General features: G+C 47.3%; 4 protein-coding genes and 1 long non-coding RNA gene across 10 annotated transcripts in view; 3 read left to right on the top strand and 2 right to left on the bottom strand.

Annotated features, from left to right (window-relative positions):
* Window positions 1-7,971, top strand: part of CSF1 (colony stimulating factor 1) — a 19,776-nt gene extending 11,805 nt beyond the window's left edge. For 2 of the 3 annotated variants that reach the window (XM_082687479.1, XM_082687480.1), the window contains 4 exons: window positions 182-1,215; window positions 1,764-1,816; window positions 2,152-2,210; window positions 5,846-7,971. In XM_082687479.1, coding sequence (XP_082543605.1) covers window positions 182-1,215; window positions 1,764-1,816; window positions 2,152-2,197 — 1,133 coding nt within the window. In that variant the 3' untranslated portion in view covers window positions 2,198-2,210; window positions 5,846-7,971. The remainder of the gene's footprint in view (window positions 1-181; window positions 1,216-1,763; window positions 1,817-2,151; window positions 2,211-5,845) is intronic. The other variant, XM_082687481.1, reaches the window with a different exon arrangement.
* A 42,366-nt stretch (window positions 7,972-50,337) lies between these two features.
* Window positions 50,338-88,968, top strand: AHCYL1 (adenosylhomocysteinase like 1; the record flags this gene model as incomplete). 2 transcript variants are annotated; one of them, XM_082687936.1, is made up of 17 exons in its annotated part: window positions 50,338-50,788; window positions 74,702-74,813; window positions 77,092-77,235; window positions 78,198-78,298; window positions 78,720-78,822; window positions 80,190-80,284; window positions 80,866-80,972; window positions 81,791-81,907; window positions 82,180-82,243; window positions 83,040-83,128; window positions 83,495-83,565; window positions 83,928-84,022; window positions 84,109-84,207; window positions 84,586-84,654; window positions 85,089-85,167; window positions 86,279-86,399; window positions 86,908-88,968. In XM_082687936.1, the coding sequence occupies exons 1-17, from the start codon at window positions 50,669-50,671 to the stop codon at window positions 86,912-86,914; spliced, it is 1,593 nt and encodes a 530-aa protein (XP_082544062.1). In that variant the 5' UTR covers window positions 50,338-50,668. The 2 variants fall into 2 exon arrangements, with proteins under 2 accessions (XP_082544062.1, XP_082544061.1); XM_082687935.1 differs by lacking the exon at window positions 86,908-88,968 and having other exon boundaries at window positions 50,388-50,788; window positions 86,279-86,403.
* A 6,098-nt stretch (window positions 88,969-95,066) lies between these two features.
* On the bottom strand, window positions 95,067-101,630 carry LOC309842947. 3 transcript variants are annotated; one of them, XR_014299868.1, is made up of 3 exons: window positions 100,864-101,521; window positions 100,220-100,299; window positions 95,067-97,279 (listed from the first exon to the last, which is right to left on the bottom strand). It is a non-coding gene; the product is annotated as an uncharacterized lncRNA (long non-coding RNA). The 3 variants fall into 3 exon arrangements; XR_014299867.1 differs by lacking the exon at window positions 100,864-101,521 and adding an exon at window positions 101,538-101,630 and having other exon boundaries at window positions 95,105-97,279; XR_014299869.1 differs by having other exon boundaries at window positions 95,105-97,279; window positions 101,429-101,462.
* STRIP1 (striatin interacting protein 1) lies at window positions 101,630-119,554 on the top strand. The gene is made up of 21 exons (XM_082687934.1): window positions 101,630-101,825; window positions 104,412-104,481; window positions 105,291-105,365; window positions 105,788-105,922; window positions 106,021-106,141; window positions 106,417-106,485; window positions 107,456-107,562; window positions 107,675-107,802; window positions 109,303-109,485; window positions 109,852-110,069; window positions 111,208-111,273; window positions 111,398-111,461; window positions 112,513-112,584; window positions 113,077-113,151; window positions 113,342-113,439; window positions 114,654-114,780; window positions 114,993-115,093; window positions 116,027-116,093; window positions 116,644-116,748; window positions 117,304-117,508; window positions 118,582-119,554. Exons 1-21 carry the CDS (start codon window positions 101,646-101,648, stop codon window positions 118,827-118,829), a joined length of 2,514 nt encoding a protein of 837 aa, XP_082544060.1. The 5' UTR covers window positions 101,630-101,645; the 3' UTR covers window positions 118,830-119,554.
* A 5,290-nt stretch (window positions 119,555-124,844) lies between these two features.
* ALX3 (ALX homeobox 3) lies at window positions 124,845-135,116 on the bottom strand. Its single transcript, XM_082687937.1, has 4 exons — window positions 134,572-135,116; window positions 129,175-129,491; window positions 126,377-126,505; window positions 124,845-126,031 (listed from the first exon to the last, which is right to left on the bottom strand). Exons 1-4 carry the CDS (start codon window positions 134,846-134,848, stop codon window positions 125,723-125,725), a joined length of 1,032 nt encoding a protein of 343 aa, XP_082544063.1. The 5' UTR covers window positions 134,849-135,116; the 3' UTR covers window positions 124,845-125,722.
* Between the last annotated feature and the right edge of the window lie 5,803 nt (window positions 135,117-140,919).

The following is a 140,919-nucleotide window of genomic DNA, read 5'->3' as shown; positions in this document are numbered from 1 at the left end:
TGAGCTCTGGCTCCAGTACTGTCCTCTCCTCCGCCCCAGCGCTGAATTAGGGGGTGAGGGACTGCCCCTGGACCCATATCCCCCTCTCGACCCCCTCCCCCACCTGGGAAAGCTGTGCTGGAGGCTGGTGACTCTATCTCCTCCCCGTCTTTCTCTCTCCCTCTCTCTGTGGTTCTTTCAGATGTGGTGACCAAGCCTGATTGCAACTGCCTGTACCCCAAAGCCACCCCTAGCAGTGACCTGGCCTCTGTCTCCCCTCAGCAGCCCCCTGCCCCCTCCATGGCCCCTATGGCTGGCTTGACCCGGGCTGACTCTGAGGGGACAGAGGGCAGCTCCCTCTTGCCCAGTGAGCAGCCCCTTCGCACAATGGACCTGGACCCAGGAAGCGCCAAGCAGCGACCACCCAGGAGCACCTGCCAGAGCTTTGAATCTCCGGAGCCCCCAGGTGTGGGGGCCAGCTCCATTGGAGAGTCACCTCAGCCCCAGCCTTCTGTCGGGGCCCCCGACCTGGGGATGGAGGACACTCTTAACTCTGCGTTGGGCACCACCTGGACCGTGGAAGAGGCCTCTGGAGAGGCTAGTGAGGGTCCCATACCCCAAGGGGCAGAGCTTTCTTCCTCCAGGCTGGAAGGAGGCAGCTTCCAGGCCGAGACGACCGCCAGGCCCGGTGACCTCTTGTCAACACCTTTTCCCCTGTCCTACTCAGCCAGGGGCCAGCAGCCAGAGGACATGACTGGCATTCCCCTGCCCACGGTGGGACCTGCAAGATCCGCTGGCCAGGCCCAGAGTCACACACCTGAGAAGACAGACCATCCGTCTGACCCGCCCAGAGACCACCAGGAGCCAAGCTCTGCCAGGACCCCGTCACGGCCGCCACGAGGCCTCAGCAATCCCTCGGCCCTCTCTGCACGCCCAAAGCTTTCCAGAAGGCACTCTTGGGGCCTTGTGCTGCCCCTCGGGGAGTTGGAGGGCAGAAGGAGCACCAGGGATCGAAGGAGCCCCACAGAGCTGGAAGGAAGACAAGCAAGTGAGGGGGCAGCCAGGGCCCCTGCCCCTTATAACTCCATTCCTTTGACTGACACAGGCCATGAGAGGCAGAAGGAGAGACACTCTGACCCTCAGCTCCCCCGGTTTACCTTCCACCTGCTGGTGCCCAGCATTATCCTGGTCCTGCTGGCCGTCGGTGGCCTCCTATTCTACAGGCGGAGATGGCGGGTAAGGAGAGGCCCCAAGAGGGGAGGGCAGCTTATGGGGGGAGGGGCACACTCTGGGGGGAGGAGCAGGTCAGAGGATTATTGGGCCCTGCTGGATTCCTCAGGCACCAAGACGGGGGCCCAACCGAACACAGAAGATAAGAGGTTGAAATGGAAGGTTTCTTTAAAAATGCGAGAAACCCAAGCTTATAAAGTCAACGGGAAGGGACGGAGAGAGAATATTCTTGGGCCAAGAATGGGAAGAGAACCCACATGGCCAAGCAAAGTGCTATGAGGGTAGCGTGTTCACTGGAAGTTCTGTGGCACCTGGGCCCAGGGAACCCCCGGGATTGGAAGCAGCCAGCCTGGGGAGAAGAGAGGGTGAGACCTAGAAGGGAGGCCTCAGAAATCTCTCCTGGCCTGTGCTCATCCCCACATCTGCGTAGCTGGGGGCGACTTTGATAACTCACTCAGCTACTCCCCTGCGCACCCCTGCCTGGGGGTGAGGCCGCAGTTCCCACATCAGTCCCCAGCTCCTCAGTGAACCTGCTCTTTGCTGTCTGTCCCCAGAGCCATCGAGAGCCTCAGACAGTGGATTCTCCCATGGAGCGACCAGAGGGCAGGTGAGAGTTTCCACGGGGTGGGAATGCTCTGGAAGGCACGGGGGTGGGGGTGTGTGTCTTGGCATCTGTCTCCCTTCTAGACCTGGGGGAGACTTTCTTTCTCTTGCTCTGAGGAAGTGGAGCAGGATGGGAGGCGGAGAGGAGGAAGGGCGTTTCTTCTTTACCAGATAGCTGGGATTTTTCCTGATTTCTTCTTAGGGCTAGGCAGTTCTGGGTCTTCTGAATCTGAGAGGGCTGGAGCACATGTATGGGAGGGTTGGGGGACAAACGTAAGGGGTTCCCTCACTCCTCAGCCTCTGCTGAAGTCTTATACCAGCCCTGTGCTCTGCCTGCAGCCCCCTGACCCAGGATGAGGACAGACAGGTAGAACTGCCCGTGTAGAGGGGTCTCTAAGGTAAGACTCTGATTTGGATCTCTTTCCACCCCTTAAAATGAGCTAGCCCTTTTCCAGTCATTCGACCTTGGGGAAACCTCCAACTCCCCCCAAGGCTGGGCCACACTTAACTTCCTCCCCTCCCACTCCCTTTTCCACCCATCACCAGATCCTGCCCACTGTCTCCTTTCGGGATCCTCAGGTCTTCCCCGCTCCCTCTCCCTGCCCCCCAGTCTGAGCCAGGCACTATTACCCGTGTATTGGGTTATTATTTCTGTATTCGCTTTTTAGTCTTGCTGCCACTCTTCATTCCAGAGCAACCAAAATCTTGTGTAAAGTCTTTACCCTCCTGGGGAATTTGCACCGCTACCCACTTCAAACCCACCATTCTCAACTGGGCTCCCAGGCTCCTCCAGCAGCTAGCCCTAACTTCCGCCTCTCACTGGCTTCCTATCGGCCTGCACCCTAGTTGACCCTTCTCCCCAGCCAAGATCGTTTCTATGTCCCTGCCTTAGATTCATGGATCCACAGAACCTAAGTCTTGGAAAGGCTCTTAGAGGTCATTTGGCCAGCATCCCCCACCATGGGGGTCTTCCCTTTTCACACCCGACGGGGTCAGCCAGCTGCTGGGCCCGAGCTCCCAGTCCCAGGCAAGCTCCCTCTCATCTCCCAGGAGCGCTGGAAGGAGGTCTTTCCTCTAGGGAGCTTCCCTGCTCCTTCCATGATGGTTCTCCCTCCTCATGAGAGCCCTCCAGTGTCTCAAGTCTGTTATCCATTTCCCCTTAAAGAATTCTCTAAGCTGAGTGTGGCCAAGTGCCTCAAACGTTCCTTATATGTTGCGGTTTTCAGACCCCTCACCATCCTGGCGACCTTCCTTTGGACACACTTGTTTGTCAATGTCCCTCTGAAAATGGGGCCTGCAGCCCTGGACATGGTGCATCAGATGTTTTCTACCAGCTCCAAGTACAGTGGGACTGTTACCTTCCTTGATCTGGACAGTAATCTTCTATTTGCACAGATTCATATTGCGTTAGTGGGTTTTCTGCTTTGTTTTTTAATAGCTACCTCGTGCTATTGTCCTATGTTGAGCTTGTGGTCTGTTAAAACCCCAAATTCCATTTCCCATAAACCTCTGTCAAGCCAGGCCTTCTTTCCCTTACGTGGACAGATTTGTTTTTTTAACCCGGGTGTAGGAGTTTCTGTGTGTTCTTGTTGAAGCCACCTCGTTGGTTTCTGCCCAGCACCTGAGCCCATGGAAATAGTTTTTAAATCCTCATTCTGTCTTCCTAGCCCTCCCTAGTGTGTCTCCTGCACATTGAGGAGCGCCTTCTGTTGTCCTGACCCACGTTGTTGATAAAGATGTGATCCTTATCTTTCCTCAGCCCTGGCTCCCCAATTCCAGGCAGCCCCCCCCACCCCACCACCTCCCGTTTTTCCAGACTGACTTCCCCACCCCCTGCCTGCTCCTCAGTTCCTACCTCTCAGCCCTTCTGCATTTGGTTCATATTATATCAATTTGCACTAACTTGGAAGTTGTTTTTATACATATTCAAACCTTCTTCTGTGTGTGTATGTATAGTCTGCATCCGTAAGGAGGCTGTAAGCCCCTTGAGGGCAGGGACTGTGTCTTCCACTTTTTTTGCCATTTTCTTCTGTCCCATGTTCTTATACAGAGAGGGCTTCTCCATACTTGTCACAAACTCAATAAATGTGGCCTGGTTGGCTTAAGGGTTGACTGACCACCCGAGCCTGGCTGGTTGTTTCTAACCAACCGGTCTTCTGGGTGACCTGTTAGCCAGCTAACTAATAGACTCTGACAGACTGACTGACCAGCTGGTGAGGTGACTTTGACTGACCAACTGACTAGCTGGTAACTGCTTAACTGGCTGGTTGTTGATTGGTGAGCTGACTGGTTGATTGGCTAGCTAGCTGGCTAATAGCCTGATTTGCTGACTAACTGGCCGGCTGGCTGACCAGCTGGGGTAACCCATTTGGGCTTCTCGTTATACCACATGCCAAAAGCAAGTGAGTACCTTAGGACCTTCCCATGTGTTCAGTGACAGGTCTGGGCCACTCCTCGACGTGAAAGGGACCTAACGAGCACTCAAAATCAGGAAAGTCTATTTAGAAAAGAGCGCGAAGCAACATATCTGGAACCCCGGGGTCCCCCCTTGTTGGTGGGGTAGGCTAAGATGGGTGAGCGGATCAGATGGGACACGGGCAGGGCTATGAGACTAGCCCAGACCTCCTCAAGACTGGGAAAGCAGAGGAGGGACCAAGGACCCTGGGGCCTTGGCTACACCTCCTTCTGACTGGTTGCCAGCCTCCCCCCCTTGGTCTTGACCTTCTGCCTCATCTCCTCTGTACTCCTTCTCTGTTTTCCCTGCCTGCCTGTTCTCAGGCCCTGACAAGCTTTCCCCCTTTCTCCCCTCAAAATCTCACTGGGAGAGGGAACCCAGGACAGGGGCCATATCCAGACTCCGCTTGGATCAGTAGGTCCAGCCCAGGCCCCAGGAGCCCCAGGAGACTCGGGGCATGTCCGTAGGGTACCTACCACTCTGACAAAGAGACAGGAAAAAACACAGGCAGAGAGATTGATAGAGGGATGCTCAGAAAGAAAACACAGACCCCAATCCTTCCACTCCAAGGAACGAGGACACAGGGGCAGTGGAGCTCACCCACTTGGTCCTGTTTCCCTCCTAGCTCCAGCAGGGCCTGTGGCCCAGCTGTACCCAGGGAGGCTCATGTCCATTTTATGATTCTCCCTTCTTCCCTCTCCAGAGCATGGGAATGGGCTGGGAGCCAGAAGCTGTGGTCCCATCTGCCCTCCTTGTCCAGTAGACTTTGCCAGTAGGCCTATGGATGGTCAGGATGGGAAGCTCCACACAGGATCCAAAGTCAAACTCTTGGATAGGGTCCAGGGGATTTCTGCTCTGGGAACAAAGCGTTCCAAGGATGCTGGGCAAGGGAGTACGATGGGGGTGGGGTTGGAGGGAGCAGGGCCCCGGCTCCCATGGATGGTGCAGGGAGGCAAGTCCCTCAGCCCACTGGGAAGGAGGCTGGGTGGCTTAGGGGTTAGCATGCCAACTGGCAAAATGGGAGTTTCCTTGTTCCGGAACTGCCTCTGGTTCTTCCTCTTCGTTACCCATGACTTGCTGTCCAGAGTAACACGTGTGATGACCCTCTGTGATGAATGGTGTAGGGTATAACTCTTTGCTAGAGTTAGCTGGAATCACCCTTCGGTCCTTGGCCCAAGGCCAGTCAGATGGTCTTATCTGAAAAGGGGTCTAAGGGTCTTCTAATGCCCCTTCCCTCCCCGTGAGCCTCTGCCACTCGAGCAGTGATCAACACCCTCCCCCAGCCCTGCTTAAGCCTCTACCAGGCCCCATTACCTCCCTCTGCGGTCCCTAGTTCCCCAGGAGGAGGTAGGAGGTGAGGCCAGTCTGGCCAGAGGCTTGGGTCACTGCCAGGAAAAGCGGCCTGGTCCCTTGCGGTGTCTGGGGTGGCTGGGAAGGCGAGGGAGCAGACGGATGGAAGTCTTGCCTGCAGCATGGCCATGAGCCCACAGGAACGCTAAGCCTCTCCCACTCATGTCCTTAGTGACCCCTCCCTCCACTCCCACTCAGCTGACTGGTCTTTCTTTCTCTCCCCTACAGCTGGGCACATAGGATAGTCTCTCCACGGGAGAGATGTGATGGGAGTGTCCACCACCCCTCCCCCCCAGCTGTTCTCCTGGGAATGTGACCTGCCCACCACAAGAGCTCCTGCCTGCCAGGACTAGACCAGAGCAGCGAGGCTGGGGTCCCTCTGCCCTCGACCCTCAGACTCTGGACTGACTACGAGAGGGCTGGAGGATGTCCCCCACGCTGCTAATGTTTATCATGGGCCCTGGAGGCTCCCATTCACTAGAGGAAGGCTGGGAAGCCCTGCTGAGGACCCTCTGTGCCTCAGGGACCGTGATGGGCCAGGGACCCAGATGCCCAAAGGACGTGGGAGAGCAGGATGGGCACTGAGGAATGGAAGAGCCTTGGTGCTCAGAGGACTGCCTGGTGCCAAGGGATCCCAACACCGACAAGCAGGGACTTGTCTCCGGAGAGAGAAGCATGAGCTCGGCAGGGCGGGCCAGCGTCGGCTAGATTTCCCGTCAAGATGTGCAGCCCAAAAGCCGGGAAGAGAAGGCCTCTGGGCCTGCTGGTCCGTGCTGACAGCCTGGGGGGTGCCTACACCCTCCGCTTGCCCAGGTGTCTTCTGCTGGTTGCCAGGTGGAGAGGGGAGGTCAACCCTGCCCTCAGGACCTGTCTGGCTTGGCTCCAAGGCCAAGGGGAAGAGCCAGCTCCAGCGTCTGCCCCACCTTCCCTCCAGCTCTGCCAGAGCTTCTCCGGGAGGCTGCGCAGAGGCTCCCCTCCTGAAGGAAGCCATTGCACTGTGAATACTGAACCTGCCTGCTGAACAGCCTGCCCTGTCCATCCCTGTGAGCGAACGTCCGTCCATCCTCCCGCCCCTCCGGCCTCCTGCCAGCAGCCTGCGCCTAGTGCCCGAGCTGGCCTTGTGTGTCGACTGAGGGAGCCCCTAAGCCCCTGACCTTCTGCTGACCGAGGCTTCGACTCCCCAGGGTGGGTGGGGCAGGAGAAACGCCTGGGCCTCCAGCCGGAGCTGGTCTTCAGGCTGCATCCTTATTGTTGTTCGCAGGTTTCTGCGTCTTGCACTTTGACATTCCCAAGAGGGAAGTGACTAGTGGAAGGGAGGACAGAGGCAGACCCCTCCCCACCCCCGGGGGAAGGCTGCAGGGGGCGCTCCCACGGAAACTGGGTCTTCGCAGTTATGGGTATGCCAAGGTGGTTGGGGGAGGGGGTCTGCACCCCGACCCTGCCACCTGGTCTCCTTTCCCATACCAGTCCCTGGCCCCACCACAGCAGCAAGCCTGTGCCGACCTCACAGCATGGCACCCAGGTCCCATCCTCTTCCCACCCTCTCCTTCCCCACCCAGGAAGGCAGTGATCTCCCCAGCTGTCGCCCCTCCACTATCTCTCTGACCAGGCCAGCCGGGGTGGGAAAGAGACCAGGCATCCACTTCCAAGTCTGCCTTGAGGGCTTCAGCTTCTTGGGCCAGCCCACGGCCACTGCTCTGAGAGCTGGCAGGAGGTGTCAGGGCCATTGATCACCCCGCCTTGGTCCCTTTGTGCTGCTGTGCCCCTCCTCTCCTGCTGTCCTGGGCCCACCAGTGAGAGATGCCGGCCTTCCTGGCCGCTGGGCGAGGGCCCATGAACTTTTCTTCCTGCCCTCAAAAGTGGGGGTCTCCTGCCCGCAACCCCTCCCTGCCCCTGCCCTGCTGCTCTCTGCTGAAGGAAGGGCAGCGGGGGAACTTGCCTTGTGGGGCTCCTACTAGTCACAGACTCTATATTTGATGCCAGAAAATATGTATTTGAAAGTGAAAGGGAAAAAAAAACATACAAACACAGAAAAAAGGCATTCCTCTCCCATCCCAAACGTATAGTATTTTAAAAGTGAAGAAAGCAAATCCAGCCCATTGCAGAAGCTCTTTGTGGGCGTTTGGTGACACAGGTGTGGGAAGGCCCCCAGACCTCTGGGAGCCCCACCCCGGGCTACCTGCACAGGAATCCTTTCATTGAGAAAGCTGAGAGGGAACATTGGCTCACACACTGTGAGATTTTGTTTTTATACTTGGAAGTGGTGAATTATTTTATATAAAGTCATTTAAATATCTATTTAAAAAATAGGAAGCTGCTTATATATTTAATAATAAAAGAAGTGCACAAGCTGCCATGTGTGAGTCATGGAAAAGTGCTTTTGGGGCGTGGGGGGCAAAAACAGGGGTGGGCGGGCAGCAGCTGCTGGGTGAGCCCCAGCTCAGAAAACTTTTTCCAGGATACATGGGGAAAGAGGGTTCTCTCCAAGCTGCAGTCTTGTTACCAAAACCTCCTGCATCATTGCTGTCCCAAACACATTCACTGGCATATCTGTTTAATGGGAAAGTAGACAGAAACCAGCCAAACCTCAGGCCTGGCCCGTGGCCCCTGCTCCAGCCCAGCTTCGCCCAGCCTGGGAAAATGGCTGGTTGGGCTCTGTCCAAGGGCCCCAGGCCTGCAAGGACGGGGCTCCTTGACACCGACCCTGGCTGTCCCCTGCTCTCCAGGGGCAGGAGACTGCGGCCTAGCAGGGCTCAGGTGGATGAGTGCTACCTCTGCTAGGGAGTGGGTGAGGCTGGCAGAGGGAGAGTCAACAGGTCTCTTTTGAGATCCTTTGTGAAGGGTCTTAGGGCCTGATCCTCCCACTGGGCACTGTGGCCTGGAGGGGTAGACAGGTGTTGGGAAAGGCCAGGGTGACTGAAGGCCCAGCACAGCCCAGACACTTACCCTAAGTAGCCCTGTGAAACCAGGCCCTCCCTACCCGTGAGATGCAGCAGACAAGATTTTAGATCGATAGTTCTCAACCCCTGCTCACCTGAGAGTCACTTGAGTTGTTGCCCCAAAAAGCCCCACCCTAGATCAAGAAAATCAGAATCTCACGGGGAAAGACGCAGACACCAAGCATCAGAAATTTGAAAGATATCTTAAGTGATTCAAATGTGATCCAGGGTGAGAAGCACGTAGAGGTGCACTGTCTGACATGGTGTTTATTTACTTTGAAATGAATTAAAACGAAATAAAAGTAAACATCCAGTTCTTCAGTCATGCTAGCAACATTTCAAAGGCTCACTAGCCACACGTGTGGCTACCATGTTGGAGGACACGGAAGATCTTTCAAACCATCACAGAAATCTTATTGGAGCATGCTGACTGAAAACTTTGGGTCTTTGCACTTAGGGGACCAAGGTTATAGGGCCAGGACTGGCCCTAAACAAACTTGGCCAGGGACTAAGTGTCATCCTTCTGTGTACCTTAACCCCCCACCCCACCCCCCGCCAACTACCATCCTATTCCTCATCCATTCCCCGAAGCTTATCCCATCTTTCATGAAAAGCCCCTCAGAAAAGATTTTTGAAGAAGCTTACTCATAGTTTTTCCTCCGAAGCCCAACTTAAAAATCACCTCCTCAGAGAAGCCTTTCTGCCCTGTCATAGGCCCCGCAGGCCCACCCAAGCTTAGTGCCTTCCTCCTCTGTGCTCCCACCAACTGAGAGCTTGCAAATTTGTCTGTCCATCCCACTGGGCCGTGAACTGTAGGAGGAAATGTTCCGCAACCTTCCCAGTGTATCCCAGTGCCCAAGATTACCCGGCATACAGTAAGTGTCCAATAAATGCGTGTCGAAAGGTTAATACTGAATGAGTGAACAAGGCATAACAATGCAAATTCTGACCAGAATTCTCAGATGTCCTTTTCTAGGGCCTTACTTGGTCCTAATTCGTGGAATGTATATTGAATAACTATACTCATTCATTAGCCAAGGAGAGAAGGAACATTCAGAGGAAGGTTCTCCTGGCCTTCTGATGGAGATGAGGTTAGGTTAGAACCCTCACTAATCACTGGGCTATGGATGGAATGGACACTTTAAAGCAAAGATTGGCCCAAAAAAACCCAACCAACCAAGAAAAAACATGGCTGCCCTTCACCTCCCTTTTCAGAAGCCTCAGGAAACATCCACCAAGAAAGTCCAGAGAGTCTCAGCAGGACTTTCCTGGGTTTCCCAGGTTGCAAGCGGCTGCTTGAGGAGTTTCTTATCTATGGAAAAATAGTTTGGATTCAGAGCAAGAGAACGTAGGTAGCTGGTTTGGCTCTCCTACTGCTGAGCTGGGCGGATTTTTGCAATTATGTGCCCTCTCTGAACCTGGGCTTCCTCCTCATCCTTGGAACTGGTTTCAGAATACAAATCAGGTGTACTTCGTCTGAGGGGACGCACCAGAAGGGACCACATGGACTCGAAAGGGCTGCTCCCAAATAAAGAAGGTTCTGGTGTTATCCTTGCCAAGTGGTCCCTGAGGGCCTGGTCTAAGCACAGCTCCCTTCTGGCCAGCCACCAGGGAGCCAGGAGCCTACCATGGCCTGACTCGTCTCAGCAGAAGCTGGCAGAGCTGCTGTTTCCCAACTGGGTGAGGTTTCAGACACATTGTAGCTCAGAGATTTCTGAGCAGAGGTAGGGGACAGGTAGGAGACCCAGGGGAAAGTGGCTCTGGGAGGCCGTAGGTGCCCATCAGCAGGGAGGGTCAGGAACTCTGTCTTCGAGTACGCCCGAGAAGGGTCTGGCCAAACCCCAAACCATTATCCGGCCAGAGACAGGAAAGTGAATCAGAGATGATGAGGAAGAAGCCTGAGGTTAACCTCTTGTAGAAGGCTGGCCCTGTAAGGAAGGGACCAGTGGTGGCCTGGGGTCTGGCTGGGCATCTGATGACACCTTGAACAAGGTGCTAATGTGATGGAGGAATGGGCAGTGCCCAGGACAGCTGCTGGGCAGCCAAGGGAGAAGAGCCCACCTTCCCCTACTCCAGTGAAGTCCCCCTCTGCCAGAGCAGCACATTTGCCCCCTAGTTTCCCACTTCGGTTTCTGGGAAGGGCCTGTGACCGGGCTCTGCTGGCCTGGAGGCTGGGACTGCTGAGGGAATAAGGTGGACCACGTTGGCTGGAAAAGCCCCATGGCAAAGTGACTGACCCACAGAGAGGGTCACTGAGGCCTGCAGGGACTATGGCTGCCATAGAGCGCCATCCCTGGTCTGAGACCACAGGAAGGCCCGCAGGTTGACCCCCATGACCTCATCCGGAGTCCATATTGATGCAGCTCTGGGACTGGGGGGCAGTGGGGCAGGAGAGGTTACAGATGGGGGAAGTGGAGGAGGCTGGGTCAAGCAGTTGTCCAAAAAACTCCTGGAGGAGAGCTGGGTGAGAGCCCCAAGCTGAGCTCCAGTCGCTGAGGTCCCCAGGTCCCAGCACTGTTCTGAGGTCAAAGACACCTGCCCCCAGCCACTCTGCTGTCTGGTTCCTTCCAGCATGTGCACCTAGTAAGGTCTGCGGAGGCCAAAGGCTTATCCTTATTCACTCATCCCTTTCCCCATGAATTGCTAGATACTGAGCATAGAATGGTGAGCCAAGGAGTCAGTGAGGGAGACAGGTATTAGTCAGTCACACAAATAAGTGAGCATAAGGCTGAAATAGAGATAGGAAGATACAGATGCCGGGAGAGCTTACACCAGAGGGTACAGTCCCGTGCAGGATTGCAGGAAAATCAAGGCAGAGGAAAGCACAGAAAGATTTCAAGCAGTGTGGCGTTGGTCTATCCCTCTTCCTGATCCAGTGCTGCCAACAAGATGAACAACTTTCCTTGACTAATTGCCTGGTGTGAGTGAGGCACTCTGTCAAAAATGCAACGTCATTCCATCCTCCAATAGCCCCATGAGTGGGTGGTAACACGCTCTTTCACGGATGTAGAAACTAAGGTCTAGTGACACTTAGAACTTGGCCAAGGTCACAGAAGGTGGTAAGTGGCAGAACCTAGCTTTGAACCCCAACCTGGCTGTTTTCAAGGTCTTGTCAGCCTTGTTAGATCACAGTCTAGTGGGCATTTAACATAAGCTCATTACATCTGGCACAACTAAGGGCCACTTCTCACCGAGGGTCCCCAGGGCCTTAGTGTCCTCCTTCTTCTTCCCCTCAGAAGGATTGTTTAGTCTGGCACCGGGCAGGGATACCTATGACAGATTTCTACTCAGATTCATATTTGGCCCTACTGCTAACCCTACGTCTACCAGGAAGAGAGGAGGGTCCTTCCCAGGTATGTGCCCACCACCTGGGCCTCGGGAAAAGCCCCCCCCCCTTTAAAGATTTTATTTATTTATTTATTTGACAGAGAGAGACACAGTGAGAGAGGGAACACAAGCACAGGGGAGGTGGAAAGGGAGAAGCAGGCTCCCCATCAAGCAGGGAGCCCAATGCAGGGCTCGATCCCAATATTCTGGGATCATGACCTGAGCCAAAGGCAGATGCTTAACAACTGAGCCACCCAAGCACCCCTATTTGTGGAGAGGAGAGGAAGGTCCTTCTTGACTGGCAACCCCTCTACTGATTTCCTTGGGCTGGATCCTTCGTGACCCTTGTGTTTTCTCCCTGTCCACCCTTTGTGCATTTCCCAGGCCCCTGGCTAATTATTGGCCCAGGTGACATCTGGGCACTGATCACTTTAGTTGGCAGCAGGCTTTGACATTATTCTTATTTTGCCTGATCATGACGTTCTTGGGAGAAGAGACTGGAAATATGCTTGCCATACAACCAGCCAGATCTCCAGAGGAGGTTGTCATAGGCTGGAATCGCACAAGAGAGGATGACAGGATCACTGTGACGTCTGTAGGTCTGACACACTCTCATCATTCTGAGGAGACAGAGAAAAGGCTGAGGCCATAACCCTCCCTCTGCCTTTGAGGTTTGCGGGAACCTCAAAGAGGCGTCATTATTAGAGTGCCCTGTGGACACCCAGTCCACGTTGGTTTTCCTCATACGACTTCCATGCCTACACGTGAGAAGTTGTCTCTAGTCTCCCAAAGAACAGCTTTAGTCTTGAAGAGAATTTGGCCCAAGGCCTGTGTTATGTTTGGCGTATTTTACTATAGCAGCGACAACAACAAACCCTGGGGAGGGAGTAGAAATCTGATTTCCAGAATTGTTACATTATATACTTTTGAAAATCTGGTTCTAACAACAACAGCAGCAAATTACAAGATGCATAAAGATGCAAGAAAGTTGATTCATACATGAGAGGGGGAAAGCATTCAGTAGAAATTGTCCCTGAGGACACACAGACATTGGACTTACTAGGCTAAGGTATTAAATCTAGTATTGTGTGTTCAAAGACTACAGGAAACCAGGTCTAAAGAACTAAAGGAAGGGGTGCCTGGCTGGCTCCATGGGTGGAGTATGCAGCTCTTGGTCTCGGGGTTATGAGTTCGAGCCCCATGTTGGGCATAGAGATTACTTAAAAATAAATTACTAAAAAAAAAAAAAAAAAAAAAAAAAAGAACTAAAGTAAAATACGTGAGTAATATCTCACCAAAGAGAGAATGTCAATGAGATATGGAAATTACAAAAAAGGATCAAAATAGAAGTTCTGGAGCTGAAAAGTACAATAACTAAAAGGAGAATTTCACCAGAGGTACTCAACAGTAGGCTTGGACATCCAGAGGAAGAATCAGTGAATTCGAAGATAAATCCACTGGGATAATCTTGCCTGAATAACAGAAAGAAGGAAAACCAATGAAGCCTCAGAGACAGAAGAACAAGCCACACCAACAGATGCATAATAGGAGTCCAAGAAGGAAAGGGATGGGGCTCTTGGTGACTCAGTCAGTCAAGCATTTGACTGCACTCAGGTCATGATCTCGGAGTTCTTGGATCAAGTCCTGTGTTGGGTTCCTGATTTAGCCAGGAGTCATGGGCATCTGTGCTCAGCACAAGTCTACTTGAAATTCTCCCCACTCCCTCTGCCTCTCCCCCACAACTGCTCTCTCAATAAACAAACAAACGAAAAAACAAATAAATAAATGAAATCATTTTTTTAAAATATTTTATTTATTTATTTGACAGAGAGAGAGAGAGAGATCACAAGTAGGCAGAGAGGCAGGCGGGGTGGGAAGAAGCAGGCTCCCTGCTGAGCAGAGAGCCTGATGTGGGGCTTGGTCCCAGGAGCGGAAGGCAGAGGCTTAATCCACTGAGCCACCCAGGCACCCCATGAAATCATTTTAAAAACCCACTGTGCAGTCTCAGTCTGCAGGTTCATTCCATGGGAACAGAACCCAAATCATTTATGAATTGACCATTTTCAAGGTAAGATGACAGCTGCATGGGAGTTGGTTTTCATTTAATCTATGCTTTTGCAGATTTTTGAAAATTTTCAGAACAACATTTTAATATAAATAGTGTACTCAATTCACTGTTCATGTCACAATGCTTGAGAAAAAGTAAACATCACAAATATTTTAAAAATTAAGTTTGTGTAATCTAAGCCAGATTGTTCTAAAATGCTGATGGTAATCCTTAGGATAACCACCAAGAAAACAATTCAAAACACACACACACACACAACCAAACAAAACAAAATAATTCAACTCCCCCAATAAACAAAAAGAAAATTATTCAAAAGTGTATAATAAAAGAAATAACAAGGGAATTAAAATGGTGTACCTGAGTGTTTTTCTATGAAAGGCTCACTCTCAGCTGTCAATGAAAAACTGAGGAGCCTTAACTCCCTGAGGAGGGTAAATGGGCAGATTCTCCTGGACCTTATGCTCTACTCATCGCTTGAGATAAAATACTCAAACGTTACTTAGGTTTCCACTTTCTCAGATAAGATCATGTTTCCTCCTCACAACAACCTTATGAGGCAGACTTTATAACATCAGTTTTATAAGTGATGGCTCTGGGGCTCAGAGAGGTTAAGTAAAAGTCCAGGGACACACAGCCAGTGTGTAAAAGGTAGGAGGACTAAATGAAGTCTGTCTCATTCAAGCACAGGGCAGTTTCCTCCAGAGCTCAGCTCAGCACTTGGCCTTCAGAGATGCTGGCTTCCTTTTCCTTGGTTCTCCTTTCTAACTTTTAATTCTAGAAAATATCAAACATACGCTAAAGTGAAGAGACAGTAAAACGAATCTTCACACACCCCTCATTCAGCTTCAACAACTATGGCAAATCTGGACCCACCTCTACCCCCACTCACCATCTCCTGCCCCCTTCTCATTATTTTAAAGCAAATCCCAAATACATCCTTTCAAATGTAAAACACTTAGCATGCGTCTTTAAAAGGTAAGGATTGGTTTTTAAAACATAACCACAAAAACTTCTTATCACCTCTGAAAAATTAATAATTCCTTAATATTATCAAATATCTAAGTTGGTGTTTCAATTTTCAGTCTCATAAAATTTTTTCGGAGTTTGTTTGCATGTGAACCCAAATGTCATTCATACACTGCGAGTGACTGACATGCCTCTGAAGCCTCTTTCTGTCCTAGATTTCCCTTCGCTCATCTCTTCCCCCACCCCCACTCTGGCAGTTTCAGTCCCTAAAAATCTGGTTCATTTGTCCTATAGTTTCCTAGAATCCAGATTTTTCTGAATGCGTTGTAAGTGTCACTAATGTGTTTCTCTGTCACTTGTTTCTTATATATTAGAGGTGCTGGTGTGTACTTTGGTCAGGAGATACCCAGGGCTGATTGTCTCTCTTTTTTTTTTTTAATGACATTTTAAATTTTTATTTTATTCTTTTTTCTTTTCTTTCTTTTTTTTTTTTTAAGATTTTATTTATTTAACAGAGAGAGACACAGTGAAAGAGGGAATACAAGGAGGTAGCTGAGATGGGAGAGGGAGAAGCAGGCTTCCTGCCAAGCAGAGAGCCCAACTTGGGGCTCCATCCTTGGACCCTGGGATCATGACCTAAGCCGAAGGCAGATGCTTAACCGACTGAGGCACCCAGGCATCACAACATTTTTATTTTTAAAATACAGAAACAGTTTCAATGCCTGATACCAGAATGGTTACATAGTGAAGGTTCATTGTTACCGTGGAATTTTATGCAGTCCTTTGCAATCATAGTTTTCAAAATATTGAGAGATACGGGGAAAGCTTATCATATTATTTTAAGGGAAAGAAGCAGGAATAAAATATACATACAGTACGTGATGTATCTATACAGAGGGAAAAGGTTAGGAGGAACCACTAATTACAAGAACAGTTATGTTAATAGAGGCTATCACTAAAGTTAGGATTATGGGGGATTTCTTTTCTCTCTTTTTTCTGCATTTTCTAATTTTTAATAAAATGTTCATATTGCTTTTATAATTGGAAAAAATGATTCAAAATATTTTGTGAAACTTCTACTTCCATGTGCAAAGTCATGATCTTCCTGAAGCCATCCTTCCCACCACAAAATGTTACCTTCTGAGCCGAAACCTAAACAAACAAAGGCAGTTTGACCAATTGAGCAAATTACTGGTCAGTAGCTGGTTGGTGACAGGTTGTTTGATGTCTCTGAATGGTCATTTTGGTCACAGACAGCAGTCTGCTGATGTGCACAGGCCTAGAAAAGAGTAGAGAACATATCAGAAAGGCTAACTGAGCTGGACCAATGCAGTAGCCCACCACCAAAGGTGAGCCTGAGCGGCCCTCGGCCAGGACGGCAGGACCAGGCTGCAGGGTTGACCCAGATAGAGCAAGAAGTGAGAATTCCACCTACGATTTCGACCTTCTCCTTCCTGTTGAGATTAACCCACATCAAGTCCCTGAACAAAGTTGGCAATCTACTCTCTTCTAGGACCAGTTTCCTCCAAAGCCCATGGGCCATTTGATCTATATTAAAGGGAGAAATCTTTCACTTTCTCATTCATAAGTAATCATTTACACTATGTTCTCCCGTGTATACCATCAGATTGTAACACAGATGTCACACACACACACACACACACACACTCACAAACAGAGGCTGTGAAATCCATACCACAACCTAAATTCCACTCAACCCCCCAGGGAGACCACAGATCACCAGGGCGAGCTTCCAGTCATGTTGTTCTTGCTCTCCTCTAAGTGGATGATATATTTGCAAACTTTCATTTTTTTGTTTATGAAGTTCCCATAAGCCAATGATGCATAAATGGGAAAAGACAAAAAGCATACATAAGAAAATAAAAATTTACTCTTAGCCGTACCATTCTGTGACAACTGTCAACATTCTTTTGTATTTCCTTCCAGTTCAAAATAAAGTACAATGTTTATGTTTTTATATGGTTAATATCATGATGTATATTCAGTTTTTTAAATAAGAATTATGTGCTTTATATTTTTTTAATTTTTTTATTTTTTAAGATTTTATTTATTTATTTGACAGGCAGAGATCACAAGTAGGCAGAGAGGCAGGCAGAGCGGGAGAAGGAAGCAGGCTCCCTGCTGAACAGAGAGTCCGATGCGGGGCTTTATCCCAGGACCCTGGGATCATGACCTGAGCTAAAGGCAGAGGCTTTAACCCACTGAGCCACCCAGGTGCCCCTATATCCAGTTTTAGAGCAATTTTATACTTAATATTATAATCGTGAAATGCCTCCCACATCATTACAACTTTTACAGATTTTCTTTTATTCTTCTAGCTTCTGTATTTTTCCGAGCCAATTCACCTAATCCACAATTATTTACTGAGCATCTGCTATGTACAAGATAGGCAAGGAGGAGCGTTCAAAGGGATGAGCCCATAATGGCACGTGTGTCGATGATGACACAGGCGTACAAAACTTTCAGACAAGGCCAGGGAGAATGGAAGAGACAGGATGTGTGACTGTGGAGACCACATTTTCTGAGCTGGAAATTGGTCCACAAGATCTGACCAAGGAGACCTGGGTAAGTCATCGAATAGCCCAGTTTCCTCATCTGTAAAGTAAGGATGATAATAGTACCTATCTCTAAACTGTCCTGGGAAATAGCACTATGCCAGTGTTTGCTGTTTTTATTATTTGGGGGATACAAAAGTATTTCAGAAGCTGTTGCTTGGTTGTCAAAATATTTGCATTTCTAGCACATTCTAACGTAGGGATTGTGGAGGAAAATATTTGAACTATGAAGTGTCCTGGGAGATGCAGAGTAAAGGCCATCCTTGGAGAAAAGGGGATGGGGAAGGGAGGGAGAGACATAAAGAAACAGAGGCAGAGAAAAAGAGACACAGAGAGACAGAGTTGTTTCAGCTAAGGATCAGTGAAGCTACACAGAGGGAGCAAGATCTGAAATGAGCTCTAGAATCTTCCCGAAAAATTATAACCCTTTGAGTTAAAAGTCCAAACACTGAGGCAGAGGAATCACACCTGATCCATAGCCTCACCAGGTGTGAACTCCACCCCCAGAGCCTACCCTTCGCCCAGCACATGGCCGGACAGAGGAGACACTCGGTTCGCCTCTGTGGAGCCGAAAGGAACCAAACAGGAAGTGACGACACTTGCAACTTCTAAACTGATGATTTCCCTCTTTAGTTTTCACCAGGAGCCAAACCCTGAGCTGGGACTTTTGTTCCACTGCAAACATTCATCACCAATTTTTCAGCACGATATCATCTGATAGGGAATATCAGCAGAGAGCCAAACAGCATACTTTACACAGCATTTGACTTTCTGGCTTACAGTTACAGATCATCTTTCCCAGAAACTATTCTCTTCATCCTTTCACATATTTGACAACGAGCAACTTCCTCATTTAAAAAAAAAAAAAAAGAAAAGAAAAAAAAAAAGGAGAGAGATTTCACCTGAGCAGTATTTTTTAAAAGGAAGAAAAAAAAGTGACTGAAATCCAGTGCTTAAGTCTGCGCCTGTGGTTTAGACGGCTCTGATTGTGAGGTGAGCCCTGATTGCTGTCCCCCGCCAGGATTCAACTCTGAAGGCCTTATGGAGCTGCTGGGAGCCTCTCTAAGGTGAAGGTGGCAGAAGCAGGGAGATCTGCAGACCCAGAAGGGTAATGGAGAGCCTGGTATTCAGCCCTGGAATATGATTCATAGGTTACAAAACAGCTTTACCCATATTTTATTACTTGGTCCTCACAACATCTGGTGAAGTAGCTCTTTTTATGATTTACCCAGAAAGAACCGAACCCAGAGACTTGAGGGAACTGGTCCACAGTAAGGACACCCCAGGGCTTTCGTGCCAGGTTTTCCTCTGCTGGACCGGAAACTCCTTGAGGACAAGAACTCTGCTATATGCATCCTCAGATCCCCATCGAACTCAACACAAGACCTGGCTCGGAGCAGATATTAAATGTGTACTTGGGGAATACGCCTGTACAGGCCTAGGCTGATTCCTTCATTTCTCCACACCTCAGAGTGCTGGCTGAATGGTCCTTCTCCACTCGGAAGCATCTGTGGCCAACACCTTTCCTCTTGGAATTCCCTTCGGACACCTGTATGCACTGTGTCGACAGCGTGATGCAGCACCCGTTCCGTTCTGTGCTCCTTACTACCCTGAACCCTGGTGTGTCCATTTCCCATTGCTGTTGTACCAGATCACCACAAACTCGGTGGCTTAGAACAGCACAAACTAATCTTCGTACAGTTTTGGAAAACATTAGTCAGAAATCAGTTTCCAGTTTCAATGGCCTAAAATTCAGTTGTCTTGATTGGGGCTGCTTCCTTCTGGAGCCTCTGAAGGGAGAATCTTTTTCCTGGCTTTCTTCAGTTTCCAGAGGTCCCCCACATTCCTAGCCCTGTCACCCCGCATTCAAAGCGCATCCCTCAGCCTCTGCTTCTTCCCTCACATGGCCCTCTTCTCTTTGGGGGTCACATTTCCACCTGCTTCTTTCTTGTAAGGACACCCATGATTCCATTTAGCTTCACCTGGATCAGGTAATATCCTCAGGGAAGACCATTCCTGTGTTGTTAGGAAGTATTATTCAGGCTGCCACTTTTATCATTATTTAATACTGACCATTCACCTTTTAATTTTATATAGGCCTGTCTCTCTAGGGTACCGGGAGCGACTTGAGAGCGAGGACTGTACCCTGCTTACCTCCATATTTACAGCTCCTAGTACAGTGCCTCATATCCCGTACAGACTTCATAAATGCTTCTGTGAATAAATAATCCCATATCTGGGGATTGCTTCTGCCCTCAGATCATCACAGGACAACATTCCGAAGAAATCTAAATCTGACTTCAAAAAGCCTTAAAAGATGAGTCAGTCTTTAGCAAAATTCTCTTGGGGACAGAGAGGAGGAGGTCACACAACGCAGTACATAGCAAAGCTTCCTTTAAAAAAATGCCCTGGAGACATTTCTCCCTCCCCTCCAGACCCCTTCACTCAATCTCTCCCTTCTTCTGCCCATCTACTGCCCCAAGCAGAAGCCAAATTTGTCATTGTTCCCAGGGAAAATGCAGGAGCATCAGGATTTAATTTTGACACTACCCATGCTCAACCAATGGGCAGGCTCTCACTAGAAGAAGAAGGAAAAAAAACCAAACAAAACACTATCCACTTCCTAAATTCCTGGGTGTGTTCCTGGATCTGTCTTCCCCACAGCAGAGTCTGTGAGGCATTGTGTCTCCTTCCCAGTGATCCCATTTGGACCATATTCGGGACCAGCCCTCTGTCCCAGGAAGAAATTCAAGCAGAAGAGCCTGCAGCCAGGGCCCAGAGGCTGACTCCTAGGGGTGAGGAAGTGAGCTGCCCAGCGGCCTGTCTGGCCCCAAGGTTCTGGAACGTGCAACCTGGCCAAGGCAGCCCAGCATCTCCAGTGTTGAACGCCTTGAAAGCCTTCCTTCTTCCTCCTTCCAAATTAAAGTCAAAAACCAAAAAATGAGTCTGAGTAAAATCTCACTTGGTTTAGTAACTCTGGGCTATAAATTCCCGATGCTATCAAACGATCTAGCCCGGCCTGATTCTCCAACCAACCCCTGCTTCCAGGCACTTCACTCACGTGGGCAGGTCACTCCAAGGGCATAATAATGACAAGAGCCTCGGTGTTTCATTTACTTCCTGGTGGGTCAGCTTTCGAAAATGGAATAAATAGTTCGGGAGATATGACCAGACAGTATGAAAATTTTTATAGCTTTTGGTACATATCATTTGATTGTTTAAGGAATTACCCGAACATAACATCACCAGCAACATGTAGGTACATAGGGCCTTGTAGTCCTGTTAACACGAGATTTATCATTTTTATTTGTTTTTATAAGCTTAATAGTTCCAGAATATTATCTTAAAGTTGTTTAGATATGTTTTTCTTTATTGCTTTCAAGGCCGTATATTTTCTATGTGATGTTTTTCTTCCTTTTTATTTGTTAATAAACTACTCGTCTCTGGAAACTTACAAACTGGAATCCAGACACAACTATATATGCATCCATTCTTTCCTATTTTGGGATAAGCTTCCAATAATTATATTTTCACATCTATTTTTTCTATAGCTCGTGTCTACCATAAGTTTTTAAATAATCTTTGTTTTTTAAGAATTATGTCTATATATTCCTATTTCTCTATCTCGTCCTCAATATTTGTCATCTCTTCAGTAGTCTGACCTTTATCACTCCTTCAAACACAAGGTTTTTCCTTATTCTTAAAAATACTAGTGCACATTTTACTCTGAAATTTGCTATTCAATGTGATATAAAGTATTTCTCTAAAGTAACACATGGCATAAAGTAATGAACTTCCTTTCTATTATCCCATTGCCTGAACAATTAGTGAGCAATGAATTCTTTCTACATTGTTGTATTGTTTCTCATTTGTTTTAAATTAAGTATATAAAGTAAGACATCTGATCCACAGGAATTTGCTTTGTTTCATTCACTCGACAAAAAAAAAATTTTTTTTGAGCACCTACAATGTGCCAGGCACTGTTCTAGGTGCTAAGAACAAAACAAGCATTTCTACCCTCATGGAGCCAACATTCTGGTGAAGGATTAGGAAGGAGGGAAATAAATTCTTTAAAAATGCATGATAGACTCCTATGTGGCTCAGTCAGTTAAGCAGCTGCTTTCGGCTCAGGTCATTAGCCCGGGGTCCTGGGATCGAGCCCCATGTCGGGCTCTCTGCTCAGCGGGGAGCCTGCTTCCCCCTCTCTTTCTTCCTGCCTCTCTGCCTACTTGTGATCTTTGTCAAATAAATAAATAAAATCTTTAAATAAACACACGATAGATGGATAAATAAATAACAAGTAAGGTAGGAAAAATGTTAAGGAGACTGGCATGGGGTTGAAATTTCCAAAGGGGAACTTAACAACCTCACTGAGAAGATGACATTTGAGCAAAGACAAGAAGGAAGGGGAGGAACAAGCATGCATATATGGGGGCAAGGGGTGGGTACCACCTGTGTGGCTCAGTCCATTGAGTGACTTTGGTTTCTGCTCAGGTCATGACCTCAGCATGATGGGATTGATGCCCTACTCAGGCTCCATGCTGAGTGTGGAGTGTGCTTGGAGATTCTCTCCCTCTGCCCCTTCCCCACGCATGGACGTGCTGGCTCGAACTCTCTCTCTCAGGTACATAAATAAATCTTTAACACACACACACATATCTGGGGGAAAGCAGGTGCAAGAAGAGAGCAACAGTTGTAAAGGAACATCAAGTTCCTGACGTGCTCTGGCTGGGGTGCTAGAAAGCCCACAAGAGAGAAGGGAAGCCAGTGGGTCTGTGAGGAGGCTCCAAGCTACGGTAAGGACAGAAGGCTGGGGGGTCTCCTTCAGGGGCACAGGTGGTGGGCCAGTGAGAACTGGTGGGTTCTGGATTTATTTTTGACTTGAAATAAAGAAGGTCAAAGATGACTTCACTTATTTTGGCCAGACCATTGGAAGGGTGGGTTTATTTGTTTGTTTTTTAAAGATTTTATTTACTTACTTGACAGACAGAGATCACAAGTAGGCAGAGAGGCAGGCAGAGAGAGAACGGGAATCAGACTCCCTGCTGAGCAGAGAGCCCAATGCGGGGCTCGATTCCAGGACCCTGAGAACCTGACCTGAGCCAAAGGCAGAGGCTTTAACCCACTGAGCCACCCAGGCACCCCTGGAAGGGTGGTTTTGCCTATACTGAGATGGAAACAGACTGAAGGAGGAACAGTGGGAATTTTGAACTGGTTTTGAACTGGTTCTGCTTTAAGCTTAAGATGCTATACCACGCGGAGGTGTTCCACTGATTTTTTTTTTTTTTTTAACTATTTGGGGACCTCATTTTGATAAATGTGCTTTTTACAATGCATTTTCAATCCTGTGAGAGAGTCCTTGTTTTTTCCCACTGTTCTCTAAGATGGACATCAATTATTCAGCTTCTATAAGTATTTTATAAAGCCTTAAACTAATATTGCATTAAATCTATCAACTTTGAAAACACTGTCACATTTATTGGATTTTGTTTTTCAGTAATGATCCAGTATATCTCTCCATTTGTTCACATCCTCCTTTCCTTTTCCTGTTATGGTTTAATAATCATCTTGGAATATATATTGTGGCTCAAAGAAAACCCTCAACCAATTTTATTTTTGGTTTGTGGTTATAAATGGAATCTTTCTCTCTTCTTTATTTTATCTTTTTATTAATACATGGCTGTATTTTACTAACAGCTAGAAATAAAATTGTTCTGTATGGGTTTCTTTTGGCTACATCTTTGCTGGATTCATTTATTATTTCTAGTAATTTAGGCGTTGCTTTTCTTGGAACTTTCAGGTATATAATCATGTCAACTACAAAAAGTACTATTTTTTTTTTAATCTCTATATTTTTATGTCCTGCGCAAATAGCTATTTCCAGCAATTCCAATACCATGTTGAAAGAACAGCACTGGGTGACACTTCTGCTACGTGCTTTCAACGGGAGGAACCATCCTCAATCGCTAATAAGTGTGACATTGACCCTTCAGAAAGAGTACATGGTTCTTCTCCTCAAAGAATAAAAATCTCCACATCTTATTTCAAAGCTTCAATGAGGAATAAATATTAAACTTTATCGACTATCTTTTCATCAACTGTTAGACGAGTACACACTTTAAAAAAATAGTTTTCTTTTTCACTTCTGATTTAATTTGCTACATTTTCTCGTTCTAAAATGGAAATTAAAAATAAATATATAAATAAAATGGAAATTAACTAATGTAGTGCCAAGGAATCCAGATGCAACTATATTTTTCTTTCCTTCTCTTTAATTTTTACCAGCTTTTGGCTTATGTCTCTACTGTATTATTTAGGACCCAAAACTTGAGAATTGTTAGGCACTTATTGTTTGATGTATGTTGTCACCTTTAATGTTTGTGATTGTAAAATCTACTTTATTTGATATTCTGTTTTTTACATAGTCAGAACTTAGAATACGCCCATCATTTTGGTCTTTTTTTTTTGAAAAGTCTTTTTTTTTTAAGATTTTATTTATTTATTTGACAGACAGATCACAAGTAGGCAGAGAGGCAGGCAGAGAGAGAGAGGAAAGGAAGCAGGCTCCCTCCTGAGCAGAGAGAGAGCCCGATGCGGGGCTCCATCCCAGGACCCAGGGATCATGACCTGAGCCAAAGGCAGAGGCTTTAACCCACTGAACCACCCAGGTGCCCCAAGTCTTTTGGTTTTAATTAGTTTTCTTATAGGTAAGGAATAGTTGTATGTATTTTATAACCCAGACTTTAAATTTATTTTCTCCTCATAGGGAGGTTTGTCCCCTTGACGTGTAATAGAAATTATATACTTGTATGATCTTTTCTTGCCCTTTACATTTATCATTATTTCTCCTTATTTTTACTTGCCTATTTTCTTTTACTTGTCTCTGTGGAGAAACAGAAGCACCAACATTTGTGGTAATATTTTGACAGTCTGGAATCCTTTTTGAGATTCTAGGTTTTTCGGGTAGGATTTGGCAGATATTGGAAAGCAGGTTTTTTTGTTTTTTGTTTTTTGCTTTTTTCCCCAGCAGTGTCTCACTGACATGTGGTAATAGATCTGGGAAGCAGGTATTATAATCCTCATTTTGCAGACATTGAGGCCCAAGGAAGTTACACGATGTGTCAATATTTTACATCTAGTAAGTGATAGAACCATAAAGAAAACTTCCTTATATTGCCAGTGGGTTTTACTTTGATTTGTTAGCCTTGCCTTTCGCAATGTCCTTATAGACTATTTTGTCTTTGGGGTTTCTCTACTTCCTGCTCTTCTTTGTCCCTGGCGGTGGTCTTTGCCTCTGTAGGGCTCTGCTGGTAAGTAGTACCCAGCCTCTCCTTCAGTCTTCAAGAAGGAAAGATGGAATTGGCCAATGTCACTGGCTCATGGGCAAAGGGGAGGCTCAGATTCAAGTGTGCCACCTCGAAAGCCGTGAACTAACCTCCATGACGGCATTTCTGTAGGTGTGGCCTGGGGACCACCCACTTAAAACATATCTGAGACCTTAACTGCTCACTAAGAAAACGCATTCCTGGGCGCCTGGGTGGCTCAGTTGGTTAAGTGATGGCTTTCGGCTCTGGTCATGATCCTGGAATCCCAGGATCGAGTCCCACATCAGGCTCCCTGCTCAGTGCGGAGCTTTGCTTCTCCCTCTGACCTTCCCCCTCTCATGCTCTCTCTCAAATAAATAAATAAAATCTTTAAAAAACAAACAAACAAACAAACAAACACATTCCTAGGCCCCAGCTCAGACTGATAGAGGCAGAAACCCTGTGGATATAGCCCAGGAATCTTAACTTCATCTTAACTGAATGGGCCCCTCTGGGGGTTCTCATGCTCACTCAAATCGGAGAACCACTGCCTAAGTCTGACACATATGTCAAACAGACGTAGATGTCCCCCTATGCATCCTGTCCCTGTGTAAGCCTCTCCCTTGAGTGTGGGCAGAATGTGTGTGGCAAAGGTAGTGGTAGTGATACTTCTGTGATTATGGTAGGTTTGATAAGACTGTCTTACTAGAGGACTGGAGAGGGAAAGTGTTTCCTACTGGCCTTCAAGGTATGCCGCCATGTTGTGGAAGCCTAGGAGAGGGCCACATGCCAGGAAATGTGGGTGACTTCTGGACGCTGAGAGCAGGCCCCAGATGACAGCCAGCAAGAAATCAGGGAGCTCAGTCCTACAATCAGTGGAACTGAATTCTGCCAACAGCCATGTCTGAAGAGGACTCCAAGCTCCATAAAAGAATGTAGCCCCAGCCAAAACCTTGATTGTAGCCTTGTGTGACCCTGAGCAGAAGGCCCAGCAAAGCCATGCTTGGACTCCTGACCCAGAGAGACTGTGAAATAATAAATGTAGGTTGTTTTTAAGCCAGTATATTGTGGTAATTGGTTACATAGCAATAGAAAACTAATACACCTCCCTTCTCAAAATTTCAACACCCGCCTTTCTTATCTCATTATTTATAGACTTGAAGGTAGAGGCTATAAGCTGTTATCTATCTGTTTATTTTAATCTTAAGTGTATCTTTTAAAATAGGTAAGGAACACCTGGTTGGCTCATTCAGTTTAGCGTCTGACTCTTTCTTGATTTTGGCTCAGGTCACAATCTCAGGGTCGTGAGATCGAGCCCCACATCGGATTCTGCACTGGGCTTGGAGCCTACTTAGGACTCTCTCTCCTTCACCCTTTGCCCCTCCCTCTCTCTCTCTCTAATAAAACAATGTTTTAAATTAAGTAAAATAGGTAATACCATTATATATATATCATAACATTTAAAAGACCAAAGATGCCAAATATTGGCAAGGATGTGGAGCAGTTGGAATTCATGCCCTGGTAGTGGAAATGGAGAAGGGTCCAATCTCTTTGGAAAACCGGCATTTCTTATGAAATTGACATATACACACCTACAATCTAACCTTTCCACTCTGAGGTATTTATTCAAAAGAAAAGAAAACATATTTTCACCCAAGGATGTACAGGTAAAGGTTCACGGCAGCCTTATTCGCGTAACCCAAATCTGCAAACAACCCAAATGTTCACCAACGGTGGCTGAATAAACAAAATATGGTACAACCATACAACAAAATACTATTTGGGAACAAGCTCTTAAATACACAAAATAACGTGAATAAATCTCTAAGCCATCCTATGGTGTGTGAGAGCCAGATATGAAAGAGATACGGCTCGATTCCCCTTATATAAAATGCAGACCAGCCTCTAGTGACAGAAGGCTGGTCAGGGGTTGCAAGGGACCAGGGTAGAGAGAGAGAGACAGCAAAGGGCATAAGGAATCCGTGGGAGATGACCTAAATGTTATGTATCCAGCTTGGGATGGTGGTTTCACAAATGTATACAATTTTCAAAACTTATTACATTGTGCCCTTTAAATGGATATGGCTTACCTATGCAATAAACAATAAATTCGGCAAGGAAAGATCCATGTGGTTTAAAAATTCAAAAGGTACAGGGGCGCCTGGGTGGCTCAGTGGGTTAAAGCCTCTGCCTTGGGCTTGGGTCATGGTCCCAGGGTCCTGGGATCGAGCCCCGCATCCGGCTCTCTGTTCGGCGGGAAGCCTGCTTCCTCCTCTCTCTCTCTCTCTGCCTGCCTCTCTGTCTACTTGTGATCTCTGTCTGTCAAATAAATAAATAAAATATTGAAAGGAAAAAAAAAAAGAAAAATTCAAAAGGTACAAAAGGTGCAAAGTGGCCCTTTTGTTAGTGGCCCTAACAGAGGCAACCTTCTTGGGTAGCTTTTTGCAGATATTTTTACTTAATATGAGGTGAAGATCTTTACATATCAGTACATTAAAAAAAAAAACAAAAAACCTCCTCTTTCTTCTTTTTAATAGCTGTATAACTGTCCCTTTATGGTTATACCATAATTTGCTGAACAAGTTTCTAACGAATGGGTGTTAGGTTATTTCCAGACTTTTCACAAAGAAAGCAACAATGAGCTCAAACTGGTGGGTTCCAGAGTATGTGAATTTTCTTTTATTTTTTATTTTTTTGAATTTTCTTTTATTTTTAAAGATATTACTAAATTACTCTCCAGAGGTCATAGCAATACCTATTTCCATAGTCTCGCTAGCATACTATGTTATCAAAGTGTTCCACGGGATAGATAAAAAAGTATAGATCATTATAATTTTACTTTGTATTTCTCTTATCATGAGTAGGGTTGAGGGTCTTTTCAGGTTTTTAAAGAGTTATTTATAGTTGCCTTTGCAGTTACTTTTTTGTGAACTAGTTATTTTTATCTGCCTATTTGTCCTTAACATTGTTGGGCTTTTTCATACTGCCTTCCAATAGCTCTTTATATGTGGTCTTGACTCAGATGGCCTAGGAAACTGGCTGAGACAAAGCTCACATGCAAGTGCTTTATTGGGGGAGTGCAATCCCAGGACAGCAAGAATGAAGGGAGAAATGGGAGTGAGGCCAGAGAGTAGGGAAAGCAAATACCAGGTGGGCCATTACCAAGCTGCTCACAGCTTCACAAAGAAACAGACCATCACTTGGTTGTGTGAATATCAGGGGCCAGGCCTGATGAGAATGGGGAGAATGGGATATCCTCTGTCAGTTCCCTCCCATCTGCCATCTCTCAGAGGTAATGTTTACCCCACAGGGTGTCCTGCGGCATGGTGTTTTTCTGAGTCCAGAAGAGGGGAGAGGCATATCTCCCAGATCTGGGCACTAATGCAATTGTGGCCCTTGCCCAGGCTTCATGTTGTTGGAGGACAAACCAGGCAGTGTGTTGGGGACAAGATAATGAAGACAGTGGCCAAGGGACTCCACTGAGCAAGCAGCTGAGGTCCTGGAGAGCCCCAGGGAGATCCTAGCAATTCTGGAGAAAATTTAATATGTTTACTATATAAAATTATAAATTTTATAGATATATATTTCCCCTCTAATTGATTAGATCTACCTGCAATATGAAACAGGATAATTTTATATTTATATGATAAGGACATTATATTTTATTGTATATATAATCTATTACATATAAACAATATTAATATAAATAAATATATATTAATATAAATGGTATGATATATCATTATATATGCTATCCTTTGTGCCATATTCTAAGTTTCGGATACTCCCCCCTGCCCAGTTTGTTATTTGATTTTGACTATTTATGGTGATCTTTTTGCTATGCAGAGAAGTTTTATTTTTATGTGTCTGAATTTATCAATACTTTCTCTTATGGCTTCAACCCTCTCCTACTTTAAGATTATGAAAGTTAAAAAAAAAAAACAAAAACCTTCCCACGTTTTCTTCTGGCACTTTTAGAATTTCATTTTTCAAAGTTTAGATATCTCAGATTCGTCTTGATTTTATTTTAGTATAAAGGCATATAGTATGGCTCCAAGTTTATTTTTGTTCTAAATGGCCATACAGTTGACCGTAATATCAAAGGACAGCTTTATCATCTATTGAATTTCCTCACTTTGGAAGACTTTTTATTGAATCTGCTTTTGCCTACAGGGTCTGAGACTCACTAGGTGGAAGGAATGATTTAGGAGACGAGAGTCACATAGTTAACGGACCTCTACTTTGTACCCCATCATGGTCCACTCCAGAGAGGACAACCATGGGCAAAGAGCAGGCGGGTTTGGTTTTTTTTTAGGATTTTATTTATTTATTTGACAGGCAGAGATCACAAGTAGGCAGAGAGGCAGGCAGAGAAAGAGGGGGAAGCAGGCTCCCCGCTGAGCAAAGGGCCCGACGCAGGGTTCTATCCCAGGACCCTGAGATCGTGACCTGAGCCGAAGGCAGAGGCTTAACCCACTGAGCCACCCAGGTGCCCCCAGTTATTGTTTTATTATGTTATTTTTTAACATACCTAATACTGCATTTTGTGATATTGCATGTAATAATTTGAACTATGATACATCAAAACAGGCGCTATCTCTATAACTAACATTTCGGTTAAACAACGTTGATGGAACTTTGAATTATGGCTTCTTCCCCTGGAGAATGTCGTAAAACATAAATGTAGTTTGGGATGTGCTATTTTTACTTGGCATGGTCTGTGGGATATCCTCAAAGGTGTTTAAAGTGCCAAAAGACCAGACAGGAAAAAGGGGGAAAAAAAACCCAACAACAATTCTTTTAAAAGAAACTTGGCCTCTGTAGCCACTCTTGGCCTAGAGCATTAATTCTTTCCTTGTGCCCCGCAATGCAATTTCAGTGAAGTCAGAGATTTATGATCCATCCCTCCTGGCTAGGCATACATTTCTTAGGGGCGTAGACTGAACCCAGCCCCAGCTATATTTAATCCCAGGGTTTAGCCTAAAGCCTGAACCATAGTCATTGCTTAAAATGTGTTTCTGGGATGAATGAGATAAAGAGCAGGATAATGAATGAACCCAGATCACCTCCTGTGAAAGTTTTCTTGATGCCATCACTGTTCCCTTGAACCCTCCCCCTGGACTCTGGGGGTCCACTGGGCCTTCTTCTTTAATCGCTGACTTCCCCTCTTCTCCTTTTATGGATCCCGCTTCCCCATCACAATGTGAACTCTTTAGATCTGTGAACGGTCTTAATCAATTTTACATCCCTAGCACTTAGTAAACACTCAATTAATGTTTGTGGAGTGAATGAGTGAATGGTCTGTAGGCAGACTGTTAGGAAAGGTCTGAATGGTGCTAAGGGATAGCCGCTATCTCTGGTCTTCGTGTCCAGAAAGGAGATTATCTTTCCAGAGGAGAAAATAAGGTCAAGTGGGACGAGTATAGACTTTGGACAGCGAACACCTGAGTTCTGAGCCCATCTATCTCCTTTGGACAAGTCAACCTCTCATTTCTCAGCTTCAGGGGCTTGCTCTGTAGACTTGATATATTGAGGATTGGAGATGAGGTTTGCCAAGTGCCCCCTACCCTGCTCGGGGCATGGCATGTCCTAGGCCCACTCTAACAGCTGTTAGAATTTGTTGCTGTTGTTATTATTTACCACTATGGCTACTTAGAGGTGTGAGGAGAGCATGGAGGAAGTGGTTACATATGTAGCTTAGGCAGCTTTGGAGGGGAGAGTCTGGGGACAGGATGAGGTGTGGGGAGATGTCTGATAATTGCTATGGTGATAATAACCAGCAATTCTGTTAGGCATTCCACACACAACCTTTCGTTAAATCCTCACAACAACCCTTAACCTAGGTGGTATCACCCCATTTGTCAAAAAGAGGAAGTAGAACCACAAAGCCCTTCTCTGAAGTTCAAGGTCATAGAGATAGTAGACGGTTCAAAAGCTTTGCTTTAGGTTTGAGCTCCTACCCCATCCTGAGTTACCCAGGAGCTAAGAACATTTTGGGAATAAAACCTAGGTTTCAGACCTGCCAAGAACTTTGATATTGAGTTAACTTATGTAGAATTACAAGAACATATACACGCAGGGGTACCTGGGTGACTCAGTGGTTAAGCGTCTGCCTTCAACTCAGGTCATGATCCAGGGTCTTGGGATCTAGCACTGCATTGGGTTCCCTGCTCACCGGGGAGCCTGCTTCCCCATCTCCCTCTCCCTCTTCCCCTGCTTGTGCTCATTCTCTCTTTCTCTTTCTCAGATAAATAAATAAAAACCAATTTAAAAAAGAGAGAACTTATATACCCATTTTTTTCATGAACCCCTGCTTATCACTCCTGCTATCATTAATGATGTCTTAGTATTTAAACAACGGAGCTTCCCTGGACCAAATGGACTGCACTGGGTGTGGGGAGGTGGACTTTGGGGGGAAAAAAAAAAACCCTTCACCTGCACCTGTTCCTTTAGCAGCAGCAAGGTACCAGTGGTTTTAGGGTATCTGCCTTTTAAGAAACTGCCCTGGGCGTGGCTCATCCTCTAATGGAAAATGTCATTGGTTTGCATTTCCCCGGCACACATCAGCTGTTTGCCTTAGCATACCATACATTCTCCAAGTACAGGGGCATGAAGACCCACCCCAGTCAGGGCTGTCACAAAGCTTCCTCCTCTGTAGCCTCTTTATCCCCTTCTCTTGTGCACAAGTTCATCCTGGTGAGACTTCTCTTGGGCATCACAGAGTTTAGAACTGGATTCTGGATTCCCAATTACTGGCGGCCATCTTTGCGTCGGCCTTCTCTCCATCAGCAAGATGGTCTTAAATGTGCTCTGATCCCCCACCCCCACTGTCCCCAGTAAGTTGCACCTTGTAGGTACTCAATAAATATGCCCTGATTGGAGAGGTTAGCTGGGCAAGAAGAGTTGAGCAATACCCTCTCTCGGCATTGGTTTCATGTGGCGTCAGGATTCAGGAGGGGTTGAGGGGATGTGGAACAGGACCGACTTGTTTAAAACCTCTTCGTTTGTATATATGTCTCTCCCACAGAGAGGCCTGCTGAAAATAAACAGAGCCTGCCCTGTGTGTCTCCACCACAGGAGGGCTATACAGCACAGATTAGAACGGTCTTCTCTAGGGGAGCTTTTCCAAAGGACACTATCTATTTACTCAGCAAATATTTACCAAGCAAGATGGGAGGTGGGAGGGCATTCCAGGGAGAGAGAACAGTTTGAACAAAGCTAAAGAGAGGGGAAACCAGGGGGATGCGTCGGGTCCAGTGAGTAGTGAAATTTAGGAAGGAACATTTGAAAGGTAGGAAGGAACAGATCAAGAGCTTTGAATGTTTGGCACAAGAGTTTAGACATATTTCAACAGGCAGGAGGGAGTCAGAGAAAGATTCTGAGTAAGAAGGACGTAATCGAAAGTGCTCATTAGGGAAATTAATTTGACAGTAGTGTCTAAAATGGACTGAGATGAAAGATAATCATACAGAGCAGCCAGCAATGACTGGATACTTACTCTGTACCCAGCACCATGCCAAGACCTTTATACACATTATCTCATTCGATGAAAGTAACAGATAAGGCATTGAAGACCCAGTGCCTGACTCCTAGGCTTTTCCAATCTTCACCCTATAGACCTGGGAATTGAGTATTATTCTTGCCTCAATTTTACAGATGATGCCTGAGGGGCAAAGAGGTTAGTATATTACAAAGAGGTAAGTATATTACACCCAAGGTCAGAAGTGTTAGGTGCTGGGGTGGGGGCGGGGGCAGGGAGATACGGTCCTTGAGCGTCAGACTCTTTTTTTTTTTTTTTTTAAGATTTTATTTATTTATTTGACAGAGAGATCACAAGTAGGCAGAGAGGAAGGCAGAAAGAGGGGAGAAGCAGGCTCCCTGCTGAGCAGAAAGCTCCATGCGGGACTCCCAGGATTCTGAGATCATGACCTGACCGGAAGGGAGAGGCCCAACCCACTGAGCCACCCGGGTGCCCTGAGCATTAGACTCTTGGTTTCAGCTCAGTGGTGATCTCAGGATCTCAGGGTCATGGAAAGGAGCCCTGCCTAGGGCTCTGTGCTCATCCGGGAGTCCGCTTGGACTTCTCTTTCCCTCTGCTTCTGTCCCTCCCTTTTGCTCCACCACACTTGCTTGCTCACTCTCTTCAATAAATAAATAAATCTTGTTGTTGTTGTTGTTAAAAGCAGTGCCAGGGTTTAAACTCAGATCCGTTTGACTCTAAAATAAATTCTTAAGGAAGGACATGTTGGAAAGTAATTGCAAAACTGGGACCAGTGGTGATAAACCAGAAGAGGGGCAAGAGGGAAGGAAAAGAGAAAATGGATGTACAACTGAGTTGTGGAAACCTAATAGACATGACGTAGCAACTGAATGACTATTGGAGAGACAGAGTGGTCCAAGATGTCCCAAGGTTTAGAGGATGGGTCACCAACAGAAAGGTCGCCTGTAATTGAAAATTAAGAACATGGGAAGTAAAGCAAATTAAAGCAGTTCAAACCACGACGAGTCCGATGTGTTGATGGCATTATCACGTAGTAGTATCTTGCAAGCATTTGGAAAACCCACCTTATTCCTTACACTAATGTCTCATTTTTAAGTGTGTCATTCTTTTCTTTTTTTAAATGTTATTTTTTTTAAAAATTCAATGCCATAAAATACACCTAACATAAAATTTACCTTTTAACCATTTTAAGAGCCTTATTTTTTAAACTAACATTAAGTTGACTTCTGGTTTCCACTCCAGCATGGAAGGACCTTGGAAATCATCAGCCTGTCCACCCAACAAGTAAAAAGCTGAACAAACTGAAAAAAATCAACTCTTCTTAGATCCATCAAAAAACTGAGGTCGCAGAGCACACCGCTGCCCCCCAGAATGGAGAGAGAGAGACAGGTACATACGGAGAATCACAGCTCCAACTTCAAGTAGCACAAAGCTCCATGGGAATCAGTCCTGGGGGAGGAGAACCTAAATTGTAGCTGGCAAGTTGCTGGGGATCAGTGTGGACAAGTCCGAGAGTTAAAAACTCCAGAGGGGGTGGGGGGGGGGCGCCAATCATGGGGAATGCCCATGCTTTTGTGAGTTTTAGCCCTAGAAGCTGTACCAGGTTCTTGCTGAGGCTATCAGAGAAAAAATCCCCTTGTGCTTCCTTCCAACACAGGAAGGGAAAAAGTGACCATTTTGAACTATGCCAGAGCATTCCATTCTTCTTAACAAAGGCCTGCTCCCAGGAGAAACTATTTTACCACAGCCTAACCTATCGGGGTTTTCCCAGAGCTTAATCCTTGACAGGGGAAAGGGAAATACCCAATTCCAGCCCTTATTCCACCTTAAGGGAGAAAGAATGGGGAACCCTGTGGGAAGTCCATAGCCCTGGAGCACAGCCTCACTAAAAGACTGAGACCTAATCATCAGGCTACGGAATGCTTCCTCTCCCACAACACGTGACCACCACACCACTAAAAGCCTGTTTTCCAGAGTTCCTTTTACTCAGTACATCAGGTTAGGCTTTCAACAACCAAAACAAACAAACAAACAAACAAAAACTCTGCAAGGCATACTAAAAGGCAAAAACCGTAGTTTGAAGAGGGAGAGCAAGCATCAGAACCAGACTCAGATATGGCAGGGGTGTCCTGTTATCAGCCTGGGAATTCAAAACAACTACAATTAATATGCTAATGGCTCCAGTGGAAAAAGGAGCCAACCTGCAGGAACTGATGGTAATGTAAACAGAGAGATGGAAAGTCTTAGAAAGAATCAAAGAGAAATGCTAGAGATTAAAAACAGCAACAACACTGTAACTGAAATAAAGAATGCCTTTGATGGGCTCATTAGTAGACAGGAGACAGCTGAGGAAAAACTCTCAAGCTTGAGGATAAGTCAATAGAAATTTCCAAAACTAAAATTCAAAGGGAAAAAGAGTGAAGAAGAAGGGAAAAAAAAGGAACAGAACAGCCAAGAACTAGGGGACAGCTAGAGAAGGGGTAACATTTGCATAATGGAGCTACCACAAGAAGAAAAAGAGAAAGGGGGGGGGCTATTTGGAGCAATTATGACTAAGAATGTCCTCCAAATTCATGTCAGACACCAAAGTACACATTCAGAAAGCTCAGAGAACATTGGGCAGAATAAATGCAAAAAATAAACAAACAACAAAAAATTACACCTAACCATATCATATTGAAACTGCTTAAAATTAAAGAAAAAAATCTTGATAAAAGCAAGAAGGGAATGAAAAAACATGCTACCCAAAGAGGAGGAAAGATAAGAATGAATTTGGCTTCTCAGAAATCGTGCAAGCAAGAGAACAGAGTGAAATATTTCAAATGGTAAGAGTGAGGGGGAAAAAAACCCCACAACATAGAACTCTGGGCTCTGTGAAATGATCTTCCAAAAGTTAAGGAGAAATAAGACTTTCGCAGACAAACAAAAATTGAGGAAACTGGTTGTCAGGAGGTCCTGACTTGCAAGAAATGTTGCAAGAGACCAAGGATATGATATAGGTCAGAAACTCAGATTTACATTAAAAAGGGGGAAAAAAAAGAGGAAAAGAAAGTAGGTGAAAGCAAAAAAACAAAAACAAAAAAACTTTTACTTTTCTTATTCTGAACTAATCCAACAGATTATTGTTTGGAGGGGGGAATTTGGAACATTTTGTTGGCACTCACACTACCCATGAAGTGGTACAGCATTATCTGATAATGGACTTGGGTTGGTTGTAAATGTATACTGCAAACTCTAGAGGAATCGCTATAAAAAGTTTAAAAAGGAAGAACTGGGGCACCTGGGTGGCTCAGTAGGTTGAGCCTCTGCCTTCAGCTCAGGTCATGATCCCAGGGTCCTGGGACTGAACCCCGAATCAGGCTCTCTGCTCAGCAGGGAGCCTGCTTCCCCCTCTCTCTCTGCCTGCCTCTCTGCCTACTTGTGATCTGTCTGTCAAATAAATAAATAAAATCTGTAAAAATTAAAAAATAAATAAAAAGGAAGAAGAATTGACAGACTGAGGAAAGAAAGAAAACGGAACTCAGTTAAAACTTCAAAAGCCAGAAAGAGTGGAAGACAAAAGTAGGGACAAAGAACAAGGGTAATGAGTGGAAAATAGCAACAAATATGGTAGACCCTAAAACAACTATAGCCATAATCACATTAAATGACAAAAATCTATCATGCCATTGAGAAGACAGAAATGTCAGAGTGGATCAGAAAAACAAGACCCAATTAAATGAAACCCATTTTAAATATAATAAAGGTCATATATATGAATAAATATGATTACAGGTAAAGGAATGGGGAAAGATATACCATGTCAATACTAACCAAAAGAGAGTGAGAGTAGCTTCTCTCACTCAGCTTAATACCTTCGGCGGTCACCAAAGTTATTTTAGATAGAAATAGTTTATTACTTTTTAATCCATTGTATAGACAAACCACAGTTGGTTTTTGTATCCATTCACTTATTGAAGGACATTTGGACTATTTCAGGGTTTGGCAGTTATGAATGAACTGCTATGAATATTCTTGAACGGGTTTTTATGCAAACATAAACTTTCATTTCTCTAGTGTAACTACCCATGAGCACAACTACCAGGTCATAAGGTAATTTATGTTTCATTTTATAAGAATTTATCCAATTGTTTCCCAGTGTGGCTGTACCCTTTTTCATTCCTACCATTGGTGTATTGGAACGATGTTCCAATGTATGACACCATCCTCAACAGCACTCAGTATATACTGTCAGGGGTTTTATTTTAGCCATTCTAACATGTATGCTGCTATCTCATTAAGGTTTTTTGTGTGTTTTTTTTTCCCAGATTTTATTTATTTATTTGAGAGAGAGAGGAGTGCCTGCATGCACCTGAGCAGGGGGAGGGGCAGAGAGAGAGGGAGAAACAGACTTCCCACTGAGCAAGGGAGCAAGCCTGACAGAGGGGGCTCAGGCTCTAGTCTCAATCCCAGGACCCTGGGATCTTGTCCTGAGCTGAAGGCAGGCGCTTGTTTAACTGACAGAGGCACCCAGGAGCCCCTCAAAGTTTTAATGAAATCCAATATAGTTATGGATCATGTTTTTCTCATCAAATCTCAGAATGCTTTGCATAACCCCCAGGTCATGAAGATTCTCCTGTTTTCTTCTGAAAGTTTTTATTTATTTATTTATAAATAAATTTTATAAATCTATATATATTTTAATATATATTTATATATTTTAATATATTTATATATTTTAATATATATTTTTATATATTATAATATATTTATATTAAATATAAAATTATAAATAAATAAAACGCATAAATAAATTTTATAAATTTATAAATAAATTATTTATTTATTTATTTGACATAGAGAGAGAGAGAGAGAACACAGGCAGAGGGAGCAGTAGAGGGAGAACCAGGCTCCCCACTGAGCAGGGAGCCCCATGCGGGGCTCAGTCCCAGGACCGTGGGATCATGACCCCAGCCAAATGCAGATGTTCAACCGACTGAGGCCCCAGGCACCCCTCTTCTGAACGTTTTATAATCTGATGTTTTATGTTGGAAATTACAGGAATTAAACATCCATTCTGAGTTAATCTTTGTACGTGGTTTGAGGTTTGTTTTTCTGCTTATGACTCTCCAATTGTTTCAGCCCAATTTGTTGGTAAAAAAAAAAATTTTTTTTTTTCCTTTTCTATGCTGGATTGCCTATGTGCTTGAGACATCAATTAGCCATATTTGTATATATCTGTTTCTGGATTCTCTATCTCGTTTCACTGACATGTGTCTTTCCTATTTTGATTATATAGCTTTGCAGTAAGTCTTAAAATCAGGTTGTGTGATTCTCCCAGCTTTGTTCTTCTTCTGCAAAATTGTCTTAGTTCCTTTGTCTTTCTGTACAATTTTTAAGAAACTGCTTGTCTATATCTACTAAAAATCTTTTGAGGCTTTGATAGGAACTGAATTAAAATTTATTGATCAAGTTGGAGAGAATCAAATCTATACCCTATTAAGTCTTCCAGTTCCTGAACATGGCATGACTTTCTATATTTTTAGGTTCTCTTTGGTTTCTTTCATTAGTCTTTTATACTTTTAAGCATATAGATCCTGTATATGTCTTAGAGGGTTTGTATCTAAATATTTGATTTTCTTAGCTATTGCAGTGATATTGGTTTTTTGAATTTAGTTTCCAATTTTTATTGTTCGTATATAGATATGGGATTGATTTTGATTGATTTGTATGGATTGATTTTGATTGATTTATATGGATCTTACCTTTTGCAATCTTGCTAAACTCAGTGCTAGGTAATGTTTCGTGTGTGTATATGAATTCTATGGGGTTATATGAAAACCGAGACAGTTTTATTTCTTCCTTCCAATCCATATGACTTTTATTTCTTTTTTCTAAAATCAGAAATAGATGTGAATTTTGCCAGGTTTTTTTTATGCATCAATAGCTGTAATCATTTTTTTTTTTCTTTAAATGGTAAATGTGGGAATTACATTGATTAGCTTTCAAATAAGGAACAATTCCTTGCACTTCTTGGATAAACCCCATTTGGGCCTGGTGTATTATTCCCTTTTTATTGTATTGTTGGATTTGATTTTCTAATACCCTGCTGAGGATTTGTATCTATGTTCATGAGAATTATTTGTTTTTAATTTTCTGTTCTTGTGATGTCTTTTTCTGGTTTGGGTAAAATGCTATTCCATTAATAGACCAACCCTTTATTTTAAAAAAGACTGAACCTAAGAAATGATGAGGATTCTACAAACATCCTATGAAACACAGTTCCTGGATTCTGAACCAATGCCATTTGCCATGCTGTGAATTGGATATAATTTCTTGTATGTTTTGCTCCTGGATCCAAAATACAGATGGTAGTCATGTTGGCTACAGTGATAACTGACTTCTGTAATCTCAATATCTCCTTGCCAATTACTAAAACTAGTCTTCTCTGCTGACATGTCTTCAATGATTGATATAACAAATGTTTTTACAATTTCCCACAGCTGCCCTGTCAACCTGATCTCTCTTCCTCTTCTGTTTTGCAGTCACCCCTGGAACTGCACAAAATCTCCCGGCCAGGTAAGCCCAGGCCTCTGGGCGATTCACAGCTACACACTCCCTGATTGTACGGTTCCACTTAACAACCTTTCAGCTTTACCATGGTGCAAAAGCAAATACACTCAATAGAAACCGTACTTTGAATTTTGAGTTTTGGTCTTTTCTGGGGCTATCTAGACACCCTCCGAACTTCTCTCCAGATGCTGGGCCTTGGGATCCAGCCATGGCTCTTGGCCAGCCATGTGATCAGGAAGGGTAAACAACCCATACACATACAACCATTCTGTACCCATATTCAATGAATTACGTGAGACATTTGACACTTTACAATGAAACAGGCTTATGTTAGATGATTTTGCCCAACTTCAGGCTAATGTAAGTGTTCTGAGCACGTTTAAGGGAGACTCCACTATGCTATGATATTCAGTGGTTTAATTGTCTTAAAAGCATTTTCAACGTAAACAACTTATTACAGGTTTATTGAGATGTGACCCCATCATAAGTGGAAGATCTGTATACTGATTTCCAGAGGGCTTAGGGTATTTCTGCTTCCTTTTCTCCAGAAAGGGACAAATCATTCAAATAACCCCAAGCCTCTAGATAGCATGCATTTGGCTGGCTAGATTGCCCATCTGGGGCTCATGATCATTCAGGTCAAGGCCAGCCAGGTCATCAGTGTGAAAGCAGATAAAGGGGGAACTTTCCATTTTGCAGCCCCTTGCCAGGTGATGAACAGAGCAGATGAGAAACCAGCTATTTACTTGGGTTTTTTTTTCCATTTAATTTAATATTTTAAATTTTATTTATTTGAGAGAGAGACAGAGAGAGGAACAAGAGTGCAAGCTGTGGGGGCTGGGGGTGGGGGTGGCAAAGGGAGAGGGAGAAGCAAACTCCCTGCTGAGCAGGGAGCCCAATGTGGGGCTCCATCCAAGGACCCTGGGATCACGACCTGAGCCAAAAGCTGATGCTTCACTGACTGAGCCACCCACATGCCAATGTTTTGTTTAATTTGGGAAAAGCACCATTCTAAATGTTTTCTGAAATATTAAGTTTATGTGGAGGGATGTCCATAAAATAGGGTGTCCATAAAATTAAACAACAAATACATTAAAATGGTTAAAATTTAGGTAATGCTTTTTATGCAGCAAGCAAAGCTCAAAGCCTTTTACATGTATGAACTCATTGTGACAAAATCCTCAGCAAGGTAGGTCTCCTTGTAATCTCTATTTTACTAGGTAACTGTCTACATGAGGGGCTATACAGTAAAATGAATAGCCTTATTTATGTAATAAAAAATCCCACCTATGAAAATACGAAAAATATTCTGTGGAAGTGAGGTTCCCCACTCTAAGCCTGGAATATGTGCATGCCCAGGGAAAGAAGATTTTTGCTTTTGTCGCACAATACATCTGTTGGCTTAGATTTGTTTTCACAAGTATACATTACTTTTATAATTTAAAATTGCATTTTTTAAAGATTTTATTTATTTGACAGACAGATCACAAGTAGACAGAGAGGCAGGCAGAGAGAGAGAGGAGGAAGCAGGCTCCCTGCTGAGCAGAGAGCCTGATGCAGGGCTTGATCCCAGGACTCCAGGATCATGACCTGAGCCGAAGGCAGAGGCCCTAACCCAGAGCCACCCAGGCACCCCTAAAATTACATTTTTGTTCAGATCGCTCACCAAAGGTAATATGCACTTACTATCACATTTTTAGAAAATGAAAATATGTACAAATGAGAAAATAGAAATGACCACTTCTATTTCTCAGAGAGAAATAGCATTTTGGTGTTTATCTTTTCAGTTCTTTTTGCTTTGTATAAATAAGTGATTTTACATTTATCAGAAAGTCGGTTCGTACTTGGGAGATAATGGAAAATATGTATTGGTCTGTGTCCCCCATTCCTGGCTCTTAAACCATTGTGATTTCCCATCTGATAAGAGCCCCAGGGGCATCTCTCATTCCAGTGAGGGGACTATTGGTGGGCTTCTGGTGGGGGCTGGTCACTGGCAAGAGGAAGCCATGATTTGAAGCTCAGAATTTTCAGACTCTTCGAGAAGGAATGGCTGAAATCATACCTGCGTGATACTAAGTCCATCAAATTCTCACAGGTACGGGCTCAGAAAGCTTTCAGGTTGAGGACCATATGGAGGTGTGGAGAAAGTGGTTGCTCTGCGTCCCTGGGTATCTCTCCCATCTGGGTGTTCATCCCTTATCATATCCTTTATATAAGAAACTGGCAAATTTAAGTCCTGAATTCCGTGAGCAGCTCTAGCAAAGTAATCAAACCCAAGGAGGGGTCATTGGCATCTGATCTACAGCTGGCTGCTCAGAAACACGAGTGGCAGCCTGAGCATGCAACTGGTGTCTGGAGTGGGACTGGGGTTGAGGGTGTCCGTGTTGTGGGACTGAGCCCGGCACCTATGGCATCTGACTCTGTCTCTGATAGATGACGTAGGAATGCAGTTGAATTGTGGGAACTCAGCTGGTGTCGCAGAGAATTGCTTGTTCTGGGGGAAAACTTCTTCATATTGGGAGACCAGAAGTGAGGTGTTCTGTCTAAAAGTAGTGAAGACACACAGAAGAGACACACGGGGGGGCAGGAGCTGAGTTTTCCCCATTCATAGGTAGAAAACGGAGTCTTTCCGTACACAGTGCTGTAATGCCGTTTTAAAGAGCTGCCTTTTTCATCTAGTATTTTTATCATGAGCCTCTTTCCAGGTCATTAAGCATTCTTGCATGATATGGCCTTGACCACAGTTTTGGTGGACTGTGGCTATATTTTTCTTTTGCTATTGGACGTGAGAGAGGATGATTAATTGAACATTTAATGTGGTGGAATAACGTGATTGAGAAATCAGCTATATGTGGTTTTCTTGGCTGTGGACTCTTCAGGAAAGAATGTGAAGTATTTTCCCCACATCCTCCCAGGAGAGTGGGGAGAGCTTCCAGTCCTGGAGGTCAAAGGGGATTAGAGCTGGTTTTCCAAGGCGGGGAACAGGAGCCTTACCTGTGGAGCAGTGACTTCCAGTACCTGAGAAGAAGGTGCAGGATCGCAAGTGGCCACAAGAGGCAGATGTTGAGATCCAGCTGGAACACACATCCCCTGACCTCGCTCCCACCAACACCTCCTCCGCCCCACGGGGTGGCAGAACCCGGTATGGGACAGCTATGAGGAGGAAGCAATACTCACAGATGGGAAGGACCAGCGTTCAGCATGTAGTACAAGGAGCAGATGTTACTGTGGCCATTTCCCCTGAATAAGGACCAGCTGCCTCACTTTTATAAGATCAAGCCCTTTGTTTGCTTGTTTGGGGATTTTTGTTTTTTTGTGGGGTTTTGGTTTTGCTTTTGTATTTAATCCACTAGGCCAGGGGATGAGGACCTAATGATGATTTTAAACTTCTTACCAACTGTGGATGGGGCTTATGGTCATATTTAAATAAACATGACAAAATAAAAATACTGGCATTTCTTCCCCATCAAGTGTCATGGAGTTATTCCTTTTCTGACTTATGAATGACAATATGAGGAACATCTGCGTGGCAAAATCTGTGTTCATCCTTGATTGCTGGCTGTTGATTTCAAACATCTCTTGGCTTGGAAAGTGGGGCAAGGTCTGCTGGGCTGGCCAGCTCCCTTGGATTAAGAGACCAAACTGGGCAGAGATGGACCAGAGTAGCGGAACCTGATTCCAGTCCTCACTCTGTTGCTACTGTGCTTTATAACACTGAGCAAGTTTCTTGAGCTCTCTGTGTCTCCATTTTCTGGTCTGTAAACTTCTGTAGACCTCTAAGTCCTTCCCTCTTGGAACCATCAGGCTGTAGGAAGTCGAGACAACCCACAGTAAAGTAAATGACATATTCATGGATACCGTAAGCATCTCTGTATCCTCCCACGTGCTCCAGTCAAACTAGATTATGGACCATGTTCCAGAATAAACTCTTTGAGTTTTACACGTCTGTGGTCTTGCTCTTGCTGTTCCCCCAGAATGGGTGGCCCTCACTCCTGCCTGTGGAAATCCCACTAGCCCTTTGAAACTCAACAAAAAAGACTCTCCACTAGCCCACTCACCCTAGGAAACCCTCCTTCTTTCTTCTTCCTGTGGAATCGTATGCCTGTGATCACAGTCATTAGGGTACATTTTGCAAGCTCCCTGAGGGCAGGGGCTGGGCCTCACTCCTCTTGGTGGCCCCCACAGGACCCAGCCCAGGATGCTACACGTTAAGGCGCAGCCAGATGTTTGTGGAACTAAAATTGGGACCTGGGCCTAGGCTTGGCTCAAGTTTCAGGCTATTTCAGGCGCTGGAATGGGTGGGGTGATGAGGGGAATGCTGGGGCTGCGAGATAAAAGGCCTGAGCGGGAATGTGGCCTGGGCTTCACTGCCTGGAAGAGCCTCTCTGCCTCCCATCTCTCCCTGCCACCCAAGCAGGGCACAGGGAAACACTGTGTACTAGAGACTTCCATCGGACTCCTGTGGGCCCCCTAGGATCCTAGCCCTGCCCACCCCTTCCCTGGGTCCCTGGAGTTGGGGAAGTATGGGCCAGGGCCCAAGCAGGTCTGCTGGCAATTGTTGGAGGGGCTGTGGGAGAGGGTAATGTCCAAGCTCCTGGTCTCCACTTGGGTCCCACTGTGGCTTTGGGTCGAAAACGTTGTGTTGACCCTTTGTCCAGGCTCTGTTTGGAGGGTGGAAGTGGCATGAGCTCATGGGAGAGGCCGAGGAGCCTTTCCTCACTGCTGCAGTATGGGACAGAGGCTGAGGGTGGGGACGAGGGAGGTTAACTCTTCTCCTGGGGAAGAGCCCGGGCTTGCCATGCCTAAAGTGAAGCCAGCCTTCAGCCCTCAGATGGACACCTAGGCAGAACTCCTGCGCACCATGGAACAGAAAGCAGGTTTGCAGGAGCAAGACAGGTGGGTGTCAGGGGCAGCGCTGCAAATCTAGGTCAGCTATAGGAAGGCCTGGGAGGGTGAAATGGTTAATAGTTTGTTGAAAAACAGGGAGAGTCCCTCCTCCAGGGGCCCAGCTGGCTGCAAAGCCAGGAGCAGAGGCTCCAAGGGTGATGCAATGGGGCCCGCCCTGCACACCAGAGAGGGTGAAGAAGGCAGGCTCCCACCCAGCAGCAGCCTCCACACCGACCGCTGACCATACTCCTCCAGCTCCAACAAACCAACCTTGGGGCAGGACCTCTGGGGCAAAGGGGGTAGGATCCCAGCCACCAGAGACTTCAAGAAGCTTCTGGCTTTCCTACTGCATCCTGTCCCAGTGCTCTTCCAGCCAAGGCAAATCCCTCTCTGAGTCCCCAACAGCATATCTCATCAACCTGGCCATCTGCTTGTCTCTCCCAAATCCAAGACCATTTTCAGCCCTAGGGGCAGGTGGCTGGCGGCAGGTGGGGAGCCAATGCTGGTGAGAGGCAGAGAAAGGCAATGCAGTCCCTGATCCTAGGAAACCAGTGCCTCCACCCAACCAGCCCACTCTCCATTGTCTTGGGAAAGGATATCTGCCAGGGAGAGACATTCTAGAAACTTCTGAGACTCAGGATAAAGCCAAGGGTGGGTATGTCGATGCAGACTCTGGAGATGAATGGCCGTGCTCCTCCCTACCCTGAGGTCTGGCATGGTAAATGCAGTTTACTTCTCAGAAGGACTTTGCATGGTGAGGTACATGGATAGAGGAAGGAGGAGGGCCCCACTCTGAAAAGATATTGTTGGCGGGGGGACAGATTTTGTGACCAAGTTCCACTAATGACTCTAAGCCCCATGAGGCCAGGAACTGTCTGTCTTGGTGACTGCAGGCTCCCTGGCATCCAGCCCAACCCCTGACAAAAAGCCTGGACTTAATAAATAACAGACTGGCAGAGACCTGGACACAGGCTGATGCCTACGGCCAGTTTCATAATTACACACTCACAGGCACAAGAAAGTACACAAAGTAGCACAAAGAACCAGCAAAACAGATTCCTTGAACATTGTTTACAATGACTGGAGGCTTGCTCAGCCTTAGCTTTATGGGCTGCAGCTTTGGAAAACGAAAACTGAAGAAAGTCACATCAGACTCTCTGGTCCAACCCAGAAGAAAGAAAGCATTTGAGGAAGTCTGGAGGGGCTGCTGGATACACAGTAGCCAGACCAAGGCCAGGCTGGGCCGGGGAGGTGGCAGCGGCTCCTGGCTGGGACGGCTCCAGCCTCTCTTCTCAAGGAAGTATGATCCCTGTGTAAACAAGGACTCAGCACCAGCACTGACAAGCAGGTTGCTGTGGCCGCTCCTCATTCTGGGAAGCGGTACACCGAGAGAATTCCTAATTCTTGCCAATAACACCTTCCCCTCCCGATTTTCAGCTGGAGCCGCATTTTGGTAACTTACATTTGCACAATCCTTGTAACTTACTCAAAGCTCTTGGATATTTATTATTTATGAGATTGGATCATCCCAGTCCCCAGATGGAGAGCTATCCCCTTGTTTTGCATGAAGAAATGGAGGCCCAGAAAGGCCCAGGATTCCAGCAGCCAAGTTGGTAGCAAAGTCAAGACTGGAGAGGCCACCTCGCCATCTGTCCAGATGCCCGGCTTCCCTCTACGCCACGCAGTCCCCCTCTGTGTGTCAGCCATTACAAGTTGCGAGCGTTGGGCCTCCCATCCCCTATGTCCGAAAGGTGCCTTCCCCCAAGTTTCTATGTATGGCCAGGACAATTGGCCTTCCAGTTTATATTTTTGCTCCTTCTCTCTGGCAGGACCTGGGTGCTGTGACCCAAACTTGTCTGTTTTGTTTGAAAGCCTAGCCACTCTACAGACACTTTATTCAGATGGCAGTAAGCTGGAAACCAGGGCCTAGCCCTGGGAGCACAACAAAGCCAACTTTTACGGCAAGACAAAGGAGTGCTTGGGAAACACTGACAAGGACAAGCATGTAAGCAATCTCTGTATGTGGTAATGTGTTTTCGAAATATTGTAATCTGATCAAAGCAGAACACAAAGCGACACGCACCTATGGATCACAGGTATGTAAATCTCAGCTTCTGCAAATGGCCAAGAACCAGAAGCGAAGTTAGAGAGATGGGAAGAGATTTTTGTCTTCGCAGGGTTAGAGGGGGGCACCTGGGTGGTTCAGTCGTTAAGCATCTGCCTTTGGCTCACATCATTATCCCAGGATCCTGGGATCGAGCCTCGAATTAGGCTTCCTGCTTCTCCCTCTCCCACTCCCCCTCCTGTGTTCCTTCTCTCACTGTGTCTCTCTCCATCAAATAAATAAATAATCTTTAAAAAAGAAGAAGAAGGAGAAGAAGAAGAAGAAGAAGGAAAGAAAGGTCTAGAGTTACAGAGTGGGAGGCGGGGGATACTGGACATGGGTTGTATAAGTGGAAGTGGCCTGCGAAGCCAGTGTCCCGAGAAGCAGAGGTGGAGCTCGGAGCCTCGCCTCTGGGGTCCCTCAGGGCCAAGACGTCAGATCAGCAATCTGGAGTCCTGCTTCAGGAGCCCCTTTCACATCAATGTTCATGCTGCCTCCCGGAGTTGTGCAACAGGGAGGCCCTGGGACAGAAGGAAGACGGGATATGATCCATCGGACGAACGTAGAGCCACTGAGCCTTGCTCCCTTGCTTCTGTGGTCATCCAAGCTCTCTTGCAATTTTTCTGCACCTTTCATTTCAGAGAGCTAAAAGGACGCCCAAAGGCCTCCAGGGGGAGGTCAGCCTTGCTCTGTGAGGTGCCAGCCCTGCTAGAAGCCAGCAGGCTAGAAGCCAGCAGATATGAAAGGTACCAACCTAGGCTCTCCCAGGACTCGGGGACAGTGCGCTCTGCAGACATACCAAACTCAGACAGGTCTGAAGCTGACTCCTTATCTCAGCAGCCCCTCCGCCCAGATTTGCTTCTCCTCCCATGTTCCCCATCCTGGTGGATGTCACCACCACCCACCCACCCACGGCTTGCCAGGATCTGAAGGATCTGGCTCCACCTTCCGCTCTCACTCTGCTCCATTTTGCACCCCAGGCCCCACCTGCACCGCATTATTGACAGTACCTGCAATACATCACGTTATTTCATTGCCCTGCCTTTTCTCATGCTATCCCTTCCCTACCAGGCCCAGCTGCTTATAGGCTAAGGGACTGCTCAAGGAGCCGCTGCCTCTTACGAAACCTTTCCCCACCCTCTCCCCACCCCTGAATCCCCCACCCTCTGTCCCCCAGTAGAGATCAGTACTACTTTTGTCTCTGTAGCTCCAATGTCTAGTGGTGCTCCTAGCACATCTCCAGCATTCGATGTACATTTTATGAATTAAAAAAAAAAAAAAAGAATGAATGTGGAAGGTAAGTTTGGGGGTAGGAAGAAGAGTGAATTTGATTAACAAGACCAAGTCCAGGTGTGATACTCCAGGGCAGGCACATTTCTGGTGATGGCATCTCCCAGTTCATCTCTACCCTCAGGCTACCCCTTTCTAGAACAGGGTCACTTCTGACCCTGAGGCTCGTTGGTATCTTCCATTCACCACACACAACAGAGGCACCTGTTTTGGGGGGCCCTCAAACGTGGGCCCCTGGTAGTTGTTCTCATCTGTTAAGATTATGCTCTTTGGGGTAGGATGACTGAGGACAGGTCATTTCTTGTAATCCATTAGCGGCAACCCCCTTAGCGGGGCCAAGTGGGGCCACCTAGGAGGGAGAGGGACGGCATGCCATAGTTCTCACCCATATTAGGTCATTACACTTCCAGGCTGGGCAAGTTCTTCGGGCTCCAGCCTGCACATGGTGGGGACAATACCAGCCCACCATGTCCTTAGCAGCAGGCTGATTTCCAGGAAGGTCCTGGGCTCCAGCCCGACATGAACCACATAGGCCTGCTGCCTTTTCCAGGGCAGGGAGTACTGTCCCTCCTGCCTTACAGTCTAGGCACCCAGATCCCCTTGGTTGACCTCCCCAGCCTCCCCTTTGGCCAGGCACTCAGGTAGGCAGAGTCAGGCCTGCCGGTCTCCGTCCTGGTTCAAGGTGCAAAGGTACAGCTCTGTCTTCAACATCTTCAGCAGCAGCGGAGGCCAGTTCTGTGAGCAAAGGGTTAGGGAAAACCTGTTACTTTGATTCAGGGGGAGTCTGAGAGACGGGATCTTACATTTCTAAGAGTCTCCGTCTGATTGCTAACATCCATGGCAGAATTTGGGCTTGCAGAGACAAAGTTCTCAGACAATGGGTTTTAAAAATCAGATCCAAAGGACAGACACATCTATGTTTTTTTGTTTTTCTTTTTTCTTTTCTTTTCTTTTCTTTTTTTTTTTTGTTTTTTGGTTTTTGTTGTTGTAGTTGTTGTTTTAATAAGTAATAAGCTATCCTAAGTCACATGTTTTCCTATTATAGGGATGTGGCGTTTTCACCTCTGTTCCAACTGGCTCTGCCTCTGTTCTCTGAGCAGGCACCTCTGATCCCTGGACTCTGACAACAGTGTGGGCAAACCCACAGGAAACAAGCGACTTTAGGCTGTAGGTCCAAAGACTCCAGGGTGTGCAAGTAAGGCTCCTGGCTCTAGATGAGAGATAAAGAGGAAGGTACCAGTCTGGCCCCCTTGTGGACGAATCTGCTATTCTGGTCCCCTTGCTCTCTGTCCCTTCTGATAAAGGAATACTGCCAGAGGGAAGTTGGGGGCTTGAAAGAGTGGGCAGATGAGAGAATTCTAACAGTGAAGATGAGGACCTGCGGAAGCATGCAGCCTTTCGGGCACTTTCGTAGCCCGATTCAGACGGCCCCCTGGGGTGGGGTGGTTGGAACATGGGCTTCTCTGACTAAGACTCTAGGGCCCCAGAGGCATGTATTTCATACTCTCCCCAATCTTGAATACAAACCAGTGGAAAAGATGTCATTTCAAACCACAGCTTCTTTCTTGAAAGAGTTGAGCCTGTCAAAGACCTGATGGGCTTCTGGGTATAAGAAGGTGGGCTTGGCTGGGCATGAGGAATTTGAGACAAGGGTACTGGGAGGACCTGAATTACTCATCAAGGTAGAGAGGAATCTGGCTTCTCAGAGTCAATCAAGGAAGAGAGAGGGAGGTGGAAGGATAGAAAGAGAGTAATGGATGGGGTAACTGGGTGATTGGATATTAAGGAGGACACATGGTGTAACATGCACTGGGTGTTATATGGATTGATAAATTATTGATCTCTACTTTTGAAATGGATAATACACTATATGCTAATTAATTGAATTTAAATAAAATAAAACTGAAAGGGAGTAATGGAGAAAGCCACATTAGACAGCACTGGGCTAGGGGAACTTTGTGGGGTGGTATGGCCCATGAGAAACCCCAGGTGACAAGATAGCCAAAATAACTTTGCAGAACATTTCAGAAATGTGATTTTAAATTGTTTGCTGTGTGATGTAATCTCTCCCCTGTGGCCCACAAACCTTCATTAAAAGTTCTGCTACATGTTACAGCATTATTTTTGCCGTTGTTTTGGAATAGGCGTGGGGGTTGAAAGAAGGGGCTGCGTTCCATATTTGAATTGACAGCAGAACTAAAGAAACAACCACCACCACCAGAACAGTGAATAAAACTTCAGATGAGGCAGAAATCTAGAGCCAGAGATAACCATGAATATCTAAGTCATTCCCCCAACCCCACACACAGACTCAGTAATTCACAGAAATCCCGGGAAGGGCACTGGACTTTCCACAGGACATGGCACTCAGCCAGTGTCCTTTAAATCTCAAAGGACATGCTACCTCAGCTGGCATTAGGTTCCAAATAGGCTTTGCCTCTGCAGCTGGACTGTCTTGCAAAACATAAAATGTATCACAAATACCTCTACTATCCAGGCCCTTAACCTAGAGCACATTGTAGGGACCAGTAAGAGAATGCCCCAGGTGCCACTGGGAGCTGGCAGAGTCCATGCTTGGGGGAGAGCAGGAAACTCATTCAGGGCAGGACTTCTCTCTACCACCCCCAATTCCCCCTCCTTCTCCGCACTCCCTACCCATTAACCCCATCCCAATGGCCAGATAACACTAGCTCTGCGGCCTGAAGGTCTTTTAAACAAGCAAGACCTAGCGGAGACGGTGGTGGAGGTCACAAAAGGTTGTACAGAAACCAGCGTGCTGTGAGTCTGTTCTGCTGACCCTTACGGGGTGAGCACAAGGGGAAGGGGCTGCTGGTCCAAAGGGTCTGGGGCAGTGAATGGATCGTCTGGGTCCCCGCATATTTCCTGGTACTGGCTGTAGAATGTGTCACGTAGGACTCCGGTTTTTGCTTCCAAACGTCAGCCTTATGGCCCTCTGAGGTCTTGGTGGGGGAACTCCACAGCCCAAAGAAACCCCTTCTCCCCCACGCCGAGTTCCGAGGCGTCCTTGAGGAAACCACGCGCCGCTCACAGGGCTGATGCCGCCACCTGGCGTCGGAAGGTATCCAGCTCACTCTGGGAACCAGCGAGGCGGGGAAGAAGAAGGCGTGGCTTCTGCAGCCCGCTCCAGCGTGGCGACGTCACGGCAGGGCGCCGTTTCTCCCCGCCTCTTCCCCTGACCCCGCCCCACTCGAAGCTGCCAGTACTTGACGTGGCGTCACCGCCCTCTACCCTTAGTTTGCGTGCGTGTTTGCGTGCAGCGGAGGTGGCGGCGCGGGCCGGTCGGACCTCGGAGCTGCTGCTCTTGGTGATCCTGTAGCCGCCGTCCCTGTCTGGCTGGTTTAGACTGCCGAGCGGACGAGACGCTGGCCACAGCACCTTAGCATCGGACGCAGCTCCACGCGGGCTCTGCGGGAGGGTGGGCGAACGCGTGTCTGAGGGTGCCGCGCGGGCGGGCGGGCGCGGGTGAGGGAAAGAGGCGGGGGCGGCGGGTCAGCCGCGGGCCGGGCCGGCCGGGGGATGTCGATGCCTGACGCGATGCCGCTGCCCGGGGTCGGGGAGGAGCTGAAGCAGGCCAAGGAGATTGAGGACGCTGAGAAGTACTCCTTCATGGCCACCGTCACCAAGGCGCCCAAGAAGGTGCGGGGGCTCTGGGTGGCGGCGGGGGCCTGGGATGGGGCCTCGCGGAAGGGGCGCGAGCTAGCCCAGGGCCCGGGCTTCGGCTAGTTCGGGACTTAAGGGGCCAGGTCTGAGGTAGTCCGGGACGACCGAGGTGGTGTGAGGGGTGGCGGGTGAGTGACCCCAGGCCTATCCCGAGCTGGAAAGGCCGCCCCTGACCTCACTTTCCTTTGTCCCTTGGCCCTAGCCCTCCGGTATCTTTCTGAAATCTGAAAGGGCCGGGCCTTAAATTTGCGGCTGACTTTTTCTGGATGAAGGGGCTTTCGAAGACGGGGGTGGGGGGTGGTTGGGGGGGGTCCGTGGTGAGCCAGCTCAGTCCACCCTTGTGACCAGCCCCAGGGGATGGCGCTGTACAGAAAATCACCCCTCAGGTGAGTGGGTAAGTCTGGCAGAGCTGCTTTGGGCAAATCTTTGGGAGCAGTGGCTGGTTTATCCAGCAACTGCGTGCTAGCTTGGAGGCAAGAGGAAAAAATACGTGGAGCTAGCTCTTTTATACAGGTGAAAGCAGCGAGGGCAATATGAGATTGAAAAGGAAAGTATGATTTTCACCTTCTACGCTCGTCCAGTTGCTTCGACATATGTAAGATATTAACGTTTGGAGGTTGGTGACAGCAGACCCTGTCTTGGATACAGGTTGATCGTAGTCATGTGAATAGATCACTTAGGCATCCCTTGAGAAAGGAGCTTGGGTGGGTTGGAGGGGTGGGTGGTAAGGAAGGATTGCTCATTCTTTACCGCACTTAACTGAGACAGAACAAGTTTAGTCTATTGTGCTGCGGGATGAGCTCAAAGGACACCCTACCAATTCTCTTGTCGTGAAAGATTAAATAGCAACCTTTGGAGATTTTAGCCTAACTAGCTCTCTGAACGGTGGAATTGGGATCCCAAGTGCTTTGTAAGCATTTGCTGTCAACCGCATCTTGACTTTCCACATACCTGGCACCCAGTTAACAGTAGACTGGAGAATCTTTGCAGAGAGGTGACCTTTCTGAAACCAGTGAGAAGCTGGATAAATATTTCCCTTCTGTAAAGACAGTGTTTCAAGGCTGCCTCTGCCTGCAGTGTTTGATGGGATGCAGTGCTTGTGTAAGCTGCATACAAGGTTTGCAGGAATAGTTACAGTCCTTGAGGCTCCTACACCTGATTTAGTTAAGCTGTCATAGTGGGAGGGATGACTTTGTTTTTAAAGTAGATTAATCTACCACTCCAGAAATCAAACGCAAGATTGAAAAGACAGGTCGCCATTGTGTGCTGTAGCTCTTTTTTCCCACAAAATTGAGAAATGTACCAGTAGAATGCCTTTAAAAGGTAGTAGAAGATCTTTTGATTCTGTGGAGTCTGATTAACTTATTTTTAGCACTTTCAGTTCAGTTGACTGCTTTGTTGGGGCAGTAACTGTAATCTGCACTATTTGGAATCACAGGCACAGCCTTTCTAAGAATGCTTAAGGGTAATACCTACAATGAGTTAGAGGAAGGTCCTGGTACCCTAATTCCCTGAACTCTTCTCTCCCCATTAGCCTATCCTCTTTTGTCTAATAGCTTCAGGGATTAAGCATCTTTATTCTTACGTGCCTTAATTTTAGTAAGACCGTATTCTTGCAAGTGCTACTTATTAGTAAGGCAAAGTTTGTATTGTAGATTGTAAACTACATAAAGGCAGGGACTCTTGTTCACCCGTGTATGTATTGTGCCTAGCTTTATACCTAGCGTGTAGTAGGTATTCAAATATTAATTGCCCACCTAGCTAACTAGTAATTGAGAAGTCTGTAGGACCATCTACTAAGAATAAATATTCCTTTTCCTCTTTTTTTTCCAGGAGGAATATTGTTCATGTATACTATTGTCAAGCCAAATGCTAATGATTTTAAAGACTCATTGCATTAGCTGAAATGAGCAGTCTCTGCCAGGAATGTGGGAAGACCCTATTATAAGTTTCCATTTGTTGGTAAATGTACCCCCGTGTTTCTTATTAATCCTGCTCTGCCTGAGGTTTGTTTAGCATTTACACAGCACTTTGTATTAAAGTGATTTATGATGACTAATTACCCTTCCCCTGGTGATGATAAAAGGCATTTATTTAGTTAATGAGTTGACTGAGGACTGGTCAAGGTCACATAGCAAGTTCTAGGTGATCCGTTTTTTCAGAACTGAATTGGACCTTATGACTTAAGTAACTTTTGTACCTCTGCCATGTGTGGATAATGTGAGAAAGCTTGAGAAAAGAGAAAAAATGCAGTGTGGTGTGTTCTGAGTGATATAAGAAAAAGACCTCTTCAGATGGTGCCGGCCTTACCCTGTGAGGATTCCAGTGTGGCTATAGACTAAGTAATCCTTAGATCATTCCAAGCCCCAGGGCCCCTCAGAAAGTGAGGTGCCAGTCAGGCTATAGGTCACTTTAGGGTGACCTTGATGGTCCTTAGATCAGATTCCAGTGTAACTGGTGAAATTTTGTTCACTTTGGGGGCAGAGTAGATGTCTATCATTTAAGAGCAAAGACTGAGATTCTTCAACGATAATTGTAACTTAGTTTTGTATGCCCCAGGGTCTACCACAGTACTGTGAAGTTAATAGGACGTGTTGGTTTGATTCAAGGTTTAATCTAGGTGTCAGGAAGTCAACTAAATGGGTGCTACCTTAAGCAAGTGAGGTTCTGTATCTCAGTTTCCTCATCTACCAAATGAATGCTTTTCATTTGGAACAGGTAGAGATAGGTGCATGTTAGGAGATAAGATTGCAAAAGTGGTTTTAAGAAAGTCTGTTGGTATACTTACTATCTTTTAGAGAGCATTTGAGATGGCTTGTCACACAAGATACATACAATATAGATAGAAAGTCAAAACAGGGGTGCCTGGGTAGTTCAGTTGGTTAAGCTTCTGCCTTTGGTTCAGGTGGTAGTCTCAGGGTCCTGTGATCAAGTCCTGCATCCACTCTCTGCTCAGTGAGGAGCCTGCTTCTCCCTCTCCCCTCCACCCATGCGCTCACTCGCTGTCTCAAATAAATAGATAAATCTTTAAAAAAGAAAAAGTCAAAAGTGTAGAAGGAAGGGAAAAAATATTAACCCTGAGGACTAAGACAATTGATGAGGCTGATCATCACATGCAACTCTTCCCTCCTAGGAGTCAGATGATAAATGGAGTTGCATTAGCAGATGTGGGCGGTAATACATGTACCATTTACCTGGGAAGACAGCTTTGGCCGACCCAGAGTTCTAAAGGAGATTTTCATGGGACAGTATTAACAGCTGTAGTATGAGTCACATGGTAAGACTTGTTCATAAGTTTACTGTTGATTTCAGATTGTATTGCCAGGAAAATTGGGGTGGGAAAAGGGGTTCCTTTTTTTTTTTTTTTAAGATTTTATTTATTTATTTGACAGAGATCACAAGCAGGCAGAGAGAGAGGAAGGGAAGCAGGCCCCCCACCAGGCACAGAGCCGGATGAGGGGCTCCATGCCAGGACCCTGGGACCATGACCCGAGCTGAAGGCAGAGGCCCCAACCCACTGAGCCACCCAGGCGCCCTGGAAAAGGGGTTCCTTAGTTGTAAGGGTAGTGTACATTGTGCCGCAACTAAAGAGGATCCTTGTTTAATGTTGGCAGTTACTGGTAGACCCAAATAAACCTGCTAGTTCCCATAATCACTGGGTGTTTATCCCTCTTTTTGCTACTTTGTATTGCAGGAGTGAGAGCTGTCCTTGGGCTTTGGAAGTAGACATTGTATCGAGTTGATTTTATTTTTTTCTAAGAGTAAACCCAAATCTCCAGCTTGATGAAACTTCCAAAGAAGATCGACTTCTCTGGAAGCCTGTCAGAGCATTTGCTATTCTCTGCACTTCTAAACGTTTACTGGGGGGACAGTCTGTACTTCCGAATATTTAAGGGGGGGGGTACTCTCCAGAGTGATACATTGGGCATTAAACCTAAGATCTATGCAGACAGACTTTTACCACCAGCAGTAGGGGAAAAGAGAAGACACACTACTACTTTTGCTTGTAGGATATTCTTTGAGTAAAGCACATATAGCAGCCTCAGTTTATCAAAAGGTTGAGCTAGTGAGAGCAAGTAGAGCCCTAGTGAGTCCTACTTAGCTGTTAACCTGTCGGATGGAATGCAGGTTGCTCCTCTTCTCATCAGGGTTATGTTATGGCTAATTCTTGGTGCAGTGTTACTGAATTTGCACCAATACTTCTTGGGATTCACCAGGAAGAGGTTTAATAGGTAAATATTTCCTATCTTCTCTACATTATTAGGATCTCTTGATTCTCTTCAGGACGGCTGCTGTTTTAGGGACAGAAGTCAAGGGTGTAAGAAGATCATGTTTGGATTTCTCCACAGATACTGATTATCTCGCTTTCTTATTTGGTTGTTGGACACTAGTTTCTAAATTACTTTGTTCTAAGTTCCTTTACACTTTTATCTTGTAATTTGTTCATTGTCTAGATCCCTTGCTGGCAAGATTACAGTCGTGTTATGTTTTATTTTATGGGGGGGGGGTATCATTTGGGTCCAGTGTGTGTTTCCCTATGTATTCTTGTGAAGTTACTTATAAGGATATTTTGATACATAGAATCTTGTAGATTTCTAGTTGCCTGTGACTTCATAAATTTACTCTGCCACCTCAAGAAGTTATGATCTGGGGCACCTGGGTGGCTCAGTGGTTTGGGCTGCTGCCTTCGGCTCAGGTCATGATCTCAGGGTCCTGGGATCGAGCCTCGCATCGGGCTCTCTGCTCCGCAGGAAGCATGCTTCTCTCTCTCTCTCTCTCTGCCTGCCTCTCTGCCTACTTGTGATCTCTGTCTGTCAAATAAATAAATAAAATCTTTAAAAAAAGAAGTTATGATCTGAAAATAAGATTCTTACCACAAATTGTCTTTCCTACCCTTGTCAGTAAACGATGTCAGCATCTTGAATATAAGCAGTTAAAACTTCACATAAAAGTATGGTCACCTTTTTTCTTACAATTCCATATTTCCCTTTGACTCATTCAGGTAGTTCTCTTGCTCTCCCACTCTTGCTTAGCTGTTACATAAGATCTCTTTAACTTCCCCTTTTTGTTCCTAAAACTGAGAAGTACAATGTACATTAAGCACTTGATTTTTGGAGTTGGGTTTACCTTCAGTCCCTGGCGTCCAAAAACCATGTGACTTTGGGCAAGTGACTGAATCTGTGGAGCCTCCATTTTCTTATCTGTAAAATGAGGAATAATGATAGTACTACATACAGGATTGCTGAGGGGATTAGCATTTAGTAAATTTACTTAGCGCTTTTGTTCCTGGTGCAGTTCTGGTTTAGATCTGTTGTCCCACCATGCTGTGGTGACTGCCTCTGTAAACTTTGAAAAGTACCCTGGTTTAAATGGAATTTTGAAATGGTCTTAAATTAAGAGCCAAAACAACAATGTTTCTGTTGGAATGTCTTTTCAACAGGAAAAAATTTTTCCACGAGAAAAATGTTATTTTATGTAGGACTTAAACCTATTGAACACTAAAATAGTGGACTTCTCAGAGGTGCGCAGACAACGGGAGAACCTAGAGTTTGTGATAGAAATGGGGCGTGCTCTACCTGACCCCTTTCCCCCCCTTCACATCACACAGTGCACCTGTGGAAGGTGGGTGCCTTTCAGACAGTGGGCTAGCTGAGTCCAGGAGTTTATTTTCTCAAACTGCAATCATCTGGGAGTCTTCCCAAACTAGAATCCCTGAATTACATAAAACAATTCCAAAGACCCTTTGGAGGTGTGATTTTATCTTTTTATATAATCACCATCAGATCCCATCCCTGTGTATTCCAACTCCCTCCCTCAGGTACTCTTTCTCTTTGCTCTAAACAGCCTGCTGCTAATTACATTTAACTGATTTTCTCCTGCAGAAGTGTGTGGCCTTTGCTCTGAAGCAATTACAGAACTAGGGTGGAACACCCGTGCTTTTGTTGACACTGAGACTGGTCTCATTTTTTTCCTATCTCTGTTCAGTTTTTCCAAAGGATTCAGTTGGGTGCCTTAATCTCAGAATGAGTATAATGATTGGTGCTACTTAGCAATATACAATGGGGCTTAATCATTTACTATGCAAACGGACCACAAAGTGAAAAAGCATAATGAACCACTGGTAAGAGGTAGTATTTGGAATCCTGTGGTTGAGAGGAAGAAAAGACCTTGAAGAAACACAAATGTAGGACTGGCCCAGCATGCTCCTGCTTTCTTGCCAAAGAAGTCCCAGTACCTCAGCTGACATGCCTCTGTACTTTACCTGTAGAGCTTAATGGGCTGAAAATGTTCTCCTTCACCAGCCCAAACCAGTTCGCTGCTAAAGTGGACACCTGGTACTCAGTCGTGTGGTGGAACAGGGCTTGAGCAGGAGGGTTTGGGACTGCCCACTGTTCCATGCTGTTCATCTTGGACCTGCCTCAGGCTTAGTTCTCTGTTAATCTGAAAATCTGCCCAACTAGAAAAAGCCCTTTCTCTTCTTTCTTGAAGAGTGTGTGCGTGCACAGTGGCGTCAGTGGAATCCCGCTGAGCATGCTGTATGTTCCAGGTGCCAAGGGAAACGCTAATGTGTGAGCTAGATGGGGAATTGGTGAGTGAGCGAGGGAGGGGTTAAAGGCCCAGAGGAGATGAGTGTAACCGTGTTTCATTTTCATCTCCTGAATGAAGCTGTCCATTGCACTGTGGTTTGAATAGTGTCAGGATTTTGGAAGTTCTGGGTTTGGTTTTGTCTTGTTTTGTTTGTAAATGTTTCCAGCTCTTGTGGTACTTATTAATTAAGGTGAACCTTTGGGGCACAGATTTCCACGGACATAATGGGAATTACTTTATTCCTTTCCCCCAGGACTGGCTTGACCTCAAGTCAGAGTTCTGGGGCTATGGCTTGTGTTCATCATGATCTTAGGATCCTGAAACCAAAAAATGGGACCTATTAGAATAAGTAAGTGGGACCATGGTTCTGTTCTGCCTGTTTTGGCCGCCTCCCTTCTCAAAGATCTTGAGAAAGATTTATTTGGCCTCTCAGGATGGTTAGCTTTATTTTGGAGATGTAGAAAAGAGCTCTTCGCCTTGAATTTTCAAAGTGCACACCCTCATCTCTGTTTCTCCTTTTAGGAGAGAGGTCAGCAAGTAGGTGAGTCTGTATGGAAACTAGAGAACTGAAATAGGTTTCCCTTTTGCCAGTTTGAGGGATGCTCCTGAGATAGTCACTGGATTAAAAACTCTAGAACAGTGGTTCTTAATCTTTTGAGTCATAGATCCCTTTAAGAATCTTATGAAAATTACAGTTCTTTGGGAAGATTCAGCAACACAAAAACTTGTGTAAGTTTCAGAGGACTTGCGATACTTCCTGATACGCATTCGTAGATCCTGGGTTAAAAACCCTGATTTAGAAGCGGAGGTCTTTCAGCTGTAGTGTCTCTTTTCTTTACAGATGCAGAAACTGCTGAGATTGTTTCCAACTTGCAGTTTGTCCTTGAAACAAAGCCGAGGTTGTTGGTGTTCTTTGCCAGCCCCCTCTTTGGGATGCTCCTCAGCTTCCCAAGAGACTCATTATCAGTGCCTCGAGGGTTCAACTCAGGAACTTAGGCATACTGAAACAAGCATTTCAGCAACTTCCAGGGGTTCTTACACTGTCTCATACCCTCTACCCTTCATGTGAAGCGTGGTGCCTCCAAAGCTTCAGAGCTGATTCTCAGGAGTGTTTAGGGAACTCACATGCCTCACTATTAAAACTAAACAAAATAACTTGTTTCTCTGTATCTCTCAAAAATAGGTTTGATTTCAGTGTAGTATTTCTCAAAACTAATTTGCAGGACTGACTTAATACCTGAATCTGAATTTTCATTTGGTTTCTGTAACCCAGGCATACTGAGGACAAGGACCATATCTCACATTTGTGTATAGCAATGCCTGGCATAGGAGTACTGTCAGTACTTGTTTATGGAGGAAAATACTGTGAGATGATTATCACTGGGAGAAAGTGAGTTGGACTCACTTGGTTGCTTTGGCTCCCTGTCCCTTTCAGTTGGCAAAAGGTTGTTTTTTTAACTCGATCCCCCTCATGTGGGTGATAATGGAAATACCAAAAACTGCAGGTGAGAAATTGATAATTTCCAATAGCCTAGTAGATCTCTTTATAATGCCTGAAATAGGAGGTAAGGGAGGAGGCTGTTGAGATACAAATCCTCCAGCTTCTTAGCTGAGTAGCCAAGAACCAGAGGGCAGTAAGCTAGAAGCTTAGGGATATCCTTACATGTAATGGGAAGGTAATTTGATGTCCCACCAAGTTTTAAACCACAGGGCAGTAGGCTAGAAGCTTAGGGATATCCTTACATGTAATGAGAAGGTAATTTGATGTCCCACCAAGCTTTAAACCTTTAGCATTAAGGACACTGCCCTAAGTTGAAAGTGGTGTTCTGGTTTACACATGCTCTTGATTTAAGGAGCAGAGGCTTACTCTTAGGATGTTTGGGATTTGAGGGCCGGCAGTGAGTTGAACGGTTTCATTTTGGAGTTTGTGTTGGAGTCCTAAAAGTAATAAACAACAGTGGGCAAACTTCTTATTCTTTTCCTTCTGCAACGCTAGTTGCCTCTTCTGAACCAATGGCTGAGCTCCGTGTTCAAAAGCTTTATATGCCCTTGTCTTTGAAAGACACCTTCTTCAGAGTTACAGTCTTCTGGGAACTGAGCCAGTGCTTGTCCTAACCAGGAATCAGGCTCTAGTTGGCATTGAGGATTTTGTGTGTTTTGTTTCCCTAAGTATGTGATGTAAGCAGGATTCAGGGGAAAGGGAGACCTTCAGACCTCTGTAGTTTGGGAGGTCGAAATAGGCACTTCGTAAAGAAGACAGATGTGTGTGTTTGTTCTGGTAACTAATTTAGTTTTCTGTGGGTGACCAGGTAGTCTCCTACAAGTTTTTAGGGCCCAGCTTCAGACCACCAGACTTCTTAGCACGCAAGACATGAAGATTCCCAGTGTTCAGTTCTTATGGAGAGTAGCCCAGCTGGCTTGTCATGCTGGACTAGATGAATTGTGAATGTTAATTATACTGATCAATACAGTGGCCTTGGTAACAGACTTGTAGCTGCTGTAGAATCTGTTTACTTCAGATTTATAACAGAAAAGAGACCAAGCTGGTTGGGAACATGATGTTCTAAATGTAATAAGCTGTATTGTAAGTCCAGGGAAAACGCATGCTGGAGGCACTGACCTTATTGCACCCCTTCCCCAGGATTTCCCCGGGGAAAACATTACTCTGGGGGTGGTTTCTGCTCTTATTTGCCAGTTGAAAATAAATTGAGGTTGGCTGAGGCATGACTTTTGTGAGATGGGGTAAAGGATATTTACAAATCATAAAGGTTAGATGGAGAGCACCCACGTTGGGAGGTATCTCATTCGTCTACCTAGTTTGTAATTAGGAGTGGAGAGTTGATGAGATTAGTTTCAAGCCGTGCATTCAGAAGAAGGAACCCCTCCTATTTGAGGAATAGAGGGTTCAGAATTCTGCACATTCTTTTTTGACTCCACAGGGAGGGGATTAGCTGAACACTGGGCATGTTTGGAATGAGAGCACCTTGCCAATTCTTACTGATTTTGGACCAAGCCATTGTAAAAATACAGTCTGTCTTCCTACGACAAGCTCTTTGTCATGTTCTCCTAAACCCTGTAGATCTGTTTAATGGATTGGCTGTACCTGACAGATGGAGTTAGTATTAAAGAGGCAGATTTTCTTCTTCTTTGCCGTATTTGTTTTATCTCTGAACGAATTGTGTCTAACCCGGTTGTTACCTGTGTTACCTGTGTGCCTTCAGTTGCTCTAAGAGCCTGGTGAACTCACTGTGCTTGGGTTTGCTTTTTCGGATCCTGCTTAGATTGTCTTCGATGAGTACTTCTCGTGGAGTGAAAGGAACAGAAGAAATCAGTCACCTAGGGAGCTTTTCAAAACATTCATTTCAGGACCCTAACCTAGATCTCCTTATTCAGAATAGGTAAGAGTTGAGGGATAGGAGCAAGTGGAGAATAGGATAGTATATGCTTTATGAAACCACTTAAACTTGAAAGATCCCATATTTAGAACCAGTCTTTTATATTATCTAGCAAGACTGGCCAAAATTGTTATGAAATCTGATACTGGGATGGTAATGTAGCTCCCACCTACCTTGAATGACTTTGGCACTGAGGAAAAATCTTGTGCCCCATGTGAGAGGTCCTGAAAATAGCTTAAGGTTACTCTTCTTTTCCAAAATATTCAGCATAGACTGTGACCAGAAATCATTCAGCTCAATCAGCTCAGGGTTGAGCATTTACTGTTATATCTGAGGACCTGTGCTGGGCACTTGGGATTCAACAGTGAACAAGACAAATATCCATATCCTCTGGAGTTTACATTCTTGAGAGGTTATTATTTGGGTCACATAAGTCAAGTGTAGTGGTTCTTAACCATCTGGGGTTTGGAACCCTATCAGAACTGTGTTTATCTTCCAGAAAAATAAACACACATTTTAATGTAAATATTATGTGTATATATGAGACAATTCACATATAAGGGGAGTTGGCAGCTTGGTGCCCATCCATAAACCCAGGCTAAAAACCTAGAACGCTTGTCTAGAATTGAGAACCTGGTGGTTAGGATCAGGCCAGGCCATGAGTTGGATATTTGGGATTGTTCTGTCCTAGCCACATTGGGTTGTAGTTTCTTCTTATGCATAGCCAAGGCCATTTGTAAAGAACTTGAGGGTGCCTCTAAAAAAGCAAGTGCAAGGAATTTGCCTCCACTACACCAATAGCATTTCTTGAGAATGCGCTCTTTGAATGTTTTTGACATTGTTCCCATTCCCACCTCTTGATCTCTGGTTGACTGAGCTTCTTGGACTCAGTGGATTAAAAGTTGGGTCAGAAGATGAGAATTTTCTTAACATGATAATTTATATTATCAATTCCTAGACTAAGAATGTAGTAAAATTGTAAAGATCATGAGAGGACGTTTTAGCGAAATTCTGGCTTCAGCATGCAGCCTCACAGAAGGAGCTGATTGATGAGGGGCTGAGGAAATAGCCAAGGAGCAAAAAGACCGGAGAGAGATGAGAGGAAACAAGGTAGGGTGGAACCCAGAAAGGTGTTTGAGTTGGCAAGCCAGGTAGCCTTAAGCCAAAGGGAGTAGATTTGAGACCCACGCCAAAAAAAAAAAAAAAAAAAAGGAAAAAGAAGATTCTTTTTTACTCCATAAGGGTCTGCCACTATTCCTTTATTACCAAACAGAACTCAGAATAAAAAGGGGAGGGCAGACCAAGCTTTGCTTTATGTATACCAATATTAATATGTCTCTGTCCTTGGGAGACTGGGTGTTTGACTTGAATGAATGGCTAAACCCTGCCTTAGAGTTAGTACCATGTATAACATATACTGCAGAAGTATGAATGAAATTTCATTTGGGACACTGGGAAAAGAATTTTGTAGAAAGGACACAGCCAAAATAGAGGTTGGAGCACAGTGAGCACCCAGAGCCCTGTGCCAGTTCTACCTTGACCTCCCTGGAATCTGATCATTAGCATAACTACAGATCAAGACCTCTTGAAGGGTGATCTTTACAGGGAATTCTTGTTTCTCTTTCCAGAGATTTAAGGGGAACTTTCCAGACCCACACTGAGAAAATGCTGTATTCAAGGCCTTCTAAGCCAAAATGCTGTACATTCAGAGCCCATTAAAGAACAGGCCCCACAGTCCCCCGCCAAAGGAGACTGGAGGCTCTAGATGATTCAGTTGTAACTGCTCCAGTTTGTCCAGCATATGGAAAAGCTGATCTGCTATGAAACCTTCCAACCTGCTGTTAATATATGGATGTCTCGATGTTTGCTTAATGATCCATTAAAAACCAAAGCTCCCTAATCTAGGGGAATAGAATCATACCACCAATTTATTTTCTATTTTTAAAAAAGCCCTTTGAATGATCAGAGGAATTTCAAACCTCACTTCTGGGACTGTTTAAGGTTCTATTCAGCATGTAAGCTATATAGTTAAAACCTGCTACTCAGTTTTTGGAAAAATTATCCTAAACCATATAGCCAGAATGTTTTCTTCATTCATTAAATGAGTAGTTTAAATACCTACCATAGATATGAAATCAAAATTCAATAATCATATTGCTTAAATCCAGAATACTTCAATAAAATTAATAACCATATAAGAACTATTTTTTAGTTGTTGTAAAGTCAGAGAACTTGTTTTGTATTGGAAAAATCTGAAAGATTTACAGAAAGATCTATAAATATGCCAGATCTTTCAGACACATTAGAAGATACAAGATGACTTGGAGTAGGTTTTTTGAATACCACACCACAGGTGAGAAAGGGACCTGGTGGAGTTCTCAGTTTAAGGACATATACTCTAATTGTGCTGTGTGTGAGAGGTAAAACGCCCACGTTCCCATTGTGCACAACATAAATAAGTTGCCTTAAAAAACACATTTAAAATGTATTCTCTGTTGCATGTTTTAAAGTATGGTCTTTTTTTTTTTTTAAGAGTTTATTTATTTATTTGACAGAGAGAGACAGATCACAAGTAGGCAGAGCAGCAGGCAGAGAAGGAGAAGCAGGCACCCTGCAGAGTAGAGAGCCCGATGTGGGGCTCGATCCCAGGACCCTGAGATCAAGACCTGAGCTGAAGGCAGAGGCTTAACCCACTGGGCCACCCTGGCACCCCTCAAGTATGGTCATTTCTTATGAAAATAGCAGGTTTCCCGGATGATGAAAAAAAAAAATCATTGGTTGGTTTTAACCATACCAAATTTGAAAATCTCCTTGTGTAATAAACACAGATGAAATTTCTACATTGCTCTTGATGCCTATAAGACATTTTGGGGTCATTTCTCTCATCCTAGGGGTCAGGGTTAGATTGCCTGTGCATTCTCCTCCTCCCCATTCTGCCACCAGAAGACAGTGGACATACATGCCAGCACAGAACTTTTTGCTTCCACAATGTTTGGTCTCTTACTCTCTCCTCACCCTTTCCAGCCCAAGGAACCATACTCCTCAAGGCAATTTGTTGGCAACTTTAATATATTTCTTTGCATCATTGTACTTCTCCCAAAATCAACGTAGATTTTGGAACAGAAAGAATTTTTTTCCATCCCTAGATTCACAAGTGTTCTTCCGTGCAATAGTAGACTATTCTGTAACTGACTTCTTGAAAATACAGGGGAAAGCTGCTATTCCAGCCTATTCTAAAAGAAGGATAATAGTACTGGACCTGTAGGGATTTTTGTCTCCCTTGCTTTTTCCTTTTTTTTTTTTAATCTCAGCATTGTTAGCAAATTTGCCTTCAGCAAATCACTTAATCCCCACCCCTTTTCTTTTTTTTCATCTGTGAAGAGCAAATCCTGCACTCAAAGATTCTAAAATATTTTGAAAATACAGATCCTCTGTAAGGAATCCTCTATAAAGAAGTCATATCTGTGGGCCACTGATGTTGAAGCAGAGTACTTAAACTAGAGATGTCATAGAAATCTAGGCATTCAGGTGATGCCAGAGTGGCTTAGTTGGTTAAGCCTCTGCCTTTGGCTCAGGTCATGATCCCAGGGTCCTGGGAGTATCATGTCGGGCTCCTTTCTCATCAGGGAACCTGCCACTCTCCCTGCTCGTGCTTTCTATCTTCTGTCTCTCTCCAAATAAATAAAATAAAAATATTTTTAAAAAGAATACAGGCGTTCACAGGACCTTTGTTTTTACAATACTGGTTTAAATGTGGATTTCAAATTTATGATCAGCAGTAAGTAAAAGTCCTGATGTGATGCTTACAGGTGGTTTTACTTGTTCTTTGTATGCCAACATTTAAACAAAAATGGTTTGAAAAATACTGAGATCAGTGATGTTCTGGCATTGTTACTGATAAAACGTGCTGAGTAACTCCTCCTATAGCAGATTTGATTTTGACTTTTAGTTTGCGATACAACATAAAGCAAGAGATCTTTATCCTTGTGCGTCTATCCACTTTACTCATTAGAGAAATGACCGTTAAGAAAGTCATGGGTCAGGAAAGCTCCACTTTTGTATTCTGGTCTGGGAAATAGAGTGAGGGGATTATCCTGTATTCATTCTGGAGCAAATAGGTAGTTTTGTTTTGGGGGTTTTTGGTGTGTTTGGAGTTTTTGGTTTGCTTTTTGTTTGCTTTTTGTTTATTGTTTGTTTGTTTTGAGAGAGAGAGAGACTTAGCGAGTACATGGGGTGGCGGGGAAAGGAGAGGGGAGAGCAAGAGAATCTTAAGCAGCCTCCACAGCCAGCAAAGAGCCAATGTAGGGTCTGATCCCTGAGGTCATGACCTGAGCCCGAATCTAGTCAGACAGTTAACCAACTGAGCTACCCAGGTATCTGGGTAGTACTTATTTTTAAATAGCTCCAGAGACATTACAGCCAGCAATTCTTTTCACCATTTTCTTTCTTACAGGTTTATCTGAGGTCATGATTTCATCCTGAGACTTTTATCTAAAAATGAACTTACACATCTCAAGTTAGAAAGCCAGGAAGAGATGGCAAACATTACTGCTCTAGAATGAAAAATATAGTTATGTTTTTGATGTAACCGTTGGTCACATTCTTGTCCTTGTGTCTCTAGTCTCCTAGAAGTTTAATATTTTCTGTTTTGTTAATAGCTGTGGAAGCTAAAGCCACCTGCAGCTGAATCTTTAAAAAGTGATTTTACCTTGTTTTTTGAAATTGAAACTATGTGTCTGCGGAGTGGTTCTGAAAGGTCCTGTTAACCCACCCACATTTGGATACAATACCTGTTACTACATAGTCACTGTTCAGTATTAGGGCTTTAATATCTTTATTTAATGTTGAGTTTTGATGACTTTTTGCTCCCTTGAGCCTATACTTTATGGGAAGCAATGGATAGTAACTAAAAAACTGATAGGATTTCTGTTTTATTAACCTTGGCTGGGTGTTTGTCTCGAGTTTAGAAAGCACATCTAGGTAAACTCAGCTACTGCTTTTATGGAACTGCTTGTAGTTGTTCTGCTGTAAACTGTTTGGCAAGGATTTGCATGTCTTGCACCTCTCAGTGGATATAGCTTTCCTCAAAGTTGCTCTGACTTACAGGTGGGACTCAGTCACTCAAACAAGTATGTGTAGAGGCTTTGAATTTTCAGATGTAGTTGGTTTTCACTTTCATGTAAACTAAACTTCCAGATCAAGGAAGGAAGAATTGTTTTTATACATCTCCAATCTTGCTCCTTCTTGGCAGGCTAAGAAATTATACAGATGGCATTTACTCAGTCTGTGTGGCCACCTTCCAAAATGTCAGAAACTCCATCTTCCTTCTAGATCTGTCCATTGATAGATTGCTTGCATTTGCTATTAACTTTTCTTTGCATAAAAATTCATTTCATGTGTACAGCTTTACCTATTTATAAGCATTTGACAAATTTTCATCTTAAAGAATACCCCAGCATACCATTCAGTGAGGTTTGCCAGTTTAATTTCTTTGAGCTCTATTTAAAGTCAAGGTTGACTTTAGGTTAATGACTTTTTATTAAAAACATATAAGGTGAATAGTAGTAACCTGCAGTCCTTCCCAGCATTTAAGAATTACTGATTCTTGGGGCACCTGGGTGGCTCAGTGGGTTAAAGCCTCTGCCTTCAGCTCAGGTCATGATCCCAGGGTCCTGGGATTGATCCCCACATCGGGCTCTCTGCTCAGTGGGGAGCCTGCTTCTTCCTCTCACTCTGCCTGCCTCTCTGCCTACTTGTGATCTCTGTCTGTCAAAAAATTTTTTAAATAAATAAATAATAAAATAAAAAAACCTTAATTAAAAAAAAAGAAGAATTACTGATTCTTATACTCTGAACCAATTCAAAGTGATTTCCTAAGTGGAAAAAAACAAACAAAAAAACCAAGGTGCAGAATATTTTAGCATTCTGGCTTTTGGGTAAGAAAAGGAAAATAAGAGTATAAATATATACTTTTTTTTCTATCTCCAGAAATGAACATAAACCAGAAACCAATGAAAATGGTGATGGGGGAGGGGGGTGGAGTTGGAAATGGCAGAGAGACATCTCTGACTATACCTTTAAAACTTTGAGATGTGTGTTTCATAAAATATCAAAAAATTAAAGAGAAAAAAGGAAACCTTATAATTGCTTGTTAATAGAAACAAATGAATAACTACATATCAAATTGATTATATAATCACCTAGGAAATCATACTTGAACTATACATCCTTTGAGGTATTTTCTAAAGACAAAAAGAACTTCAGTAAAATATTGATACTTTACTGTGTAGCATGTTGTTAGTAATATTACTCTTAAGATTTTGAAATTGTTTTAGATGTATTACAGAATAAAACAAGTAAGTGTATGATTGCTATTAGAGACCAAGACTGTCATCATAAGAGGAAAGAAATACAAATAGGAAAATTGAAAGTTTTAAAAAGACAATGTTAAATTTGAAATGGAAATACCAATATAAACTCATGAGTAAACAAAAAGATTTCTCTGTCCCATAAAAGAACTTACTAGCACTGACACCTCTAATAACAACTAGCTCAATTTATATACTCAGAAACTAGTTTTAATATAACATTCCTCACTGAAAGAAATATGGGCTTCTTGGAGAAATGGCTGATTCCAGGTCTGAAGCAGAGAAAGAACAAGGTGAATCTAGTGTATCTTGTGCCAGAAAGGAAGGAAGCGCTTAAACAGAAGAGTCAGCTTGAAGGAGACTCCCCCTGGCCCAGTTTGGGACAACTGGAGCATTGAGTGTACTCCTTGTATAATTTAGTGTAACAGATTAAATAAATAAAAATATGAATGACAAGTAAAGAAAAAAGTAAAAGAAGGAGAAGAAAAGCTTTTCTTTACAAAAGTAATGCCAGTTAATGTATGTGCAAAGAATGATAGGGGAAAAACCATGATTCTGTAACACCCCCCCCCAATATAATTGGTTCAGGCAAGGATTATGAACAGATGGTAAAGTCACTAGGGAACAGGATATTCACAGACTGAAAAATAACACCCCACAATTTAACCTTTACTTGCAAAGGAGAAAATATACCTTTCAGAGACTGATGGTCTCACTTTAACCCAGGGTTCAGCTTGGTGTCACTGATCATGGCAGAACCTGATGTTATGTGCTGCCTGATACGATGCAAAGTATACAATGTTAGCTATGAAATATTCTTGCCAAAATTTTAATCTCTTCCAAGTCAAACTTCAAAACTGAACTTCCAATTTACAGGAAAGAACTAATCTGAAAAATTCAGAATAAGGGAGATTCCATAAGGCAACTGGCCTGTACTCTTCCAGGAAAAAAATACCGCAGAGGGGAATAAAATAAAAGCAGGAGAGCTGTGCTAGATTACCAGATACTAAAGGAACCCAACAGCCAAATGCATTTAGTGAACCTTGATTCCATCCTGGCTGGAAGAGTTGGGGAGGCATTTGGGTCTATAACTATGAAAGATTCTTTTTTCTTTAATTGCTCAAGTGTGAATAACACAGTGTTATATTAATTTCAGGTGTACAGTGATATAACAGTTCTATACATTACTCAGTGCTCATCAAGTGAAGTCTTCATCCTCTTTATTTCCCTGTTCTCTTCCCATCCACTTCTCTTGTCCACCACCAGTTTGTTCTCTGTACTTAAGAGTGTGTTTTTGTCTTTTTTTTTTTTTAAGATTTTATTTATTTATTTGAAAGACAGAGATCACAAGTAGGCAGAGAAGCAGCCAGAGAGGAGGAAGCAGGCTCCCTGCGGAGCAGAGAGCCCGATGCAGGGCTCGATTCCAGGACCCTGGGATCATGACCTGAGCCGGAGGCAGAGGCTTTAACCCACTGAGCCACCCAGGTGCCCCTGTCTCTTTTTTCTTGTTTGCTTTTTAAAATTCCACTTACGAGTGAAATTGTATGGTATTTGTCTTTCTCGGACTCCCTTCACTTAGCATAATACCCTGTGGTTGCTGTAGATGGCAAGGTGTCGTTCTTTGTTATGACCATGTAATAGTCCCTTGTGCACATACCATATCTTCATGAAAGGTATTCTTGAGATAATTGGAGAAGTTTGACCACAGCCTGGATGATATAGGCTTATTAATATTCTTAAAAGTATGAGAATGTTACTGTGGTTCTGTAAGAGAATATCCTTATTCTTAGAAGATTCATTCTGAAGAATTGATTGGTGAGTTTTCAGGTTTGCAATCTTTTTGGCAGGATCACTTGAAAGGATGCATGTGTATATATACAGAGGTAGAAGCTTTTGGAAATGGGAGGATTCAGTGTAGAGGGAGGGTATACAGGTATTTATTATACTATTCTTTTGAAGTGTTTACATGTAGAAAATGAGAATAAAGTTGGGAAAATGGGACAGTGGGGGTGGAGAGTGAGTTGAAAGGGAACTTGCGTGTATCACTGAAGTCATGGATATGTTCCAGGAATCTAGATTTCTTCAGTCACCTCTACAAAAAAAATAAAATAAAATAGAAATAAAAATATATATATACACACACAATTTATATTTATACTTAATGTATATATTAAAAATACATATGTTGTATCCTACTCATTGTATAAGTAGGATACAACATAACGAGTAGGATACAACATAGGAGCTAATAGAAATCCATGAGGTACATTGTCTCATAAGAAGGGTGGGGGGTGGGGGAGTAGTTGATAAGGGTAAGACTGCTCTTTGGCAGAGGTTTTCAAGCTTTATGTTCCTTCCTCACGGGTTAAGTGACTAGGCAGTGTGAGCCCTGGTGTTGCCTCACCCCTTCCTCCCACCAGCATTGATGAAAGATCAAGTTAAGTCCCATTTTTGAAAACACTGTTTCTTCCAGAAGTGTATTCTGGCAGTGTGTGTGTGTGTGTGTGTGTACACGTGCATGTGCATGTGCATATTATATCCTGTTACCCTTGAGAGAGATAGGTGGAGTGGTGGAGGGAGATATGTGCTGTGATTAGTCAGCTTGCTGTCACCCTCCCCCGCCCCCCACCCAGCTCAGGCCCCATCTGGGGAAACTGAGAACTTAAGAAACTTGAGACAGGGAAGGAGGACAGGGAGCAGCCAAAACCTGCTGAGTCTCAGAAGACTGGTTTCTGCACTAGGGAGTGGAAGAAGTGACTGAAGGAGGCTGTGGATTCAACTCAGTGGCCTGAGATGGAGTCCCTTGAGATAAATTATTTTCTGGTGGTGTACCTGGGAGCAGCACGTTGGGAAGAGGATACCCTTCTTCTTTGGGAAATTTCTTTTACCTAATTGAAGGTGTGATAGATGTGCAGACTTACATAGTTCTTGTACCAAAATATTGGTGTTTATTGATAACTATTTCTTTGGATTCATCCGAAATGGAATCAGACTGATCAGTGGTAAGTATCAAGGCAAGATCTTGCACCTGTTTTGTTTAGGCTGATAGCCATACCCTCTTCCTTCCCTTTGAAAAGAGAGCAGATGAGAGTAGATTCTATAGAAGAAGGAATCCATTAGCCAGAAGATGTGTGGAAGAGGGATTAGAAAAGATGTAGGAATCCTGGAAGGTGTTACAACACCTTAGTAATTGACCTTATTAAAATTTCTACCTTCTGATAGTCATCTTTTTGCTCAGTTGCTAAGTACTAGCTGAGAAATATGCAGAAAATTCTGCACATACAGTATGCTGGAGGAGACAGTGGGACAGATCATATAAATTTGGGAATGCCTCAGAAGATCAGTCGTGTACCAGAAGGGGGGATACTGGCCCTTCACATACTCCCCAGCAGAAAGATAGACCAGTCCCTCTACTCACTTCTAAGCTGTGCTTTCTTAATGGTTTGTTTTCCTAATGATTGCTATTTACCTTTGAGTCTATCCTTCACCCTTAGGAGGAAACCTTTCTGAGGAAATTAAAAGCTGCTAGATAGCATGTGAAATCACAAGTTTCTTAAGATGTCTGGCCTAACCTCTGAATTTTGGAGCCCTAAGCTGAACAATATCCAGATAAGACTGTTAGACTGCAATATCTAGGCTCTTCCTCAAGAAGCAGTAAAATTCTGTGATGGCCATTTGTGTTACGGTTACCCTCTCAGTAGATGAAATCTATGGACTGTAAGGGCTCTTATTTCCTTTCATAGATCTTCCCTGGGATAGCGCTGGGTACTTAGTCGGTGCCTCCCAAATGTGTTGACGAAAAGAATGTAACACTCCATGAGTATTATCCTGATCATCATCCCTTGGCTATACATAGTGCAATTCTGATGGCTTTCAGTTCTCGGGGATTCAGGAGCTAGACAGCAAGATTGGGTGGGACCTGGGAAGGAAGTGTGGCTAAGCTATTATTTAACATCTGGGTAGGTAGAACATGTGTTTGTGGAAGTAAACTTTTCAGCTTCTGATGGTAAAAACCAGTTGGGATAAATCGAATGAATAGTATTAAACAGTTTGTCTTCCCTGGAGGCTGATAACTGTTTTGGGTTGCCTGTGATCCCTTTTTCTTCATAAATTATAAACAGCAGTTCTTTCAGCTCGCTTGTCACCACACTTACCCACCAGGTGGTGGGTGCACCAGATCCCAGATTCTTTGGAAAGCTTCTTTTCATCCTTTTCAGTGTCACATGGAAGAGAGTCAACCATTGTACCCACTGAGCCCTTCGAATGGGTGCTTTAAAATAGCACATTGAATTGGCCTGATATTTAATTGAGTTTTTAAGGCACGCCAAATAGACTTCTGTATTTGGATGTGCTATTTGGAGAATGGGTCAATCTGACCTTCTAACTTTTCTCAGTTGTAATATTAGTTCAAGAATGAAACACTGGCGTGCTTGGTGTGGGTAAGTCTGTTTATGGGATGGTGAGTATTCAAACACAAAATAGTTCTTTAACATAGGACTTTTTGATTTTCAGATACTTTTTTTTTTTTTAAAGATTTATTTATTTATTTGACAGAGAGAGATCACAAGTAGGCAGAGAGGCAGGCAGAGAGAGAGAGAGGAGGAAGCAGGCTCCCTGCCGAGCAGAGAGCCCGACGCGGGACTCGATCCCAGGACCCTGAGATCATGACCTGAGCCGAAGGCAGCGGCTTTACCCACTGAGCCACCCAGGCGCCCTTCAGATACTTTTTGAAGTTCCAGCTACCTTATCTCTTTTTCGCTCTCCCTTTCCCATTCCACATCCTATTTAGAACTAGCCTTCCTTAAAGATAACAGCTTTGAAGAAGCACTGAGGTACACCAGTGGAGACTTAATTTTGATGGGAAGAAATGATGATAATAGGAAGTAATGTAAACAGAACAGCTTTGCAGCCATCTTCAGATTTTGTTTTTACCTAAATGATCATATTTGTGTAAGTGGGGTGAAGCCATCCCAACTTAGAAGGCTGTTGCTGAGATCTGGTTTCACTAGAGAGAAAAACAGGTAATATTCAAACCCTGCTCTTGACTGCAGTGTCTTTGTTTACAATGTGAAGGTGAACAGCTCCAGCTCCAGGCCGTACTTAAAAAGAAAAACAGAGCTGCAGGCTGTCAGGCCGCCCTGGAGCAAGCAGGCCTGGTGGGCACTGGCAGAGCATAAGTTGTGATCTGGGTTCTCCTCAGCACGCAGTTGGGGCGGGGTGAGGGACACGGTGATCAGGCATCTTCATATAGCTGGACCACCTTATCTGTAAGCAGTGAAAATATCAGAGAGCTCCAAGAATAGACAGCCACCCATCCATGCCATGGCTTGAATGAACAGTCTGCCCACTTCAAATATGGACATATTCATTATTTGAGAGATGGGGTACTGCACTGATCAGTAAGCTGCTTGCAACACAGCCTAATATTTTTAGATGGGAAAGATTTTGCTAAGCTGTAGACTACTGATGAGCTTTGTTAATACAAGGTAGGATTACGACTATTAAATCAGTTCTTAGGTTGCTGCAGAAACATTTCTATCTTGCCACAGCCACCTCTCTCTCCCGCTCTCTCCTTTTTTTTTTTTTTATTTAAGAAACTGCGAATGTTACTGCATTTCCCTCCCCCACCCCCGCCACCACCAGGTAGGTGGTGTCTGGGAATGTGCCCAGAGCCTTTTGAAAAAAGATGAACAGGGGAGGGAATCATAGCAGCCAAGAGAAAAGAGTAGCTTCCGACTAGACTGCCTATGCCAGGAACAAGGAGGCTGATGGAGGAAGGGCTGCCTCTGCAGGGTGTTAAAAAGCATTGATGGTCTCTTGACTGTATTTTTTCTCCCACCAAAAGAACTGCATGTTGGTTTTGAAAGTCATTACCTTGGTCCTGGATAAATCTCTTCAGTAAAACTGGCTTTGCTGACTGCAGAAGTCATGTGAACATGCAGTGGGAAATCCGCTCTTAAGGGCACATGCTGACCTGTGGCCACTTCGAGTGGGTTTGTTGTTTTGTTTTTAGATTTATTTATTTGAGAGAAAGAGTGCATGTGATGGGAGGGGCAGAGGGAGAGAAAAACAAGCAGACTCCATGCTGAGCATGGAGCCAGGGCTCTATCTCATGACCCTGAGATCACAACCTGAGCCGAAAGCAAGAGTTGGTTGCTTAACCAAATGTGCCACACAGGTGCTCCCAAAGAGTGGGGTGGGTTGGTTGGTTTGTTGGTTGTTTTGAAAGGCACTGTGCTTTTGGCATTTAAATTATTTAAGATTTAGCAACTAAACTAAAAAAGCTGCTTAGGATGTATAAAGATACTTGTTAATCAAGTTCTGGTGTCGTGTATGTTGTTTAGACTGAATGCTTTTTATTTACTGAGTTCTTTTTCTGTGTTGCACTTTTACGCCTGATTCCTATACTGCCGCTGTAACAAACAAGCAGTTTACTGTTCTGGCTTCAGAGTGGCTATAACCATGTTGCTAGCATTATGGGGAGAAGATTTTAATCTGTAATAGCTTTTATATTTCCAGAGTTATCTGCTAAAGACTTAGCTTAATGAATTCTCCATGGGAACCTTTTCAGATTTAGTCAGATTGTGAGGAGAATCTCAATTCATAGTCTCAAACTGTTCTGTTTTGCAGGAGGCTGAAGTTTATTTGTATTTTAAAGGGTTTATCAGCATTCAGGAGGAAGGTTTAAACCATTTAATAGAATAAAATGTTTTCATACATTTTAGAAGCATCCATTAAGTTTCTGAGTTACATTAATTATAAGGTATTTGCCATTTATTAAAGCCCATTTTCCAAGTATCCTTCAAACAATTACCTACTTCTGGTGTATTTCATTTAATGAAGTTTTTAATAAAGATTTTACCAAGTCATTTATTTTCTGCTTCAAATTTGTCCTAATTAGTTAGATTTTACTGTGGAGTGCATATATTTTTTTGAATTTCGCATGCATTATTGTATGCCAGTATTTTATTGGATGTGGAAAGTTCTGGGCATACTGCATGGCTTTGTGAAGTATAAGTATCATTGGACTCTGACTTGGCACCCCAGTGCCTATCACCATTTCAAGGCAACTCCATAATTTTCTTCAAACAACAGGACCATTGCTAATTTCAGGATGAGAATGTGCTTCAAGAGAATCCTTTGGGGGAAAAAAAAAGCAGAAGCACTATGAGATTGTGTATTTTTTTGGTAGAGTTGGGAGGAAGGGTAAAGAGCCTGTCAAGTTTGTAAGAAGAAAGAAAACTTCATGGAATGTGAGAAGAAAGATTTGTGAAATTTGGACAGATGCTTAAAAAAGTTCGGTCTTGAGCTCCCCCCCACCCCAAAATTCTACAACAATTGGAAAGAAGCAGTAATTGGCATTTGGGGAGGAGTCAGCAATAACTTCCGCCCACCCTCACTCTAGTCTGAGAATTGCTGGCTTGTAGGAACTATGTAGTAACATTGGGTTTTAGGGAAGGAAATACATGGCCTTAAAAAATGGAACATTTCCTAGAATTCCTGTTGTAAATTTTCAATTGTTCGTCTTCCTCTTACAGCAAATCCAGTTTGCTGATGACATGCAGGAGTTCACCAAATTCCCCACCAAGACAGGCCGCCGATCTTTGTCTCGCTCCATCTCCCAGTCTTCCACGGACAGCTACAGTTCAGGTAGGTGTGAACTTATGTCCACACTGATCTCCCTTCCCAGTTCCAGAGTCTTAATCTAGTTCTCTGCCCACTGTACTTTACTTATCTAGAATCTGAAAGTACTTCCCATCTTTGTGCTGAGAGCTGATGATTAGCACTTGGGCAATGAGAATGTCCCCAGTCAGGCTTGTAGCTGGGGAGGCTTTTGTCATCCGGAGATTTCTCTTCCCCTGGCTGTCTCTGCGTGTGGTCTGTGGCCAGTGCCTGCTTGGTAGTGCTGGGCCAGTTCCCATTCCCACGTTTCTCCACCCACATCACAAAGGGAGAAAATCAATTCTATTTTGGCTGATCGAACTGGCCTTGAAAAAGAGGTGTACTTTGGAAGCATAATTTCCAACTCTGTTGTTTAAGATATACCCTGCCACCTGTCTTTTTCTTTCTTGGCTCTAAGACTGCTTGATTGGTAACAAGAAGAGTGAGTATTTTAGCTCCTTTTTATTTGCTAGGTTACCCTTTATGTTGAAGTGCCCTCCCCTGTTCACCTCTGGAGTAGGAGAGGTTCAAGTATGATAATGTGGCTCCAGCTCTGTTTCTTTTTAGTCCTCTCCTAATTTGATCCTATCTAAGTAGGCTTTTTTTTTTTTTTAATTGTGTCCTCAACTTTACATGGAGTACTGGAAAGTTAGCGTGGTTCGGGATGTAGAAGTTATGATTTGAGTACTAGCAGAGTAGACACTGGAAGATCCACAGGGGTGTCTGATATAACCCCACCCCCACTGTTCAACTGAGGAAACATTTAAGAGTTTAAGAGGCTTGCCCAAGGTCGTAGATTGCTATTAGTTTCAGCAAAGATATTTGCCATCTCCATAAATGACTTTGCCAGAATACTGTTTATATGGTGTTGTTAACATTAAGGACTGGACTTTGAGGGGAAAGGATTGTTTTTGTTTTTGTTTTTAAAAGTAAATGCATTTTTTTAAAAAGTGTCTTCTGCCCCATGCCACAGATAACCCAGCTTGGATAAGATAAGCAGATAAGAGCAAATGGTGGTCTACAGGGTTAAGTATTGAAATAAGTGAATATTCAGAGTCACTGTGGCATGTGTGCAAGAAGAGGTTCAAAACATAATGGCTGTCAAAAATAAAAGGTGTTTTGAAGTGACAGATACATGAAAGAGTAGGAGTGATAAGCAGACCGATTCCAGCAAAGAGAGAATTCATTGTGAAAAGCCGGGCTCTAAGAGGAAGATGGAAGGAGGGAGTGAAGAAAGCTTTAGCAAAGTTCTCAAAAATCTTGATGTCCATGTATTAAGAGGAGCTTATCAGAGCATTTTTTTTTTTTTTAATTTTGTGATCTAGTTCATTTGTCTGGTGAGACAGATACCTTTGGGAGTATTTGTGTTGGCTAGCAGTGTGTGGAAGACAGTGAGAGAGACCTGATACACTGGCAGAGACAGATCGGGAACCACTCGTTGATTCAGAGAGGAAAGAAGTGATTTGAGAGTAGGGGAATGTTTACTCTATGTCCCCCTACACATCTATCTGAAAGGACATTTTTAGCCTTTATGTGAAGCTGGTTTTTTTAAAGTTGAACATACTGAGTGATCTCAGGGCTGGCAGTAGAACCAGAGCTACTCACTCACCTTTTGAGTCGTTTCTTTCCATCTTTGTATTCCTTGAGCACAGCCTAGTGTAAAATCCCTTATAAGATTCTCTTAGCACTGTCATTCGTGTTACTAGTTCTCAGAGTGCAGTCTTCTGAACAACAGCAGCAACAGCTGGGGACTTGTTAGAAATGCTAATTCTTGGGTGCCACCCGAGATCTGCTGATTGGGAACCTCTGGCGGTGGGGCCTAGCCGTTTGTATTTTAACAAACCTTCCACATGATTCTGATGAATGCTGTAGATGTAGAACCAGTGTTCTACAGCAGTGGTGTTCCTTACATGCCCTAAAGTGTTCTTCCATCTTCGCCATGTCTCGTTCCAATCCACAGTGGGACCCAGTGCCCCTATTAGCTGGGATCCATAGAGCTGGTGCAGGAGTGGGCTCTGTAGCTTCCCGTTACAGGGACTAAGGGTAGGGTATCATCAGGGTGAAAGAAAGGGTTCCAGCACTGAGAGATCCACAACAATGTCATTCATCCATTAGACTCTGAGGAGGGAGACCTGAGAGTAGTGTAAAAGGTGGCTCCAGTTCTGAGTCTGCTTAACTTAAATGAGAGTCCTTGGGGGGAGTACACTTTGTGGAGTTAGGGCCATTGAGGATTTTCTGTCCTTATTTTTTTCTCTCCTGGCTCTAGCTGCGTCCTACACAGATAGCTCTGATGATGAGGTTTCCCCCCGAGAGAAACAGCAGACCAACTCCAAGGGCAGCAGCAATTTCTGTGTGAAGAACATCAAGCAGGCAGAATTTGGACGCCGGGAGATTGAGATTGCAGAGCAAGGTAAAGAAAGGGAGTGGGTAGGGGACCAGAAGCAACCCACTTGCTGGTCATCAGGATCCACAAACAACTTGACACTTGAAAGTCACCTTGAAAAATTCAACATTCTGGGCTCTTGTATAAGCAGATCTCTCTGCGTGCAGCTTGAGCCCCAGGGTTCTTGTTCTCCTTGCTTCCTGTTCTCAGCACGTAGTAATTACACAGAGCAGTTTCTGTTTTCCTCCCCCATGACACCATATTCGGAGATCTCCTTGTGGACTCAGCAAGTCCTGGATCACTACATGGTGGTTAGTTCTGCGGGATTCTACCACAGCTGCCAATCTCAGAGACCCACATTTTCCAGAAGCAGCAGATGTGGGAGGGTTTTCAGCTAAGGATGTGGTGACCAGTGTCTCTTTGGTCTTTGGTCCTTAGCACCCTCTGCTGGAGCAAGAGTGAAAGTGACTGACAGTCCATTAAATCTTGGTTTTCCCCACCCACCCCACTCCTGATAAGGTCTTTTTACTCTTGTTACTTTCACACTAAAGGTGTGCTCTCTGCTGGGGGTAAGTACAAAACCAAACAGACTGACAGAATGGGGTTAGGATGCATAGAAAAAAAGCAAGTGCTCTTCTGCTGAGGGTGAAGATATCCTTCCTGGTTTGATGATTAGGAGTCCTTTAGCCAATGCCATAACAACTTCCCTCCTCCCAAGTGAATGATGAGATTCACTCTCCATTTTGACCAGATGTGAGAATTCATTCTCTGTTCAGTCCTCTGCAGGAAGACAGAAATTTCCAAGCAGTTGAATAACAACTCCCCAACTGTCTTTCTGCTGTTGAAGCTGCCAGTCATCATGGAAATTTGGTGTTTCTACCTTATCTTGCAATATCTCAACAGATCTAGACCACCCCTAGATGTTGCTGGGGCAGAAATTGGTAATACTGCTAGTGCAGACCTAGCTCAAATCCTCTGTTCTTTCACAGACATGTCTGCTCTGATTTCACTCAGGAAACGTGCTCAGGGGGAGAAGCCCTTGGCTGGTGCTAAAATAGTGGGCTGTACACACATCACAGCCCAGACAGCGGTGAGTTTGCTGGGATACTAAAGAGGGACTTCTGATGAGGGGGAAAAATAAACTTTTTTTAAAATTTGCTTTTCCTTTCCTGTCTATCCAATCTCCAAATGCTAATGACTATTAGGTGGGACCTCCTGTTACACAGTAATGGGGTTTTCCACTCTGTGTATAGTTACAACCTATGTTTACAGACCTGACTCAGGGAGAGCTAGATCTGCAAAAATACGACTGTTAGGAAGATGTTAAGACTTTTAGGAACACATCTTTGGGGTAAAGTTAGATAGCAGTAGGCTCCCTCACTGGACCATACCCTCTTACAACTTCCCAGTGTAGCACTAGTTGCTGCAGAGTTGCTGGGCATGGTCCCCTTGTGTGCTGCTTCCACCCGGCCCTCCTCTCTCTCACTCTGTCCTCCCGTATGTCTACGCAGGTGTTGATTGAGACACTCTGTGCCCTGGGGGCTCAGTGCCGCTGGTCTGCTTGCAACATCTATTCCACTCAGAACGAAGTGGCTGCGGCCCTGGCCGAGGCTGGTAAGTTTAGCCTTTTTCACCAACAGTGCTTCAAAATAATTATTTAAGTAAAATATCTACGTATCAAAACTATCTTTATGGTTACGTGTTTGTCTAGAGGCTATAAAACTTTGGAGGGTAATAAGAATAGCAACAGGAAGAAAATGGGTATGATCCCTGATACGATCATAAAGAATGACCTTTGAAAAGAATCTTAATTATATGGGGAGATGCTTAATTCTAATGGTAAGTGAACAAGGAGGAATGTTAAACTGTGTGAGGTATAGGAGTTCAGCTTATCTCTTTTCACCAAAGGCTCATCGCTTTTGAGGGCACACAAGTAAGAAGTGCCTTTAGTACTAGTAGCTCATTAGATAATTTGGTGTTCCATATTGTATTGAAACTATATGGACTACTTATAAGTTCAGCTCAGCTTGAAACAGTTTTTACTGTAAAAATGTTCAGAAGAAAATCGTTGTGAGGTTTCTTAAAGGATTTACCATCTCCCTGGGATCCTCAGAGAGCAACTTTATAATGCTCTTGATTTTCTTGTTCTTTTCTGGTGTTCATTACAGAAAATTTAGGAATTTCCAAATAATAATAATAATCCTACTGCACAGGGATAATATTTTACACATTTTTCCTTTTTTCTATTGACTTTTTACAGAAATAAATAAGTCTCAATATATAATTTATAACCTAAAACATAACACTTTCAGAAGAAATTTTCCATGTCCCTGAAAACTTCTTGAAAGCATCATTCGTAATAATCATACGGCCACATGATTTTTCTTCATTGTTTTACTCATGTTGACCATTTAGGTTGTTCCAAGATTCTTGCTAATACAAATAATGTTCTAGTGAACAACTTTATTTTTTATTTTTTTTTAAAGATTTTATTTATTTATTTGACAGAGAGAGAGATCACAAATAGGCAGAGAGACAGACAGAGAGAGAGATGAGGAGAAGCAGGCTCCCTGCTGAGCAGAGAGCCCTATGCGGGACTCGATCCCATGCCCCTGGGATCATGACCTGAGCCGAAGGCAGAGGCCCAACCCACTGAGCCACCCAGGCGCCCCGTGAACAACTTTATTATGATTCCCATTTCACTTTATCTCCTTAGGTTGTTAAGAGTTCCAAGTATAAAACTGACGAAAGAGAGTAACAATTTAAGGTTCCAAAATACTTCTAAAAAAACAAAAATCTCTTAAATTTGTTACCGAATTCTGAACCACAGGTGCCATTTTGACTTTTTGCCCTTTCAGAGTTGTTTCCTGTCCAACATAGTTCCTGTAGTCCTTTTCCTCTTCATATGGATCTCAGAAAGTGGTATTGGTATAGCAGACTCCCAGAAGGAGGAGTGAGCTGATTTGTTCCCATCCCCACAGGAGTTGCCGTGTTTGCCTGGAAGGGCGAGTCAGAAGATGACTTCTGGTGGTGTATTGACCGCTGTGTGAACATGGATGGTTGGCAAGCTAACATGGTAATGATGTATATTCATCCCACACTTTGACCATAGATTTGTTTCCTTTTTTCCCTCAAAGCATGGTTCCCTAAATATGTTTTGGATGTATGTTCTGATACACTTACTTTGTTGTCAGAGTGTTTAGCTCAGTACCTATTCAGAATGGGTCTGAGTACTGAATGGAAAGGTGGGGGAAGGGTAAAACTAAAGTGAACACTTGTGGCTCAAACACAGCAGAATGAAATAGAAAGAAATAATGTGGTTCCTCTTTGGAGTAGAATTCTGGTTTCTTTCCTTCCTGCCCCAGCTCGCCTTTTGCATCCCACAGAGCTATATATTTCAAGACTCTAGACTAAAAACGAGTCTGTGATTAGCCTAGTACTCTTCACTATAGCCAAGAACAAACTTAGGAATCCTTTTAACCATTCTACACCAACAGATTTGACTGTGTTTCCACTGTCTAAACCTGTTCGAAGGAGCTCTGAGGAGTGCTCCTCCAAAACATACAGGGCTCTCTTACTAGAACAGAAAGTGGGTTCAAAGTTCCCCCCAGCTCTAGCAGCCTGAATGCCCATAGAAGTCTTCTGGCTGTTCTGTAGATCCTGGATGATGGGGGAGACTTAACCCACTGGGTTTATAAGAAGTATCCAAACGTGTTTAAGAAGATCCGAGGCATTGTGGAAGAGAGCGTGACTGGTGTTCACAGGTAACAGATTCTGGAGTAGCTGCCCCTTGTGTCCTTGCCTCAGCAAACTCTCCTGGTCTCCATTAGGCTTGAGGGCTATGTTTCAGACGTGTAACTAAATGGGAGTACCTTCATTAGATAAAACTTCTCTGTTTTTACTTCTGAAGAATCCAGGAGATCCTAAATGGCAGTTATTTCAGGTTCTAGTTCACACATTTTTCTTTCCCACTTATTCCACTGTGAGTCTCAACCAGTGTTGGGAGGTATAGGGAATGAATGTATCTGGAAAACTGTATTCAATATTGTATTAAAATTTTATATTTGAAATATGAAAAAAAATCCTATTGTAAAACTATATATTATACACACTACAAAAAGTAAAACTGGGCAGAGTATTCTTGGCTTGTCAAAAACCCTAAAAGATCTCTTTCTGGAAGAGTGTTTCTCCGTTGTGTGCACACTGCACACGCTCACACAAGCACACATAGGCAACTGAATCAGAGTCATTGATAATCTTTGTTTATCAGAAGTAGGCATGTTTGTTTGTTTTTTTATCAAGAAAATGCTGGTCTAAGGAAATATATCCCCTTTTATGGAAGAGAAGTCAATTTCTTCTGTTGAAAGGGGGTTTTTTCCCCTTCCAAGAAAAGGGCGGGGGGCCCAGGGGGAGAGAAAATGAAAAGAGGTGAGGACAAGGAAATGCTCTTGCTTACTGATATCCTTGGGCAATAAATACAGCTGGTGGGGGGCGGGAAGCATGGAGCTCGAAGAGAATTAGGCAGATTTTGCTGTGTAGTAATTTCAGTTTTGTTTGTTTTTGTGGCTTCTTTTCCCTTTAGGCTGTATCAGCTCTCCAAAGCTGGGAAGCTCTGTGTTCCGGCCATGAATGTCAATGACTCTGTTACCAAACAGAAGTTTGATAACTTGTACTGCTGCCGAGAGTCCATTCTGGATGGGTAGGTTGAAATGTATAGATATTCAGACTCCTAGGGGACAGGTTTGGGTTGGGTCGCAGTGTTATTCTGATACCACTCCTGGTCTTCTCCGTGGTCTTCCCGTTGTCTTCCCTTGGTGTTAATGGTTCATTAGAGGGGTTCGTGTCATACTGGGCCCAGCCAGCTTCCAGCTGGAGTTCTCATGGGGCGTTGCCTCACACTTTTGCTTTTGTGCAGAGGGTCTGTGTCTGGGCTAATAATGTTTAAGTTGAGCCCTTATCTGTTTTCCACAGCCTGAAGAGGACCACAGATGTGATGTTTGGTGGGAAACAAGTGGTGGTGTGTGGCTATGGTGAGGTAAATAGCTGGGTCTCAGTGTCTTTTCATAGACTTTCTAGAAATGTGGAGTGAAGGCAATCCATGCTGTCAGTGTGGTCACTGACACAGGGTTAAAAACGCTTCGAGATAATGTATCTCAGTAGCAGAAGTGCTTTATTCAGAATTATGAATAGAGATGTACAAAATCCATAGAGTTTTCAGATCTCACCACACTGTCTTGTGGAACGGCCTGTTGGCAGCCCCGCCCCACCCTCCACCATGATAACAGTTACCTTTCATGAGACTGACTTCAAGTGAACATGTGGCATTTTAGCCACCCAAGTGACCCGGAACTGGAGTGAAGGGTGGGACTCGAAGTGGTACATAGTTGATGATCCCTGAACTAGACTAGGTGAAGGAGACTGTTGTCATCAGTGACCCATGGAGGTTCTGGAACTGCTGGGCTGTCCTTCAGTTCGATGCATCTTAAATGAGAGTTAATCAGGTTTTTCTGGAATAAGCTATGAGAGGTTACAATTGCTCTTCCTTGGTCTTGTTTTCCTCATGGTAACACTTATTCGATCTCCCAGTTTCTTTCACTATTCCGAGCCCCAGCCCTTGCTGTGAAATATGAATGTCAGATCATCTCTCTGGCTGAGGGTCACAGCATAATCTGGATCTATTTATGCTCTGCCTGGCTTGGAGCATCCCTGCAAGGGCTCACTAGAGCATTGGTGATTTCAGGGAGGTTAATTCCCGTCTCCCGACTAGCCACATACCCCCTACCCATACCTTAAATGACCTGACACCCCTACTTCTTTCTTATGCTCTGCAGGTGGGAAAGGGCTGCTGTGCTGCTCTCAAGGCCCTTGGAGCAATTGTCTACATCACAGAAATCGACCCCATCTGTGCTCTGCAGGCCTGGTAAGAACAGGATGGTAATACTGTTAGATTCATTCCTGGTACTTTTAGTGTTTCTGAGAGTTTATGATTGATTATATTAATCATTCCTTGCAGAAATCTCTCTAAAGGAAGAGAAAGCTAGGAGGATGGCTCTTCCCTCCATTGTAAGCCCAGGGCACTCCTAGAGCTTCTTGGCATTTTCCCTTCCTGATTGGGATATCAGGGAGTCCACAGAGGCCAGTGTGTAGCTTAGAACAGCTTGTCACTTACCCGTGAGATAGCGCTGGACCCGACTTCAGAAGGGAATTTCGCTGGTCTCATTTTGTGACCAGCCTCTGTGCCCCTGCCTCCTTGCTTTGCTCATTGTGTTCCTTCCTTTCCTTCCAGCATGGATGGGTTCAGGGTGGTAAAGCTAAATGAAGTCATCCGGCAAGTTGATGTCGTAATAACTTGCACGGGTAAGTATCAGTGCTTTGGTGTACATGGAGAACTGGTAGCTCTGAGGCCAAATCTTGAAAGTGGTCTTTCAGATAAAGTAGGTGAGACCTGTGCTCGGTATAAAAGTCTCAGAACCAGAATAAGCTATCGGAACCTTAATATGTTTCCAGAACCAAGAGCCTTTTTTCTTGAAGGTGATTTATACTGTTGAATCTTAAAACCAAATCACTGAGTGTAAAAAGCGGTTATGCAGTGTACTCGTTTCTCATAAAGGATGCATTCCCTTCAGTGCAGCAGGCGCCCTCTTTTCCCATGTCCTCACTGGAAGCCAGGTACCTTTGTCCCCCAGCATCTTTCTTTGGCTGCTCTCCTTTACCTTTAGGAAATAAGAATGTAGTGACACGGGAGCATTTGGACCGCATGAAAAACAGCTGTATCGTATGCAATATGGGGCACTCCAACACAGAAATTGATGTGGTAAGGTTGCCCTCATTGATTTGCTGCAAGGCCTTTTTCCCCTCCTTTCCACTATAGCCCCGTCAACTGTGCCATCTTCCTTTCAGACCAGCCTGCGCACTCCAGAGCTGACATGGGAGCGCGTGCGCTCTCAGGTGGACCATGTCATCTGGCCAGATGGCAAACGCGTTGTCCTCCTGGCAGAGGTACACACACGGGAGGGCAATGTCGTTAGATCCATGGCGGAGGAGGGGAGATAGGGAGAAAGTACTGGGCCCAGGTTTTCCTGAATTCCATCTCTGGATAGAGATCTAGTCCTTAAACTTTCTGGTCCCTAAAATAGAACCACTCAAAAAAAGATCTACCTTTTACCAAGTACTACACTATTTCCTGACTCCCATGGCTGCTTCCGCTTGTCATACTCACACGGGCTTACGGGAAATAAGATAAAATCTAGAAGCCTGATGTGGTACTGTAATTCTTTCTGTACCGACTGAGTCCTGTCCTGCTCTGCTTCACTTGTATGACACTGGAATCAGACGGAGGGGGAGCACAGCTCACCCCGGGCTCTCTTACCTTTTCAGGGTCGTCTTCTCAACCTGAGCTGCTCCACAGTTCCCACCTTTGTTCTGTCCATCACAGCTACAACACAGGTACGTGGCCAAATGCCTGCCTCTCTTGCCCTGAGATTAGTGGAACCAGACCTAAGTCAGAGTTCAATGAGAGTGTGCCGTGCTGTGTTCTTTTCAACCTGGTTCAGGCCACAAGGGGCCAAGATGGGCTTTCTCAAGCGGAGAAAAGAGTCCTCAGGCAGAGTCAGTGTCTGTGCCCCTTTGAGTTGGCTATGTTAGTTGAGAAGGTAGGGTTCCAGCCTAGTTGTATTTAGTCTGTTCTTTTATTAGGAACTAAACAAAAAGAGCAGCAAATCCTCTTATGATGTGTGGTGGGTTACTGCAGGCCAAGTCCTGGGTACTGGCATCATGATAGATCACTGTAGTACTTACCCCAAGACCCTGTTAGATTGAGTTTTATTTTTAGGTCCCTAAGAAGTGCTTTTGTGTCTTCTGACCCTCTTTTCCCAACTTAGGCTTTGGCACTGATAGAGCTGTATAATGCACCTGAGGGACGATACAAACAAGATGTATACCTGCTTCCTAAGAAAATGGGTGAGTGAGAAACAGTAGGAGCCTGTACCGAGCCCCAGATGTTTGCATGGTTTGGTAAAATGAAAGTATTGGATTTAGAGTCAGAGTTCTAATCTGCATCCTAGCATTTCATGGTTTCTGGGCGTCAGGATCAATTCTAATCTCCTCAATATCTTTATCAATAATGTGAGAGTAATAGTTACATACTATTGTAGGATTGTAGTAAGAATTAGAGCTAATGAGTAAAAGTGCTTAGCATAGTGGTTTAAGGTAGATGTTCTTATTCTTAGTAGCCATATGGAGTTCAGTGAACTTCCCACCACCAGTGACTATAGCCTGTGAACAAGATGAGAGAAACAGAAACAAATCTAGGTTTTATCATCCATCTTCTGTAAATATGGAACCTCCTGATAATCTGGGGGACAGCTGTGTTGTGTTCATGTGGCATACTACATCCTTTCTGGTTCTTTGCCCTTCTGGAATAGTGGCACCCACCTCCCATTTATAACTGGTCAGCCCCTTACCCCTTCTTTAAAGGTGAAAGACTTCTCACTCTCATCTCCTCCAACCAGCTTATCTCAGATTTTTTTTTCTTTAATTCATATTCATAAAAGTAAAGCCTGGGAAGTTTTATCTATGGAAGAGTAATCAGTTTGCATCCGCTGCCTTAGAAATCAGTGATCCTAAGATTTGAGGCCTTTATGGGTATTACTCTAAAGAAATTGTAATGATACAAAGCACTTTTGAGCTATTGGTATCTACTTTGTTTCATAGTTTGAATGTAACTCAGTTAAGGAAGTTGCTACAGGAAGGTGAGAGTCATATGTAGCATGTTAGCCACTGGGGTAAAGCCAAAAGCTTTGCCAGGGAAGGATGGGGAGTTACAAGTCTACCCCATTTTGTCACCCTAGCAAATGGCTTTCCAAATGCATTCTGGATATACAGAGAGAAGTACCCTGCCAGAAAGGCAACTTTGAGGGTTCTTTAAGCAAATATTTCAAGTTACAGGTGCTTTCACAGTGATTCCATTCCTTGTCCTCCTCAAAAAGCTTCAGATGAAAATAGGGGGAGGGTGTGCCCTGAGAGGCAGATTGAAACGGAGTGAGCTCCCCTGCCACTGTGTTCTTCCTAGATGAGTACGTTGCCAGCTTGCACCTGCCATCATTTGATGCCCACCTGACAGAGCTGACAGATGACCAAGCAAAATATCTGGGACTCAACAAAAATGGGCCATTCAAACCCAATTATTACAGGTAACTTGGGGGAAAACAAGTGAGATGTTCTTTTACCCAATATTAAACAAAGCATGTTAGCCAGCTTTTTAAAATAAAGTGGTGTGCCTGATTTTGAAGAGTACCAGAACTCTGCTCCAGACTAACATGGTAGCAGAGAAATTGTATATCTAGTAGTAGATGTAAGGGGTGAGGGTTTTCGAGAATTTTGAAGCAGGAAGCTTGGCCTCACCCCCCAGAGATTCTAATACAGTTGGTCTGGCATGGGGCCCAGACTTATTTTGTAAAAGCTCCCTGGATTCATGTATAGTCAGGGTTAAAAACCACTGGCTTATATTATCAGGGAGCAGGAAATGAAACCAGAGATGGCATTGCCAGAAACCCCATGGAAGCAGAGGGAAGAATGATCCATGAGGAATGGCTATAGGGATCCCGCTGGGGCCGGGAGGGACCCTCTGTTTCTGATTTTTCTCTTGGATCTCTCATGTGGAAGACCCAAGTGCTAACTAAGCAGTCTCTTCTTTTACAGATACTAATGGACCATATTACCAAGGACCAGTCCACATGTACCACACAACTCTAAAAGAAATATTTTTTAAGATAACGTTTATTTTCTTCTTATTCCTTTCCTGTTGATTTTTTTTTTTTCTGTAATTTCATTTTTGTTTTCTTCATCTCATTGTCCAAGTTCTGCAGACCACACAGGAACTTGCTTCATGGCTCTTTAGATGAAACTGAGGTTCAAGGTTCCTCACCCTAGTCACTAAAGAAGGATTTTACTGTCCCAGCCCAGAAAGGTGATTCTTTCTTTCCCATTTCTGGGGACTTTAGTCTTAATTGGGTACCTTATTAACAGGAAATGCTAAGGTACCTTCTTTGTTGAACAATCTGCAATGTCTAAATTGCCTTAAAAGAGCCCACTTCTTAGCTGCTGAAATCAGTGCTCTTTCACTTTGTCAGAGGAGCAGGGTTGACACCCACTAGCCAGGTAGGTTAGATGTTAGGTGGCGCATGCTCATTTCTCCAGGTGTTCCAAGCCCTGTTTCCTGTGTGCAGGCAGTGTGTCTGGTTCAGAGATGTGTAATGTTAAGATCCAGTTGGTCCACTTGGATTTAGTACAACCCTTCCTCCACTCCCACCAGACCTTCTCATTTTTTCAAGTTTTTAACCAGACTGCACTTTATTAAGTTTAATTTTGTCCCCTGGCATTGATTTCTGTTGTACAAAAAAAAGAGAGAGAGAGAGAGAGAGAAAGAATAAAAAAAGGTAAGATAAATGTTGAGTGTTAACACTGAGGAACTGCTTGGGTGATTAGTCATTCCCAGTTTCTCTTTTGAACCTTTGGAGCTGAGAGTGCAGAGTTGAGTCTGGAGAAAAGCTGGCCTCAAACTCTGATAAGTCCCTCTGTTTCTAGCCCTTAGTTTATAGCTTCAATGAACTGGGGCCATAAAGGCAAATTCTGTCAGCTCTGCCCCATACAGCTTGTGCTGAAGGCGAATTTCTTGAGCCATTACTCAGTCTAAAACACTGAGCTCTATCTTTAGGATTTATCCTTTAAGAGCAAATTTCTGGTCAGCTGTGCTTCTGCAACCTAAAATATTTAAAGGGAGGTAGATGTGGATGGGAGGGAAAGGATCAATTGGGCCAGAGTGAGGGAAATGTAGTTCCATAATAACTGGTCTGGGACTTTAGGCCCCTTGTATAACGTTAGTTTTACAGAAGTGGTACCTCTTTTAATTGACACGTGTCACAAAAAGTTTATGAACCAATATCTTAAGGGGCAGAGAATGTAATCCGTGCATCCTGGCTCATGCTCAGAAAGCATCCCTAGAAAGGCCCTCAAAGATTGGAGAGGTATGTATTCCCATGCCATGCACCCTGCTTACCAGCATTTCTGCATGGTCCGATGAGCTTTATGCTCACGAGCTTTAAGTATATAATTATCCAGGATTCTAAATCTTCAACTTGTTCTAGATGGTGATCCTTCAAAGTTGGGTCAGGCATTAGTGCTAGGTACTCACAATGTTCATTTCTCTGTTGCCGTTGATCAGAGAGACAGACGTAAAAACATAAGAAAGGAAAGCTTTCACTCTGCGGCCTTCTAGCAGAGTCTTGCCAAAACATTTTTCCTTTTCCTCTCCCGGTTCTCCCCTCCCCAGCCCCTTCCCACTTCTTTTCAGTGTGACCATGCTTTCTTCTCTGTAGATGCTAAGGGTTCAAGCCCTTTTTCCCAGGGCATTGAACCAGCCAATCAGAATACCCCATCCTGGAGGGGCGGTAACCTGGCCAACAGTGGTATCCATGACATCAGCTCTGCTGGGGGCAAGGGGCTCAGGTCCTGCTGCCCTCTGGCCTGCCCCCTGCTCCCAATCTATTACTGTGTCCATAGGAATAATAGGTAAGGGCTCCATCTCTGTCAAGCCATGTAACAAAGGGCAGTGTGGGAAAATGTCTGGCATCAGAGGGAGCGTGTGGAGAGCAACTCGGGAAGAACAAGTTTATTTTGTATTGAATGATTTTTAATGAATGCAATATTAATCCTTGCAGATGAGCAATAATCATTAAAGTCAATTAAAATGATAAGACCTTATTGGGATTCTGTGTCATTCTTGCCTGAACAACAGAACGTCATTAGAACTTGTTTTCTAGGGTGGGATGAGTCAGAGGTCAGCCAGCAGTCTCTAACAGAGATGTGCTGAGGACCTAGTACGGAGAAGAACAGGCTGGATGCAGAGTTTTTCAGGAGTACCTTAAGTTGTGTGTGCCTGCTCTGTGCCAAAGCACTTGCACTCAGAATTTCTTCAAGAAACAAATCTGCAAGGAACCTGGCCGGCTCAGTAGGTGGAGTGTGCAGTTCTTAATCTCAGGGTTGGGAGTTTGAGCCTTGTGTTGGGTGTGGAGATTACTTAAAATCTAAAAAAGAAAAACCTGAAACTTCAGGGCCCCTCACTTGCATAGTTCCCCTTCAAGACCCCGCACCTAATTCTTTTCCTTAAAGAATGTCTCCGGGTTGCCTGGATGGCTCAGTCAGTTAAGCGGCTGACTCTTGGTTTCAGCTCAGGTCATGATCTCAGGGTCATGAGATCAAGCCCCACGTTGGGTTCTGTGCTTACCATGGAGTCTTCTTGAGATTCTCTCCCTCTGCCACTCCCCACTGCTTGCTTGCTTGCTCTCAAATAAATAAATCTTAAAAAAAAAAAAAAAAAAAGAATGTCTCCAAAATTAGGGAAGCTTCAGCCCCTCCCACAACTGTATCCAACTCTGGAGTTGTCCCCTGTTTTCGGATGTAACAATATATCTATTAATAATACTCAAAAGTAATACCTTTTCTGTTTTGTTAAATTGGTCCCAGACGATGTTGTTGATTTCTGTGCAGACTGGTAAAATGAGTGTTTTTAATGCTGGGAGGCTTTATCCATGCACATAAATCCAAACTTAAGATAAACTTCATATTGCTTAATTAGAGATTTAAACTTTAACTGTCTCAGGAGTCTCTTTGATAACTTTTAAGATTATAAAAAGTTGCCTCTTATGGTGGGAAAAATCACGCGTGTGTGCATGCACAAACACTCCCTAGCTCTGTCAACTAAATGAGCCTTGCAGCAGTCTCATTCCCCTGATAAAATGTACACATCTAGCATCCAGATTTAGGCATTACATTCTCCACTTAAAGGAACCAGGACTGTTCAGAGAAAGGGCTGATTCCATGGCTGGGCAGGAAAAGTACACGATGAGCCAGAAAGAAGGAAGGTGGTTAAAAAGTGATGGGAGCACGTCAAAAGGACACAGAAGCCAGCTTTAAAGGAATTTACGCTGGGCAAATCTGAGACAACCTGACATCAAAATAAGGGCTTATAAATCATTAAATAAAAGTGCAACTGTAAGTTTATGCTGATATGAATGAATGGTTAAATAAGGAATTGGCTATGTACATAGTTTCAAAGTACCTTCCTATAAAATAGTATAAGGGGGAAAGGAATAGTTTTCAACTAGAGAAGCTGGCAGACCACCTTAATTGAACAAAATAAAAATCAGTAATGGGGGTCACCTGGGTGGCTCGGTGGGTTAAAGCCTCTGCCTTCCGCTCGGGTCATGATCTCAGGGTCCTTTGATAGAGCCCCCATCGGGCTGTCTGCGCAGCGGGGAGCTTGTTCTCCCTCTCTCTATCTGCATTTCTGTCTACTTGTGAGCTCTCTGTCAAATAAATAAAAATCTTTAAAAAAAAAAATCAGTAATGGGAAGATGCTCACCTCCCATTTCAATCCTCCACCCCTGGAATGCATTGAAAAGGAACAGCATCCCTCTGTGATATTTCTGCCAAAGATGTAAAACCTGAATGTAATCATGAGGAAGCATCAGACAAATCCAAATCGTTTTACAAAATTACTGGCCTATAGTCAGGCTTCCAAAGTGCCAAGGTCACCAAAGTCAAAGAATGACCAAAAAACTGCAGAGACTAATAAAACAACTAAATAAACTGAACTGGATCATTTTTACTGTAAACATTACTGGGACAACTGGTGAAACCTGAAAGGAGGCCAAGGACTAGGTAGTGGGAACTTGTGTTGCTTTCCTGATGTTAACAACTGAACTGTTGTCTATAGAGTGTCCTTGCTTGGAGGAAATAAGGACTCACATATTAGGGGTGATGTGTCATCAGGAAAATGGCTCAGTCCCAGACAGGCTAGGAAAAGGCTATTTGTAATGTACTTGCTACTATTTTGTAAGTTTTATTGCAAAGTTAAAGAATTTTAATTAAAAAAAAGAATTTTAATGAGAGTTCAAGGACACCTCTCCCCCAAAAAATCAGACTTTAATTTCATCAATTGAGAAAAGTTTTTTAAATCTATTGGCTCTATTTAGGAACATCTTAGACCAGATAATAAAGTTTAAAACTCCTGGGTTAGCAAAGGAAAAGAAATTGACAAAGAAACAGTATTTTACCTGTCTACACAAAACCGTATTTCACTGATAAACCCCAGTGAAGATAATACACAGACCCGGGCAGTTCAACAAAAGTGTGGACATCCCTGTGTGGGCTCAGCGTGGTGTAACCGCTCCAGAGTGCTCCCTGGACAAAGTCTTAGCTGCCAAATAACTTCGAATGAGGAAAAATTTCAGAGAAATGTGTGAGTTTTCAAAGAGCATAGAACAAGAATTGACATCAGTACTTAACCTGCTAACTGCGTGCAAAACTCGGTTAGAGCAGGGGTCAGTAAGTGAGCCAAACCTGGCCCACTGCCTGTGGTAGTACAGCTCACAAGCTAAAGAACGGTTTTCACATTTTTAAATGTCTTTTTAAACTGTGACTGCTATTTTGTGACACATGAAAATGACATGAAATTCAAATTTCAGTGTCCATGAATGAAGTTTTATACACAGGCACACTTACTTATGTGATGTCTAAGACTCCTTTCACGATGGCAGACAGTTAAGTAGGTGCACCAAAGAGCTCACAAAGTGCAAAGTATTTACCAGCCTTTTACGGAAAGAGTTGCTGACCGCAGGCATAAAGGTGGTGTGGTAGGTACAAAGGGAAAGATGTGTTGAAAGGTTTGCATTTGCATTCTATTAGGTAAGAAGAGGGAGTACGAGAGCAGAGGTTGACAGAATGAAAGCACTGAAAAGTAATGGATATTGAACAGAGTATTGTAGTCGGCTAGCATCCTGCCAGGATTCCCTTTGGTACTAGGAAATCTCAGCAAACTGATAAAGCAACTTAAAAATTAACTTGGGGAAGATAATTTGTGATTCCAGTCTGGAGTGCGTGAGTGAGTAATCAATTTAGACTTAGTAATCAGTTTTAAATTGCAATCATTTCTCTCTATATGGTATTGGAAACTATATGTATATACTATAGGAACTTTTAATAGTATTTTGAGTTTGGTTGGCCAGATAATTAAAGTACTCTGAAAAGGAAATCGAATATATTAAATACAAAAATGCAATAGTAAATGTTTAAAGGAGTTTGTTTATAAATTGGATATTCAAATTTCCCCTAATTAAAAGTAATTAACATTTGTTAGCTTTATAAATATAAGATCTAGAAACGGAACTTTAAGAAGGTGATGTAATGTTTTTATTACTTCAGTAAATTGAATATTAATTTTTTGACTGAAGTGATGTCTTCTCTGCCCATACAGCAGCCCTTGAAGACATTTAAGAAATGTCCTCTAAAAAGAATTTTTCTTCTGAATTGTGGGCCAGAGGATGAGTCTCTGATGAGGCTTTTCCTTCTCCTCTGGCCCTCCTGTGGTGTGGTTCTCCACTGCAACCACCAGAGGGCGAGTTTTCCCACATTGTCTGGTTATCCCACGTTGTCTCCGGCCAAGGAAAGATAATGAGCTGTAGCTCCGAGTTCCCTTCTCAACAACCCCTGTGTTTTGAGGTTGAGAGTATTTCAGATTTTTAGGAAATACACAAATACACAGTATATCATCTACTGGGGCTGTGAGGCAGCATTCCATAAACAAATGTGTTGCTATTTCTTCAATTAAATTTTAATGCACAGAATAAGGGACAAAGACTATCAGTAGCCTCCCATCAGTTCAGATCAGGTTTCGCTGCCACATTGATCTGTGCCAAACTTCAGGGGAAAACTGTTTTAAGATTTACCTGGCAGAGAGAGCGTGCATGAGCACAGGAACAGGGGGGATGGCAGGCAGAGGGAGAAGCAGGCTCCTCGCTGAGCAGGGAGCCTGATGGCAGGGCTCCATCCCTGGGATCATGACCTGAGCTGAACCGAGGCAGACGCTTAACCAACCAAGCCACCCAGGCATCCCAAGGAAAAAGTTTTTGATTTTTAGAATTTGTTTAAATTTTGGACTTGTGGATAATGGTCTGTGGCTCTGGAATATTAAGAGGAACACACAGTGTTTGCTGTAACTGGCTCCATGCTAAAGGCTTTCCACAATTAGCATACTTGGTCTTCACAATAACCCCGTAAGACAGGTACTACTATTCTCCCCATTGTACAAATGGGGAAATTGAGACAGGGAGGTGAAATAACTTGCCCAAGGATACACAAATCCCAAGCTGGTGGAGCTGGAAGTAACCCAGACAGTCTGTCTCCAGGGTCCATGCGTAACAAACACGAGCCAATACGGCTTATAGGAAAGAGGCTCATACCAGGTTTCTAGTATGAGTCACATATGGGGCTAGTTAAAAATATAGATTCCCAATCCTGTCCCAAGCCCACTGAAACAAACTTAGGGCCAGGAGGAAATCAAGCATCTCGAGTCATAGGGCAGTTGATAGGTAGACCTAGGATTTGACCTTCATGCTTTCTGACTCCCTGAGGCCTTTCTTCTGAGTCACTTTGAAGCTCCTCAAGGGTACTTGGAAGCAGTTTCCCTGTGGTTCTCATTTCTTAAAAAAGATCCTTTCAGCAGAAGAAACCGCCTGGCCATGAAGCCCCACGCCGCAGATGCCATGACTTTGCAGATGTTTCCTGAATAGCAAGCCCCGGTCACCTAGGGAACCTGCTGTCTCTGGGGACACGGAATACTTGCTTCCCAGAGCCAGAGCCAAACTGGGTCAAAGTCACCCACTCCTGGGGCCCCACAGATCCCCTGATGACCCATTGAGCCCTTGTGCTCTGCATTGGGTTGTCAATCACAGAAGTTCACACACATAATCTACCCACCCCACTGTTTCCTTGCACAAACACCAAGTGAAAGGGGCATTCTCTTCAATGATTCCCTTGCCTTTGTATTTCTTTCTGGGCAAAATGCTTCTGAAGGGCCACTTAGAGGTGTCTTCCTATCAAGGAAAGTGTGACAAGGAGCTTGAACTGGACAAATACAGGCTTGCAACTCTCCTGCTGAGCACAGCCTTCCCTGAGGGGCACTAGCTCTTACAGCTTGCTTTCAGGCAAAACTGTCGACAGAGAGGATAGCTGTGCATGAATATTCTTCCAAGCAAAGATGGCTTTGTATCAGATATAATGGTAAGATAAAGAAGGGTATTCTCTTTCTCTGTCACACATACAATGGGGAACAACCATTTGTGTGGCTTTTTCCTATCTCTGCTGTGGGCTTACTAATGTGTGTGCTTTGGCTGTTGGATAGTGTTCTGTGTGTCTGTTAGCTCCAGTTGGTTTATTGTTTTAAGTCCTCTCTTTCCTTGCTTACCTTCTGTCTGGTTCTATCCATTATCATGAGTGCAGTATTGAAGTCTCCAACTATTATTGTATAACTATCCATTTCTCCCTTCAATTCTATTGGTGTTTGCTTCATATATTTTGACAGTCTTCATTAGATGCCATACATGTTTATAATTATTAGAGCTTTGTGCTGTTTTGAGCCTATTCTTATTACATAAATCCTCTTCTGGGGTGCCTGAATGGCTTAGTCAGTTAAGCTACTGACTCTCGGTTTCAGCTCAGGTCGTGATCTCAGGGTCATGATTGCAGGGTGGTGAGACGGAGTCCTGTGTCGGGCTCTGCCTTTGGCATGGAGTCTGCTTAAGATGCTCTTTTCCGGGGCGCCTGGGTGGCTCAGTGGGTTAAGCCACTGCCTTCGGCTCAGGTCATGATCTCAGGGTCCTGGGATCGAGTCCCGCATCGGGCTCTCTGCTCAGCAGGGAGCCTGCTTCCTCCTCTCTCTCTCTGCCTGCCTCTCTGCCTGCTTGTAATCTCTCTCCGTCAAATAAATAAATAAAAATCTTTAAAAAAAAAAAAAAAGATGCTCTTTTCCTCTCCCTCTGCCCCTGCCCTCATGCTCACACTTGTGCACACTCTCTCAAGTAAATAAATAAATCTTTATAAATAAATGAATAAATGAATGAGTAAATAAATAAAATCAATTGATATTAATACGGCCACCTCTGCTCTCTCCTGGTGACTACTGCTTGGAATATCTTTTTCTATCCTCCCCTTTCCACTTGATAGTGCCTTTGGATCTCAAGTGAGTCTTATAGATAGCATAGAGTTAGGTTGTGTGTTTGCCCATTCTGCCAATCTTTGTCTTTTGAATGGCAAGTTAAATTTATTATACTTAATTACTTATCAAGAGGGACTTACTCCTGGCATACTGCTATTTGTATTCCATATGTCCTGAAATTTTTCTCTCTCATTTCCTGCATTACTGTCTTTTGTGTTTAGTTTATTTTTTGTAGTGAGTTGTTTAAATTCCTTTCCCATTTCCTTTTGTGTATATTATACAGCTATTTTCTTTGTGGTTCCCATGGGATTACATTTAAGATTCTAAATTTATAATGCTCTTGTTTGGATTTATACCTTCAGTAACATACAAAAACTCTGCTCCTTTATAGCTCTGTCCTTACCCCTTCTGATTGCTGATGTTACAAAATATCATCTTTATACATTGTGTGCCCCAAAACAAATGAATAATTCTTTTAAATTCACTATTCTCCTAAATTATATAGAAAACAAAGTGTGGAGTCACAAACCGAAGATATAGTAATACTAGTTTTCACACTAACAGTCTTTTTCTTTAAACGTATCAGTCTCATGCAGAAAACTAAAGGTACAGTTACAAGTCTTTGGGGGATGGGTAATTGCTATGGTGTCTAACAGCTGAAATTGATCAAAGTGAAGGTAATTTACTCTCCAGGTCTTCCCTGCAGAGCCTTCAGCAAACTTAAGAGTTCCAAAACAGTTAAGGCAGACACATTCTGACAGTACAATTGTCCACTAAATGGGGAGACAGATTTCCTGGTGCTTCTTACTCTGCCTTCTTCCTAGAATCCTTCTCCTTCTCCAGGTCAAGCTGTCAGGTAAGACCACCGCCCTGGCCAACAGCTTTGACCATAACCTCATGAGAGACCTTGACATAGACGCTCTGCTTGTACAAACTGCAGTCAGCCTCCTCTGAGCCCTTTCCTTGATGAGGCCTTGACCTTGGCTCCCTGTCCTTGCCGGGCCTGCATAGCCCAAGTATAATAAGAATTCTACTAAGTAAGTTTAGCAAGAATCTCCTCACCCTTGCTATCTGATCACCCTGGCCCACCTTCAGCAAGAATCCTGTTAGTTTAGCAAGAATCACCCTACCCTTGGTGCCTCCTCTTAGTAATATCTTTTTTTTCATCCCACTTGTTGGCTACAAATTCCCAGCAGTCTTTGCTGGATTTGGAGTTAAGCCCAAGCCTTCTCACCTAGGGATAGTCCAGATGCCTATTCCAAGACTCTGGACTGAAGTCTTCCTTACCACGTTAACAGGTGCTAGAACAATTTATGCTTTAACATCCTGAGCTAGAGGCACTCAGCAAAGCCATCCCCGGATTGCTGACCCACAGAAACGATGAGATAATAACTATTTGTTATTTTGATCCTTAAATGTGAGGCTGGCTTGTTACGCAGAACTAGAAACTAAGGTACGGTGTGTCCTGGGGACGGTGACCCCCTGCTCAAACTCTCCTTTCGGGGCTGGGGCTTTCATAATTCTGGTGCCCGAAGTGTTGGCTGTTTAGCAGTAGCAGTTTCCAGAAGTCCTTCTCCAGTCAAGAGAGCTCCCTTAGCTTAAAAATACACCCCTCGCCCACGCAGTCTGGCAGCTGAGGATTCATCCATGCAGGAATAGAAAGGCCTGACTCCTTGGCCTCCAATGCGGGACAACTCCGCTCTGGAGGGCCTTGAAGGGTCCACCGAGATCTCTATGGCAACCATGTCACAGTTCAACTTCTCCCTCCCCCAGTCCTGGTGCTCTCACCTGCCTAAGGGGGTTTTTACCAGGGTCGGTCTCCAACACACCTGCCAGATGCAGATCTCTGCCTCAGAGCTTGCTTTCGGGGAAGCTGGTCTCAGACAGGATGTGACCTTTAGCAAATACTTCACCTCTCTTTATCCCGGTTTCTTCAGCAGCAAACAACAGGATCCATCCCAGAGGCATTGGTGTGAGGATTAAATGAGTTTAGGTGTTTGGCACGGTGCCTGACATAAACTAAGGATATATACATAGTTGCTGTTATTATTATTACTGTTATCTATAGAAAGAACACTCCAAGCTCCCTGCTCCCCTCACTTCAACAAACCAGATAGTGCCAAGGTCTTGAAGTAGCAGCAAATTTGACCTGCTAGAGAGATAGAGCCTGGGGCAGGGGGCAAGAGGCAAGGGGCATGAGGCCAGAGGAGGAGAGCGGCAGGAGATGAGGTCAGAGAAACAGGCAGGGCCCTCTGGGGGCCCACGTGAGCCTTGGATGTTAGGGTAAAGAGTTAGGATTTAAAAAAAAAAAAAAAAAGAGGATTTAAATCTAAGGGAGGTGGGGGGCACCTGGGTGACTCAGTGGGTTAGGCCTCTGCCTTCGGCTTAAGACATAATTGCAGGGTCCTGGGATTGAGCCCCGCATCAGGCTCTCTGCTCAGCAGGGAGCCTGCTTCCCTCACCACCCCCACCTTCTTCTCTGCCTGCTTGTGATCTCTCTGTCAAATAAATAAATAAAATCTTTAAAAATAAATAAATAAATAAAATAAATCTAAGGGAAGTGGGAAGCCATGGGATCTTGGGAGCAAGTCAGCTATACAAGTTGCTTTGGGGTTCTAAAAGCCCAGCCTGGGAGCACCTGGGTGGCTCCGTTGGTTGGGTGTGCGTCTGCCTCGGCTCAGGTCATGATCCTGGGATCTTGGGATCGAGCCCCGAGTCAGGCTGCTTGCTCAGCGGGGAGTCAGCTTCTCCCTCTCCCTCTGCCCCTCCTCCCCACTCATGTTCTCTATCAAATAAATAAATAAAATATTTTTAAAATAATAATAAAAGCCCAGCCTGGCTTGCCGGTAGAGTCAGGCAAACAGCGGGGAGGGAAGGAAGGCAGACTAGAGTAGTGCTGTTTATGAAATGGGAGCGTGGGGACAGTTTGGGTGGGAGAGCCACTGGTAGGTACAGGTACAGGGTGAAGCAGGGAGGAGTTAAGGGTGTGTCCTAGGTTTTGGCTTGTGAAAAGTGGACGGGGTTGGGAACATCATCTATCCAGAGAAGGAAAAACAAGAGAAGAGCCAGTTTGCGAAAAGGGAGGGAGAATTCAGAGTTCTGTCTGTAACATGCTAAGTTTGACATCTGAGTGAGATGTCAAATCAGCCATCAGATGTATGTTTGGGTCCTCTCTTGACTAAGCCATCGAGTAGGTAAGAAGGCTAGGACAGAGTTAAGCTGCTTGATTCCTTTGGAAGACAGGATTAATGTTATTTGCCCTATTAACTAACTAACTGTCACATTATCCACTTTTTCTTCTTCTTATGGCCATTAGTGGAGAAAATGCCACACAGCACTACAACTAGAGGTTTAGACCTGGCCCACAGATGCTCTACAAGTCACAACTTTAATATTGAGCATTTCAGGGACTGGTAATAACCTGATCAAGGCTAAGATGAAAAGTGCCTCCCGGCATGCAGTTAGGTGTGTATGGATGTGAAGCATCTTGCTTGGTAGATAACACCCTGAAGGCACATAGTTTGTGCTGACTTCCTACTAGGGAGCCCACCCAGGACCACCACCATGTTCTTGGCAACCCCCCCACTCCCCCGCAATGCTGTAACAGTTTGAATATGCAATTCACCTTCCTCCAGTCTCTGGAACCAAAACTACTTGTGGTGAAAGAAGTGCCTTCTCACCTCAGGCTTCACACCTTGGCCATAATATTCTTTTTCTTTTAAAGATTTTATTTATTTATTTGAGAGAAAAACAAAGGCAGAGACAGAGAGAGTGAGTATGGGCAGGGGGAAGGGTGAGGGGGGCAGAGGGAGAGGGAGCAGCAGACTCCCCACTGAGAAGGGAACCTGACATGGGGTTCAGCCCCAGGACCCTGAGCTCACGACCTCAACGGAAGGCAGACGCTTAACCAACCGAGCCACCCAGGTGCCCCAAAATTCTTTTTAAAAAAAAAACCCTTTATAAAAACAAAACAAGGGTGCCTGGGTGGCTCAGTGGGTTAAGCCGCTGCCTTCGGCTCAGGTCATGATCTCAGGGTCCTGGGATCGAGTCCCGCATCCGGCTCTCTGCTCAGCAGGGATCCTGCTTCCCTCTCTCTCTCTCTGCCTGCCTCTCCATCTACTTGTGATTCCTCTCTGTCAAATAAATAAATAAAATCTTAAAATAAATAAATAAATAAATAAATAAATAAAAACAAAATGCTTCATAGTTTTCAGAATGATTTCACATAAATGAGTTCATTTGATCTATAGCCTCATAAAACAGATGGGATTATCATCATTTTACAGATGAGGAAAGAAGGAAGTCTTAACCATTCTCCAAAGTGTCACTAAAAGTTCTTTTTAATATTAAACACAAATATTCCTGGCTTCTGTATATTCAATTTTATCCATGCCCTCATTTTTAGTTAGTCATTTTCTTGTTGGCTATTCCTCAAATTAGGTTGGTTCCAACTTTACACAATTGAAAATACCACTGGCATCGTCATACATATATCTTTGTCTAAGTCTTTGTTTCTTTAGGATCTATTACTAGAAGTGGAATTACTAAACTAAAACCTCAAATCCTCCCTATCCTGAATGGAGCTGAAACAGTACAGGATATTTAAAGCTCTATTTTGCCCCCACCCCCACTCCCCCAGGTGATAAGAGCTGTGGTAGGTCAGTCTTAGAACTTGGCCAAACTGGTAAGCAAAACTAGAGAGGTGTTATGTTTGGGGTTTTGTGGGACCTGCTGGTTTTATCCAAGAAGACTTGCCGCATTAGTCCTTTTCTTGAAAATTCCTTAGTTTTTCCTATCACCTTGGCCTCGCCCTGCCTGGGTGAAATGCTAATTTACAAAGTAAACTACTGGATTTGAGAAGAAATGGGCAAAGGACAGGATCATCAGTAGAAGTAAGTAGCAACATAGTGGCTTTAGATTTGTTCATTAGTTTACAATAAAGACTTTGAAAGCACTTACTGGCTGGGTGATGGAAATTTTGCCAAAGTTGCCTCATTGGGACTTTCTGAGAATTGAGCTGGAGTAGCCAAGATGGAACTCTGGAGAGACAAAGATGGAGGAAATGTTTTTAAGGATTTCAAAGTATAGTAACAGGTAATTATCAAACATTACCTCTAAGAAGTTTAATGGGCATCTCAAAACAGAAATCTTGATCTTCCTAAACCTTTTTTCTTTCTCCCAGACTTCCCTATTTTAATAAGCAATACAATCACTCATCTAGTTTCTCCAGCCAAAATCTACTCCACTCTATTCTGCCAGGAGGATTCCAGCCTTTCACTAAATCCTGTTGAATCTACCTACATGGTATAGAAATATCTTAACTCCATCCTGGTGCAAGCATCGTCATTGTCACATGAAGTGTCCTAACCTGCCTACCCTCTTCCACTCTCAACTCTCCAATCCCTTCTCCAAAACGCAGTCACATTGGTCCTGTAAACATCAGACCATGTCAGCTCCCTGGGTTAACACCCTCTGATGGTTTTCTTTTTTACTTAGAATAAAATTCCAATTTTTTTTTTTCATGCCCTTCACGGCTCTAAATTTATTTGTCTGGGGGATGATCTAGCCCTAACCTTTTCCTGTTCTTGCCCTGGCTCACTCACCTGCCAACCAACTTCAGGTCCCTTTGCTTAAGCTGCTCATTGGCAGGATTCTCACTTCTTCAGAACTTCTTCAGAACTCATTTAAAATCGTATTCTCAGGCTCACCTCCCTGGGCATCTGACCTAACATAGCCACGCGTCCCATCACCACTGCCACTTCCTAATCCCTTACACTTCCTTTTGATTCTTCTCAACACTTATTTCTCTAGTAGCGTATCGCTCATCGGGTCTCTCTCCCACTCGGTACTATGTTAGGTACCATTAGCGCAGGAACTTGATTTGTTCCCCCATTCATTCGCACTGCCTGGAAGCACAGACACATTTATTGTTTGTTGAATGAATGATGAATGCATGCTTGTCACAACTCTGTTTTACTGATTTATCCATTTGTTTAGCGTAACGCCCCCATGTGAGCATAAACTCCGTGAAGGCTGGGATCGTGTCCATTGTGTTAACTGTTATATCCCCTAAGCTTTGAACAGAGCTAGAACACTCACAAGTGCAAAGACATATTAAAGCAAGGTGGGGGCAACTAAACTGACCTAAGGAGCTATGGGAGTACTCACAGATCCAAACCGCACCTAAACAAGTACCGAAAAGACAGAGAAAGGTAAGAGTCCCGGCAGAAGCAATCTCGCGAGGTCATGGGCAGCCAAGATGGCTTCCAGCACTTACCGCCACACCTAATATGGCGACCCCAGGGAAGGTTCCTGGACGAAATCACGCGAGAGTTGCATCTCGGCTACAGTCCGTGAATTGAGCTGGGGGTGTGGAGCAGCCAAGATGGAGCCGGCAGCCGGCAGTCCCGGCCCGCTGATCATGAACAACAAACAGCCTCAGCCGCCACCACCTCCGCCACCGGCAACCGCGCAGCCTCCACCCGGAGCCCCGCGGGCCGGCGGGGGCCTCCTGCCCGGGGGGAAAGCCCGAGAGTTCAACCGCAACCAGCGCAAAGACTCGGAGGTAAGGAGCTTCGGGGGGCGAGTGTAGCACCGGGCGGGTGACGGCGGGGGACCCGGGCCCGGGGCCTCTTTCGGGTTCCAGCTGGCCTTCCGGAGGGTTAGAGAGAGCCCGGTGGGAGAGTTGTCATTCTACAGTGAAAGGAGCAGGAAGCAAAGTTGGCACCCCTGGGGCCGGGGGCGTGAAGCCGGGGTCCCATCCCCGAGCTCCGTCGTTAGCCAGAACCTCGCGGAGCCAGCGACTCCTCGTGTTCTTCTCTGGGGCCGGGGCTAAGGGTGCGGCCTCCAGGCCCCAGCTCCTGGGGAAGCCGCACCCGGTCCCAGTTCGGGGGTGAGGAATCCGTGGTCTACTGGAGTGAGTGCGCTCCAGGGGCGGGCGGCTGCACCCACATCCCTAATCATCTCTGTCGCCTGGTCCTGTGGGCTCCGCAGCGCGCGGTGGGCGGTGTGTGTGGGCAGGGAAGGGAGCTGGAAGCCGGACGGAGCTAATTATCACTAATAGTACTACTCGTCCGGAGATTTGAGAGTAGGCGGAGGTAACATTCCCAGTTCGGTCTGACCTTAGCTATTTACAGGTCCAGGCCATAGTTTCACAGTGCCTAGTGCGCCAGATGCTGAAGTGTTAACGATCACAAATATACATTGTAAACAGGCATTAGGGCTCAGCATTCCCTTTCTTGCTAGTGGGCTGTTCCTCCGGTTCCGGAGACACCGTAGTCTGAAGCTGACTAGTCACCTCACCCCGAGTTAAAGAATTCCTCCCACTCCCTCCCAATGTAGAGTTCATGAATGAAGACACGCACGTCGCAGCATTTTAGGGCTTCTTAATCAGTACGTTCCCAGAGTATTTACTGTGAGGTCGTCTTTACGAGAGAACTCAGAGGCTGATCAGCAGTAAAGCTCTTAATACTGAGAGGGAATTCCTCCTTGTCCAGACGCAGTATACCAGTCATACCAAAGGCTGAAGATAAGTGAAATCAATTCCTCTCAAGCTTTTGTATTTTGTTGTCAAGTACAGATCTCTGGCAAAGCGTGTCAAAATTTGGCAAGTCCAAAATAGAGGTGCACTGGGCTTGATGGGAATTATTTGAAAAAGCAGTGAAGCTGACTTTTTAGGAGCCTTTGCCTGGTGGGGTGGGAGGATTATGAAAGTATGGGGGTGAGCCCACCCTTATCAGGAGAGGAGTTACGGTTTAAAATTTTTCTAGGTTGTCTTGAAAGATCAAATAAATACCCTTTGATGCATTTGAATTTCTCCTTCTATCCTTTAATTTCCATATAGACTCAACACGTGGAAGGCCAGCCAATGAACACTTAAGCTGAGAGATCTGTTTCAATTTATTTTCTTAGAGATGTCTGTGCTGCACTCTCTCTTGGGGCAAAGCTGGAATCAGTAGCCTGGTAGCCTGAGCAATGCCTGGAGGACAGGGAGGACATCACTTGATGAGAGCCCACTGTGTGCTACATAATTTTGATTAGTCCTTAAAAACCTTCAAGATAGATTTCTGTCATCCCCATTCCATAAATGAACTGAAGCTCAGGAACTTGTGAAAGTGTGCAGTCTGTTGCCTCTGACAGAGTAGAGTTCTTCATGTTTTTCAGTGTCTGGGTTTGTTATGTCATTCTGTGGGTGGTCTTTGTCTTCCTAAGTAGCTTATAATTAGGCCTGAAGACTTTACCTACTTTGTCACCTCTTCTCTTCCCAGCACAAGGTGTGTTCTCAGTGATCACCTATCCCCACCAGTGAAAAGATTCTCTGTCACATTCTCTCCTGTGTGTGAGGGAAACCATTCTGTTAGACTGCGCCTTCTCTGTCAGTTCTCACTGAAATTTGAGAAAAGGGCAGGAAAACTGAGCGTATCAATACTCATTTTGTCCTGAGCTGTTGATGGCCTACTACTAGCCAGAAAGAAGCGAAGCTTCCGGAATCTTAGCATTGTATGGAAGGGGTCATTCACTGCACAGAACACTTAGAAGTTCTGTGTTCATTTATCTCACAAGATTTTATTTGACTATAAACTCTTCATTCAGGGCGCCTGGGTGGCTCAGTGGGTTAAGCCTCTACCTTAGGTTCAGGTCATGATCCCAGAGTCCTGGGATCGAGCCCTGCTTCTGGCTCTCTGCTCAGCAGGGAGTCTGCCCCCCCTACCCTTTCTGCTCGCCTCTCTGCCTACTTGTGATTTCTGTCAAATAAATAAATAAAATCTTTTTTAAAAACTTCATTCATTCATTCATTCATTCATTCAGGCGAGGTAGTATGCTGGGCATTGTGAAGTCACTGGTGAACAGAGTGGACAAAGTTCTCCTTCTCAAGGAATGGAAATTGCATATTGTGGAGAGACCGACACAAAACAAATACACATGCTGGCATATAATTAGAAGTTGTGCTCTTAAAGGGAAAGTGGAATGTGCTCTGTAAGGGCCCAATAGGGAAACCTGAGCTAGCCCCGGAGACAAAATGTGATAAAACCCCAGCAAATTGGAGGCAGTGGTGTCTTGTAACACAGCAGTGTCTCTAGACGCATATTATTTCCTCCTTCAGAAAACACTCACTGTGGTCTTTTGCATTACTGTCTCCTCTCCTCCTCAGGGCTATTCCGAGTCACCAGATCTCGAGTTTGAATATGCTGACACAGACAAGTGGGCTGCAGAGCTCTCGGGTAAAGCACAGACCTTCTTATTATTTAGAATTTTTTTTTTTCTGTATTGATCTTTAATAAAATTAAGAATGAATGTCATTTTGGAGTTCATTTTTTCCTTTGGTTACCTAGTGATATATATACGTATATATCAGTTGTATAAACTTGCATACACACACACACACACACACACACACACATATATACATACATGTTAATTATGGGGTTCCAGCTATGTGTATCTCATAACTTTGGTTTTTCCTTTGCTTTGGTGAAGCCTCTCTGCTGTGGTCAGCTAAGCTGGCTGTGGCCTAGTCACAGACAGTGGTGCTCCCGGGCCATACACTATCTGCCTGACAGTGGTTTCTCCTGGAGCAGTAGGTCGTGCATGAGGTCTGCCAACAGGTGTGGCTGCATCTGTGCACATGTGTTGCCGCCACTACTACTCACATGTAACATTAGGCTAGCCTGAGCTGCTTCTCAGGCCTCCATAGTACAGGTCCTAGTTAGGAGATCATGGCCATTTGAGAGGCACATGTCCATGGCGGCAGTCCGCCTTGCGTGGCATGGTGGGATTGATGTGCACCAGACTGGAAATGCCTGGACTTTTGTGTAACCAGCATTCTGATTGTGTGCTGCAAGGGGAGTTTGCATTCTCTCCACTGTGCATGTCAGAGCACTAAGACCCCTTTAGTAACTGGATAGTCCCAAGAGTCACTGTGACTCAGGGAGAGAGTGGAGCCTAGAGGCAAATGCCTTATAGTCTCTGCTATGGACAAGACCTGCTGTGGCATGTGGACATGGAGCTGATGAGACTTTGTTCTTGATAGAGCTGTACAGCTACACAGAAGGGCCAGAATTCCTGATGAATCGAAAATGCTTTGAGGAGGACTTCCGGATCCATGGTGAGATGATTCTCCGCACTTCTTGGTTTCTTTGACCCAGAGTCCTGAGAGCTGCAGGGCTTCTCTTAGTCATCTGAGTGACTTGAGTCATCCTGGACTGGCCCAAGAAACCTGCCAAACCATGATTGTGCCAGGCCCCATGTGACCTTTAGGGTGGGCTTGCTGGTGTTCTGGTGGTGGCTTTGCAGAGTGTGAGTACTGGGAGGAAATCTTTATGTGATTAAAATTGCATCAAAAAACAGCAGTGTGTTAGTCTGGAAATTTGTAGAGCAGTACATGACCTTCTGCCTTACCTAGCGAGTTAACTTCTCTCTCTGAGTGTTCTGGCCTTGTGACAGTCTTGAATGTGGTGAGTTAACATAGGTTCATTCCATCGTGAGGATTTTTCTGGGCTCAAGTGCGCCTGGTCTCTTGCCCCACAGTAACAGATAAGAAATGGACTGAGCTGGATACCAACCAGCACCGTACTCATGCCATGAGGCTCCTGGATGGCCTGGAAGTCACTGCCAGGGAGAAAAGACTCAAGGTGGCTCGAGCAATTCTCTATGTTGCCCAAGGTACTGAGCGGGCCCCCCAGGCACCCTGCAGCAGTTTTCAGTGATGCCGTCCAGTGTGATCCTGGGAGGGCCCCCGCGAGCTGTGCCTGTGTTTGCAGGCACGTTTGGAGAGTGCAGCTCGGAGGCAGAAGTGCAGTCCTGGATGCGCTACAACATCTTTCTGCTCCTGGAGGTGGGCACGTTCAATGCATTGGTGGAGCTTCTGAACATGGAGATAGAGTGAGTTCTTCTGAGGAGCTGGAGTAGGGAAGGGGAGGCAGGGGCTGAAGGGACAGGGCTGGCAGAGCTCAGTGGTTTTGAGAAGGGGGAATGGGCCAAGTGGGGCTGACGGGGTGGTCCCAGGCTCTGTTCTGACTAGTCGGGTTGAACCGTGGGCTCTTCTGCAGTCGAAGCACTTATCGTAGCATTTCATTCCCCCACTGGGCGGCCCTTGTCCGGGCAACTCCTTGTCTTCCTTCCTGGGGGAGGGCCTGACTCCCAGATGTCTCCTGCAGCAACAGTGCGGCCTGCAGCAGCGCAGTGAGGAAGCCGGCCATCTCCCTGGCAGACAGCACAGACCTGAGGTGAGGCAGGCAGCTGGCTTAGGCTCCCTAAGAATGAGATCAGAGCCGGGAATGGAAAGATGTCTTTGGGAGCCCTTGCTATGTGTGTGATCCTTCTGTGCTCGCCCATCTCCATGTGACCTGAGTCGGCCATGTGGGTCGGGGGTGGGGGCTCTCCCTTGGTGGGGCTCTGCTGAGAACTGCTCCAGCAGGAAATCTAGGGTAAGGCCACTTAATAGAGCCCAAGTGACGTGCGGCCTCCTGCCCACGCTGCTGCTGACAACTTGCTGGTGTGATGCTTTGTGCTTGATGGAATGCATGCCGTGTGGCTCCTCGGGCTCTACCTTCTGCTGCGCAGCTTGACCCCCATCTCCCTCACGATGTCCTGCCCACAGGCAGTAATAGCAGCTGCTGAACAATGGGGTCACCTTCCCATTTTGTGAGGCCTAGCATCTGTCTCTATGAGCTTGGTAGTTTTCAGACTGGGTGTTCATGGTGTTCCCCACTGTGGTCCCGTCCCTGGGTACTACCCCTGACTCCCAGTTTCCACTCCAGCATGGTAGCACTTGCGTGGTCTTGTTTTTGCTTTGACCCTGTGCTGCTTTGTTTGACCTGGCATCTACTTCCACAGCTTGCTCCCACCTCTGAGCTCTTCTTGCTCAGGGGAGCTTAGGGCCAGAAATGCTTTGGGCCATTCTTGTTATATTCATCCAGTCAGCAACCATTGATGAAGTGCCTGCTTGGATGAACACCTAGCTCGATGCTGGCATGCAAAGCAGAGTAAGATCTGTCATGCCCTTAACAGCAGAGGACAAGAAAGGCCACCCCAAGGGGCATTCTGTGGGACTCTAAGTTTGCTCTATGTCACAGCCCTCCGCCACCAACTAGCCTTTGTGCACATGCTTTCCTCACATTAGCTGGACCATGGAGAAGCCAGGACGCTCCCTTGCTTCACGATTGTGCAACATTATGAGCTGGCTCTTGTTCCCAGGGTCCTGCTTAACATCATGTACCTGATTGTGGAGACTGTTCATCAGGAGTGTGAGGGTGATAAGGCTGAGTGGAGGACCATGCGACAGACCTTCAGGGCTGAGCTGGGTAGGGCCCTGGAAACCCTGGGGTGTTGAGGCCCTGCCTGGGAGCCGAGGCTGCTGGCCTTTGGGAGGGTCCTGTTCTGCTGGTGGTCCTGATCCCTCTGTGTTGCCTCTAGGTTCCCCCCTGTACAACAATGAACCATTTGCCATCATGCTGTTTGGGATGGTGACCAAATTTTGCAGCGGCCATGCCCCTCACTTCCCCATGAAGAAAGTTCTCTTGCTGCTCTGGAAAACAGTATTGGTGAGTACCTCCTTGAAGGGGAACTCAGCTGGTAGGGTCAGGCCAGGAGACAGACTTTTCACTATATATCCTTTTAAACATTGAATTATGTGATAAACTCTATATAAATTGATAAATAACTAAACTATAAAACTGAGGTTTAAAACAAAACAGCACTTTTGTCTCACTGTAGCTGAAGAGGACTTGGCCCTTTGGTCAGAACAGATTGTTGGCTCCCTGACACCTACAAGCTGCTCCTCTAGTCATAAAATACCTTCTCCCCAGACTGCTTCCGAACCTAGAGTGTATGAAGTGATTGGAGACAGAACTAGAGCTGATGTAATTGGGTCCCCTCGGTCAGAGGTCCCTTGAGGGAAGTGTCGCTCTCGACCCGCAAGAACGACCCGCAGACGAGGTTGAGTGGCAAACTTCTTTATTGTCAATCTTGATCCGGGAACTCTGAACACCGATCATAACCCCAAGTTATAGGAAACAGTGGATAGAAAAACAACCAATCACCATGCCACACACTATAACATCCAATCAGTAAGGGTAAATAAGGTCCAATCAGAAACGATACAGGTGACTTGAATCCATATCATGCGGGGGGCTCGTGCCCACTGACGTGAGCCCCCGAAACTTATTGTTCACTCTGTTTATGTGCCTTTTCCGTGACACCTGATTAATCATGTACCTCTATTAAGACTCCCAGTATAGAATGTACGTCACTCATGAACGCACCCAAATACCTTGGGTTGATCATTCACAGCCTTGCCTCCTCAGACACATCCGTCTACATGACTTCTAGCAGCTGTCACATGGCTCTCCACAGGGAAGCAAGAGCAAGCCTTGTGCTAGTGCTCTCTTCCTCAGGGGGTTGTGTAGAACTTGTTTCTGGCTGGGGGAGGAATGGCCAGCAACCTGCCCAGCGCCCTTCTGCACCCAGTGGAGCTGCAGATGGGGTTCCTCCTTACCCCTGGGGCTCACCTCCTCCTTCCAGAGCAGACCAGCTCTGCAGAGCCAGGCTCAGGGAGGTTAGGGCCTCTTTAGAATGGTGTGCACATTTTATTTTGGTCAGAGGTCAAAGCTTCACTGAAGCCAGAGACGAAAGCTGAATACCACTGGGGTCTGGCTTCTAAGGGCATGATGAGAGGGAGCCTGGGTTTTTTTGTGGGGGAGTATGTAACAGTGTATCACCATTTTGAAAGACTGGCATGTATAGCCTTTGAAGCGTTTGACTCTCACAGTCTCTTCTAGGAACCTGAAGGAGTAGGCTCTTCAGTCTGCCCACCTGATATGATGAGTGTATCATATGGAGCAAAGCATGGCCACTAGCTCAGTCAGCCTGCATGTCTCCTTCCCTTGGTCTGACTGCTCTGCTCCCACGTTGGTGTTGCTAGATCCTCGTGTGAATGGGTTTAGTCCCTTCTTGAGAGATTGGTGCAGGTTGTGGTGTCACGCAGGGCTTGGGGACCCACTTGTGGAGGTGTTGAGCCTGGCCTGCTCTTGTCCGTGATACAGTGCACCCTGGGTGGCTTTGAGGAGCTCCAGAGCATGAAGGCTGAGAAGCGCATGGTCCTGGGTCTTCCGCCGCTGCCTGAGGACAGCATCAAGGTGATCCGCAACATGAGGGCTGCCTCTCCGCCAGCGTCTGCCTCGGACCTGATTGAGCAGCAGCAGAAGCGGGGCCGTCGGGAGCACAAGGTGAGGGTGACGGATGTCCCCTGTGAATCCCAAGGGTCCCAAGGTGCACAGCACATGGCAACATGCTCCCTGGGTAAGCGGGCTTGTTGGAAATCCTCTCTGACCAGCTAGTCCAAATGAAGGCCTCTGGGCCAGGGACACTGTGTCTCTAACCCAGGGTCTGGTTGACCGTGGGTACTCACAGCATGGCACTTTTGAGACACTGGGGCAAGAAAAGCCTTTCGGGCCCAGCCTGGCCTTCCTCTCAGGTTTTTCCCCTGCGCTTGGCTCCGCCTGCCACTTTTCTTTGTTATAGCCTCTCTAGCCTTCTTGCCTTTACAGTTGCTCGGTTGGCGCTTGTCTGATTCCCCTTCCCTCTCTTTTCAGGCACTGATAAAACAGGACAACTTGGATGCCTTCAACGAGCGGGATCCCTACAAGGCTGATGACTCTCGGGAAGAGGAAGAGGAGAATGATGATGACAACAGTCTGGAGGGGGAGACATTCCCCCTTGAGCGGGATGAAGTGATGCCTCCCCCGTTACAGCAGCCTCAGACTGACAGGCTCACCTGCCCAAAGGGGCTTCCGTGGGCTCCCAAGGTCAGGTGAGGCTCAGATGTCTGGCACACTTGTGGCTCCTAAAACCAGAGGCCTCCCAGCCCCAGCAGGAGGTCCTCTACAGGGCCAGGCTGACTTTGGCTCCGGGATGAAGCTCCTTAAAGTACTCTGTGTTGGCCCAGAGGTCTCAGGGCACTGGCCTTGCTCAGAGAAACCCGTGTATGGCTCTTAAATCAGTAATGTGAGTTAGTTTTTGGCTAGCCGTACTAATGAAGGGGAGAACCAGGACAGGTAACTGAACCCATCTCCACTTGCCCTGGGGTTGTATGTGTTTTAGAAAAATTAAAGAATAAGGAAGAGTTTTTAGAATCATAATTAAGGTGTTTGAGGTATGTGTGAATGAATCAATAGGTGGGAATGTGCCTGGGTGTATAGAAATGGTATCTGTTTGAAAAGGTGCCAGCTAGGGGCGCCTGGGTGGCTCAGTTAGTTAAGCATCTCTTTGGCTCAGGTCCTGCTTCTGGAGTCCTAGGATTGAGGCCAGGCATCAGGCTTTCTTATTCAGCGGGGAGTCTGCTTCTCCCTCTCCCTTTGCCCCTCCCCTGCCTGTGCTCTCGCTCGCTCACTCTCTAATGGAGAAATAAAGTCTTTTTTAAAAAAAGCCACCAACTTACGAAATTGGTGGACATGTGAAAGGATACAAAAGTCAGTTTCTTGATTTGAAACTCCAGTTTTCAGTGATATCTGATAGCAATGTAGAGCTAGTCGTCAGGAAATGCAAGACGTGGCAGTTGTTTAAGATGGACCCAGGACGCATAGCAAAATAGCTGTATTTGATAGATCTAATGGTTGTAATGACTTTAGATATTTGAGAAATTCTTTTGACAGACTCACTAGCTGAATAAAGTGTCCTTTTCAGTTTGATGTAGCACCTTAATTTTACCGGTAAGCTAGTTACACATAATATTTTCAGGTTATAGATCCAACAACATTATAAAGGACTTTAAAATAGTCTGAAGATTTCAGTTGATTTGTTTGTTTTCTTTCTTTTCTTTTTTTCTTCCCCCTAAAAAGAAAAATAATGGTGGGATACCATTTTTCCTGGCTTCTTGTGCATTCTGTGTTCTATTGACCATGACACCTTGAGATAACATTTTGTAAAAACCTTGTCTTTGTCTTTGGCAGAGAGAAGGACATTGAGATGTTCCTCGAGTCCAGCCGCAGCAAGTTTATAGGTTACACTCTAGGCAGGTGAGTGTGATCTGACTTCCTTTTGAAGAAAGAGGTAATGGGAGTTCTTTCTCCTGGCCTTTGGTGTTTAGGGATCGAGGCAAATTGCTGTCTAGGCTTAACACAGGTTTTCTTTATTCTCCAGTGATACAAACACAGTGGTGGGGCTGCCCAGGCCAATCCACGAAAGCATCAAGACTCTGAAACAGGTAGGTCGCTTTGAATGAGCTTTTGACCTACTTTGGTCCCAAGTGAGTAAAGTGAGAGCAGTCCTTTGGGAGAAACCTTTTGAAGAGTGTTGTTTGCCTGAAGGAACCTGGAGTGGAGGCATGGGTGGGCTGTGGCAATGCCCTTTAATACAGCTCTTTGTAGTTTTACTTATTTTAGCTGAGTTTTTGTTGGGGACTTGACTGGGAGTTTATTAGAGATATTACTTGATAGTTGGTGTTTTAAAGGGCCCAATAAATTGCCCTCCCTTTTCTGAGTCCAAGTTCTAAGCAGTTGAGATAGAGGAGTAGACAGATGGCAATTGAATCACCAACTTTATTGCTAATAGAGCGACTGGACAATGAGGCATGAGAACACAGCAGTGAAATGCACCCTATGTTTTACTTCCAGAATTAGGCAGACTCTACCCAGGGCCAGGTGGTGCTGGAACCCTCCTAAGCCTGGTTGAGGAACAGAAGTGAACATAGGCTTTTCTTTTTTCTAAAGAGAAAAGAGTAGTTGGCTGGGCTCAAAGTCCTGTACCTCCCCTGATACTCACCAGTTGGCAAAAGGAGAGGGAGTGGTGGAACGGGTTGGGAGAGTAGGGGTTTTTGACACTCTCCATGTGGGAGGAAGCATCAAGAGTGGGAAAGAGGTGTCTCCCCTGACAATGTATCAGGAGTGGAAATGTTGATGTAGTTTTTTGAAGTGTATTTTTGAGATTTATAGTATAAGTGGGCTAAGTAGGTCCTGTGCTGCTCGGCTTTTCTGAATCCTTGACTCCCCCTCTGATAGTTTTCTACTGGCTCTATAGTTATCTGAAAGCCCCTTTCTCCTTTGTTGTTTTCTAATCTGTCATGTGGGTTTTAGGCTGGGTTTAAGAAAACGTGCCCACTTAGAAAAATATTTCAGGTTTTGAGTTAGGGATCTTTGTGGTGACTTAGCCCTCTTTGAGAAGATTGTGTTTGAAGAAAATTGAGTAGGGTCTTTGCCAGGGTGTGGGGCTTCGGCCAGAGAATGAGAGGTGTTTCTCTGCTCTCTCTCTCTCTCCAGCACAAGTACACATCGATTGCAGAGGTCCAGGCCCAGATGGAGGAGGAGTACCTTCGCTCTCCCCTCTCAGGGGTGAGTCTGAGGCTTTCTCTGGCCACCGGACCCCCAGCTGTTCCTAGGCACTAGGAACAGTGCTGGGCCCAGATCGCAAAGCTGCCCCAGGCCCTGCCCTCAAAGCTCCCAGTCTTACTCCCGCTGCAGGGGTGTCATGTGTCTAGTGTGGGGGTCAAGATCACAGACTCTGAGTCTGTCACCTGCTTCTGACTCCCACTCCACCACTCAGTAGGTGGCCACTCAGGCAAGTTACTGGATCTTACTGTGCTTTGGTTTGCTCGCCCGTAGAATGGGAGTAGTAATAGTACCTTCTTCACAAGAGTTGCAGAAAGGATTAAATTAGTTAATACAGGTAAAGTGCTTCACATGTTGTATTATTCAAGGTTTGCTGTCATGATCAATGTCATTATTTACATTGCTACTTACATATGCTCCTCTAGCTGTCTAGCAAGCTGGCTCAGGAGACCAGCGGGATGGGGGGATCTCTATTTGTACCTGCTGTGTTAAAAGGGAGAAGAGGAAGTAGAGCAAGTACCTGCAGAAACCCTGTACCAAGGCTTGCTTCCCAGCCTGCCTCAGTACATGGTGAGTGCTCCTGTTCTTGGGCTCTTACCTCCTGCTCAGGAGGGCTTTCGGTCTGGGGCCCCTTTGGTGTCCCTGCCCACTACACTGGCCTTGAGAGTGTGCCCTGCCAGTGTCCTTAAGCCCCTTTTGCCACCCACCTGCGCTCCTCTGGAAGGACCGCCTCTCAGGGCTCAGGTCTGCCTCTCCCCAGATCGCGCTGCTGAAGATTCTGCTGGCTGCGGCCCCCACCTCAAAGGCCAAAACGGACTCAATCAACATCTTAGCAGATGTCCTGCCTGAGGAGATGCCGTGAGTGGTGTTCCCGTGAATGGCGCAGGTCGGGGACCCCCGGGTAGAGGGGAAAGGAGAGTGTTTTCCTTTGAGCCCCAGTCTTGCTAGGTTGTTTCTCTCTTTGGCTCAGTTTCTCTGTAGGTTAAGTTTAGGGTATTCCTGGCTCAGAAGAAAGAAACTATATCGGATTAAATATTTAGTTCTGCTGGTTGGGGAAGTGGTTTAGTGTGGTGGGCCTGGATTCTGATGCGGACTCTGCCGCTGAGTGAACTGGGGAAACGTCCTTTCCTCCCCTGTAAAATGAATCAGGCTGTGTTTGACATTTCCTGAAACCCTCCCTCGAAAGTGGTGTGATCAGGACAGCCAGGACACGTAGGTTGAGCTTCTGGACACTTTACCAGCCAACAGCCAAACCTGAGTGGGGTGCGGGTTCTTTCCTATTCACCGGTGATTTGGCAAACAAAGTATTTATGGGTTATCTCAGGGCGCTCGCTGGTGAAATCCTTAGGGGTTCTTTTTCTCTGGGGCACTGACCTCATCGCTTTGATACAAGAGTACAAACCGAGATCATTTTATGCTTTGAGAAGGACCTGGGCCTTGATCTGACCTCCTGCCAGCCTGCCAGTACCTCCCAGCTCCCTGGGGTTTAGGCCCCTTGAGTGATGGCCCTGTGAGGGAGGAGGCAGGGATTGGCTAATACCAAAGGGAGTATCCCAGAACACAAGGCCATCGTGATGATCCTTGGAAGAAAGGTTCCAGAGTCAAATACTAAACCTCCTTTTACAGAGATTTACAGTGAGAAGCCCTGAATGAAGAAACTGATTGAACTCAGTGCTTCTTCAATTTATCTGACGCCAAAGCCCTTTTTTCTCCATAGTGTGAAATGTCTCAATGTACTAGTGTTCCACAGAATACACTTTGAGGGACCTAAGTTCATATGGTAGCAGAAACTTAGGAAGAACTTGAAAAGGAGAAGTTCATTTTGCGAGGAAATCAGGGAAACAGGCTAAGAATGTGTTTGTGGCCTCACAAGAAATAAATTGTGCTGAGCTGGACTGCCTGCAGGGTGGGTGGGAGGAGCCTGGGGCCTGATCTCTCAGGTGTCTGGGGGTGGGGGAATGGGGTGCAGCGGCCTCTGCCCAGGGAAGGCTCAGGAATCCCGTGTCTCCTGTGAGCACCAGGAAAGGCTGTGCTGTACACACTGGTGGCTCACCGGGGAACTGTGTTTCCAGCACCACGGTGTTGCAGAGCATGAAGCTGGGCGTGGATGTGAACCGCCACAAGGAGGTCATTGTTAAGGCCATTTCTGCTGTCCTGCTGTTGCTGCTCAAACATTTTAAGTTGAACCACGTCTACCAGGTACTTCCAGGGACTGCCTGCCTTACTCACTGGGCCAGGGCCTCAGACAGTGCTGCTCCTCCAGCCCTGAAGAACCCAGGCCTTGACCTTCAAACCCCCTTGAGCTCTGCATGAATGTTTTTAGACACAGGTCTCCGACCAAGGCCTTTTATCATCGGAGGAAGGAGGGTGAGGTCCTAAAGGGCATGCTTAGTTTTTTCTTTTGGTTTCAGTTTGAATACATGGCCCAGCACCTGGTGTTTGCCAACTGCATCCCTTTGATCCTGAAGTTCTTCAATCAAAACATCATGTCCTACATCACCGCCAAGAACAGGTGATAAGGATGAGGGAGCAGGAAGGGGTGGGTATGGCCAGATGGCAGGGCTCCCTGCTGGCCTCGCCTCCTGAGCCTGCTCAAGCCCAACAAGCCAGCACTCCACCAGGCCCCCGGACACAAAGATGAGTGAGACATGGTTCCTGCTGTGGAGAATGCCAGTGTGTCCAGTCTGAGTCTAAGCTACTCTAGTGACAGGTGACTCAATCTGTGCTGGGTAGGAAGGTTCTCATCCTGGGCTCCAGTGCTGTCCTCAGTGTTTGGTGCTTTTTTTTTCTTTTCAAAGATTTTATTTATTTATTTGACAGAGATCACAAGTAGACAGAGAGAGAGAGGAAGGAAAGCAGGTTCCCCGCTGAGCAGAGAGCCTGATAGGGACTCAATCCCAGGACCCTGGGATCACGACCTAAGCCAAAGGCAGAGGCTTCAACCCACTGACCCACCCAGGTGCCCCTGTTTGGTGCTTTTTTGAGGAGACTGGCTGGGCTTCCTGATCTCTGAGGGGCTCTGCCATGTGCACTGTGAGACCCTGTCTGCTCTTACCCCTGCCGCCCCTCGCCTGGGGCCAGCAGATTTGACAATGTGCGGCAGGGTGAGCTCTCATCCGGACACTGTCTCCACGAGGGGTTTGGCGTACATTAATTACCTTGAGAAATCTTCCCCCTCCCCAGGCCCCAGGCTCATTGCTTTGAGGAAAGCAGGGACTCTGGACCTTACAAGATGGCAGGCTGGTCTCTGGCCATAGAGGGACCCTACAAGCTCTCTGATAGTAGGGATTTCATTTTCCTATAACTGGGGGAACCAAGGGGTGTAGATAAGGCAGAGTCCTACTTCCACTCCCAAGTGAGGGAGGAAGGCCAGGAGCCAGCCCTGTTGTAGCTGCTTCACCAGCGCCTAGCCTTTGCTCAGGATGGGGGCCCTGGCTCTCTGCAGCATCTCTGTCCTGGATTACCCCCACTGCGTGGTGCACGAGCTGCCGGAGCTGACCGCCGAGAGTCTGGTGAGTGGCTGTGCTCTTCCCCAGCTGTTTCTTTGGCGTGAGGGGTGCTGATGGAGGGCCTGCCTCCCCCGACACGGGGATGGAGGTGTGCACAAGTGTGAGGTCACTGTTGAGTGCTGGCTTTTAAAGCACCGAGAGGGCATAGAAGGGCCAGAGGAGGGAGCTTGCCGAGGGGAAAGATGTGGATGTAGGGAGTAGTTGGTCAGGAGCATGGTCTTCAGGGGCTCTTCATGGTCTTCATGGACCCCGAGCTCCCCTGGCCTGGCTGCTTCCCTCTCCTACGCTGGATCTCTGTGGGGTGCAGCTCTGAGGTGGGTGCCAGTGCCCCAGGTGTGGGGGCTAAGGGCACAGTCTCCAAAATCCACATGCTCCACGTGTCCTGCAGAAAATTTCTAGGGAGCTTCCATACCCCTGCCAAGCTCTGGGATAGCAGTCCTCCAGGGCTGAGGAGAGGAAGACCCGGCAGTTCTGAGAGAGGCATGCAGGCCTTGGCCACTGCTGAACCCCTGCAGCTGTGAGGGTTATAACTGTTCCCGGATTCTCCCTGCAGGAGGCAGGTGACAATAACCAGTTTTGCTGGAGGAACCTCTTTTCCTGTATCAATCTGCTTCGGATCTTGAACAAGCTGACAAAGTGGAAGCACTCAAGGACCATGGTGAGCTATTATAGTCAGCAGGCACACAACTTGGAAATCTAGGCAGAGGGCCACACCCCGTGCTGTCCCCTCCCAGGATGTCCCCAGGGCGGGCTCGCTGCTGCCCCTACATCCTTCTCACCGCCTTTAGCCATGTCCTTGCATTTAACGGCTCATTCCTGGTTCCTTGCTGAGTTGTACTAGAAGCTAGAAGAGGCTCAGTTGTGCCCTGATGTCGGTGGACACATAGAGAAGGGATTTTTCTATGTCCTCTTAATCTCCAGTGGTACCACAACCACGATTCTGGGAGTCTCCCTTAACCCTGAGTCAGGATGCCTTTGGGGTGGGGATGTCCATGAGTCCTTGGAAATTTTACATATGTGCACGTAGGAACGGCTTGCCTCAGATTTCGTGATGACCCGTGATTTAAGTGGTGGGAGTGTCCCGCGAAACCCCTCAGTCTGGGGAGACGGAGATGGTCAGTTCCCCTGCCTATAACCCCAGAAGCAGTGAGTAGAGGGCACAGTTCAGGTGTTAATCTCTGCCCGCAACCCGGCCCTCCATGGCCCTTCCCAGATGCTGGTGGTGTTCAAGTCGGCCCCCATCCTGAAGCGCGCCCTCAAGGTGAAGCAGGCCATGATGCAGCTGTATGTGCTCAAGCTGCTCAAGGTGCAGACCAAGTACCTGGGGCGGCAGTGGCGGAAGAGCAACATGAAGACCATGTCTGCCATCTACCAGAAGGTGCGGCATCGGCTGAACGACGACTGGGCGTATGGCAACGGTAAGCTCTGGTGCGAAGCTGGGGGTCGCCTTTCCCTCTGAGGAACCCACAGAGTCCAGGTCCTGCCTCTGTACCGTCCCACTGAGAGCTCCAGGAAAGATGTTGAGAAACTGCCTGGGATTGACACATGTGATCACCCCCATTCCTCTGTCCCCCTGAAGGAGTTCCTTTTCCAGAAACTGTCACAAGACGCTTACCCATCTTTTCTCTCCCCACGACCACTGCCTCGGTTCTGACCACTGAAATTCTCACAGAACCAGATGGTTTCCTTGCCCTCCTTTTCTTCCCCTCTATCAGTGCCTCAAACTGAGCCCCTGTGATCTTTTTAAAAAGCAGGTCCTGTGGCACTAACTCCCTAAGTAAAATCCTTCATTAGCTTCTGAACTCTTAAGCAAGACTTGTGAGGCTGGCCCAGTGTCTCTGCGTAACCTGATCCAGCTTCCCTTCAGCTCAGCCTCCGTCCCACACAGGGATCTTGGCCCATTAGCCCCATTGTCCCCTATGTTCCTTGCTCCCAGCAGGGTACCTCACTCATACCTGTAGCTGTTGGGTATCCACATGTGTGCTTCCTGTCTGGGCGGCCACCTCAGAGTGGAGTGGGCTCTTCCTGGGCTTTCCTGAGCGTGCTGCCACCCCATTCGGTTTCTTGCCCACAGCCCCATGGCCAGGTGACCACATCAGCGCCCCAGTGCCCTGTGAATTTGTGCAGAGCCAGAGTGGCCCCTGGGGCCCTGGCCAGGGAACTGAGACAATGAGCTTCCTGCCATCCATCCCAGAGATCCAGGGAGAATGTGACTTCCAGAGAAGTGTATCATTCCGTGGCCCTCCCTCGCTGGGTCCCCACTAGCTGCAACATGGCCTCTTTATAGATATGGTCTCTCTCTTTTTACCTGGTTTTCTTTTGTATCAAAGTAAAAAGTCCTGTCAGTCTTCCTGAGGATGGGGATTGGAAGTCTTCTGCTCTGGGCTGACAGCACTGCAAGCCAGAGTCAGCCTGGCCCCGAGCTTCAGTGAACCCGGGAGAGCTGCCACAAGGGCTTGGCTCCTAAACATGTCTTCCTGCTTTGTCCCAGATCTTGATGCCCGGCCTTGGGACTTCCAGGCAGAGGAATGTGCCCTCCGTGCCAATATCGAACGCTTCAACGCCCGGCGGTACGACCGGGCCCATAGCAACCCGGACTTCCTGCCTGTGGACAACTGCCTACAGAGTGTCCTGGGCCAGCGGGTGGACCTCCCTGAGGACTTCCAGATGAACTATGACCTCTGGTTAGAAAGGGAGGTCTTCTCCAAGCCCATTTCTTGGGAGGAGCTGCTGCAGTGAGGCTCCTGGGCAGGGGACTGACAAGGAAAGGGGGAGTGACCTGGAGGTGCCCCAGGGGCTGTCCCAGTCCGTGGGTGCAGTGCTCCCACCTTCCTCCAGGTGGCAGCATGGCCCCACGGTGCCCTCCCTAGGACGCGCTGGGCTGGTGGGGGAGGCCAGATTTGGCCCCTCATTGATTCCCAGCGTCCTGCTCTGAGTGCAGTCTGCTCTCAGCTTGGGATCCCCTCTTTCTTCACTCCTCCCTACCCTCTTCTCTTGGACACGGTTGGTTGCAGCTCATTTCTCATTCAGCCCAAGGCTGGGAAAAGCTGGAGTGGGCTGGGAAGCCATTGCATCTGAATCGCAGGGATCACGCTGACTCTTCCCAAGATGCACAGATTCTTGGCATGTCAGCCTGCTGAGGAGGAGGGCTTAGGGTATGGGCCAGGGCCAGAAAGTTGGAATCTTGGTTTTGCTTTGGGGGTTTCTGATGTCATTCCAGCCTCCTGCTAAGTTTCGTCCAGAAGCAGTTGCAGAGGCTCCTACATCTGCCTCAATGCTTTGATTTGGGATGGGGTTAGGGGGTAGGAAGGGAAGCTGCGCTTCGCCAGAGATGCCACTTCTCCTCTGGGTTTGCGAGGGTCTGTAAATACCTATATATATATATCTCTGTGTATTCTCTCGTGTCCTGAGGGGTTTTTAACGTGTTTGTGTATTCTGTTTACATTAAAAAGAAGCGAAACCAATCCCCATTGCCGTGTCTGCAGGAAGTATGGCCCCTATCTCCTCCCATCTAGAAAGTAGCCTTTCCTGCCAGCATTGATGGGTCACCCACTTGTTCCCTGCCATGCTACCTGCCTTTCCCACCTGAGAGGAAGAAATGGGGGAGTTGACACTTACCCAGAGTATTTTTCCCCACGTCAATCTGGAATCACTTCAGCCCAGCTCCAGGGCTCCGGGCTGCTGGGGTGACCCGTAGTCCTGTGTGCCTGGGTTTGATGTGATCGCAGTAGAAGCCCCAGGCATCTCTGGATCACACTTCTGAGTTGGCTTCCACCAAACCAGTTGTAGAGCCAGCGAGGGAGCAGCTGAGTCAGCGAGGGCTCAGCTGCTCTGGGCCCTCACAAGGGTGGGTGGTTGGGAGCGAGAGGAAACCTCTGTGCCCAGAGCCTGGGGAAGCAGTCAGCTTCACAAGGGGAAGGTGTGTGTTTGGGGGGCGCAGGAACCCACATTGCTGGGGAAGAGGCAAGGGAATTCTCTGTGGTAGGTGTTGGTTGGAGGCCTCCTGGAGCCTGCACCTGGCCTCTAATCCCTGGACACATGTGCTTCCACCTACTTCCATCTCCGCTTCTACCTCCTTCCATCTTGAGGTTCTGTTTCTGGTGCAAGTGATACCATAGGACTGTTTTCTTTTCAGAATTATTTGAAGGTCCCTTCTCTTACATGTAGGCCGTGTGTATTGGATCTTAAGTCTCTGAGGGGTCTTGACTTACAAAGGAAATGTACTCTGGGAAGAATCTCCCTTTTGCTGGTTCAGTGCCTTCCTGGCCTGGGTCTTGGCTGAGCCCCAGTGCAGGCCCCAAGCTGGGCTTCCAGGGTAAGCCTGCATGATTTGGAGCAGCAAGGGTGAAGCTAACACTGTCCTTTTTCCGTAAGCCTCTGAGGTGGGAAGTTCCCTGCGACTGATTGAATTTCTGCTCCTCGGTAACTTGCACCAGACAAGGGAAACAGACACCATTCATGTGTGTGGGATGGATTTTCTTCTGTTCCTAGCCAGGACCAATAGGAAGTATGTATCTTGAGATTTTAGTTCAGGTAAGACAGATTGTCACTTTCCTACTCCACCAGGCAGCCTGGATCACTGAACCAGCCTGTCTGAAGTTTTGCTTCGTTCCCCTTTTTATGATCTCCCTAGTCTCTTCTGAAGTTTCCCTTAACCAGAGGTGCCCTTTTTCTCCCCTCTTGGTTTGCAAAGGTCTGTAAATACTTATATATCTAACTTATCTATAAGTTTGTGCAAACAAGAATGCAGAATATCAACGCTGCAGCTTCATGAAGCCGGAATGGGCAAGTGAATGCCTGCATCTGTGGGCCCAGGGGCTGGCCCAGAGAGGCAGAGCCATATCCTAGCCACAGAGTGTGCTAGTGCTGGGCTGGCCATTCAGATCCAGGCTTTTGTACAAAAACAGCTTTTGGAACAAGTGGGCCACGTTCTCTTCGCAGTTTTCTTTCTCAACTGGGCCCTGTGATGGGCAGGGTACATGCAGGCCCTTTGTAAATGGTTGAGTTACACAAAATGTTGATGACTGCTACCAGGCTGAAGGTCTAGGGCTCCTTCCATCCACTGACAGATGGGTTTCCTGGTGGCCTTATCACCTGAGGGAACTGGCCCTTCTTAATCAAAAGCGTTTACCACTTGGTGCCACATAGGTACCAGGTCCGGTCCCCATGCTTCTTGAAAGCTTGTTCCCCACACAGGAGCCAGCCAGTGTTCAGTGCTTGCTGTATGCTAGCCGCTACTCTCAGTGCTTTGTATGTAATATCTTACTGCTTTTAATAACTCTGAAAGGTACCAGCATTACATGAGAAACTGGCAGAGAAAGGATAAGGAACTTGCCCATGGTCACAGAATAGTGAGAGCCAGGGCCTGGATACAAACGGAGATCTCTGCAAAGTGTGTAGGTCAATGCCGTCGTCCCTCCTCCCTGCCCCCCACCGCCCCCGCCCCTAGCATTTACCACCAGTGCATTCATTTGCTCTTTTATTCCCTTTAGTCCGTCAGTACTTAGTATTTGCTTAAGCATGGTCCTTGGCAAGAAGATTTTTGGCAGATGTCCACTAGGCCTTGCTCTGGCTTCTCATGTGCCCCAAATGTGCCTTTGTTGAGGTAATTCGGGGGCTGTCACTACTATCTTCCTCTTTGGCCTGAGCTGGGTTGTCTTTCTGTCCCGAGTCCCAGAGGCCTTGTGTGTGGCTACCCCACTGTTGCTGTCAGGCTCCTGTCCCGGGAGGCTGGCTCTCTCTGTCCTCTCAGAAGCCCACTGCTCCAGGAAGCTGTAGTGGGACCATTTCACTTATCACTTGGCACGATCAGCCTCAGACTACAGAGGACCTGGAGCTCAGTGAGCTCAACCCTCAGCTGGCTCATTTGTAAAAATCGGTTTAATAATAACAGGTGGTCATGAGGGCTAAATAAGATGATGGATAATGGCTTCCATGCCTGGCTATGGGGGGACAGCACAGCTCATAAGTGACAGCTCTTCGTAGTTCTGCTAAGGGCCCTTCCAACTCTAGCCCACTCTGAATTTGCTTCCACTTGCTGAATCCCTTGGAAAAAACTTCCTGTCTCCTTCAAGGGCCAGAACAATGTCTCAGGCCTCCACGTGTCCCTCCTCCTAAACTCACTGCTCTGTACACAGAAGGCTTCCAAAAGTCAGCCATTGCCGGGCCACCCTGCCACCCTCCCTCGAAGGCGTCTTCTCTGGGCCAGGCCTCGTTCCAGGTGCCCTGGGCATCCAGGTGAACCGAACACCACACTCCCTTTCCTTGACAAGCTGTCAGTCGTTAGACAGGTGCCTCCAACAGCAAGCGAGAGCAGTAGCATAGTGGACCCCAAGACATACCCGTGGGGCCACCTGGGCCCCACCGGCCCCAGCCAATGCTCTGGAGAAGACACTGGGTAGAGGAGCCTGCGTGGGGTTGTGGGGAGGGTGGGGGCTCCAGCGTCCGGACCATGGGTCCTGAGATTATTGCCCCTGGGGAAAGTGTCCAGGATGCGGCTGGAGTGGGAGTGCAGCGTGTGCTCCCTCCGTCTGACAGGGGGGAAATACCCGGCTCCTGGCCAGGCTGGGCTCAGTTCCTGTCTGGGGCTGCAGAAGGTCTGCTCCTAAGGGCTGTAATTCAGGTTGATGTGTAAATGCTTGGGGGAAGGTGGGGAAGGAAGATTGAATGCCTCTAATGAGAAGCATTTCCTCATGCCCAACTGAGACCAGAAGCCTGGACCGAAGGGCCCGCTAACAAGGGCTCTGTGCTCCGGACCTGGGGTCTGTGTCCCTGCCAGCACCAAGATTTAGGACAGGGTGGGTGGGCCTCACTAGGGCAGAGAGGGGCCTTAGCAAAGGGGCACTGAGCCTAGCAACTCTCTTAAATTTTGGATTCCAGGTGGGGCCACTTCCCCTTTCTTTTTCCAGAAGGAGTTAGCGTAGCCCCCAGCCTGGCCTGGGGACTAGGCTGAGAGCTGAGGTCACCTCTGGAGTGAGGCTGGGGGCAGGGGCATCTGAAGATGGGGGGGAGGGGAGCTGTGTCTTAGGGGTGAGGTGCCTAGGGTGTGGAGGAGGAGGGGAGGATGGGAGGATGGCTAATGGGAAGCAGGTGGAAGGGCTGCCTGTGTCCTAGCCAGGGGACAGGCCGGCTGGGATGGCCCAGTCTGTGGGAGAAGCCATCAGCTCACAGATAATCCTAGGGAATAGGCTCCGGGATGCCCATTCATATTCATTATGTGTGAAGTGGGCGGTTGTAAAGTTAGCTTTCTCTTCATTTAGCTGTCACTGGCCAGAAAAATATGAGCTGTGGGCAGATGCCCCTGGATGGGAGCCAGTAGCTGGTCTCTGGCCTCCCCATGCCCTCCCCCACCAGGGCCTCCCTCCTGCACGGTTCGCTCCCAGCCTCGGCCTGTCTCCTCCACTCTTGCTGCGTGGATCTCTGTTGGCTTTACTCTGTTGGCTTCTCTCATCCCTCCCTTTTGCTTCCTTTGCTTTCACGGATCCCTTCCTCTCCATGTACTGCCACCCCCGACCCCCCGCAGAGCTATGTGAGAGAGGGAATTGTGGTTTTTTTCTTGATCATTGTTCTGTTTCTGGCACCCAGCACAATGCCTGGCACAGAGTGGCCACTCAATAAATATTTGTAGAACAAACTAATCTTTCTGCATCTCTCTGACTTTGTGACACAGAATTCCAGAATTTTGCTGGCCACTCCTTGGGTACAGAAACTTCGAGTGTAGTGGTCTTAGCCCTGAGTTAGAAATTTGAGTTTGAGCCCAGTCATTATTGACCAGCTTTGTGAAGGGCGGGATGGGAGGGTTGTTGGGGAGGCGTTTGTGTTCCTCGGAGGTGCTGGGGCTGCCTGTCCCTACTACTTCAGCTCTTCCCTTCCTGGTGGCTACACGGCTCTCATGTGGACCTCAGAGCCAGCGTCAGTACAGAGAGGAAAGAAATCACCCGCAGCCTGGCCCTTGAATGAAGGGAAGGGAAGGAAGACACTGGTTTCTTCTAAAGGGTGCTTCAACCTAGCCACACTGTTAGAGGAAGGTCTGATCCTGATGGGGACTTGCTGTCTTTTTGGGAATGAGCACAGCACTGGTGTCTTTGTGTGCTCGGGTTTCTCCTGGAAGAGGAGGCCTGGGGTGTGGTGGCTGGGCTCCTGGCTGAGGCTGAGCTCTTCTGAGCAATGTGGTTGTGTTTACTGGGAGGGTGGGAGGGCCAGGCCTGCTTTCTTCCTGCCTTCCAGGCCGTGGAGATAAGGCAGAAAGTGGGGATGAAGGATAGAATGGCTAATACTCTGAAACCACAAGAAAGAGTCCTGGCTTTCGTCTCTGCCCCACAGCTCAGACAAGCTCCTGGGGCTTCTGGGAGAAGGGGGCTGCCCCACCCCCATGGTTCTGGCCCAGGAGAGCCCAGAGCCCTCAGTGGGCTCCCCCGTCTTTCATTCCACCCCCCACTTCCACTGCCAGTTCAGCCACAAGTTTATCTTTGCCTTCCCACTCGCAGTCCCCCATTTTTCCTTCCACATGGGCCCAACTGCCCTAGAGCTGGGCTCTTCTTCCTGCCACCCACACCAGCTGATCCTGAGCAGGTGACAGGGCCAGGCATGGCATCGCTCAGCCTAGGGGCCCTGCTGCAGGCCTACCTTCCCCTAGCCCCCAGGATCCCTGCTGGCCCCTCAGGAGGGCCTGGCCCAGCCACAACCCTGGGCACAGACCAGCTAACCAAGTGCCAAAGCCCGACACAATTGCCTGTTCCAAAAAATACTGCCATCTTTATCAATATGCTGGGCAGCACTTTTTTATTTATTTATTTATTTTATTTTTTTTTTTTTACAAAAGGGGGTGTTGAGATCTCAGGGGCTTAGACTCTGTGGAAATCTCATTTATTCTTACCAACATCTAACAAGTAAACCAAGGGAGCCTACAGTTTCCATGGCATAGCTCTGGCCTTATCCCATTGAAGAGAATCCAAATATTTGGTGGTGTCTGGGGGACTTTCTGCTCCCTTGCAGGGGGAGAGGTGTGTTGGGAGAGGGAGCACAGGGCAGGAGTTAAGGGGTAGGCTGGATCAGGAGTGCCGGGCACCATTTCCAGGGACAGCCTATGCACCCTTGTGAGCTCCAGATGCTGAGCGCTCGCCCCCTAGTGGTGGGTGGGGGAAATAAGGCTGGCCCCAGATGCTCATGCCAGCCATGTTTCCCCTAAGTCACAGAGAGCTTTTCCAGCTTCAACCTTTGCCATCCTCTTATTCTCCTGGGTTCCCTGAATGAGGAACCAATTCAGCCATTTCAGCTGGTGGGGTGACACTTAAACTCAGACAAAGTCTGAAGGAAGCAGGGCAAGTGTCTTCCTCGAGCCCAGAGTTGGATGAAGGGACCCAGTGTGTAGTAGGAAGAGTCCTACCTGCTTTGCAGCCCCCTTTGTCCTGGGCAGCCCCACCTTATTTTAAGAGAAAAAAAAAAAAAAAACTCTAGCTTGTCCCCTGCAGGAGGCTGAGTATCCCAGCTGCTCTCCTGGGGCCTCCGGGAACCATCTCTGGGGCTTGGAGACAGAGGTATGTCCTCTCTGGCCCCCAGGCTGGAATGGGGTGGGAGCAGCTGGGAACAGAAAAGCGGGGTGGGCAGCTTAGTCTGCATGTCTACACAACCAATCACGTGGTCCAGTTCAGTAGGGTGGGTGGCTCCTTGGACTTCACCCTGAGCGAGATGAGGCTTGGAGACTTATAGTCGCCATCTGGGGGAGGCTCAAAGCCGTGACCCCCCAGGGCCGGGGAGAAGCCATGGATGGAGTATATGCCAGGGTGGGCTCCAGGGGAAGCTGGCACCCCCATGAAGCCGGCCACATTCCCGTGAGAGTGGGAATACGGAGACATGCACGGCGAGGGCATGCCCTCTGGAGACACGAGGCAGGGTCCGGGGGGGCTCCCAGAACCTGGAGTGGGCCACAGGGAGTTCTGCAGCTGAAAAGAGAGAAAAGAAGGCCCATGAATCAATAGCCCAGGGGCTGCCTCCCTTACTTGGGGGTTCTGTCTCTGCCCTTAGGACTCCAGAAACTTACCCGGCAAGCTCTGCTTGACCGGAGTCTGGAATCTGCTCCCTCCTACCCCTGACCCTCAAAATGGAATCCAGGAGACCCCTGCCACTGCGCCAAGTGAGGTTTCCTGCGGTGCAGGCATCGTTCATGAGACAGGGAGGAGCCCTGCTTGGTGGAGGACGAGTGATTTACCCACAGTTCCACAGAGCCCTAATGCTGCTTCAGGTCTCCTGGGGGCCAGGCCCTGATGCGGGGCTGGGTGGGGTATCACCTGCGGGTGGCTGTCAGTTCGGGGCAGCACAGAGATGTCGTAGGCAGATGTGAAAGGGTTCCGCCCCTCCTGGATCTTCCCGTATCGCTCACGCTTCCGCCACTTTGCTCTGCGGTTCTGGAACCACACCTGGGGACGGAGGGGAGAGGCTGAGGGAGTGACACAATGGCCCTGAGGTGGGTGGTAGTGTCCTTCTGGAAGGTATGGAGCTGGCTCCCGCCTGGAGGACCTTGAGCCACCTATAAATTCCTATTGTTCTCAGGGCTGGGGAGCCCGGAATGAGGTCTAGGAAAAATCTGACTTTGGAGGGAGTTTCTTGGTCCCTTGGGTCCCCATTACCCTCAGACACCAGGCTAAGTCACTCTCTTGGTTCTCCTGCCCGCTTGGGCCACTAAGGGTATCATGGGATCTGTGGCCTCAGAGGCTCTGGGCCCCACCTAGGCCTCCCTTACCTCATCTCCAGTCCCAGGCCATCTGCCCCGGGCAGCTCCATAAGAAGACCCCTGGGCCCTGAGCCCGCTCTTCCCTACAGCCTCATCCCCAACGAGGCAGTATCACTGGATTCTCCCCCACTTGCTTCCCATGCCCACTTGCCTTTGAACCCATCCACCACCTTGAAAATCCCCTGTCTTGGCTTGGGCCTCCCCTGCCAAGGCTGCCCAACTCACCCTGACACACATACGTACATCTCCTGGGTGTCACACGGGCATCTCATACTCACCCCACCCAATTACCATTGTCTGCTTTGTACTCTTTGTGCCTCCCCTCATCTGCGAGCGCCTGGCAGATGAGGGGCGCCCACCCGTGTGCTGGGCGCTTATGTGTGCATCTATGATGGATCTGTGGGCCCTGCGGCTCTATGTTTATGGTCCCCATGCATGTGTTTTGTGTTTCTATCATTTAATAAACATTTCTGTGTCAGACTCTGGGCTGGATGTTGGCAATGTCAAAACTGAACCAAACCATCCCCTTGCTTTCTAGGGATCTAGCTGGGAGCCACAACAAATTCTATGTGTGTGTGTGCATGTGAATGTGTAAGGAGCCCCACCTCAGCCCCTCATTCACACCCCCATGGTGGCCGTTCCTACCCGCACAGGCAGGTGAAGCCACGACAGTTAAGGAGCTTGGCAGACCCCCAGCCCACCAAGCCTCAGAGGCAGAGAGCCCAGAGCAGGCCTGGGGCAGGGTCAGGGAGGGACCATCCTGCCTGCCCAGCTGCTGGGCCTTCCCTTCTCTATCCTCCCTGCCCCACGGGCAACTGAAAGAGTCTGGAGTGAGTGAAGGGGGCTGCTTCACTGGGCGTTCTTCCCCACCATCCCTGATTGTCTCTACAGACCCCACCGTAGCCTTCCACCTGCACTTGGGCCTGGCCCTCTGCTCGGTTCTGTGTGGTGGCTTACTGCTCTCTGTGGGGCAGGGCCCACAGGTGGCTGTCACTTTCCTGTCAGAGAAAAGAGCCCTCCTCTGGGGCCTCAAGCGTCAGTCTGGGGGCCTACAGCCGGCCCAGCACCCCCTCGGGGTTGAGAAGGCCTGGGAGAGGAGTACGGAGATGTACTCCAGCTCTCCAAGGAGTGCCACGGCCATGGCCTTTGGGACCCTACCCCAGAGGCTCGCTGAGGGTCTGGAGACTTGATGTTCTGGACTTCGGTGGCTCAAGGGCTCTGGGACTGTTGTGAATGCTCGGCCTCTTACCCTGCTGGCCCCGGCCCTGGGTACTCTATGAGCACAGTCCTAGAAGTGTGTTTTGGGTGCCACCTGGGGTGAGGTGGGGGGAATGAAAGCAGGAAGACCCAGAAGAGAAGGGGGAAAGAGCCCAAGCACCTCTGGTCCTATGCTGAAACCCGCTGTGGGGCCTTCTCTGCTAGAAGGCAGCTGGCCTCTTTGGGAGGTCCCATACAGGGTGTGCTATGTATGAGCTCTGTCCCTATGAGATCTCTTCTGCAAGGGGAAAGAGAATTTCCTCTGTCTAGAGGTCACTTCCTCACCTCTCCCAAGAAGCCCAAATCCCACCCCTCTCCCAGTGACTCCTGCCTGGCCTCAGAGAGCCTGCTGGACACCACACGGAAACAACCACCATCTTCCTTTTGGGCCAAGCTTTTCCCGAAGCCTCTTTCCCCATCCCCACCCTCTGCTTGCCATCTGCCTGTTCTTTCTCACCTCCGATGTGTCTTGGAAATGGACTTTCCTTCTCTCTTTCCCTTGTTCCAGCATCCATCCATCCCCTCACGCCCAACAGGAAGCTGGCCACAGCCCTACCCGGGAAGCCCTGGGGCCTGATCTCTGCTGGGGAGAGTTGGTTGGGTGGGGAAGGTGTCTGGGAGCTGGGGGGCCTGAAAATCGCTGGATCGGGATAGCTTTGAGCATCACTGAACCTCAGACCCCCCCCCCCATTGGGGACCCACCTGCTCTGGGCAGCTGCCTCAGGAGCTGCCGGATGTGTTCAGCCTTTCACTGCTTCTGAAAGGCTGCTGCATCTTGATGCTCAAAGACCATCCAAAGTGAGATCGAGACATTCAACGACATGCACTAAGTCACCTGGTCAGCTAGAGAGTGGCAGAGCTAGGGCTCCCAGACAGGTAGGTCTTTGAACTGCCAGAGGCAACTACCCCATGAGGCACTTGGGCTGCAGCGGAGCTGGGCATGGAGGGGGAGCCGAGGGGTGGCAGGCCAGGGGCAGGCACCAGGGAAAGGCGGCTCTGCATGGCACCAGCGCCCACCTCTCCCAACCCTTCCATGGCCTGGCCCACGGTCGGGGTGGTCGAGGCAGCCAGAGAGGCCCACGGCCGGGGTGCCCTCACCTGTACCCGGGCCTCAGTTAGATCCGTTCGCAGAGCCAGCTGCTCCCGGGCGTACACATCTGGGTAGTGGGTTTTCTGGAAGACTTTCTCCAGCTCTTCCAGCTGGAACGTGCTGAAGGTCGTGCGGTTCCGGCGCTTCTTGCTCTTATTCTTGGCCAGCTCCATGGAGTCCGGGAGTCCCGGGGACAGAGGGACATGCAGGCTGGCCAGACAAGGGCCCGGGGAGCCTTGCAAGCTAGAGGGCCCGTCTCTGGGGCCCCCTCGGCAGTCCAAGGGCAGCTGGGGGAAGCTGGCAGCTTTGGAGGCCTTCTCCTCAGCTGCAATGGAAAACACAAAAAGGAGGATGGAAACCGAACCAGGAGGTTTTGTGGGTGGACTGGGGGAGGGGGCAGAACGTTTGACGCTTCAGTCCCCGCCTCCCCCTTCCTTTCTCTTCCCTCGTCCCAGCAGCCACCCTGCACGGGAGCCTGGCATTTGGAGGCCTGTGTGCTGAGCCTCCAGCTCAGGGGGCCCTGGGGAACCATGTGCTCTGTGGTCGGGCGGATCTGCTGGGGCCAGAAGAGGGTTCATTTCGGGGAAGCGCTTTGTGGTGGCGTGGCCCACAGGGCGTGGGGGTGCCAGGACTGGCCCCCTGGGCAGGGCCTAGCACAGAGGCGGCAGGAGGGGGTGAGCCCCCGGGGTGGCTGGCATCTCCCGCCCCTGCCAGGAAGTGCCTCCTTGGCCCTGCTGTGGGGGCTGTGGTTCCCAGGTCCTCATGCCCCTGCCTCTGGTCCCAGGTCCAGGCAGGGGACAGACAGGGACACTCAGAGATCCCCTTTGGCTGGTCTCGTTGTGCCTCATTGCCCAAATCTCAGGGCAATGACAAATCCCCCAGCCCCAGGACATGAAGGACAAGATGGGGCAAAGAAGCATCCAAAAGACATTGTCTCATTCCTCCAGAAATTGTGATGTTTGACCCAACATTTAAGCTCCAGCATTGGAGAGCAGGAGGGTGAAGGCTTGGAGGACCAGTGTCGAAAGAGGCCTCAGCTCCCAACCCCATCACCCTGGTCAATGACTGTCCCTCCCTCCTCGGCAGTTTCCGATGGCTCCCCCATTGCCCAGGATGAGCAAGCAGGGAGGGGTGACCTGACTGCTGCTGGGCATAGTTCCCAGCAGCCCCACTCCGACACGCTAACCCGCACATGAGAGGCTTGGTGGAGCCCTGCCACAACCCGGTCATGGTGAAAAATAGGTCACCCCGATCGCTCTGCCCACTCCTCTGGCAAGCGGCATTGCCATGAAATCTCGAGAGCCCGCTGGGACAGCAGGAGCACAGCCACAAAGGCGCCCCACTGACTCACAGGGTCCTGGCCTGGCCCCGGCCCATCCCAGGCAGGGGTCTGAGCCCCAAGAGGCCCAGAAGGCCGGCACCAAGAGGCAGTTTCCTCCTTGGGACTTGGTGTCAGGATCACAGTTGTCATCAGGGAAAAATGGGACCAGAGAGATGAGATTTTTGGGTTCTGGCTCTGATGATTCCCCATCTGCATTATGGAGGACAAGTTGGGCAGGGTCCCCCTCAGCCGGAAGGTGGTCAGGGACCTCCCAGGACACCCGGGCTGTGCAGGAAGCTCCAGGCTGTGCAAGGATCCTGGAGGCCTGGCAGGGTCAGGGGCCTGCCCTCAGGTACCAGGCTCATAGCTCAGGCAGAGCATCGAGGAGAAAGTGCTCCAGCCACTAACTTCCGTTCTTGGCCAACATATTTTGGTTCTAGAGATAACTCCATGGGCAGCCGCTTAGGAAGAAGGACTCATGGAAGCTGAGCCAAACAATTGAAAATGGTCAGGGGGAGTGGGAGACTGGAAAGGGACACCCTGCCTCTAGCAGGTTTGAGAGGGAGTTCTTGGAGTCCTGGGTTCAGAGGGAGCTCCTGCTGGACTCCAGGCAAAAAAGGGTGAGGATGGCGAGGGGATGGCGGCGAGGGGAGCAATGACATCACTGTAGGGGGTTCTCCAAAGTGCTGAGGCTTTGCTCACCTGGCTCTGGGGCCTTCCGAGTCTGTTGGAACAGGATCTGCCCAAAGGAAGTGACCAGCTCTGGGCTCGGAGCTGCCAGAGTGAGAGATAAAAGCGTGGCAGGACTTTTCAGAACAGCCACCCAGAAAAGGGACCAAGCCTGCTGGCCTCTGCTGGCCTCCTATGCCGGCCCATTCTAGAGCCCTTCCAGGGGACTAGGGTACTTCTCCCCTCTTCATTGCCATGGGCCTGAAAGCTCCATCTACCTGGAGATCTCCGGGGAGAAGCAGGCACTCCCCCTTTTTGGGGGGACGGGGCACACCTCCTAGAATCTCTCCTGAAGAGCAAGGCTTAGGAGAGAAGAGGGGAGGTGGGATCCGGAAAAGCAGCAGTCAAGAAAAGAGAGGCAGCCCCAAGATTTGAGTCTGCAGTTGCAAGGAGTAGGGTGCCTGGTGAGGCCTCAAGCACTTTCAAGGTGTACTGGCAGTGTATGGGGGTCACCTGCACCTGGTGGAGACCCTGGGTGGTTAAAGGGGGAGTGTTCATGGCAGAGATTGGAATCCTGGGGCCCAGCACCAGGGGGTCCACAGCCTGCACAACCGCAACACCACAGCAGAAGTCTGTGGGGCCTGAAAGACAGAAACCAAGGCAAAAGCCTCTGACGCTGCCACCGTGCTCCCTCCAGCTCCCTCCCTAGGCTGCTCTCCCGCACCCTGCCAGCCCCAGAGCCCCGGCTTCCCCACGACAGCCCACAGCCCCACTGCCCTCTCAGCCAGCGTCCACTGAGGCCTCCAGACTGAGCACCCGGTTTTCGACCACGGCGGGAGTCTTGCTCTGCGCCGTTTCCCACGCCATCCGCAGAGCTCGCAGAGGCCTGGGCTCTGGCAGCTCTGGCTGGTAACCTGAAGCCGTTGTGGGCATAAACCCCGGGCGCCGGACCCCAGTGGGCCCTTGTGCTCTCCACAGTTTCCACCTTTGGCCTAGACGCCTCAGCTTGGGGCCCTCCCCAACTTGGAATCCTTCACGAGGTCTGCGACCCGAGCGGTGAGCGAGGCCTTCAGTGCTCCGCTCAGGGCCTCCGAGGTGGTGGGCGCGTTCCCAGGTCAGAGAGCCAAGCCAGGGAACGGACCGGGCGGCCCCCGGCGGGGCGGGAAGGAACGGCCGGGCACTTCTCCGGTCCTCTGAGCAGCCGCGCGCGCGGGGCTCAAAGGGTGGCCGGCACCGCCGGGACGCGGCCCGGGTCTAGGGCAGGGCTGGGCGCTCTCCGCCAAGGGCACCGCAAAGAGCGGGAGAGGAGCTCCAGGCTCTCCAGCGCGCGACTGCCCGGGCCTCCGCAAGATCGCGCCGCAGATGGGGCGCAGCTGCGCGCTCACTGGTCTGAACTGGAAACGCTTGTAGCCCGTCAATTGAGAAGCCGGTTTCCCCCTTTGCCGCCACTTCCCACTTGGTAGACTGCGTAGCCCTAGTCCCCTCGGGGCCGGTCCTCCCCAGCAGCCCCGCTCCGCCGCAGGGACGCATGGGGACCGCGCCTGCCGAGTTCCGGCCACGGCACCCGGGAGGCGAGCGGCGGCCAAAGTCCCAGGCTGCGCTCCTGTTTTTTCGTTTGGGCGGTCCTCCGCTCCGCTTGAATCGCTCATTTTCCTCTTCCACTTGATCTCATTTTGCAGCTTTCTGCTCTTTTAAGATCTCCCTGTTTCTCCTTTCATTTTTTCTGCTTCTACTCTTCTTCGTCCCTTCCCTCCTTCTCCATTTACCCGCTTCGTTCGATCGTTCTTCGATCCTCCGCTTGCTTTTTCCCTTCTGTTCTTCCGTTCGCTCTCCGTTTATTTCTTAACATTCTGCACTGCTTGCCGACTTTGTCTACCTCTCCTTCTCCGTTGTTTTGTTCAGTTTCCTTTTCCTTATTTTTGGTGGTTGTTCACACTTTTCGGTTTTAGTTCTACGCATTTCGTTGTTGACATCCTCACCGTCGCCGGGTCCCTCCGCGCCCCGCCGCTCCTTGTGCCCCAGCGCTCTCCACGGTGTGCCAGTCCCGGCCTTCCCGCGGTGCCTGCGGGATCCGGCGCGCCCAGCTGGACGCGGGCCTGTGGGGTGAGTCCTGCCGAACGCGACGCGCCTAGCCAGCCCGGGTACCTGTCCCCGGCGTGCTCATGGCGCTGCGCGGCCGCCGCCGTCTGGCTGGGATCAGAGGAGCCAGGCCAACTGCTTCTCATTAAGTCCCAACTATGGTTTTTATCAGGAGAGCCTCTTTCAAAGGGCACAGACACGAAGCTCTGCGGACTCGCTCATTTCCTCCGCTGACCCCCACACACCTCCCCGCCCTTCCCGACACATTCCCATTGCCCCGGCCGGGCGAAGGCCCGAGCTGCCTGGCCATTCGGTGGAGGCCGGCCAGGCGCCAACGGGTTGAGGCCGACCTCAGAACATTCAGCTCTGGGCCTCTGGTGAGGGCCGTGGCAGCACAGATGGGGCGGGCGCCCAGACTCCTTACAGGTCAGCAAGTGCAGCGGTGGCGGCCGGGCTGCCGGCCCGTGTGGCAGGCCCCGGCGTTCAGGCGCGTTCTCCGGAGTTGGCGCGGTCCAGCTGGCCTTGGCGCATGGGGCACCGGCCCAGGAGCCCGAGGCGCCCAGGGAATAGGCCCGCCCGGGCTGCTCTCGACGGCCCCAGCCGTGACGATCCAGGGCCAGTAAGCCAAGACTGCGGGAAAGGCGGCCATCACCGTGCTTAACGACGGGGAGGCCAGGTTAGTCTGAGAAATAAGAACACAATTATTCCGTATTGAGAACGGCCCCGGCGCTGCCGACCGGCCGCGGCCGCGCCGCCGAATGCCTAACGCCCAGGCAGCGCCTTCCCCACCGAGGCTGGGCCTGGGGAGGAGAAGCCGGCGGCGGCCAGGCCGCAGCCCTCGGCTGATTCCTGCTTGGCCACTCCAGGTCGGGGCCCAAGCTCAGGGCCCTGAACGGGCGCCGCACACAAAAGGCGCGCTTCTCTCCCCGCATCGGGACGGAGGGCTCAGGGTGGCGCCCAGGACCTGGGCCCCGTCCGGGCTTCTGGGTCGGTGGCAGTTCCAGGCCAACTTCGGCCAAGCGTGATTTCTCCTTTCCGCCTCCGGTCGCTTCGGGTCTCACTGGGCCCGGGGCCGTCGCTGCTCCACCCTCGCGCTACCTCCCGCCTCCCATTCCAGCCACGGGAGACACGGGGGGCTCTGCCTCACTCGGGACGCTGGCTTTGCCCGGCCGGGACCGGCACCGGTGGGGCTTCCGAGGGGGCCGTGGCGGGGGGCTAGAGGGTCAAAGAGTCGAGAGCTGGGCGAGCGGGCGAGGGGAGTGGGAAGGCCCGGGCCAGCCGGGGAAGGGAAGGAGAGCGGGTCGGGGCTACGCGCTGCGCCCGCGCCGCGCGTTACCTTCCGCGGGGCCCTCGTAGAAGTGGCTGCCGTTGAGCGCCGGGCCGGGCCCGAGGTCCTGCAGGTACTTGGCGGGCGGCTTGGCCGGCTCGGGGAGATAGGGCTCCAGGGGCCCGCAGGCTGGAAAACGGGTCAGGCGGGGGCCGCGGGACGGCGCGGGGTGCAGGTGAGGCGCGCCGGCGGGGGTCCCCTGCGGGCCGGGTGGCTCGTCCCCCGCGGCCGCGTAGGGGCCGGGCCCGGGCCCCACGCCGAAAGGCGCGCAGCGCTCGGGGTCCATGCCGGCTCCCGGCGCACAGGCCGCGGGGGCTCCGGGGCTAGCGCTGCCCGTGCGGCCTGTGAGCGCCCGCCAAGGGGGAGGGACCTGGGCGCGGGGGCGCGGAGCCCCCGGGAGCGGCGCGCGCCGCGGGGGGCGGGGGACAGGGGAGGGGGCCGCGCCTCTGACTTAATGCTGGAACCATCCACGTCACGTGCGGCCCCGCGCGGGTTAACCCCTAGGAGCCCGGGAGCCCCCTGGATTCACCCCAGCCCGCGTTCGTCAGAGGCAGTTCGAGCAGAGGGAGGAAGCCACCTTCTCTCGACGGCAGGGTCCGTTTTGTCTGCCCATCTTGGTGAGTCCCTTGCTCAGAGCAGCACCCTAGGTCCTGACATACAGCCTGGAGCTTCTCGCCCCTAGAGGCGTGATGCACGCCCAGCAAACACTCTTAGGCCTGGTCTCCCGACAGAAGCCTCGGATAAGGGCTGTCTGGGGGAGGGGCTGGGCTGGGACTTTACCTAACTCTTTGCTGGGAGCTGGAAAACCCTTGCCTCAGGCAGAAACACCTCCCTTGGGGATTTCTTGTTTCTCCCTGCGACAAGAGTCCTTGGGGAGAGGTGTTTGGAAACCGCTCTAATCTGGGAAAGTTTCGGCCAGGGCGCTGTCATTAATTAGCTGTGGGACCTTGAACTGTGGCTAGTGTCTTCGTCTGACTCTGGAGCATTTCTGTGTATTCCTGGTGGGTTTGAGAAGCAGAGGCTGAACCAGAAGGGGCAGGGAGACTTGCAGGGGCAGCTCAAGACTGGACAGGGCCTAGCAGAGGCTGTCTTTGGAGCAAGTGAGAGGGTACATAGAAGGTTTGGGGTTTGAAAAGCAGGCATGAAGTGAGTACCTTTCCAGTGATCTGAAAGTGCATGGGGATCTACTGGAGAGAGGCTGCCTGCAGCTCAGACCCCAAGGCTCTACCGCCCCAGGCCTGCCCTTTTACAGGGAGGTGAGGGTAGGGTTGCATCTCCTAGGAGCTGAGTCTCTCCCCACCCCCCACCCCCGCCCCCACCAACAAAAGGATGCATAGGACTAGGGAAGTAGCTTGGAATTTCTGAGAAGAGAAATAACCCCCACCCTAAGATCTGAGAAGACATTCCTGACCTGGGACCCTGCTCCCTTCTGTGGATTGAGGAGTCCCCAAGTCTGGGTTACACCGCTTTTTATTTTCAGTGCCTCCAGAGACTAGTGAGTGGGACAGGGAGTTAAACATCGTTTGTATTTCATTTGAATTCTCAATTTTTAAAGGAATCCAAGAGGCCTGGTGTGAACACCTCCCTCTTCCGCTGGGGGCTTAGAGGGGGTTTCTTGGCTGTCCTCAGCCAGAGTTGGGCTGTAAATCAAGGCCAAACAGGAACCAGAAGCCTTGCATCTCACAAGTAGTCATTAAGCCATTATTAAACATACCGTAACTTCTCTGAAGCCTTATTGGTTTAAACACCACATTGGAGGCATTATGGCCATTAGGGCCCCTGATCACAGGCTGCAGACTGGGCTAGTGAGGTGGGAGCACCTGGGGCTGGTATTTCCAGCCAAGAGGGAGGTTCAGCTCAGAATTAAGCTTTCCTCTCTGGCCTCACCAGGAGCATCAATTCTCAAGGACCCAGTGGCTCACAGCTTTGGGCAGTCAATTTGCCTCAATCCCTTTCACTTATTAGGAAGGTTTTCCGATAGTTCTTGGGCTTGGGGCTGTGGATATTTTGACTCTTCGGGACGATGTTCGCGTCCACGCAGGACTCCACTTCTGTTCCACAAAGGAATGGAGCAGCTTAGTGAGAGAGATGCACAGAGGATGCAGGAAAAACATCACCAACAGTTTAAGCCGGGCTTAAAGGCCAAGTGTTTTGCCTCAGGTGATAAAACTTTCTCAGCCTCAGTTTCCTTGTTGTAAAAAATGGGCTGTGCACATGGACAAAGGATGTTGGAGACTCGCTGATGTTTTGATGGGTGTTAGTTCATGAGATTATTATTGCCATTATGATATCCAAGAGACGGCAATTGGTGGAAGGTTCCTGACCCCGGGGGCTGAGTGGGCTAGAGGCTGGGGCTGATCAGACAGACCTAGAGACCCACAGCCCTGCCCAAGCCCAGAAGCTCCTCCTGCCATTCCCCGCTCTCTGACCAGAACCATTTTCCATGCTGCCAGTTGAACTGAGACTGAAGAAAACCCCAGCTTTCATTCGGATCGGATGGGTAGATAGAATTGCCCTCTGGATGGCTTTTTCTCCCAGGATCATTCGAGGCAGGGTACGCTTTCTTGTTCCCGTTTCAAACCACTAGTGCAAACTCTTTACCTCTATGAGATCTGGGGAGAGTTTGATGGGGCAGAGGCACATAGAAAACACAAAAGTGGCACTCGTGGAATTGCCCCTTACGAGGGCTGAGAGATCCTGGAGTACCACAGGGGCCCTCATCTTACAGATAAAAGCAATGGCTGATACGTCTTCCTGCATGTCAGCCACTCTCTCATGTATCCTACAGACACGGGTTTATTTAATCCTCCCCAATCCAAGAAGCAGGCACAATTATTATCCCCATTTTACAGAGAAGAGACTGAGGCCACAGAAGGGAGCCATTTGTCTAGGGTGGCCAAGGCCACTTCATGGCAGAACCAGAATTGATGCCCATATCTGTGGTCCCGCACCTGACACCGAGCACCTCTTGGTCCTTCTTCTTTGGCTAATATGACAAAGTTGAAATCGTCCAGTGCACACCCTCATGTTCCTGGAGGAAGGTTGGGACTTTTCCCTGAAAAGGAAGTCAAGGCCAGAGTGGACTAGGGACAGAGGTGGTCCAAGGTGGAACCACAGCGCCGCCTTCCTGCCCACAGAGTGGCACTTTACTGAGACACCCCACCCCTCATGCGGGGGTAGCCAGGGTGGCTGGGACAGTAGGTACAGGGTGGTTTCTGCTAAGCTGAGACCAAACGAGACAGAGCTTCGAGCACCTGAGAGGTTTTACAACCCACTGGTACGGCCAGATGTGGGGCAGTGTCTTAAGAGAATGTGTGAGTTCCCCATGCCTGCTCTTTGATGGCCGTGTGCGTTGTGGTAGCATCTGTCACTGCTGTATGATCCGTGGAGTAAGTGAGAACTGACACGATGATCCCGATCACATGAAAAACCTTAAAGCAACAACACCAACTAACTTCCCACCTGCTGAGAAAAACCACTCCTAAAATAACAACGGTACTTACTGACTGTGTCTAGGCAGCTGTTCTTCACCAGCCAATTGCCTCATTTATTCATTCCCTGGGAGGACCTACTGTGTGGCAGGCACGTGTGCGGGCACTGAGATACTAGACGTGCCTCCTGCCTTTGTGGGGCAGACACTTGGAAATGTCTCCTCCCCCACAACAAAATCGGCATTGGGGTTTGAGTTAGGATGGAACCAGGTCTCAAGAGTGGAGTTCCTGATGTCTAGCCTCACCTGGGAGATGGGTTCTAGAATCAGAGAAGGAGCCCCAACTCCCGCTCTCTCATTTTCGACATCCCTCAGCCTACACCACATCCCGTTTCCCCAGTGGATATCCGAAAGGGGTCGGAACAATGGGAAAAATGTCACCTCAGATCTGACATAGACAAACCTTCCTTTCAGACAGGAAAGACTCAGTTGCTTCTTTTTTTTTTTTTTCCCCCTCGAAGGGAAGACCGTTGGTACTGCCCTTGTCCTGTTTAGGCTCTGAAATCCTAGACTGATCCCTATGAAAATTCTGGGTTTGGGAGCCCAAGGAGATTGTTTCTCATTAGTGACATTCTTCCTGGAAGGTCAGGCTAAGGAATGGTAAATAAACCCTCAGATCCGCTGCTTCCTCCTCACCCATGATATTTAAAAGAAAGAAGGAAGGGGGTGGGGACATTTGTGCTGTGGAGACCCAGAATCCTGGGCTGACAATCCAGGCTGCAGTCTGGGCTTAGGGGTGAAATTTCGGGGACATTGGGAAGCTATTTTCGCTCTTCTGTTCATTTGATCTCTTTCCTTGGGACAGTCACTTAACCTGTCCATGTCCATACCTCAGTTTCTCCCCTGGAAGACGAGAGCAGTGATTTTGTAGTTTAGCTTTGCTGGAATGAACAGACACTGTGTTTAGACAGATGGTGTTTGAGCCTGACTCCACCCTGAACCTATATTTCTCTGCTTATGCTCTCTGCCCACCTCCCTGGGGTCGGGTTGGGATGGGGGCAGTGAATGGAGTGTGTGTGTGTGGGGGGGGGGGTCCTGTGTCTGGGATGTGTCCTGAGTGCCTGGTCTGGCCTGATGGCTGCCTTACTGCCTTTGTGTGAAGGTAAACGAGGTCTGTGGCAAATGCCAACGCAGGCCAGGAGTCATTTTATGGGAGAGTTTCTGATGAACTCTTTCTTGGTGTAAAGCAGAAGGAGGCAGATTTGGACTTCTTGGCAATTCTAGCACGCTGATAAGTTGACACGCTGCCTCTTTATTTGTCGAGCCTGTACTGAGTGCCTGCCCTGTGCCAGACAGGAGGGCTGCACAGCGAGGACTGAGTCGGAGGACAGGAGCCTTACTCCTGTCCTCTGACAGGAGGATAAGGCTTTTCCAGGCTGGCAGGGGACACACAGAGCAATGGGCACTTAGATCACAGGCTGTGTTGTGCTGGCAGGAAGCACAGGGGCCATGGAGGCCATGAAATGGGCACCTGTCCCAGCTTTGGGCTGGGGGTAGCTGGTCATGGGACACTTCCAGGTAGAAAGTCAAGTGGGGCTTAGCAGGGAAGGGGGTGCGGAGTGGGCAGGGAGAGAGGGCATCCAGAGAGAACAGCCCTGTGGTGGGAAAGAGGAAGAAGCCACGTTTGCAAAGGAACATGCATTTGTTGAAGTGCTCGGGCCAGGGCAGGAAGAGTCTGGGCTGAAGTGGGAGAAAGAGAGGCAGAGGGGACGTGTCCACCCGAATCAAGAGGGACTCCAGGGGGAGGGCAAGATGGTTCCAGAGACATCCACCATGCACCGTGTCCATCTGCTAAGCCCGGTTTTAAGCATTGGGTCTGCAAGTGGCAGATGAGAGGGAGCAAGCCCTAGGGCCCAGAATTTCCCTGACTTTAAGGGGGCACACGACCCATGTCTAGCAGGCAGGCAGTAAGAAAGCCTGCAGAGAAGCAGCAAAACAACATGCCCATCTAACTGCTGGGCGCCCTGAGGTTGGAGAGTTGGCGGAGGGCGGAGGAGCTGTGTGCAGCAGGTTGAGCGCTGCGATCCCTGAGACCCTTTCGTAGCAGAGCTCTGGCTCTTCCTGGGAATGCTGGCCTGGGCACCTCTTGAACTCATTTCAGCAGGAAATCCATTGGTTCCAGAGTGTAGATTCCAGATTTGTTGTTTTTACGGGGCTAACAAGTATGTAATTAGCACATCTGGGGCCCTTCAAAGGAAATGCAAACATACACCATTGAACACCCTTAGAGATGGGAGTGGGACCCACCCCAGAGTTCTGGAAGGAGCTCACCACCATCTCACAGAGACACCCACTCCAGTCCAGGGTCTGCTTCTGCGCTGGCAAGAGAGAGAGTGCTCGAACACTGGGTCTGAGCTTTAGGAGGGACTGGGAGAAAAGCAAGTGTCAAGGCTCAAACAGCCTCTGCCTGGCCTCCTCTGGAGTCAGCTGGGGAGGAGAGGGGGTGGGCTGGGTAATAACAACGCCCACCGCTCACCGAGCACCTACAGTGTGCCAGGAAAACACCACCTCCTCACATCTTCACGTTGTTACGCAGCTGGCATTAACATTCCTATTTTAACAAATGAAGAAATGGAGATTGGCCTGTGTGTCAGTTTTCTAATACTACTTAGCAAATCACCCCAAAACTCGCTGGGCTTAGCACAACAATAGTCAGGAGCAGCTTGGCTGAATGGTGTGTCTTGGGGAGTCTCACAACCCCAGCTCAGATACTGGTTGGGCTGCAGGACTCTGGGGCTTGATGTGAGCTGCAGGATGGATTTCCGTGGTGGCTCGCTCCCACAGTGGGCAGGTAGGTATTGGGTATTGATGGGAGGCCCCAGTTCCACCCGTTGGGGGGCCTCTCCCCCTGGCTGCTTGGGTGTCCT

The sequence above is a fragment of the Mustela nivalis genome, assembly GCF_964662115.1.
Source record: "Mustela nivalis genome assembly, chromosome: 10".
NCBI lineage: Eukaryota > Metazoa > Chordata > Mammalia > Carnivora > Mustelidae > Mustela > Mustela nivalis.
Note: the sequence above shows the minus strand (reverse complement) of the source record. Positions and strands in the feature narration are given on the sequence as shown.

Coding starts and splice junctions, on each gene's coding strand:
- STRIP1 (XM_082687934.1), top strand. CDS start 101,646: ATGGAGCCGGCAGCCGGCAGTCCCGGCCCGCTGATCATGAACAACAAA. Junction 112,585..113,076: donor TTCGCTCTCCCCTCTCAGGG/GTGAGTCTGAGG, acceptor CTGTGTTAAAAG/GGAGAAGAGGAAGTAGAGCA. Junction 113,152..113,341: donor CCAGCCTGCCTCAGTACATG/GTGAGTGCTCCT, acceptor GCCTCTCCCCAG/ATCGCGCTGCTGAAGATTCT.
- ALX3 (XM_082687937.1), bottom strand. CDS start 134,848: ATGGACCCCGAGCGCTGCGCGCCTTTCGGCGTGGGGCCCGGGCCCGGC. Junction 126,506..129,174: donor TAACTGAGGCCCGGGTACAG/GTGAGGGCACCC, acceptor CTCCGTCCCCAG/GTGTGGTTCCAGAACCGCAG. Junction 126,032..126,376: donor GAACTGACAGCCACCCGCAG/GTGATACCCCAC, acceptor CTCTCTTTTCAG/CTGCAGAACTCCCTGTGGCC.